The sequence below is a fragment of the Rhopalosiphum padi genome, chromosome 2 (assembly GCF_020882245.1).
Source record: "Rhopalosiphum padi isolate XX-2018 chromosome 2, ASM2088224v1, whole genome shotgun sequence".
Classification (NCBI taxonomy): Eukaryota; Metazoa; Arthropoda; class Insecta; order Hemiptera; family Aphididae; genus Rhopalosiphum; species Rhopalosiphum padi.
In genome coordinates, this window is record NC_083598.1 from 26,555,444 (window position 1) to 26,689,619 (window position 134,176).

The window sequence follows — 134,176 nt, forward strand, 5'->3', positions numbered from 1 at the left end:
GTTAGTAATGTATATGATTTTAATGACGCAGAAGATCCAACTCTACCAAAAAAACAAGAAATAGAAGTAACTATATAAAGAAAAATAAAACATTTTTATTTAACTATTATTATTAATAGCAGTAATGTAATATTTATTTAGGATTCAGGTGAAGAAGATGACAAATCTAAAATAGTTAAATTAGTACCTAAAAAATCACAAACAGTAACTCAAGCACATATGTGTAATTATTGTAATTACACTACTGGAAAAAGGTAATTTATATTTCCTTTTATTAGTTCTTAATGTTTCAAAATGTCTTAGTTTATTGTTATTTTTTTAATATAATTATTATTTATTTTGCACATATAATTTAGTTTTTCTATTATATATTGACTTCATGAAATTTAAAAAATTTTCATTCAGGTATTTATTGTCTCGTCATATGAAGTCTCATTCTAAAGAACGTCCTCATAAATGTACTGTCTGTGAACGTGGTTTCAAAACTTTAACTTCTTTGCAAAATCACGTGAATACTCATACTGGAACAAAACCATATCAATGTCGAAGTTGTCCAAGTGCTTTTACTACATCAGGTATGCAAATTTATTAGTCCTTGAAGTATTTTTTATTATACCATATTTAAAATAGATTTTTTTCTCATAAAATATTTATATTTATTTATAATATAGGAGAACTTGTTAGACATGTTCGGTATAAACATACTCATGAAAAACCACATAAATGTACAATATGTGATTATGCTAGTGTAGAACTTAGCAAAATGAGAAATCATATGAGATGTCACACTGGTGAAAGACCATACCAAGTATTTACTATTAAATATTATACCTATTCTTTTGTTTATTAATGTTAATATTAATATTAATTTTTTTAGTGTCCGCATTGTACTTATGCAAGTCCAGATACATTTAAATTAAAGCGCCATTTGCGTATACACACTGGTGAAAAGCCATACGAATGTGATATCTGCTTTTCTAGGTTTACCCAATCCAACAGTTTAAAAACACACAGATTAATCCATAGCGGTAAATTTTATTTTTTAAATTATTAATATTATATAGCACAGAAATTATTAAATTATGGTTTTAGGTGAAAAGCCTGTATTTAAATGTGACCATTGTCCTGCTACTTGTGGGCGTAAAACTGATTTACGTATACATGTACAAAAGCTTCATACTTCTGATAAACCTATTAAATGCAAACGATGTGGTGATGCATTTCCTGATCGTTACCAATACAAGGTATTGTAGTATACATTTTTCCATTAATATATTATCTAATAAACATTTACTATAGGTTCATTGTAAATCACATGAAGGGGAAAAATGTTATAAATGTGAATTGTGTCCTTATGCTTCCATGTCACAGCGTCATCTTGAAACTCATATGTTAATACATACAGATGAAAAACCATTCCATTGTAAACAATGTGACCAGGTAAAATATTTCAATTTATATATATAATACAATATCTATACTAATATTATTTATTTTTTTTTTTTTAAATAGTCATTCAGACAAAAACAATTATTACGGCGTCATCATAATTTGTATCATAATCCAGCATATATACCACCTCCACCACATGCCAAAACTCATCAGTGTAATACATGTCAACGATCATTTAGACATAAAGGAAATTTATTAAGACATATGGAAGTTCATATGCAAGAATCAACTGGAAATGATCGAAATACAGCAATAAAACAAAGATTAGAGGTATTATTATTATTTAAATTTATTATTTACTTTTTATTTAAAAGCACTTTAAAAGTTTAAAATACCAATTGATACAAAATAAAATAAGATCATTTATTTAGAAACAGTTTATGTTTTACTAATTAGTAATTAGTATTATTATATTAATGATATGTGATGTTCATTTTACTATTACATTTAAATTAAATTTGGTTATATATGGATAAAATTAGATAATTGGGGTAATAGTTTCCTTGGAATAATTTTTAGTGTGAAATTTATTTGTGTTAGTTTGGATGATTTTGCAATAATATTCTTTTTGTCCATTGGATTTTAATTTTTCAATTGTTGCTTAATTTTGGAATCTTGTTTGTTAAGTAGTGATTGATCTATTGAATATCATTTAAAATTGTCTATGTAAGATTATATTCAGTTTTAATTGTGTGCATATGATATCTCATTTTAAGACATTAATTAGGGATGGGTTGATATTATTTTTAGTAAAATCCATAGGCTGATATTAAGATATAACCGATGTCCTATATCACAAATATTTCATAGCAATCATTGATTATTAATAATTAAATAATTATTAATTATTACACAAATTATTAATCACATTTATTTTTTTAATAGTAAATTAAACAAAAGAAAATATACAATTATCAATTTAAAAATTAAAGTAAAAATAAAAATGATATGAAGAAATCGTGCCATACTGCCATCAGACTCTCAATACTTGTACTTTGTAGTTTATGAGTTATACATTTGTAAAGTTTAGACATACGGAGTAGTAGAAAAACATTTTGCAGGGTTACCACTCCACTCTGCGCATCAAAATTTTAAATTCTTATATCTCATAAACTACTCAACCTAAATTCGATTTTTATGCATGAAAATACTCTGAAAAATATTCTGCTTTGGAATATGAAATTAAAACTATGTTATCATTCAAAAAAGTAAAAAACTTACAAAAAATATAATTTTTTAATAAAAACGTTTTTTTCTGATTTTTTTGAAAGAACTTAAGTTTTAAATTTTGTATGTATGTATATTTTACTTTTTCATTTTACTCCCAGACAAATGTGATCACTATAAGTGGGTGACTACTGTATAATGAACAAGAACTGAATTTAATGTTTTAGTTTAAATTTTAACATATTATTTAAGTAATAAATTAATAATCCCGTGAAATGAAATGGATACAATTTAAAAATAATTCTTGTTAATAAATTATTGCAGTATACAGATTCAGCTAATGAGGACGAATCTGAGGAAGACACAAGTATTCCAACAAGTGAAACTGGAGTTGTAGCAGTAGAAGGTGAAGATGGACAGCAGTATGTTGTGCTTGAAGTGATTCAACTTGATGGTCAAGATCAAATAGGTAGTTACACAGCTTCAAGTGTATCATTACAACAAATTGACCAATCTTCTTGTAAGTATAAATTAAAATTAAAATTTTCTTTTAACTTAATTTTAAATTAAATTATTTATCATACAGCGCCAAGTCAAAAAGACCTTACAATCTTAAAAACCGCATCTTTATCAGACGTGAAAGAAGAATGTGGTGATGGTGTTGAAAATTGTTTTGGTTTTGATGATGAAGATGATGAAGAAACAACAAACTCAGGTGGTTAAAAGTAATTTTATCTTAAGTGTAAAATTTTATCTCAAACTTTTTACATTTCCTTTTATATTATTTGTGTACCGAGTTTTATGTTTTTAGCATTTATGTCATAATATTGATGTATAGTGTATATATTGAACAAAATTCTCTATTAAAGCCCATAATTGATGTTGTACTAGATTAAAATGATTTGAATCTTTGAAATAAGTATCCAATTTTAAACGGCAATACATTTTATTATACTACTATAGTTATTGATTTGTTTCTATGTAATATACTTTTACATATTTCAATTTTGTATTTTGCAAAAAGCTAATGTAAAATACTTAAACTAAGTCATTAGTAATTAACAAATTAGCATATTTATATTCATATATTATGGCTTAACTTATTTTATAATTGATTTTAAATTGTTTTTTATTCGAATTATTTATGAATATAATATAAGCAAACAAATGTACCAACTAACTGTTAACAAAACTAATAGTCAATTCAACATCGCTGATTTGTGTTTTATTATATACATGACCTATTTTAATGCATTTTTTACTGTGTGAAAAAACTGATAAAAGTAGATTGATACCAATTATCTAGTGTTTATAAATAACATTTTCAATTAATAATAGTACAGATTTTTTTTGATTGTGAAGTTCATATTTAAAATATGATTTATTTTAATTATACAATATTTATTTAAAGTTTAGTGCTTTTTTTTTAGTGTATTATGACATAACCTAAAGACCTTTATTAAAATATTAAATATTTTAAAGACTGCACTTATTTATCTTGAATAAAGAGATTGATATACCTAGTATTACTTTATAAACACTAAAAACGATTCCTAATTATATTTTGTAAATATATATATTCTTACTTATAGGACTATTGACATAATTTTAATTTGTAATTATATTTTGTTTCTATTTGATTATGTATTTTTAAATTATGTAGTTACATTCCCAGTCCCGATTATAGTATGACCGTGGAAGTATATAAAATTATTTAATTTTAATATTGTGTGCCAGTTGTCCAGATATATTGTAAGCATGTGCACTTTTTATTCCTAAAATATATTGAGTGCTGTTAATTGTTATGCAATTAACAAATAAAATTTTGTTAACATTAATATACTCTTGTTAGATATGTAAACATATTACAATATAAGTTTTAATTATTTTAGTGTTATTATAATTAATAGTTGTTTTGAAATGGCATCCTAGCTTTGATTATAAATAAAGTAAAGTACAATATAGCATTAAGAAATATGTGTTTATTTTATTTTATACCCGATAATTATTATTAACATATCTCTTTTGTGCCCATAGGTCAGAATATAAGTAATTCAATTTTTATCGAAATCATAAAGAAAAAATGTATATTTATTTATTTTTAAGTATATAATTTTAGTTGTTTATAGACTTTTAAAATTTTCTATTTTATTTTTTTATTATTTTTTATTTTAATTTATGTATGATAAAATATTTACATTTGCATAATACAAGGTTCCACATAAGTCCATACAGTAATTAAAAATATTAAAAATGATTTATTGAGTAATAAAAAAATTTGAAAAAGTATCTACAGATAAAAGTATTTTAACACCCCAAAAAATGTAAGTGACTCAGACTATACTTATTGTATGTTACAGTAATCATGATGACTGTGATCTATATTGAATAATCAGTAGGTAAGTACAAATGATTATAAAATAATGTGCTTTAATTTAATCGATAAAATCAGAGAAGGAAATAGGTACTAACTACTAGGTATTTAGTAGGTAAATGCTCTGATGTATAGTAGGTGTCAAATAGCGTACAATTGGGCATTAAGTAGATCACTAATTATTAATCAATGTGTTAAATTTAAATACAATTACAAATACAATTCACCGTTGCCGCCGAAAATTATCCTGAGTGAACTGCGAAGACTATTTGTCAGCCTATATGGCGGTATTACTAAGTAAATTTATAATGTGTTTATATTGTTATTTTAATAATTTAATTTACTAGTAGCATGGTTAGTTAAAATATATATGGTCCAAATATGTTCGTTCTTGTCTTCCTGATATGTAAAGTCCGGGTTTATGTGGTCCAGATTTATACGCGCCCCTGAAATTAGTATCAAACTACCAACATTATACTTACAAGGCTACAAAGTTGTCGGAATTTATTCTTGAGAACGAATGACGGAAAAGTTTTTTTATTAGATAATTATTTTATTTTTATTTTTTTGAAATGATGTATTTCGACAAGATGGGATTCGGCGAAATGGGCTTAAATTATTAAAATAACAATATTATTAATAAGCGTTGCAAAAAATGAATATATTTTAAATTTTGACCAAACAATTTTCAATATAATTTTATTGTGTAATATAAGTATAAAAAATAAGTTTTAATAGTTTTAATTATACCTATTACCTAAGAAATCAATATAATACATGTTAAATAGAAAAGTAAAAACAAAATATTTTTTTTTTTAATAAAATTTAAAATAACTAAAAACATTAAAAACTATTCAAAATTTTAGTTTAAAGTAAATCTTTTAAATTTTTTTTTTTTTTTGCATTCACATGGAGACATGTTACAAGTCTATGTTCGATGTAAGAAAGTATGGGTAATTGACTTCCGAAAAATAATCTTTAAAATAATACATAATAGTCATAACACAAGATTATAAGATATAACTGCCAACTGGTATAGTAATTTAATATGTAATATTTAAAATTTAAAAATCACGCTACTAACATAATTCCTACAAAGTTATGGCATAGGTGGTTTTTGAGAAATATAATTTTCGAACCATTTCACCAACCTCTTCACCAGTAATATCATTATAACATTATCAACAACATAAAAATGTATTTCAAACAGCGCAAAAATGTTCTCAATATTATAAAAAGGGCGGATTTAATGGTGTCGTGGGGGTGTTAAACGACTCTCCACTTAAGATAACTGAAATAAAAATAAAATACAAAATAATTAGTAAATAAAAATATGTGTATATTCAATGTTTTAAGTAAAGTAATATATACATACAATATTTCTGGCAATATTAAACTTGATCAGCTTTTGTTAGTGTCTTTGTAAAATAAGAACTAATATAATAACTACTTGGAGTCTTTTTATAACAAGTCAAAGAATATTTTTTTTTCAAAACTATTTTATTGTAGAACTATTTATAAAACGTTAATATTTCTCGTTTCTTGATATAAATTGTGATGAATTAAAAATAAGCCCGTACGTTGCTTATTGATAAAACTTCACCTTATAATAATATATTAACTGAGCTGGTATAGTTAGCTATTTTAATGAATAATAATTAAAGGGATTCTGAACGTCGACTTTCTTTATCCTATCTCTTATTATAGAATAAAGCATATAATTATTACGATTGATTGGGATCGTGAGTACAGATTTATAAACGAAGGATATAATGATTGGTGATGCACCTGAGTCTGCATGTCTCAATTGACTTGTCGTTGATGAGGATTTTACCTTTGTAATTTGTGTAAATATATATTAATATAATTTCTTACCTTGTTGATGTTTTTGAACAGTTGTAGAATTTGTGAAGAGAATATTAATAATGTTAATTTTCTTGAAATAATTGCAAATATAATTTTAAGTTTTGAATAGAAAACTCTTTAATAATTCACAACAAGATATTATAAGATTTGAAATAGAACAGAGTTAATTTAATAAGCGGTTATTTATGAGTGTGGTGAATTGAGACGGTGCGTATGAAAATGGCTAAAGTAAGCAGACTGGCTTGAATATTAAAAAGGGGGCTCTACTTATAGTATTGATCTTTGATACCTTGTTGTTCCAAATTAAATTGTTGTTGTTTATTTTGTATAAATACATCAAAATATGTTTTTGTAATATAATGGCATTTTTACATGTATATATATGTATAGTTATTATTTATTAATGGTTTTGTACATTTTGAATAATATCAGGGTACATGGGTTCAGATATTTGTTAAGTGGTTTTTTAGTAATAACATATTTAATAGTATTATGATGATATCAAAACATGAAGCTGTGTGGCGCAATGATGTAGATATCATTACAAAATAATTATTTAATTGGTATTTATTAAAAAAAAATGTATGCAAGGTAACTATAAGATAAGAATAACAGTGTGAGGTAATTTTCCACACCACCTTTATTATTAAACGACGTACAATAACATAGTCCGTATTGTTTAATAACTTTATGAGGTATTACATGAGGCGCGTTTTTTTTATTGTGGTCTCCCCAGTAGGCCTAATCCACATCGTAAGCGAGAACGCATCATATGCAGTGGCGTATTTAGGTAGGGGCTTTGGGTCCCGCTGCCCAGAGTGGCAAGTTAGAGACGTCAATCAATAATATTTTTCACAACAAATGTGTGCCATAGAGGTTAGAATACTATAGTATTTATATAACATGGTGTTCTATGGTATTAACAGTTTCACCATTAAAGCGGCGTAGAATTTTTTTAGTATTTTTTTATTGGGGGAGGCGGCAAAATATGTGTTGCCCTTATCCTAAAATTCCTAAATACGCCACTGATCATATGAATGCATTCAAATAATAAAAAAAAAATATACAATAACTTAAATTATGTGGATATTAATAATACTATTATATAATATAAAACGGTTAATGTGTATAATATATGTGTGTTGCCGGCCGGCGATAGTGAATGTGTTGGATGAGTGGATGAGAGATGAGCGCTAATGCGTAAAGGGGGGACAACTAAATTAAGATGAGCTTCTTATTGATGCTGCCAATCTTCCTCCGGGTTGAAACGAAGCCGAGTGCTGACACATTTCCCATCAGCTTTGTGACGAATTCTTCTTCACTAATAAATATTAAATAATTATATATAGTATACTGTACCTACTACGATTCTAAAAGTTATAATATAATACAAACAAATCCTTTGGACAGTTGATTATCAGTTGAATTTCTTTTTGCTGCTGCCAATCTTCCTCCGGGTTGAAACGAAGCCGAGTGCTGACATATTTCCCATCAGCTTTGTGACAAATTCTTCTTCACTAATAAATATTATATGTTTATGTATAGTATACTGTACCTACTAAGATTCTAAAAATTATAATATAATACAAACAAATACTTTGGACAGTTGACATTAAGATGAGCTTCTTATTGATGCTGCCAATCTTCCTCCGGGTTGAAACGAAGCCGAGTGCTGACACATTTCCCATCAGCTTTGTGACAAATTCTTCTTCACTAATAAATATTATATATTTATATATAGTATACTGTACCTACTACGATTCTAAAAATTATAATATAATACAAACAAATACTTTGGACAGTTGACATTAAGATGAGCTTCTTATTGATGCTGCCAATCTTCCTCCGGGTTGAAACGAAGCCGAGTGCTGACACATTTCCCATCAGCTTTGTGACAAATTCTTCTTCACTAATAAATATTATATATTTATATATAGTATACTGTACCTACTACGATTCTAAAAATTATAATATAATACAAACAAATACTTTGGACAGTTGACATTAAGATGAGCTTCTTATTGATGCTGCCAATCTTCCTCCGGGTTGAAACGAAGCCGAGTGCTGACACATTTTCCTTCAGCTCAATGACAAATTCTCCGTCGGTGGGTAGTCCATGATCCAGCCAAATGTTCGGTTCCTATAAAACTTCAACTAATGTGCTGATTAAATATAATTTAAATTTATAGTAAAATTTTAATGTTTAAGAAATCTATGTTGGTGTTCTTTTATTTTTGAATTTAAATTAATTTGTAATTTTATATTCATAATTTATCAGTTAAAAATGTAAACACGAACTAAAAAGATTATAGTATATTGCAGTTTAACTTTCTGTTCGGTGGCCACCTTTTTAATTCCTCACTCTCTTTTATAAGAAAGTTAAACAGCACAATAACTATAAAAAAATATAAATTTAAACATACACAAAGACGAACTAGCTTTGTGATAAGAAAAAATTGGTAATTTATCAACGTATTATTAAAATAAAAAGAACACCTAAAACCGTAGTACAGTATATTATCTGAAAAAAAAACCATAAAAATTAAATAAAATTTAAGTAAATATTCATAATATACTGTACTACTGTTCAAAAAATTATAGTATTAATCAAACACAGCCTTGCGACATTTATTGTTGTTATTCCGATGAGCTTCTTAATGATGCTGCCAATCGTCCTCCGGGTTGACATTATTTACGTTTTTTGTTTTTCCGATATTATGGCAAGATCTGAAATTTTTTGTTTTATTTTACTATTTACCACCAAAAGTACCAAATTGATCCATATTTGCTACAAGAATTCATGACAAACAAAAAATAAACTACATAATTTTAAGATCATTATACGTTTTTCGCTACATCCACGTCCAGGATCTAAGGTGTACTATTCTACTACTATTCTAATATAATATAATCATGAATAATACAAATAATACATGGTTGTTTTTTCTCACAATTTTTGTCTACTATAACTAATGAGTAAAATAAGTAGGCATTGTGTACTATTTTTTCATTGGACCCTGGAGAATAAAATATGCGTCTACATCAACTACATCGTCCGATTAGCGCGGATTGTTCATATACATTTATATGTTTTATTTTAAGTTTAAAAAAAAATTTTAATCCCAAGAAAGAATAATAAAAAAAAACTTACTTAAGCGTCGATTGTTCCCGTGAAACCGAGTTGTGTCAATCTTCAGACTATACGTAGTAGTGCACCGCCGCCGAAGAAACTGCAAATTTTCTTCATATCGATCTTCACCGTGATTCTAAATAAGAATAAAAATTTATTTTTATGAAAATAAACAGCACGAAATGAAAATGAGAGTACTTGTCATGTACTTCAGTACTGATCATTAAGACTATTATAGAATTGTTAATCGTAGTCTTCGACGAATGTCGTCGATTGTCGTATGCCACAGATGACGAATATTATAATATGATAAATCTATATAGAACTCTTTGTGATATTATACGATCTAATTTTCTATTTTAGATGTTTGACATATTAACGTAAAATTGAAACATTTAAACATTTTAAACTATAGACCAACTGACCAAATCTTTAAAGATATTGCAAAGTATTAATATTTTATTCTAATGAAAATGATTACAAATTATTTTATTTAATCTATAAAAATAGTGAACTAAACAAAAATAATTATATTATTATACATATTTAAAAAAAAAGAATTATGATTAATATCGTTATGTTTCTGAGTTATTATTTCTGCATACTTTTGGTTTTAATCACGCAGTGCTTTAACTTAATCTTACATATTCTTACATGTAAACTTACATATATATATCTGAAGACACCTATCATAATAGAAACAAATTCATACATTTCCTTTATTATGGTTTCATGTAACAAATAGTACCTAGTCAATGCTTTGAGGAATTTTACAAAATAATCAAAAATTACATTAAATTAAAGATAAAGAAGTAATTATTACAGTGTTGCTTTATACATTAGTGATTAAGTTTATTACTGTAATTAGTGGGTGAAATTTGAATTTGAAAGAGACAGTCAGTCAACCTTCATTAATAAGTATAATTTTGATGTATTATGACTTATAATATTATATATTGATTGATATTGCTAAGTATTTTATTTATAAAGTTTGACAAGCTACATTTTTTCCGAAAACATTGCATTTATCAAAATTATTATTATAATATTGTATAAATAATAAATATAATTTATACCGTATTATATTCTTGTTATATACTTTTGAGTCAATAGGTACAACCCTTTCGTAAAATAATTTGAATAAATAATATCTTAAGATTAATCTGCGTATGTCAAAAATGTCATTGTGTACGTATAGTATAACATGTACAAAAAACGTTTATGTCCCTACAAATAATGTTTTAAATATAAATAATTTCAAAATATTTTGAAAAAATACTATTTATAAGAAATACTCTTATAAGAATTTAATTAAAGTTTTAATTATCTAAGATAATTCGTTTTTGAACTATAACAAAATATAAAAATTATTTGAGAAAATATATTTATTTTTAGGGTGGGTGTATAATAAACATTTAATAAGTTATAGGTATAATACTGAACTTCAAATAGTCACAAAAAATAATGTAAACATATTATTTTTGTTTAAGGTTAAAAAAAACTAATGAGAATTCCAATATAATATTTTTAAATTGTATAGATATTAAAAGAAAATATTTATATGAATATCTAACGAAAAAATTAATTTAAACATTTTATAGATTTAGCCGAATACAATCAAAATTTTAATTTTAAACGTTTATAAAATATAACGTGACTATACATTTGTTATTACAGTAAATTAGTGAACGATTGATGAAGAAGCCTGTATTAAATTTTAAATCATATTTGCATATTATAATTTTTTTCGGCTTAATAAAAAAAAAAAAAAATTTAATTGTTATAAATAATGAAAATGCTTTTAAATTATACAATTTACCTATAGAGAAATCATAATGTAGATAATTGGTAAATTTTTCAAAATTCTATAACTAGCATTTTTTTAATTAAAATTAAATTCCCGGAGTGCGTCGGTGGGCGGCTTCTCCACTCAAATCCCTCTGTTCATTTTATTTCTATTTCTGTTCTCTATTATGCTTATTATACTAAATATTGTATAGATTGTATTATTCAAATAAAAGTAAAAAAAAAAAAAAAATTAAATTAATAAATTAATTTTGTCGATATTATACAAGTATATAGCGTATAATAATACATTTGTTTTTTTGTGTTTTCGATATTATGACAAGATTCGAAATTTTTTATTTTATTTTACTATTAACCACCCAAAGTACTAAATAGATCATATCCAAGGTATACTTGACGACTTAATTTTATTCTTGGCTATTTTATACATTGGACCAGTAGTCAACCTTTTTGGACTCTCGGGCCACATTCACAAACTAAAAACTGTTTGCGGGCAAGAAAAGAATAAAAAATTGATATACTTAAATTATTTACTATGCAAAAAAATATTGTTTAGAACTTTAAATTAAAAAAAAAAAATTCCTCGTTTTAGAATTTAAAGCGGGCCGTAGACAATAGCTCACTGGTTGCCGGCCATTGCATTGGACGATTGGAAATAAAATATAAGCCTGTCATCCAAGTATAGCAGCTTGTACACGTCAATAAATATTTATTTTAAGTATAAAAGGTAAATTTAATATTCCATAATTATGTGAAATTTAAATTACGTAAGTATCATTTGACGCTTTTCGGTGAAATCAATCTGTGTCATATTAAAGTTCAATCGTGCACCGTCACTGAAGAAACAGTTAGCTTTTATTTCTTCATTCGTCTTCTTTACGCTTTGGAATGGAATTATTGAAATATTTTATGAAAATGAGAGTACTTGTCATGTACTGAAGGCTGTTGTTTGACGACTGTTTAATAAAATATTAGAATGGTTAATCGTCTCCTACAAATGACAACGATTGTCGTTTGCCATGGATGTCGGATGATAAATATTATAATTTTTTTTTTTTATAGAACTCTTTGTGATTTAATTGGATTTATTATTATATTTTAGCTCTTTGACATACGTAAAATTGAAACTAGACCAAATCATTATAGATATTGCAAAGTATTAATATTTTATTCTAATGAAGATGATAACAAATTATTTAATTTAATCTATGAAAATAGTGAACTAAATAAAAATAATTATATTTTTAAGTATTTAAAAAAAAGAATTATGATCAATATCGTTATGTTTCTAAGTTATTATTTCTGCATTATTTTGATTCTAATCACGCGCAGTGTTTTAACTTAATCTTACTTATCTATTACATTAGATGCAATTACCTCTGTCTGTAGATATTGTGTCTGAAGACACCTACCTATCATAATAGAAAAAATTCATACATTTCGTTTATTGTGGTTTCTTGTAACAAATAGTACCTAGTCACTAGTCAATGCTTTAGTTAATCAATTTACTTTTTAAACTTAAAATAAAATATATTCATTTTTATGAAAAATCTGCTACCCGGATGATGTAATCGATGTAGACGCATATTTTATTAATAGGGGAGACCGGGTCTAGTTGTAACACTTTTAATTTTTGTGGCTGTATCTTAGAAAATAATATTCACTATCAGTTTTTTCTTATACCAATAGATAGAGAATGTTGTCTTGTTTCATATTATGCTTTGTAGGCGCTTAGTTATAAACACCTAAATTAATATAAAGTTGAATATCATAATTTTTTTTTTGTTACATTTTACCCCAGTAGTGGGGTAAATTGTAACAGGGTGTGGGGTAAGTTGTAACACACACAAATATATTGTTTAATTTCTATATTTATCAAAAAACAAATAAAACAATTCTGTTAGAATAATAATAATAGTCATATAAATTAGGTATTTAAAATAAAATAGTTCTGTCATGTGTAATAGTTTTTACACATAAGTAAGTTGTATTAATAAAATAATAACATTAATAAAAGTAGGTATACATATTAAAAAATAACGAACAAAATAATTTAAAATAAAATAGCTCTTTGTGTCATGTGTAAGTTTTTACACATGAGTATAATATTAATAACAGCATTAAAAATAAAAATAATAATAATAATAATAAACATATTAAAAAAATTAATTATAATAAAATCACTTTTCAGTATTAAGTTAGAGGAACCTTCATTACTTAAGAATAATAAAAAAACATAGCTAATTAGGTATTTAAATTGTTCAGTCTTTTAGTAGCAGTTATCACACCTATAAAACGGACTCTTACATTCCCTTGCACAGTCTACATGAGTCCAGAACTTACACTTACTACACTCAATCCACTGTTCATTTGGTTTACTTGAACTGAAAGTTTCCATGCACACTAAACAAAATGTCTCATCTTCATCTGAAGTATAATTGTTTTCCTTAGTCATTTTAGCTTTTTTGCGTTTTGTAGTTTTGACTTTCTGTTTTTGTTTTGATTCAAAAATGTTTCTTTTAACAGCTTTTGCTTTAAATTTTTTTTCTGCCGAATTTTTTATGTATTGAGATAGTATTTGTTCTTGGTCTACACTGAATACTTGTTTAGGCCCCTTATATCCTACATTTAGTGTACTAACATCACCATTGTTCATACTAGCTTTAAATTTTGCTACATACCGCGACAGACTGACATGACACAAATCATATTTTTTTGCAGTACTTCTTACTGATTTATTTTCAATGATAACTTCATCTGCAGCAGCTTTAATAAACTCTGCTGTGAATCCTCTATTTGTTTTTCTTATATAGTGTCTAGGCATATTGAAAGTTCTATAAAAGTATAAATGTGTAATAATAAATTAATATGTTATTTAAATACTATTCATGTGTGACATAATTAAATGGTGAATTTGTTTAAAATAAACACTATGATAAAAAATGTGTTACAACTAGCCCCAAACAGTTTGTTACATTGTACCCCAACATGACTTTTTTAATATTTATTGTAAATAAAAAGGTAATATAATACTTACGCTAATGAGTGTTGTTGCAATTAAATCTGCACAACATTTGGATCGAAGTGTGACTGAAACTTGTGATTAAGTTTTAAAACTGTGATAACAAACTGAATAGTAAGATAACAAAATATTTTCACTATTTACTGATAAAATTAGTTTTATGATTGTTATCGCTTTAATAATTACAACATGATTCTGATAACAACAAAACATATAATAATCCTTATTTATGAATCTAACGCTATCTATTAGAATTCTATAGAAGCAATTTACAAATACTTAACGCCTATGTTACATCTTACCCCATGTTACAACTAGACCCGGTCTCCCCTATATATATAAATTATATAATATTGAACTTCAAACAGTCATAATATAAATTTCCAGTGAGCATTTTATTTTTGTTTTTACATTAAGAAAACTAATGAGTATTCCTATAAAACATTTTAAAATTGTAGATATAAAAAGAAAATATTTATATGAATACTAATGAAAAAAATAATTTGAACATTTTAAAAATATTAAACATTTGTAATAATAAAAAAAAGAATAAGTTATCGGTGTATAAGATTATTTGTTTTTAAACTATGTATAGTATTATAGTCTATAACACAATATAAAAATCGTTTTACAAGAAATAGTTTTTTTGGGGGATGAAAAATTAATACTCAATAAGTCATAAAATATTGAATTTCAGTCGTAAAAAATAATGTGACTTTCCAGTAAACCTTTTATATTTGTTATATTTAAAAAAAAACTAATGAGAATTAATTTATTAAATTTGTATATAAAAAGACAATATTATATACATAAATATCTGATGAAAAAATAATTTGAAAATTGTATAGATTTAGACAAAATTCTGATTTTAAACGTTTATAAAAATATAATATCGTGACTATACATTTTTTAATGCAGTTATTTAGTAACTGATGAGGAACACTGTATTACATTTTAAATCATATTTACTATCAATCATTTTTATCGGCTTAAAAAAAAAAAATTTAATTATTTAAAATTGTTAAAATGTTTTTATAATTATACAATGTATAGGAAATCATAATGTAGACAGTTGGTAAAATTTTCAACATTCTATGATTAGCATTTTTGAATTAAAACTTAGTAAATGAATTAATTTTTTTGAAATTTTACAAGTATATTATAGCGTAATGATTCCAGTTTTTCCGATATTATGACAAGATCTGAAATTTTTATTTTACTATTAACCACCCAAAGCACTAAATATATCATATTTGCTAAAAGAATTCCTAACAGGTAGAAAATTTTAAAATCAATATACATTCATTGCTACGTCCAGGATCCAAGGTATAATTGACGAATTTATTTTATTCTTGGCTATTTTTTAACTTTAACCTTTTAGAACTCTCATGCCATATTCACAAATTAAAAACAGTTTGCGGACCAAACAAAAATAAAAATTTTTATTCTTAAATAATTTACTATGAAAAAAAAATATTATCTAGAACTTTAAAATATTAAAATATTAAAAAAAAGATTTCATCGTTTAAGAATTTAAAACGGGTCGTATACAACAACCCGCTGGTTGCCGGCTATCGGAAATAAAATATAGGTCTAAGTAATCGGGGTGGCAGCTTGTACAAGTCAATAAATATTTCTTTAAAGTATAAAAACTAAATTTATTACTACCATAAAAGTATAGCAAAATTAACCTACGTAAGTATCCTTCGACGCTTTTCGGCGAAATCAAGCTGTGCCATATTAATGTTCAAATGTGCACATCAGCCACCGAAGAAACAGCTAGCCCTTAATTCTTCATTCGTCTTCTTTGCGCTTCAGAATGAAGTTATTGAAATTTTTTATGAAAATGAGAGCACTTGTCATGTACTGAAGGCTGTTGTTTGACGACTGGTCAATAAAATATTATAATGGTTAATCGTCTCCTACAAATGACGACGATTGATGTTTGCCATGGATGACAAATATTATAATAATATGATAGATCATATGTTTTTTTTATAGAACTCTTTGTGATATTATAGGATTCGTTTTTATATTTCAGCTGTTTTGCATACGAAACTTTTGGTATCTAATTAATTTCATACGTAAAACCATAATAATTGTATATTCTGAATTTTTTTTTAAATTATAATTTTATTATTTCAATAGTTGTTTGGTAAAATTTCTCACTAACAAATAAGACCATCTTCGACCAGCATAATTTTACATTGTACACAACGTATTTATGCATTATACATTGAAAATTGAATTCAAATTGTACAAATTCGTTATAGTGACATACTTAACCTAGTCTACATGTAGTATTGTAGTCACCTACTATAGTAGCTATACAGCAGTTTACGGTTTGGCTGAACTAAATGATTAATAATTTTAAAAATATTTAAAAGTTGAACCATTCAATTAATATTTCATACTAAATAGTTAATAGATTATGATCTACGTATAATAAAGAAGGACTTACAAAATTAATAAAATTAATTTCTAAATAAAAGCAGTTATTCACATTCGACTCGTTATATATACACATACATGTGACTATTATATCTTCCCGTTTCCGTACCGTCCTGTTTATGAATAATACATACCTACTCATACTATTTATATAGGTTCTAATGTTAATATGTTCAGATAATTTGCGATATTAATATATATATATAATGTATCTATTTATGGTATTATGCTATTGTTATTTTATCCTATAAGTGTATAGTCAAAATATTTTGAAAATTATAATATGTATAAGAAATGCGAACATTAACATTTGTTGAAATTTTCAAATAACTACAGTTATTCGTTTTTAAATTACTACAAAAAAAATAAAAATCGGTTGAGCAGAAATAGTTTTCACAGAAATATGAAATGAATATCTAATAATGTTATAAAAATTCAAAATTCAGACAACTATAAAAAAATATTAACGCGTCTTTTCGGAAAACTTTTTATTTTTGTTAGGGATAAAAAAAACTTATATTAGTCAGGTACTCGGCCGGTTAAAAATTGAAAAATGCTATTTATACAATTAATATAAATATAAATTATTATATAAAATGGATCTGGTAATATACTAATATAACGATTATGTACCTATTTTCGGTCTCACGTATTTTATGCATCGCGCGATCGGGAATAAAATATGCATACGTATATACGTCACCCGGCGGGTAGCAGATTGTCCGGTGCAATAAGTATGTATTTATTTTATGTCTAAAAAATAAGTTCAAGCTCCAAAAATATAGAAAATTATACTTACGTAAACATCGATTTTTTTTGTGAAACTTAGTTGTGTCATATTTAATGTCAGTAACCATATCGCCGACCCAGGAACACCTTTCCTCGTTCGTCTTTACCGCGTTTCGAATTGAAGATATTGAGATATTTCATAAATATAAACTGAACAGAACGGCATATGCGTGTAAAATATCAAATATATTAAAGTACGGTTTAACGATTTGTACGTCTACTTTTTTTCTTCGTTAAAATTGTTACAACCGTCAATCGTCTCCGACGAATAGCGAAGATTGATGATTGCCATAGATGATAGATTAATATGATAGATCCATCCATATCCATAGATCATATACTGTATTATTATATTGTAATATTATTATTAGCCAGACAATTAAATTTATTCGGGAGTCTGTCGTTTGAGAGACTCAATTGTGTACTTATACAAATTTTATATGTATGACAAGGTGGAGGGCGGGGTAGATTGTATAGATGTTGTTCAGTACATTGAGACTAGACTTAGGTATTCAGAGTTTCTGCCATTGGCATCGCATAAATTAGTAATTACTAATTAGTTGTTGTTATCGATATTTTTGCCCGTATTAGACACCAGTCTTCTCATTATTAATATAAAAATATAACACAAAATATTATAATATTATCAATAATCAATATTAATATCGAAAACCATCATAATTATTTTCAAAATATATAAAAATATTAAATTATACTACAATTTTCTTCAAACTTTTTTATTGCTATACTACTTTTTTTTTATGGTGAGTCGCCGACTCAAAGACCCCTGCAGATGAGCCGTCACTCCTGATGTTAAAAAGTTTTAAACTAATTTACATAATATTTTAAATAGATGCTCTATTAGTGTTAAATAATATACACGAATTGGTGTCTTTAAATAATATGTTTGTAATAACTTAGAAAAAAATAGATAACTATACCTATAATCGTTATTTTTCGTTAAAATATCCAGTTTTGTCAATATTCAAATTTGTTATGTACTAACAGTAGCGCCCAACACGGGTATGAACTGGGCAAAATTCCCCAAAAATAATTATTTGGTGGGTGGGTGATAATCAAAAATAGTTTGTTATGCAGTAGGTATCTTGTATGTATATAGTTAGAAATAAATATAGTACCATTCGAACGTTGAATCACAGTTGAAGTATTATAAAGTAAATAATAAATTAAAATAAATATATAGGTATCAAGGAACTTGATTGTTTAACTATGAGCCACAACTTTTATTTTTTCTTTATATAATATAATATAATATAATTATTTGAACATTTTTTTCTTATATTTCATCAATTACCATGTCATATTTTGAGTTTCTACCTCCGGATATTTCCCCCCCCCCCCCCGGTAAAATTAACGGTACCGCGAAAAAATAACCTCATATGAGATTTTGTAAGATTTTAAATGATAATAATTGTACAATATTCAAAATTAAAATGTATATTCTAATAAATACATTTATGGGTGTATGTGAATGTTTTATAAAATATTTTAATTTTTAAGTGAATTACGTGCATTTTTAAATATTTAATACTTTTCATACATATAAGTCATAACACTCATAACTCACCTAAAAATGAAAATATCGTAAAAAACCAATGAGAAAACACAGATTATGTTCTTACCTAAAATTTTGATAACACGTCAATTCACTCTAATATCAATATAGGTATTAATAACAATATTTTTTTTATGCATTATATAATTGAAATTTAATATTATTAATATTATATACGTTTTTTTATTTATATATTATATATTATTGACCGTAATAGAAAAAATTGACTATTTGTTTAAAATTATTATATTATTTATTTATATATTATTGATATTTCAAACTAATTTACTAAGTAACATGGGCAGATTAGGAAGTCCATATTTTAACAATATAAGTACCTATAAATAAAGGGCTTATAGATATTAAGATATACCATATCTTAATAAGAGGACGTCGTCCCCACAATATACCTAGTGTGCTTTTAGTTTTGATATTAGAGTGAATTGACCTATTATCAAACTTTTAGGTAAGAACATAATCTGTGTTTTCTCGTTGGTTTTTTACGATAATTTAATTTTTAGGTGAGTTATGACTTTATGAGTATGATAAATATTTGAAAATACTCATAATCTACTTAAAAATTAAAATATTACACTTACACGTATTTATTAGAATACATTTTACATTTTAGTTATGAATATTATATAATTATTATCATTTAAAATCTTACAAAATCTCATTTATTATATGGGGATATTTTTTCTGTGGTTATTTTTTCGCGGGGTTATTTATTAGGTAAATCAAAATTAACCTAGGATAATTTAACCCCCCAAAATTTTTTACCGGGTGTATAAATATCCTATGTTGCTTTTACCGGGGGTATTAATAATATCCTAGGTTTATTTTACCAAGGGGGGGAGGGGTAAAAATATCCGGAGGTATAAACACAGAATATAACAATATAAAAATCGCCTGTTACACCGGCCCTGATTGCAAACAATGTTCTGCGCCTTACATTATACTCTGGTGCTATGTTTTTAGTTTACCTAAATACTTTTAAATATTATTCAGTGATTTTCAAAAGATTGAATGAAAATAATTATTGTTTCTGATAAGAATTTATTAATATCATATCACAGACTAAAAATGTACGAACAATCACCACAGAATAATAATAATAATAACAATAATAATAATAATAATAATAATAATAATAATAATAACAATAATAATAATAATAATCATAATAGTAATAATAATAATATATGTCGCGACTCGCGATACTATCTCAGAACAGAGTTCGTCTAATGAAATATTTGATATTTCAAAATTTATTCTGTGAACTGTGATACGAGATACAACAGTTAACAGTTAGCAGTAGTCTAGTCGCATGAGTGGCTTAGTGTCAGTCGCTGCTTACTCGCTTCTCGGATCTCGTCATTATATCAGCGTTCTGGTTAATAGGGTCGACTGTTCGGTGAGTATCTACCAGTTACAAGATTTTATTGCTACAGCTGCTGAATTTTCTCAGTTCGCCGAGAACGTTCTAATGTGCCAAAAATGTTACTTTCCCGTTTGAATTTCACAAAGAATTTCTGACGGTAATGATAATATGGTACACCTTTTGTTTATAACGATCGGTTATTTAATTACAGTTATTAGCTGTAGTAGTCATCGTGTCGTCGTCAATGGTTTTGCTTAAGCTGTTGTCTTGACACCCGTGCCGCTGGTAATCACGAGGACTGATCATGGCCGGACGTTGGAACGACAACAGTTTTAATGCGCCTACCGACAGCGCCAATTCCAGGGCTGCTGGATCGTCTGCAAATCAATCCCCACGAAAGGTGCTCAGTGTCGCACAGTTAAGCTTCACCAATCATGGTGTCGGTGGCACTTCGGCAGCACCAAACACTTATGCTCCACAGGCCGCTCGTTTTGAACCCGTGCAGACAATTGAGCCGGATGTTGAACGCGTTGCCAAGCATATTCAAAGTATTTGGGCCACTTGTGAGTATGCTCAACGTAATACTGTCAGAAACTCATTTCTTATTGTTATTACATTTAATAACAACTTAAATTATGTTCCTGAAAAATTAAGTTTTAGTTGACACAATTTTATTTGTTTAATTTAATTACTATTGTCTACAGGGAAACAAAGTAAGGTTTTAACTGATACATTGAGAAGTTTTTTTAAATTCAGTCCCAATCCGTATGCCTCCTTATTACAATTGATAAGTATTATATCAGAAGATAGACTCAAGGGTAAAGCTAATACAATGGCTCATACGAGTAAGTAAATTCAATATTGATTTTAATTTATCTATAATATTCTTTTATATAAAAACAATCGATTGGATTATAGTAACGGATGAATTTTACAAATGGATAAAATGTAATGAAAGTGAATATGAACATGTTTTAACCGATGAATTAAAAATTCGAGCATTTAAAATGGTACTTGAGAAGAAAATAAGCCTCAACACTATAAACACCATTGTTAAAATTTTCAAGTGTAATACACATTTGGATCATATGGAAGAATTAATCAGGGAATCAATTAAACAAAAAAAATTTAAAGAGGTAAATTATTAATTTTTATTAATTCAAATTTTACTAAAGGTTTGTTAACAGTATTTAATTTACAGGCCTGTTATGCTTGTATGAGTTTAAATATACAAGATAGATTTACTGTAGAAGATTTTTTACTACCCTTGTTTTTCATGAATTTGGTATGTGTGACAGAAGAATTTTTGGTCACCTCACAATTTCAACAAACAGCTTTGGTGAAATATCTTGATGATTTACTAGTAGAAAATGATGATTGTTTATATTACTTGGCCGAGTAGGGATATTAATCATTTAATTTTAATTAATATTTAATATCATTAATAATTGTAAAATATTATTTCAGTCGCCTAAATGTTACACAGTCAAATAATAATTTTTCTAATAAAAGTCAAATCAAAACAAATCTAACACGGATAATGAAAAAATATAACATTTCAAATGAATTGGCGCCTAATATTACTAGACAAAAAAAGAAAGGAGCTTTAGTGTATTTGTTTCGTCGTTATCAATCTGGTGCTACTGGTAACTCTAAAATATATGTTTATGTTTAAACAAAACTATCATAACAATTATTTTAAAGGCATCCACGCTTGGAGAGAAATGGCGTTAGAATCGATTGGTGATGATGAAACAATGATGTTGGAACTTGTCAAAATGTTAGACAATTTTGGAGATATTCAGGAATGTATTTATTTTGCCCAGTTATTTGCTATTGACCCATCATTATTGCCACCAACTATACAACAAGAGTTACTATTTTGTGAAAACGCGTAAGTTTAAACTGTATAATATGTACTTTTCAAATAATTTATTAATATATTTATACATTATTAATAGGAGTGCTGGAATTGATAGACCAATACCCACTGAAGAATATAATACTACAGAATATCATGATTTATCATTGCCTGATAAACAAATACATATAATTGATAGTGCATCAAAGTTTAATGAATTTTTAGATAAAATTAATATTGAGTTGTTTGATGCACATTTGGATGTTTTTGGTTTGGACTGTGAATGGAAACCAGAATTTACAAGTGACAAAAGTGATTTAGCTTCCATTCAGTTAGCCACTATTGATTCAATTTACATATTTCATTTACCACAACTGCAGCCAGCTGAAAGTTTTAGGCTACATTGGCAAGAATTTTCTATGAACATATTCTGTAATATAAATATATTAAAATTAGGCAAGTACACATGAAATATTTATAAATATTTGTTTAAATATTCTCATATTAATATTATTGTTATTGTAAAGTCAAGAAGGAATATATGAAATACATATAATTTTTATTTAATACCTATGATTCAATAAGTTAAAATTTTTGTTAGTTGTGAATTATTGATTTATTCATTATTGTTTTAAACTAATTAGGTTTTGAGTGGAAAGGAGATGCGTCAATGATTAGATCTTCATTACCAATTGATAACATACAACTTCACGGGCCTGGATTTCTTGATATTAAGTTGCTATGGAAAGAACTAGAGACTAAGTGGAATTTTCAGCTTCCTTTTCAAAGTAGTTATAAATTCTATAAAAGTTCTAAAATTTTATATTTTTCCTTAAGAGAATACCAGCACTACAGCTGGTTACTACCAGCAATAACAGGACTAACCTTGTACTGTTAGCTTTAATATTTGAATAAATTGAACTATTATCAAACTTGGAGTTTAAAAATAAAATTATCTTTGAAAGTGCATTAGCTTTTTTTCATCATATTTCTATTTTTTTCTAAGTTATGAGTAAATAAAATATCACAATTTTAAAATTCTCTTATTTTTCTCTTAGAAAAATCATACAGCTTTAAATTTAAGTTTGACTAACAATAGGTTGATTCACTCTACTACTGAAGGTGGTAAAAACTCAAGATAGGTTTTCTTGAACAAAAGTTTTAAATATGGCAGAGAGAGAAAATAAATAGTATGCTGGCATTCTTGTAAACTTATTTATATATAAATAAAATTTAATTTAAAAATATATCAAAACTTGGTTCATTTCATTGTTTTATTTATTTTTTAGGTCCTAATGAAGACATACCTTATAATAGTCTTTCAGATTTAGTGAAATTATGTTTTGGAAGACCATTAAATAAGACCGAACAGTTTTCAAATTGGGAAAAAGTACCATTACGATCAAATCAAATTAAATATGCTGGTAAGTGTATTGATAGACTTTTTAAACTTAAAATATTCATTATTTATTTATTATTGTAGGTACATAATTTGAATTCATAAAAAAATAATTTTTTTCTTTTTATGTTTTTACTATATTTATCAATTTCTTTATTTAATTTTTATCTATTATTACATAAGAAAAATTAATATAAATGTATATTGTTTGATTTTTTAATAGGTTTACTTTTAAAATAATCATGTACTAAACAAATTTAAATGTATGTCCATATAATTACATATTTTGTCATATTCAAATGCATACTTTAATTAATTTGTCATTAACTTTTGAGTTTTAAGTATTTAAAAGTTATAGATAAGCAAAGTGGTGGACCAACATTTTACAAGGTATCTCTGTGTCACTAACTCTGCTTATATACATTTTATTAATTAATTACTAGGGCTTGGAAGTTGATGCATTTTACATTTTTTTTTGGAATTTTTTAGAAAATGCTCTCTTGGTCACAAATGTGTTTCATATGAATCTGAACAACTAATTTTTATTTTGCATTTTTTTTTGCATTTTTTGGTGTTAATTACTTTAAAGTCATTTTTTGACATTTTAAGGTCATTTCCCCACATTTTTAGTCATTTTAACTGATTTTATATTAGTTTACTTTTTATTATTTCTTGTCTACCATTATGCCGATATCTTTCTTAAAACATTGAAATTACCACGGACTTAGATTAATACTAATCCAATTTTATTTCACCGATTACAGTTGTTGTCGTATTGTAGTGGATATTATTTTACCTAAATTTTATTATTTTTTCGTAATATTTTTGAAATGCAAAAAATTCAAATGTCGGTTAGTGCTCGTCTACGTCTATTGTATTTGTAATTTTTTTATTTAATTTTTAAGGACATTTCTTGTCATTTGTATATCATGTCTTGAGTAATTTGTAAGCTTTGATAAATGTATATAGAATTTTATAGTAAAATAGAGTATAATTAAAAAAAAAAAATTATTTTTATTAATTTAAAATAAATATTTGTAATTTTTTAAGGACATTTTTTGTTATATTTGCATTTTTTTAGGTCATTTTTTAATGTGTTTAAAGTCATAAACTTCCATGCCCTACTAATTACTGTTTGAAATTCTTAATTACAAAAAATATTCTAAAAAACTTTTATTTTGGAATATAAAATTGAAATTGGATGTTATCAAAATATTGAAAATAAAAACTCAAAAACGAATATGATAAAAAATATATATTTTTTCAATAATGATAGTTGTTTTTGAAATAATAAGAGTTTTATGTTAGCAAAATCATCTTATACAATATTAATTATTATTTGTTAAAAGATAGATTTCTAAACTAATGAAGAATTAAAATAATATGCTATTTAAAAATTGTTGTTCAATAACATAATTGAAAAAAAATTTTCATATATAAATTAGTATAAAATTTTAATTCAGTTAATTTAATTTTTAGCTCTGGATGCTTATTGTCTATTAGAAATTTACAATTTATTCAAAACAAAATGTGAAAGCTGTAATATTCCATTTGACGAAGTGTGTCAAAAAATATCAAATAATGACCATCCAGATATGATGAAACCAAAACCAAAGCATAAAAGACATAAATATGTATGTTAAAAAAATATTAAATACATTTTACAATATATTAAACATTAGTTATCTATTTTATCTATATATTTTTTGATTTTAGAAAGTGCCAACAACAAATATGAAATCTAATTCCCCTCATACTCATGTTTCTAGTGTTAAGCATTTCAAGTTATTGGTACCATACACATTAGAGAAACTAGCTGAACGTTTACGTAAATGTGGTATTGATACATCCATTGTTGAAAGATCAAAAATAAACGATTGCCATTACATAGTTAACTTAATCAAAACAAAAAATTTACATTTTATTGCTTTTGGATATGCATTTTCAAAGGTGACAAATAATATTTAATACAAAGAAAATAGTTGAACTAAGAATCAATTTATTTTTTAGGTAGCAGAACAATTACATGCTGGCCAATGTTATTGTGTTCAAAATCATAATTTGGACGACCAAGTACAAGAAGTGTTGAATTTTTTCAAAATTGTTGTTAAAAAAGAAGATCTGAATAGCCGTTGTCAGGTAAATGTTTTTTTTATTAGTAATTAGTATAAATATTTAAACAAATACACAGAGATTTTAAATTATTTTAGGTAGAAGTTAGATTTAGTTTTATAAATTTAAAGAAAACATTTGTTTTAAAACAAATGAAAAATGGATACAATTTTTATTTAATATCTACCTAAAACTAATACATAATTCAATTAATGCCTACTGTTAAAACAGGATTAGAATTAAATCAATGTAATATTAAAATTCTATAAGATTTTGAAATTCTTTGTGTTTTAATTTTCTTAAAATGTTAACATGATGCACTATTATAATTAAATTTTACTGTTTTGGTATTGTTTTTATCATAGTCTCGAACTTAAAATATTTTAAAATAATTTTTAATTGTGATATAATTATTTTTATTCAATATTTTACTAGTTTAAATAAATTAAGTTTTTAATTTTAGCAATAGATATTAAGATTTATTTATATACGTATTTATGTTTGTACTCTACTATTTATACCAATTACAGTTAATATAGAGAAAATGTGTTTTAAACTTTCTCATATTTCATTCTTATTCCCCAAAACTGTATTTTTTTTACATTTTTATTGTTTCAGATTTGTAATAGTGACAGTTATATGATTGTTAGCAGCTTGATTATGAAAAAAATTTATGATTCTGTTAAATTAATACAAAATCAAACAGCTATTAGATATAGACCACCTTCTATTGATGAAGATTATGAAGACAATGATTTTTATGTGGATGAAGATGATTCAGATGATGAAGGAACAACTGCTCCCATTAATGCAAAACCTTTAACTAATAATTTATCTAACGCCAATCAATCTAAGCCTGATGATCCTCATAGTAAACTTCTTAGTGGTTATACTGATGGAAATTCAATGATTGATGTAAATATTAATTAAACCATTTACCTACTAGCTATATATCTTTAGCTATATAACAAAAAGTAGAGATAATAATATTTGTTTTAATTGTAATATTTCAGGTAAAACCATTATCACCCGATATGTTTAATGACAAAAACCGTGTATTTTACATTTGTAACAGTTGTGGATCAGTTAGGTGGGATAACTTACAATGGGAGAGTGCACTTGGTAGTAGCTTAGGAATGAAGTTTAAATAAATTAGAAATAATTTATTTTAAGTATGTATATGAAATAAACATTTTTTTCAATGGTATTTTTAAAATATTTAACAACTTCAACTTGTTATGACTAGCTTTTTAATTTTTACCGTCCCATATATTTTGTTTTTTTTCCTGCATAGATTTTAGTTTAACATATAAATATAAAATTGTTAAACACATTATAGGTAATATCTTCAAAATAAGAACATATTTGCATAGAGACTAGTTACCAACAGCATTGTTAAAGCTACACCTGGGTACAAGTTGTCTGCCAAGTACAATTTTATTTCTTTCCGAGTATAATTTTCCTAACTTTTTTTTGTAATCAAATTTTAAGATTAACTGTGATCATTTTATATAATTGATAATTTTTTTTGATAAGCGTAAACATTTTTGTTAAGCCTTTTAATGTGATTTAAGTAGTTTTAAAATATATCAACTTATATATTATGTAACATAATAAATTATCATACTTTGTCAGTGTTCACATTTGGTATTTATATTTATTTTTTCTATATGATAAAAAATTGAAAATTAATCATTAAATATTGTAAAAAAAAATTGTAGTAATTATAAAAATACTTCATTTATATATATATATATATATATATATATATATATTCAGGAAATCCAGTTAACTAGATATTTTCCAATAAATTGTTATGAAGTAATTGATATGTATGTTTCAAAAAGAAAAATATGATCATTTTTATCAAAGAATTTTTAAATAGGACTTTTAATCATAGTACATAAAAAATATTGTGGGCATTGAACTGTCAAGTGTACCTACTGTACCTCACGATTAAGAAGAAACTATCCAGACAAACAAAATTTTAATGTAATAGCCAACCTAACACATTGTACTAAATATGGAGTTTGTAGTATTTAGTTTATTAAAAAGAAAAAAATAGATTTGCACAAATCAAAACTAGTGTCTTGGAATTATTGAAAGATTGCCATATTTTCACAGTATATAGATAACATTGTCCATACATTTTTAAGTTTTATGGTTATTCAGTATCCACTAATTTTTTTTAATGAGAAAGCTTACAATTTGTATTTCAAACATAATAAGTAAATAGGATAATGTGTTTAATAATAATAAATAATATTTATTAAATGATATACCGAAAGATTTTTCAGGGTTTATTAGAATTCTCTACCTAATGGCATTTTTTAAAGAATTTTATTGACCACTAGTCAAGGTGTTTACTAAATTGATTTGATTTTGGATATCGATTGAAGCATTTGAAGCTTGAACATGTCTCAGTATACTTGTAGCGTCATTCTTCAGCATAGGTTGCTTTAATTTAAACAAAATTTTAAACCTAACTTAACCTGACTTAGGAATATCTGATGTATTCATATGCATATAAAATAAATCAACCATATGGGTGATAAGTCAGATTCTTGAAGAACGCCAGCATAGATTAAGAAGCAGAAAGATAACTGCATATTGCGTATGTTAGAAATAAAAGTGAATTATTAAATAGTAAGATGTTGAAAAGAATAATTTTATTTTGTAGATAATACCGTTATGCTAAACTAATTTGTTTGGGCCACATCTAAAAAAACTGGGAGAGTATTTATTATTTTCAAAATATGAGGTTTGATTTTTGTCAGTAAGACTATTTATTTGTGCACTATTAAATTAATTGTCCTGAAGCCAAATTGTGTATAGAGCAGCGGTTCCCAACCTTTTTAGTTGTGTGGACCACCAATTTTGTCAAAAAATCATTGAGGCCCACTAATGACTAATAACACACCTATAAACAAATATACGTAGCTACGTAAGTATATAATATAAATAATATTGTTAGCCATTAGGTATATAATAAAAATACATAATATTATTTTAAATATATACGTTAGTAATGAAAAATAAATAATAAATAATAGTATTATATGGTCCATAACTCATTTTTACGCTGCCCCAACCTATGGGTTGGGAACCACTGGTATAAAGTATTATAGTTTTGGATTTTATTGTAATGATTATTGTTTCAAAAATGTTTATTTAAACTGCTGGTAGATTTAGGAATAGTTTTGTAGGATTTAAACAGTTTATGCGTTACCGTGGCGCTGGTTCATTTCAAATTTATACATTTTATATAGACATTCACTACCTAAATTTGCTTTATAGACCCACGTATATAACATAATCATAAATTTACTAATTACAGCTAGATGAATATTGGATAAACTAAGAGTGTTGACCTAGGATTGTATGCAGTGGCAGCTTGAGTCTTCAAAACTCAAGGAGCAAGTTTCAAAACAATTCATCCAACAAATTAAATTGAATACAACCAATACAATATTTTTAGGTTCTTCTTAAGTTAAATGTTTTATTAACTTTTAAAATTTATGATATTGATACACTTAATTTTTACTTGAATGATCAATGTTTATTCTTCTGTTATGAATTATGATTAAACCTGTTCAACTTAAAACAATTTTTTTTCCCATTTTCGGGACAAGAGCAGTGCTAGTATTCTTATAGCAAGACGCCCCTGATTGTATGGTATTGCTTAAGATTTTGGAGAATTAGCCATTTATATAAGTGTAATGTATTCATGTATTTATGATAGCTTGAATTCAACAAATACTTTATTTGTACACTAGGTATTACTTTTAAGTCCGACATTAAAAATAAGCTTACGGGAACCACTACCCACCCAAAGCATGTGTTGCAGTTGCAACACTTGGACATAGGGTTCGGCACCAACGAGTATGGATAATTTCCGAATTAGAGTAAAAAAGCAGTCTGCAGTTTAGATAAAAGTTAGAAGTACTAGTTTTATTAGTTTTATTGCACAAGTGTCTTAGTGTTTTGTTTGAAATTAGATCATATTCAGACAATTTTCCTATTTTTAGTTAATTATGTGTTTTTGTTCAATTGTGGTTGTGGGTTTTGTAGGAAGAGAAATGTACAACTTTTTAAACCTTAGAGGTTAACATTGAGTTTAAATACAAATTTTGACTGTGTATTTTTAATATTGTAATTCAGAATTACTTAGAAGATTCCTCGTATTAATTGTTCAATCTGTTTTACTCAAAAACAAAATATGTTGATACATATTAAACACAAAAAAAAAAAGTTATTAAAATTGGATCATTACAAAACATGAATTTTTTCTACTAGGCAAGTTTATTAAAAAAAACTCATGTCATACACAAACAATTTATAAATATGCGTTAATATTGGTCCTGTAATAGCTATTTTTATATTATACTTCTGTTTCATGTGATCAATACTTAAATAGGTTCTAAATGATGATAGATTTCACTGATTTCGGTAATTGTGTTGTTTAGAGTAAACAATAATTCATTATACCTAATACCATTATTATATAGTCAATGGTTATACTATATACATGTATTACACATATGAGTAGTGGTCATTTTTAAAACAAAAAATACTCTACCTATAATACTTAAATATATTATATAATCCACATTAAGAGAAGAAAAACCAACATTTTCGTTATTATTTCTTTCCATTTATTTATAGAAACAACTGTGATATTAGTTAATAATTAATGATCTTTTAGTACATTTATATAACAACCCAACTACTTTATATGGTTTTAGTAGTTTTCAAAATGTGTCAATCTGTAACATAAAAAAAAATATTTTCTGTTAGTGGGTTGCATTTACATTTAACAATTGTATTTAATTGTAAAATTAGTAAATAAATTTATGCAATCAAGATAGATCATAGGAATGTGTCAAAAGATAGAGGTTTAAAATATATACTGTATACAGTGTCCATTATGAAACTGAATTACCTTGTTCACCACAATCTAAATGTTGATTCACTCTTATTTAGGAGTAAGTACATTGTATAGTTGAGGAATCAAAACCAATACTTATACATATTAATATATTGTACTGTTGATTATAAATTCTATAGGAAGGCTATATCATATTATATAAAATAGATCACCTCATTTTTTGCCAAACATCTAATACAGTTTACATAATTTTTTATATTAAAAGTTGTTTTGAGGTAATAATAATTTAATGTGATTTTTTCATTAAAATAAAGAATATTTTCAGTTAAATTTATACTCAATGATAATGCATTATATATAAGCTATAAATTGTAACTTTTGCAATGCAAAACTGTCATTTATTAAGTTAATATTTTAGGAATAGAGTAATAAAGGAAAAGCAATGATATAAAAAGTCAAATGTGGATAATATTACTAATGGTTGTTATTATTACCTATACAGTAGAGCTTCAGCTTTATTATTGGCTAAACCAAGATATCCACCATTGGGTGAAAAATCTATACAATTAATTTTCCCAACATTATCGGATGTTGTAGGGAAATTAGAAAACACTGTTTTGGATGGTACATGTAACTGAAAAAAAGTAATTATACATTATCATACAATAGAAAACTAAATATAACAAAAATATAAAGAAAATGTTAATATTACCAATTTAATAGCATCATTCTTTTGATTAGAAACCATAGCTAAAATATCTGAACTTTTGTTGAAACTTAATTTTGAAACAGTGGTCACCAAGTTTAAAATGGTTTTATCTGGCTTTGGATTTACATCGCAGGGTAATTTATATAAATTAACAACACCTGACGATGAGCCAGCAGCCAAATATTGATTGTCTCCTGAAAGTGCTAAACTAGTGCCTTGGAGACAGCCATCATCCATAAATTTCTTTATACACGTCCGACTGTTCATATCCCATTCATAAATTTCACCATTTTCTATATATGATTTAATATATTTTTAATAAAAGTAAATAAGTTATATTTTGGATAAGAGGCTAGATTTATATATTATTAATAAAAAAAAAATTAAAATAATTATAATAATAGTGTAAAAGATACTGTCTTATCTTATGGTTTGGTATGGATTAGCGAGTTGAGAACTTATCGTTCATTTTTAGTATTCTAAATTCCTGCCCATACTTAGATTATGTACTATTTGCTATTCAAGAAACAAACTTAAAAAACATAAATTTATTTACCTCCAAAGGAATACATTCTCTTCCCATCATTGGTAAAAGTTAAGGAATTTGCTGCACCATTCATCTTCAATGTAGTTATCCATTCTTTGCTTTTAGCAGTAAACAAGTGAATCTCTCCAAACTTACCACAAGAAGCTATTAATTTCCCGTCAGGTGACATGCAAAAGTTCTATCAACATTTTAATTTGTAAGAAATCAAGTTATAGGCAATAAAAAACTAATGAAAACTATTAATTACTAACATCCATTCTAGTTTGTCCTATATTATGATGAACAGGAACAAACATTGACCTTCCTTCCATTAAATCATAGCAGTAAAAATTTCTTTGTGTCCTAGACCCAGCTACAAACTGCTTTCCATCAACAGTAAAATGTGCACAATCAATAGCAAATTTTTGAAATTTAATAGATTGTAATTTTTCATTTTTAAATCCATCAACCTGTAAACAATTATCTTACATATTTGTAATTTAAGAATCAAATTTAAAATCATACCTGTACAATTGAAGCTCTTCCTGATATACCAGCAATTAATGCCAAACTGGATGTAGGATGAAATTCTACTGACTTGACGATTTTGCCACAAGATGATGCGGACAAATTTAAATTGTGTAATTTTTTTATACCAATCAATCCTTTAGCTAAATTTACTCCTTTTTTTGTACGAGCTAAATTACCACTGTACTGAAATAGTTTTAAATTATGTTAATTTATAATTAAATACCTATTCAGACATATATATAGATATATATAATGATTTAGTAATATTTACTTTTAACAAATCCACATCTTCATCTTCATCATCTAGTAATACTTGTTTTGACTTGTTTCTAGCGATTTTGGCCCATTTCGGTTTTCCAACAATTCCAACATACTTTTGTTTCAAAAGTTTTCTCTGTTCTTTGCTAAATAAGAAAAAATGAAACAATATAATTTTTAATTTGTCAGAATAATAAAAAAAATTAAACTTACTTGGAATCTGAGTCATCTTCATCTCGCCATGCTCGTTTCAATTTTTTTTTACCATTTAAGTTGTTTTCTAGACAATCACTAGTAATCAAAATGATTAAAAACATGAGTTATTTTTGCAGTTTTTAAAGTAAATAGATATACACAAACATCAATATAATTATTAAATACTAGAACACGGATAATATTTTACATTTTATTCTAAGGTTAGGAATCATTGTAATAATTAACTTGTATATGAGGTGAAAATTAAAATTTCTATAAATCAAATGATTTCTTTTTAGTCTTTGCTCATAGTTATCTTACAATGATCAACTATAGTTACGTAAATTAAATAATACTTACATTGTCTTAGATTTATTCATGGCTATATTTGAAGTGACCAATTTGATCGTTACTTAAGATTTTTTAATACAGACTTATATAGTTAATTTCAGATATGATTTCAATATTGTGACTGTCGACCGAAAAGTCCTGACATTAAAAATGAGCGGTTTATGAGTGCCGTGTGCCCATGTGTACTTTGACTATATTACTGTTTCTGGTTTCAGTTCAGTTGCCAAATGCCATGTGCAAGACCACGATTACACTATTGTTTACATTTGATAACGCATAGAATAGATAAGATATCTAACGACAACTTTCAATGCAACAACTTATCATTTGTTTTACCGTATGGTGGAATGGAATTATATATTTATGGAAAATGGAAATCTACTTTGAGTAGATAGTACTTTAAATATTTATCTATCTAATAATTTACTGGTAGTATTTATTATCCATCTTGGTGGTTGTGAATTTTTTTTAAATCTTTTATGTTTATCACGTTTTCTGCAATCACCTGATACCTGATACGTCGTGTATAGAAGTTTTAATAGTCACCAGTAACGGCAGTAACTATTGTACTGGTCTTGTGTTTTGGAAATTTAGCGGGAACGCTTAATTTACTCGATCTGCCATGCCTGGAATGCCCAAAGATCAACAAGAACAGGAAACCGATAATACCGTCCAACCAATACAACCAACTCTGACGGACCGCCTGAACAAATATCTGTTGTGCGCCTATTTAAATCGTCTAAACGAAGAGGACAGCCGCGGTGGTGGTCAGCAATTTGTTCGCGAAGACGACACGGCTGACGCAGACACCGAAGAAGCGTTTTCTAATTGACTATCAATTTATTATTGTTTCACGTCATTGTTCTCTCACTGATCAGCGATGGATGACTTTGACGATAACGATTTTGACTATTTGGTCGAAGGCCGTCTCGACGAAGATGTCGATAAATATTTGGAGCCACAGGAACGAGACGAGCCACAGGACCGAGACCAGCAAGAACAAAATGAGGAAAAACGAATGGTTCCAGTGAAGATACGCGTGAGGAATCCACAACCCAAATTGAATGCTGAAAGGTAATCATCATTTTGTTTTATGGACGAAAAGTTTAAGTGATTTTTCAAAGTTAAATTTTTATCACACCAGTGGCTAATGCATGTTCTTTTATGGTTGTATATATTCTATAGCAGCGGTTCTTAACCTTTGTGTAGTGGCGACCCAAGATATTAAACAAATTTTTCATGCGACCTATTTATAAATAATGTTCAATGGTGGAATAAAAAATTTTTACCCATTTAAAATTATTGGCCACCCAAAATTGGGTCGCGACCCTATGGTTAAAAATCGCTATTCTATAGTAATAATACAATTCCAAATTTAGTCACCTCTTGTATGTATTATTAAAATAAAAAATTTAAAATCGTTGATAAATTATTAGATTCAACTGATTAAAGTAAGATTTTGATTTATTTTTAATTTTAATTTTAATTTGGTACCTATTTGTTTTTTGTATTATACTCTGTCTCACCAGGGGACAGGTCTTGCAAAAACTGGGTGGCTAAGTGCATCCTTTACAGAAATATCACAATATACTTAGTGTTAAATTACTGATTTAACAGTCTAAACGGAGCAATGGTCATCATTCTACATACTCTAACTAGTCTAACTTCCTGACCCGACATTTTCTAATAAGTCAAAGTATTATTAGATCTTTAAAAAATAATTAAAATACTTAATTAAAAACAAATGAGTACCTACAAACCTATAAAACATTGTTAGAAAATAAATAAAATTTTAAAAATTTTTATAAACAATTGTTGGACTAAGGGACATGATACAGAGAAAGTTTTTATACTAGTTTTTTTCTATATATTTATTTAAAAAATGTCTTATTATTTTGTTAGGTATATTGACTAATTTCAAGCAATGCTGAAGTGTAATTTTGTTCATTATTTATTCTAGGTTGCGAGGTCCTCGTGGGTTATCTGTACTCCCAACATGGTTTGAGAACATTGAGTTGAAAGGCAAAGGTCATGAATCAGAAGATCTTAATGCTGTCATAAACCGTTTAGAACAATGGACACATAGATTATTTCCTAGGTATACATTTGATGACTCTCTCGATAAGTTAGAGAATTTAGGCAAAAAAAATGAAGTTAAAGTGTTGTTGAAACGAATAAGGATGGATTTGGAAAGTAATGATTGTATAACACAACTCGATGATGAAGAGGTTGAATCACCACCCCCTCAGATTGATGCATTTGATCGGATTGCTAACACTGTAGACATATTCCCTGTGACATCTACTCCAAGTGTCAGTAATACTGGATTAACTGAAGAACAAAGACAAAGGATGATGCGTAACCGAATGTTGGCTGAGGAAAGGCGACAAGCTAAGATTAGAGCTCGTCAAGAACAAGAAGTAAAAGCTACCTCAAATACTGATTCTGTATCTTTTGATTCTTTGTAATGTTATTAATAATTTACAATTGTAAATACATATTTATGTCTATACATCTAAGAAATATTTATTTTTTATAAAATTAATTATTAATTTAAAAGCTTCAGTAACAGGAAAATATATTTTTAATTGTGATCATTAATATACTATGAAAATTCAAATTAATGATATAAAATATAAAAAAAAGTTAAAGTGAAAATCTTTGTATTTATGTACTACCAATTACCATTGATTAATATACAATATAATAAATTATAATATAAATTTATTGTGTCATATGCAGTGCTTGATTTGGAAAAAAACTAGAAGGGGGACTTGGGGATGTTGGATGAACAAATGTTCCACACAAAATTCAATATCACATTACTGTGCGGAGCAAAGCCCCCCCACATCACCTTCAGCCTCCCATAAACCCCAAAAACCATTACATTTATTATATAAAAATATTTTAAAATAAAGAAACACTTATTTATTTATTACACATCATCCAATGACATTATAATTTAAATTACAATTTATAAAGATTTATAACATGTTAAACACCTACAAAAAACTTATCATGTATACACTCATGTATACAGACATACAGTATTGTGCCACACAAACGTCGTCGAGAAACGATTTTATGGTTGAAGATATAAGTATGACGTAAAAGTTTAGCTACCGAGAACAACAAAAATAATATAAATATATAATGCAATTTATTGAATAAAAAAAAAAAAACAGTATTGTACATCGACAAATGGGCTTCGAATCAAACGTATATTATATACGTGTACATTAAAGCAATAACAATAGAATAAATATCACGTACATCGATCGGCGTCCGCGATCCGGTGATCCTATGTGCGAAAATAAAAAGAATGAAGAAAAACGTCAGGGGGACTGTTGTCGGCGGTCGTACGGCGAAAAAATCGTATATACGCACGGCTTTCAAAAGACGCAAACTAGGTACGCGAATACGAAAAGAACGTGTTGGAAAAAACTCTGGAAAAGTCTTAAGATCCCGTGAAAAGTTTGTACATAATAAATAATTGTTTAATATCTTAACTTTTAATTTTTTGTCCGGGAGGGGGGATTTTTCCGTTCGGTGTGGGGGAGATGCACGGATAAGGTTCTAGATTCTTCATTTCCTTTTTATTATTAGCATTTTTATTATTCTTATTCCTAATCTTATTATTATTATTAATATTACTATTTATATTATTATTATAATTATTTTATTCTCATAATAACTTTTATTTAAATTGTGCATTTATCGGCGATTGCACTATTGGGGTTTCTACGGTTTCTTGTTATCGTGAACACGATATCGGTCCTATGTTATCGCTAATGAACCGGGTATAAAAGGCCCGGTGAAACGACCAGCATTGACATTCACTGTCTGTCCTCCGTCGTAGCAAGACCCACCTCGGGCAGACTTGCGCGACTAGGAAAGGCGTCTGGTATCTATATTTTTTTATCTTTAACATATTATGTTGCCTGCACATTACATTGCTTGTACTCGCATTATTAAATAGTGATTTTATTCATATCTATATTCATACCTATTCGCAGCTCTAACATTTCCTTAACTCAAGCTCTAATATGCACAAACAAAATTCGACCTTGGCCTTGTTCCGTGGCCTATAATATAAGCCTGACACCGTTCGGGCAGTGCATCAGTGGTTGGTTTGTTGCGTTTGCGCGAACACTGATCGTCACATCTGTATTAAATATTTGCGTTAATGCATATTTTATTTTTTCTGTTTCCGTGTTATGTGATAAACACGTCATTCGTAGGAATACGTTATTCGTAAGTGTTCAAGTATGTTTCCCAAACAGAATGTATATTCGTAAAACCCCGTTTCCCTGTGCTTTATTGTCATTGTCGACATATGCGCAGAGTTACTGCGGGTTACGTTCCGCAGAAATGACAAGTCGCGCGTACGTCTTATCTAGCGAGCATATGGCACTGTTCCAGTGACTCGTCAGAGTTCCGCGTTACGGGTGTATCGCTCTCGTTTGAGCTGCCCGTCTCGTGTGCCGCTGTAATGATCTGACAACGCGTGCGATTCGATTCTGATCCGATTATTCGGTGGCTGTGACGTCGTTGAATGACATACGAATCTGTTCGAAACATTGTACACTACGAAAACGTTAATTTATTTTTTTGGTAGCGTTTGTAAAATTGTAACGTATAATAATTGTCTATTATACAATATCTTTTTTAGTAATACATATATCCAGGTTCATTTAGTTAAGTTTATTATTTATAAACACTTAGTTATAAATATTTTTTTTTTTTATAGATTTCCTATAAAAAAATTGCAATTAACTCAACTGTAGCCAATCGATGTAAAAAGCGGATTAGCGTAAAATTTGTTGAAAAAATACTCATAGATTTGACATATTGACATCTTCTTTTATATATTATTTTAATAAAAGTGAAAAATAGTTACGTTCACAATATCTAGGATCGCAGCGGTCGCATAGAAAAGGTCTAGGTGTGGTCGCCGCAGCCTAACGATTGATTATATTAATTACCCATTATTATTAATCAATTTTTTTTTCATAGTCGATACAAATATACAAATATTATGGCTGTTATAAGTTATAGGTATATTTTGCATCAGAAAAAACTGATGATTTACTACAAATTCACTACATCAAATGTTGCGTTTCCAGCGTTCCGTTTAAACTTCAAATAAATAGAAGGGGTACGCTAAAGAAAAAAATAAAAAAGAAGGCGGACACCATTCCCCCACGTTCTCCCCCAATTCAAGTACTGGTCATATGTTATGATTATAACCTAGTAATTTTAAATAATATAATATTATAATGCGCTTATATGCCCATAATATTTGTTGTTTATTCAGTCTTCATTTTAAATTTTAATGTAGACTAAACTAAAGATATAAGTAGATAGGAAATCTCAATTTTTTGGATAAACTTTTTATTTTGGTCAAATAAAATTTGTATTGAAAAATTCTTTTTATTTTTAGATACCTAATCTTTAACTCGGAACTAGAACTTAGAAAATACTAATATAAACATTTATTTTGTTGAACATTTTTAAGGATACAGTTATTCGTTTTTGAGTTTACAAAAAGTATAAGGAAATCGATTTTGTATTATTATCTAATACCAGTTTTGTGTAAAAATTTAGTTTTTTTTTTGTTTCTGTCAAAGAATTTTTTCTTTTGACTTCATAAAGTATTAACTAGAGAATATCAATTTTTTTCTAAAAACCTCTCTCAAGGTTGAAAATCAAAGCATTATTACTATAATAAAAGACGATGATAGATTCAAATTAAAAAAAAAGCCATATTGTAAAATTAATACTTTAATGTTTAATGTTTCTCTCAGAATTTGTCAATTTGAAATGGATTGTACCAATCCAATTTAATTACAAATTTTAAAATTTATTAAAAATCGTTTTCTTAAAATTTGAAAGCATTTATATCAAAGATGTAGATAAATTTCAAATTATTATTCTACATTCCTACCTCACTATACCATCATTAACGTTAAAGATTTGGGTCGTTCTCGTTTGAATTCAATTAATAATTCGAATTATTATTATCCTCATTTTATCTAGCTGTATTTTTTCTAAATAGCATAGGATATTTGTCTATAACCAATGGAATTTAAAGTTGTAACCATGATTGATAATATATCAATATTGATAAATTTCAGTAAAAAAAATTAAAATACAATTTAATCGCGCATTATTTCATCAGGACGAAGGCCAATTGGAACTATTTTAAAATTAAGGGGTGCAACCGCACACCTAATCCCCCCCCCCATATAAAATTGGTCGTTTGGGCAAAGGTAATCATTAGGACTGAAGACTATTGAAGTATTTGCATATTTGTTTTGCACAGTCATATAAAAAGCAGAATATGAAACAAATACGTTTCATGCTTTCACGCAAAACATAATATTTGAAATTTTATTTTGCACATATAAATGCATATTTTGAGTTATTTTTGTTTTAAAAGCATATTTTATATTTGTGTATACCATTTAATACATGTTGAGACATATTTAACTTAAATAGTTAAATTAATATTTTTCACACCAAAGTTTTTATTTTAAACAATAATTTTATTTATTTTTAATTTTTGTCTTAGTTTTTTTTATTAATCAGGTTGAAAATGTACAATATAAATTTCTAAAATTATTAATCAAATAAATAATAATTTGTAGTAAGTTAAACCTTTCTATTAGCTTAGACTAGGGGGAGAGCCTCCCATGTATTACTTATTTCTCAATTTAGGTGTATACCCAAAAAAATTTTACGATTACACCACTGTAAATATGTATCTCCATAATATAGGTACTAAAGACAAATTATATGATAATTAAGTTCCAGCGATTTTTGAGTGAGTTAGCATGCTTAAAAATCAAGTTGCTGGATTGCTTGGTCTGTATGTTATAGTGTCTATTAGTGACATTTATTTAGTAAAATATTATTGCTATTTTCACGAGAACAATAACATACTTTATGATAAATTGATAAACCAATTTCGTTTACAACATAGGTAGATATTTAGATCACTTCTTTATCGCCTATGCTTATAAATATTTAATAATATGGTTTAAATGTTAGTAGGTATACCTAACCTATCTAACACGGTTTATAATATTTGGTAATTTAAAATCTAATATTTTTCCCTCCAGATTAGAAATAATTCTATTAATCTAGCCTGTGAGTTTTATTTTTTGATTGATAAATTTTATTTTTTGTACAAATATTTATGCTGTTTTATTGACTATTGTGCTTATAATTTATTCAGTACACATTTGTAAATTACTCATATATACCTATGCCGCTTATTATTTACTGTTTTAAATCATAATACAAATTGTTTATTTCAAAATTCGAAGTAGATATGTAAAATTTTTAAAGATTGAGCCGCGAATAACAATTGTAAATAAACTCATTCAAAGCAACAGGGTAATTTTAGCGGTTTTGGTAAATGTTGTAGATAACATTTTATCATTAATTCCCACTAATATGAAACAATAGGATTTAGGTACTTTTATAATTTATTAATCTTACTTGGGAAAGAACTAAAAGTATCTAAGATATAATATAATAGATTCTATATTATATAGTTTCCATTTATGTATTATTATAGGTAACTATTTATTAACGCAGTAATAGTGAGTTGATTTCCGAGACCTATAATATATGTATTAGTTGATTTCCCGGTTAATAATAGGTATGTACGAGTTGATTCCTTAATTCCTTATTGTTGTTTATCAAAAGAGTGCACGTTCGTAAAGAATGCGACCGCCACATACAACTCTGTTAGAGGTGGATTCGGAAACATATATTAAATGCAGGAGCAATGGGACTAGAAAATACAAGAAAAACCGAGAAAAACAAATTTTGTTGATAGAAGTAATGCCGGATTACCAGATACCAATTTTTAAAAACAATGTTTTAAATTTTTACTTATAACTACTAAATTTTTTTACTAATAATTTTTTTTAATAAATAATAAATTATAATATAATACAATAAATAATTAATAAATAAAAATTGATGAATGATTTTTAAAATATGAAAAAACTAAAAAGAACAACATTTTTGAGAAACTTGTCAGCCAATTTCCTCGTGGTGTCTCTTGAGTTACGCTAATAGGCTGAATATTTGACTAAATATTGAAAAAAAAATATAATGATCCAAGAATTAATTCAACGGTATCGGTATAGGTAAACAGGTACTCAGGAATCAACTCGTACGCAGCCTTTATTAAAGGAAAAAAAATGTATTAGGTAGGTAGAGTTGTTAAAGTTGTTAGTAATAAGTACTACGAAAAAAATATTTTAAAGAGTTTTTTTTTCAATTGATAACCAGTATACTTACGCAGCCATACATTTAATACACTGAATCAGATTATTTGCAAGTACCTACATATTATTTAAGTTTTATGGTAATGAATACAATTTACTTGAATGCAAGTTGAATTCAATTTTAGTAATTTAATTCAACTGGTATCAACAAGGTTAAACTTCAAAGTTTGAATCACGGATCATTAAAGAACGAGTAAAGCGAAGTAGTTGATTCGGTGTTCAATAGCAGTTTGCTGTTACTTGTTGTAAATAATTATTTTTAGAACAAATGTTAAACCAAAAGTCGGCTTAACAAAAAGTCTTGCCTCATAATAAATTACTGTACAAATTAATAAACGTAAGAGAAAAAAATAATACGAATGCATTTTTGATATAAAATATTTATAATTTAAGTAGTAGATGCCTTTTAAATTTTAATATATCTCGATATGTCAATACTCCGTGTAGATGTTTACGCGTGGTAATGTATGTTACGTGGAGACTTTGGGCAATTTAGTAAAAGGTCCATCGTCTTGAAGTTCTCCTCAGTCACATCTTAGGTTATCCCCATCGATATTCCATTTTACGAGGTTTGACCGTGTGTATTGTTCGCATATTTATTTATTTTAAAATATATGGAAGATAAAATGACCATGTATTTTAATTTTAATATATTTCACTGTTCAATGAACAAAAAAACATACACAGTGCTTCAAGCAATAAATTTGTTTAATTTATTTGGCTATAATTTATTTTAAAACGTTTACAAATTTATATTATATATATCTTAGTTATTTAATTTTTTATTCTGTTTCACAACACATTTTGTTCAGACATTATTTTTTTTACTTGTAAAAATGCGAATAATGTAGCCTATCTATTTAAATTATACATATAAAAAAAAAATTGTTTCAAGTTTCAATTTGATAAATGTCGCTAAATATGAATTTTATTGCGCAGATACTAAATATCCATATAATAATACCAGACTTTTTTTTAACAATTATATAATAATAATAATAATAATAATAATAATAATAATAATAATAAATAACAAATAAACGACTAAATCGAAATAAACAAAAAAAAAACATCATATTTTTATAATTCGTTATTTTCAGTTTTGTTGCATTATTTGACTTACGAACAAAGTAAATGTAAAATAAATTAACGAAAAATAAGCCAAAACATTATCCAACATCTTAAAAGATCTTAGATACTTAATAAGAACAATATTGTTTCTTAAATTGTTCGATTCGTTTCAAACATTGCGCAATGGCATATAACAAACTGTTTTTATTCTTAACATTTGTTATTTTTTATACACTAGCCAACACAAACAGAAATTACATAAACATTTTACAATTGGATGAGATTGTCTGAATTTCTTAATTTTTTTTTTTTGTAATTAAATTATTATTGTGTACACGGATGATTGTAACAGCTGTGTTGTATATCTTCCATGACTTAACTATATTTATTATTTTTATACAATACTTAAAAAAATTCCCTTTTTAAGGGTTGTAACATTATTATAATATTAAAACGCAGTAACAAAATTGTACGTACACCAAAATTTTGCAACACACACTACACAAAAAACAAAAACAAAAACAAATAAATTTGTTTGTTTTTTTTTTTTAATAAAACAATAAAATAAACTAAATTCTAGTATACAACTAACGTGAGCCGTATGCCGTTAGTGCACACTATAATAATAATAATAACAATAAATGATTAGATATTAGTATTTAATATAAATTTGATTATAACATAGGTTATGCTAGAAAGTTGCAAACGGTTTCTAACGATTAATTTGTATATACGACCATTTTGAAACCAGCGTTGGATTTAACCTATGGACAGTAATATTAGCCCGGTTAGCTCCACCACTCAGGACAATCGTTGCAGGGCACATTCATACACGTATAATATTATTATCATCATTATAATATAATAGTAGACCGCACAAAGTTATTCTTATTTAATGTTCATAATTTGAGTGTTCTAGACAAACCGGGCATGGAATGACTTCTACTAAATTGAGAAATAAAAAAACTAAAAAAATATAACAATAATAGTTATGTACACCAAACGTTGGTTCAAAATTTGACGAATATGTCCCGGACGTCATCGTCTATATAGTACAGCATAAGCGAAATATATTTGAGCGAAGAATTTAATATATTTAGATGAGGAAATATTTATTAAAAACAAATTAAACTATAATTATAGTTATAAACAAACATTGCGGTAATAATAATATGTTTCGGCTTTTCTTTTTAATTATTGTCGTTAGAAAAACCTATAAAATAATAACTTCGGGCCATTTATTTTGTTTACATATTATACGCGACGAGTTTGAGCAAAAAAAATTCAGTTTATCTTCTGTCACGTCAACGTTTTTGGCACATTGGAGTTACACAGGGTGAGCGGTTCACAGCATACCGGTGCGTTATTGGAAGGGACGCAACGGAAATACAAGAAATTCTAAAGGACAAAATAAATTTGGTTCGGATCTGTGATAAATCATCCCCCTGTGTGTTGTGCTTTGAAAATGAACGATTTGAGCACATTCAAAACCCCTTAGGATATTTTTGCAATACAAACAGTATACGTACGGACGTTCGAGACATTTTCGCGAGCTGTTCATTCCAACATTAACACTAATCTAAAAATATTAGTAATATTATTTGTTTTTTTTTTCTTAAACATCATTAATTATTTTACACAATAGTAATAAATAACATTTCTTTTTTTTTTTGGCACTTAAACTAACTAAGTTGTATTTTTATATTAATAATAACAACACGATGGTTATACAGTACTGTTTTTTTTTTGTTCATTAATTTTTAAATAATAGAATTATTATTTTAATTATTATTATTATTTTAAATAACTCCTCTGAAGCAAATTAGTTCTAACTTGAGCATTTTCATCTATAAATCTTTTTATTTCTTATATGTTTATTTTCCGCCGTAGATTTCGATGATTTTGTCCTGGTCGACAGTCTCGAATATGTGAGGGGCATCCATTAGTATTCCAAGGGTGCCGGCGGTGGTGACAAAGAAGAACAGATATAACTGCAGTCGATCAATAACCATCGCCACGTACTTCCAGTCTTCTCTTATCTGCAATCAAAAAAAGTGGAGGTAGTGGTAAGGAGAGACCCCACTCCCACCACCGCGCGAGTGAGTAATTTACAGTAATCATCGATACAATGAACCGAGTTGTCAAATAACGGGCACCTGTTTTATAAGTGTGTTGATTTTATGCATGGAAATCTATTGGACGATTAGTAAAACTTTTTAAATTATAATATTGAATAATGATAAATTATCTTATTTTATAATTCACTTCTGTGAACAAAAATAACTTGCTTTTTGTTGCAAGTAGGTGGGTACTGATTATAGTGCAGTATAGAGTGATTAATATTTTATTTAAATTTTTGACAGTTTACCAGTATATAAATATATTTTAAGAGGGATTTGAGAGATTTGTTTTAAATTGTATATTTTTAATCGAATATATATTTACTTTATGAGTATGATGATTCTAGATTTCTGGTATTAAATAATATAACTAATAATTTATGTTATATTTTGCCTTATAAAATGTGATGTTTTCAAACAATCACATACTAAAATACTGCATATACTTGATATATACTATATTTTTCTATACATATATGTCTGGGTTTAATGAAATGGTGACACGGTGTCACAATGTCGTATAATCATATCTGTAGTTTGTACGCTATTAATTAATTTTAATTTGATATTAATATACAACCGTATACTTTATTTCAAAGACAGTATTATGCTTCTAATATTTAAATTGTTTTATTACTCAATGTAAATATACAAACAATAATTATTGTATTTTTAAAGGGACCAGAGTAATAGAATTTAAATTTTAATATGTTTATTTGTATCGGGATTTTTTTTTAAGTCTTGAATTATTATAATATTTATATAAACGTTATTGTATATATCCTGTTGTTAATATGCTTTGAAATCTATTATAATAAAAAATAAAATTATAATTTAAAGTAATTTGTTTATAATATTTTAAAAATATTTACTAACAATAGTTTTGTGTTAGTGGTCGATGAAAATGTATGAGATTCAATAAAGAAAATAATCCTTTATGAAGAAAGTTTAAAAGGGCGGGAGAAAAAATAAGTAAACTGTCATAATAAAATGTTCTTTGCAAATCATAAATCGTTTCTATTCGTAAACTAAAATGCATCCAAGAGGGGAAAAATTGAGAATAAAAATAAATGTTAATACAAAAATATATCACTGTTGAAAAATCTTTAGAACATATGTTTCCTTTTTGATTTTGAGTGGTGTGAGGGAGATATTGGTTTTAAAATGAATTATTTTTTTTTCTTTTTGGATAACATTTTTGTGCTGTAAAAAGGCACCAAAAGTTTCATATAATAGTGCAATAATTCAATTTGGATTGGCAATAGAACACAGATTGTGCTTTAATAGTTCAGTTCTAGAGTTCCTTAGTAGTTTTTTGTGAATATTGCAAAAATAGTAAACAAAAATCAGTTATTAAATTCAAACAAGTAAATAAGCTATTCTAAGAAACCGTGTTTAAATTAAATAAGAAAACATCAATGTACTGAGAGCGAGACGACTGTCTGTGTAAGAATTTTTGAATAGATATAGCTTTATCAAAATGTCCTGTCATTATTGATTAGGTATATGCTATAAATACGCGTAGACAGTACGAATAAAGTGCTGCGGGATATTTAAATAACGGTTCACAGTTGAGTTAATAATATTTTGTATTATGGTATGAAATAGTATGTAATTAAAAACAGTTCCATCGCACATCGACCTGTCTAAATTTAAAGCACTAGGTGTACAGTAAAAACGAAAATTGCGTCAGCCTTAGTGCTGATAATATTTGGCGAACCCGAGGTAATGTTTTCGGAAAATAAATCGCTGTAAGCGGTAAGCCTACATACGTCTATCGAATCCCGCAGACGTATATTATGTACCCTTTTACAATGGTTTTCAGACATCGCATTTCGAGTGGAATAAAAATGGAGCGCGCGTGATTGCAATATTTTCAAACACTCGCTGGTCGCTATAAATCACGCGGATATAGCATGATTCTTTTATCACGAAAGTCATTTTCTCAGTTTGAAGATGTATGTGTATTTTTGAAATATTTTTTTCACTTAGTTCGAAAATCATAACAGAGAAACATATTTACAGCCGACTACGGTACATGATATTAACATATATTTAATTGTACGTGTCCCGGAAAGGAACATTATATTTTTTTCCAATCGTTTCGATGTAAGCAGATTTGAATTTCGAATCAGGCGGGATACGCGTAAACGCCTAAAAAACAATCGACCGGTATATTTATATAAAAATACGAGTTCCGAAGAGGTATAGACCCGACACGGGTATAGTATAATAATATTATGATGCCATCAGTTAGATTTACACGGTCAAGCGAGGTAGTGCCAATTGGCTTAATACAATATTACACGATATAATTGTATGCACATTAATGTGGGGCATTAGATCGTAAGACGGCCAATAAATCACCTGTATGTATTGATCCTCGTTCCTCAAGTGTTCGGCGATGAACTCCACTGCTTCGGTGGCCTTAGACGCCTCCGGCGATAGGATTAGCGAGTCGGAGCTCTCGCTCTCCCTCCGCTCCGCGCTTGCCTTTCTGTTGATCTTGCAGTTGGGATGATGCAGGTCGGCCAGCTCCATTGCCTCCATCTTGTGTTTGGACGGCGTCGCGGAACTCGGGGGCGCGGGCGCGGGCAGGTCCGACGGCGACGTGTGGTGCGGATGCGGCGGGCCACTCATGCCCGGCATTTCCATCATCCACCTTAGTCGCGTTTTCTTCGGCCGTTTCATGAACATGCATGCCGGCAGGTAGTATAGGAACACAGTCCTGATCCAAGGCGGCATACGGTGGGTACGAGGCCCTGGGGACAGATTTGATACGCAATTGGATACAGGGTAAATTAATAACTAACGTGCGCGTCTATATGATTTATTTGTATAAACTGAGTTGCGTAGTAATTCATGACGGATAAAATTATGAGTCAGACTTTTATTATAAGCCCAACTACTATGATATAATATGATATACTTGAAAACATAACTTTTTAGCGGTGTCATCCGTGGAACGCAAGTGTGTGTGAATTTGCAATTTTATTTATTTAATTTTTTTTTTGCTTATACGCCCGTTATCGATTGATTATAGTTACTCATTATTTTATGATCTATAAGAGGAACATGGGCCCGGTTTTGCTTATACTTATCATAGACTTATAGTCCCACGAAAATTGTTTGAAATGACACCACTTTCGTAGCTATACAGTTATGGGAATGTAACGCGGTGATATTGATTTCAACCGGTATCGTCTTCGGAATATATTCAAACAACGTATTACATTTCCACGCTGTAACTTAATTATAGATTCGTCTTTGTTAAACGTACGGCAACGGATTTAAATAACTTATGAGCTAATATTCGCCATGCACATCGTATTTTTATATAATATACATAAATATATTATATAATTACATCACACGTTAGGTATAATAATTTATACAATAAATAAATACTTAATGATTAACATGCAGCTACTTATTTAAGCGCCACAGAATAGATTATAACTTAATCGTACCACCGCCTCAAACACACACACACACACACACACACACACACACACACACATATAATATTCTATAAAATGTTATGAGAATGTTATTTTATTTTTAAAAAATTGTACTGGATTGGAAGACAGTCATGTTTTCTAGTATCTTAAATTACTTTATAGTTATTATTAATGATTAAAACGAATTACAATTCAAAAGCCAATAATCAGTTTATAATTTATATGTTATAGAAACTACGAACAGATTAATTAGCAATATTAGAATACAGCTGTTAATGAACTTATGAAAATACGTGATAATAAGCAATTATTTATTTATTTTCTTAATTTGATAGGAATAATAAGTTAATATTTTTGCATTGGTGACAAATAATTAATAATGAAAACATGCATAATATATAATTTCTGCCTTTCTGGTCTCACTTTTTTTGGTAATACCTAACTTATTTTTTAAAAATGTTTGTTTCAAATAATGTCTATTATTCTTCATACAAATAAAATTTATTAAACAAAGGATATACTATATTTTAAGAAACTATTTAAGTAGTAGGTACTAGCTAGGTACCTATCTAAATATTTGTTAAATAATAAAAAGTAATTAATTATTTTTATATTTATTTTATCGTACTTCGAATATACTAGAAGCATTTAATTTATAAATTGGTCTTGTTTTTGAGATTTCGATACTTAAAATGGTTTTTTATTTAATGATATTTTAGATTAAATATTCAAATACATGTACGTTGTTATTTTATTCCTTGTTTCTATGGAAACTAAAAGTTCAATCGTTTTCAGTTATTTTTCAATTTGTAAAATCCATTTTCTTACGCATACCATGTTTTGTATTTATTTTTAACATTCGACGATAGACTTCAAAAGAAATAGGATTAGTATTTGCGCGTATTATTTTTATGTGTTAATGGAATTTGAATTACTGAATTTTAATAACATGTATTATATTATTCTCCTGGGGAGATTATTTCTCTTAGAGTTATACCTGAGTACTGTATGTCAGCCAGCGTAAATACAAAAGTGTAATATGTTGTAAAAATAGATTCGTTTATTAATATTTCAGGAATACGACGTTAAAAGTGCTGTGAAGCTCGTGGCATGGTAATTCGAAAAAAAATTATTACGCAAAACAACGGGAACTCTGGTGAATTTATAAAAGCTTTGTTAAATAGACAAAATAGGAACAATAAGAATTACATACTAGTTTAAATAATGTTGAAAATATATTTATTTAATACAAATTTATCGTATGGTAAAATAATTTGTTATAAAACAATTTATTAATAATATTAATAGTATTATACGCTTTCTTTAACAATCACACGGCGTTATGGTTAGACTTTTTGGGTACACCATTGTCGTATGGCCACTGATCCCTTTTCTCTGCAGTAACTTTTAATTATTGTCTTATTAAAACTTAAAATACATCAAAGAATAATAACTAAAAATAAATCAAAATATTTTTAAATACTTTCCCTTTATAGACTTACAAATTTAAACAATTTATGTAAGGTATGCTATTTATATATTTATTAAAAAAGTCCTTTTTAAACTTTTGATTACCTATATTATTATTTAATTCATTATTTTATACTTCATAAAATCAAATATAATTATATTATTTAACAAACGCTTATTAACTAGCGATAATTCAATCAAAGTTTTAATAGTTTGAGTTGTGTATAATAATTTAATTTATATATTTTTTTTATCATTTGGAAGAAAAAACTTAAATTGGATAAATAATATTATTCCAATCTTTTGTTTATAGAGGTTCAATGCATAACAAAATATGAGATATTATATTTTAATTGTATTAGAGAGGAAAAGGGTTATTTATCGAAAAATACGTTTGTCTTCTAGGTTTTAGAACTTTTATGTTGTCGAAAACAGTGGGTGAATACGGGTTACTACGACTATGCTTATTATTACTTACAATAAAAGTTTATTATATGAGACAAACAATACTATCATTTTATCTGTAACTTCAAAATAAAGGTTTTTTAAAATAAAATCATATTTCATAACATTTAGCTAAACTCAATTTGAGTTACTCGAATAATATAATAATAGTAGCAACAAAAAGGCAAAACTATATTCATTTTTCATATAAATTTGTCATGTATACAAATAATATATCATGAATAGGTTAAAACGTTATTGCACAGCATAATCAACATTTTTTTTTAAAAGCCATCATGTACGGATAATTTATTATAAAATATATATACCAGTAAATTGGAATTTTAGTTTATAGAATTAGGTATGTATCGCGAAAGAAGCAAATTATGTTCATTTTTCGAAAAACTGTATCGACATATTGTACCTATTTGACATATTCGCAATAAGCACAGAAATAACAACAATCATTGTAAATGTCCGTTATAAATCTTTAAAAGCTGTCAAATAAAATACAATATTTATTAAAAAAAAAAAAAAGTACCCGCGTTTTGTATTCCTTTTGTTATTATTGCCTAGCTATTACTTTCACAAAAACGCCCCGTTATATCTGTGTGTACAAGTGCTTATGTGTGTGTATATATACATTTAATATATATCATATTGTATACATATAATATCGAATGTTTGACGTGTATTACACGAACCGTTGACCAATTATTGATTGCTCGTTCGCGGTATGAATTTCATTTCGGCCGAGCACGCGTGCAGTGCGGATGATGTCGGTCTGGGCGGAGTGAGCGGCGAAGGAAAAAAAAACCATAATTCATGATTTAAAACTGACGGGTGATGGGCGGGGGCTGAGCCGCCGCTGCCGCCGTGAACGCGTACGTCGCCCTTCTCCCAAGTTATTGTTATTATTGCACCCGTTTGTACGTCGTAGGCATATAACGGCGGAAATCGAGAGCGTCTTATTTATTGTACGACGACGAGACGCGGCGGCAATCCCGTGACATCCGCGGAATTTCCGCGAAAACGACCAACTGAAGAAACGGTAAAAACAAGCGCGTCTGGTGCGGCGCGGAACTTCGCTAGTCCTAGGTCGTTCGTGGGGGTAGAGGGAGGTAGGGGGGGCAGTGCTAGGTATATGTCGTCGCGGCGCGGCGTGGTATCGCCGAGTGGGTTGTGTGGAAGGCGGCGGTTACGGTAAGGGCGTTGGTAAGCGCATCCACACAGCATCTGCCACACGCACACACACACACACACAAACACACACACTCGCTTGAGCTCGCACGTTTCGGTGGCGGAAAAGCGGCGGCGGCGGCGGCATCCCCAAATGCCCGGAATTATTGGCCTGACGTATACACACACACACACACATTATACATATATACTTTTGTGGCAAAGCCCTTTGATCGCCGGTCCCGAGTCCTCGGTTAAGGCTCACAAAGCGTAATATGGTCTTTTTTATTATTATTATATTATTATTATTTATCTATACATATATATATATATATATATATATATAATGATACTGGCAAATTATAACGTTTTGTGTGTCATACGGTCGGTTATATTATGGCTTTATGGCTATTGTTTTTGGAAAAGGGTATAGTTTTGGCACTGTTCAGATAACATTACTGTACACGGCGTACTGTTTTAAAATGATATATACACACACACAGAGGCACACGTGCGCAGCTTCCATTCACATTGGTTTAATGGGTTTTCGTCCCCGCGCCGCCGTCTTCTCGCCGTCGCGTCTGCTGCGCGATTTAGGCGTTTTGGTACGCGCGACGCGGCCGGCGGCGGCCCGGGCTACACAATTTGTTACTATAATACATACACAACAAAATATTATATACTATTATAATATACATCTACTGGCGGCGCCGGCAAGAACGCTATACAACAACAACAACAACAATAACAACAACAACACACACGCGCGCGTGCGCACACATACAATATTTAAGCTATATTACGTTACAGCGAAACCTCAGTTTACGGACACCCCTTAATAGCGAACATATTTTAATTCCCCTATGGCGACCGCTATAGAGTGGTTTCACTGTAATATTAATAAGCTTCAAATCTACCGCACCGGGTACGTATTATTATTATTTAAATGTAAGTGGTGTACTACGGAATTCAGTGCCACGTTAAAGTTTTAATGTCGACGCTTAATTTTTTTTTCGATGTTTTACAGTATCATTATACTAGGTAAGGTATATATCATGCTGTCGAGTGTCGATAACTCGAATTTCGAGGTACATACAAATTAATTCGACTAGGTTTTTTTAAAATTAAATATCAACAAACAACGAATATGTATCGAGGTTTTTGATTATAATCGAGACTCGACTAGCTAGGTGTACTGCAGACTGCAGGTATAATTTATATTGCATTGTTTTAACGGCACAACGCCGTGTCAACGATACTCTAACGTCATAGACTTTAATATACCAAAAAAAATGGTTGTTAAATACTATAAGAGAAAACGGGTTTTAAAATTATTTTTCGTCTATGGCAGTTGCACTTTACTTTTAACGTGGCACTGATGATGGTGTTTGAAGTGTCACAACAAAAGTATAAGTAAATTTGAATACTGACCTCGGAAATTCCAGTTGATTATGATAACAGTGACCAATATACTGACTGTGTTCATGATGAACGTGAATAGCAAGTATTTGGCGATGAGCGGCAGTACTAAAGAAGTGGGTGGCAGTATTTTGGAGACGAGCAGTAGGAAGACGACTAGTGACAGTAAGATGCTGATGCCCAGCGTGACCTTTTCACCGGCTTCGGCTGGCAAGTAGAACACTAGCACGCACAGGAAAGATATGAGGACCGTGGGCAGTATCAAGTTCACCGTGTAGAACAGAGTTTTCCTTCGAATCACTATGTAGAACGTAATGTCCGTCTGGGTAGGTGACTCCTGGTATACGTTCAGATACGCAGGTACCTTTGAACAGCGATAGGATAAAATAGATTACAAATTTACTTTTGCAAACGTGTAATATGCATCGGTACATCCTGTATCACATGGGTACCTTTATCTTTAAACAGTGTCATGACTCATGATTTTAACAGTAAACACTCATTATCATGAAAACTATAAATGTCTTAAAAAGTACTTTTATTACTATATTTTTTGTCGTTATAAGGTTATAAGTCTTGTAATTTTTCACATGTCAGAATACTCGTATATTTTAATTTCATATTCCTAAGCAGAATATTTTTCTGTGAGTCTTGCTACATAAAAATCGAATTTCAACGAGTAGTTAATTTTATTAAATTTATATAAAAACAAATATTCTTTAGAAAATTGATACTCTTTTGAATAATTAATGTTTACTGTTTGTTAAAATAATCATTTAGTATACATATAAATATGATTGGCGTGCTCAATGTTCTTGCGTTAGAAACCTGATATACTTTTTTTCGTGCAGTCATCGATATTTTTTCAAAAACTATTTTTAAGGGGAATCATGTAATATATTTTATTTAATGATTAAAATATATAGTAATATTCGAAAACTCTGAAAATGAAATGTTCAAGTATACAATATTTTCCGAAGTGAAATAATTCTCGGAAGGTTTGTTTTTTATTAATTTAAATAATATTCAGAAGTTTAATTCTCTTCATTATTTTTCTGAAGTTACAAAAAATTTAATTAATGCACCAGGGAGTAATCTTTTATGTATTAGGTTATTTATAATGTCATTTATTAAAAAAAAAAGTTTTTTGAGTTATTACGAATAAATAGTAAAAGTATTTACTTGATATTACTTTTATATTTTTAGTTAACAAATATAATAAATATTATATTCTTGATCATCATTATTGGTTTCAATATCGATTGAAATAAAGTGATAATTTATAAGTCGTTCGTAATTACGGTAAAACTGGAGTATACATTATTTATATTAAAACGTAAAGTAATAAAACTGAAATTTCAATTTAATATCAATCTTATTAATATTTTTTAAATTAGAATTTATTTTTCTCTACATTTTTATTTATATTATTTATACTTAATTAATTGTACTGTATAGTAAAAATTATACATTTGAAGAAATATATTTTATTTTAACTAAAATATTAATTTATTATATTTTTATACAGTTATAATAAGCAAAATAGTAGGTTTACTTTGATTCATACAGCTATGTTAATATATAAATTAAATTTAGATTGGTACCCAGCTAATGTTAATAAATAATAATGATTTGTATATTGAATTTCGATAGATTTTTTTCTACGCACATCAAATATTTATCAACTTAAAAGAGAATAATGTCTAGGATAATTCATAAAAACAGTTTTTAGTACCTATCTATGTCCTATATGTAAGGATTTGATATTTGATATTTTCGATTATTCCTTCATAAATCACATGATGTTCTTAAGAAGTCATATTTTACTATCTACAATAAAATAAAATATAGTAGTTTACTGGTGTAGTTTTATTGTAAATTGAATTAATATTATCCCATGGAGATCAAATAAAAATACCAAGAGAATTCTTAGATCTTATACGAAAATCGTAGTAATATTAGGCACATCATAAATTCACATCATTTGTACACGTGTTTCTGTTAAATTTAATTATATTTTATTTCAATAATATTAATAGTATAACGCAATTATATCTTAAGAATAAAAATAAAAATAATTTATTTTGCATGGTAACTAATTAGTATACATACATTTTTAAAGTGCATACTTTCATAGCTCTATAATCAATATTATACTATATAATAAAATACTAAAAAGAAGTATAAATAATTATTTTGATTAAATATTCATTTATTTATTTTAAATAATTTATAGTTATATCAGTGTTATAAATATTATGAAGGTTATATTAATATTAAAGATATATAATATATATATAGTTATGTATGTACATAATTTGAAGTCATTACAAGACTGCATTTTGATTGAAAAATATAATTTTATATTTCGTATCGTTATATCTTCCATATTTTTTACTTTTTCGAATGACAATATACATTATTAATTTTATATCTATTCTAAAACAATGTTTTTTTCTGAGTATTTTGATGTATGAAAATTGAATTTGAAATGAGTAAATAGTTAATTAGTTATAAGTGTTTAAAGTTTTAATGATCAAAGTCGTGATTTAACTTTTTACTAGGTGCATCTAAGCCACTTCACTCATTTAAACTTTAAATACCTAAAAGTTATGAGTTATATTTAATATTGTTTATTTCGAGTAATACTAATTATTTTAAATTAAATTTGTATTTATCAATTGAAATATACAGAATTTTTTAAAATTTAAAATTTAAACATGAAATAGAACATTTTTTTTATATTATAAATATCTAATGTTAATCAAAGACGTAAAAACCTTACAACAAATAGTAAAAATTTTTTTTTTTCAAAAATGTAATATTGTATTGAATTAAAATTATGTATAAAAAATATTTTCAATAACGCTTATAGTTTTCTAAATAATAGGTAACTGTATTACACTAAAAAAATGACCTTACACAGTTTTCTAAAACTATTTTCTCTAGATTTGCATTCATAATAATTTTAATTGATACAAGTGATACAACTAATACATCTGTTCATACCTCTATAATATCCCAAGTTCCGGATTTCCAGTAGTCAGACAGGTCGACGAACTGTTTGTCATTGTATAACGCTAACGATACTTGATCGCCATTAAATGTCCAAGAGCCGAATTTCATTATGCAAGTTTGCTGATCAAAAGGAAAATATGTAACGTCTATGGTGCAGGAGCTCTGTGAATCATAAGAAAACATAATAAGGTATTTAATTTAAGATAAATAAAAAATATTTTTAATACATGCAGGCATTATAAGGACATATAAAAAATATAATACGCATTTAATTTATAAATTATTTTTTTACATAATATAACATTCGTATAATAATGATAATTTCACTAATGTGAACAAAATAAAAATTGCTAAGGCTTAATCTTAAATTAGGTGTGTATTACATGTTTGTAGTAATATATTTTATTCTATTATATTCGTTCACAAACTTATTATTAAACATTTTAATGCAAATATTTGTATATGTTTGTGATATTGAATCTCTTCTTAGGTTTTAAAGCAAAAAAGTATTCGTACATGTTTTACATTTATTAATTCAATTGAAATAAATGGTATTAGGTTGTATAGAAAGTTTTTTATTTTTTTTTTAAACACAGTAATATCGTATTAATACAGCCAGTATAGGACTATAGGAGTATAATATACGACTACATCTTGTTATTCTGTAGCTTCATCGAATACTAAAGTAATATTTTACACGATAAATATTAATATTTATTCAGATATTATTCGGATTTAATATTTTCGTAAACATAATATACCATGTCATAAATAATATAATATATATTTATAGTTGTAATTACATTGATTTTATTCATATAATGCTATAACGATGCCTTGTGCAAATATAAGCGCTATATTAGACTTATGAATTATGTCTAATGACCGAGTAAAGATGTTTTACACAATTACATAATATTATACACCTATATTCTAAAATCCTTATAAAAGCATAGAACCATACCTTAAACTTATAACATCTCAGAATATCGAATAAATGCTTTAAATTGTATAGTACACAATGTATGCAGTTTGATTTGTTCTTACGGATTTTGACAATACAATGTTTCTGTCTATTAATTTTTATTTAGTTATTGTTTATATAATTTAATTATATATCAAAATATAAGATTAACTAAAGTAATTTTAAATCAAGGTTTTTCTATTAATTTAATTAGTACTTAATTATTTAAGTCCTAAATTATTAAATTATTAGTATAATTATTATTCGTGTATTAAATTTTGAACAAATCTGGAGTATATTGGTAATACAATAATACAATTGGTAATTGTTTGCATTTTTATTGAAATAAACAATAGTTATTTTCTATATTGACTGATACTTTTTTATTTTCCTGGTAGTTCTTAAAATATTATAGAAATAATTTAAAAAAAAGAGAAATTTAAATGTATTCTGGAGCCTAATATTTTAATAAATAAATATTTTACATTTTTATTAGTTGAAATTATGTTTTTATTTAAAGTTAAAGTGGGTTTATTTTAAACTAATATTGCTATTTGTTAAACATTTTCAAGAAAATGGCCGATACGGTCATTTCTATTTCTTAATACCATTATTTTTAGAAATCTAACGTCAAGATTAATAAAAAAGGGTTACGTTAAGAAAGGGTTAGTCGTGTATTATGATTGTCGTCTTGTGTCAATACATTGATTTTCACGTAGTTTTATGAGACATATGTCAAATTTTCGTAATTTATGTTTGAAAAATAATATTGCCTACTATGATGTTGTAATAAAACATAAATTTATATAATAGTTGTTATTTTTATTTTTTTTCAACCTTTGCTTAACACGTGCTTATAAATAAAAATATAAAAATATTAACTATCAACAACTAACAATTAAATTAAAATATTAAATAATTCACAGCAATACACATTAAATATCAAAATAATACGTGTTTGCTATTTGTTTTTACCTAAAATGTATCAAAGACTTCATGAAATCTGTACAAATAACGTATAGATACATATAATTTCAGTTTATATTGGTGTGCTTTTTAATCCACAATGGAATTAATCAAACTTATGACAAACGGAAAATGGTGACGAAAAAGGCGAGTGCGAATGCGCGACAGCTATATTTATTTATTTTTGTTATTAACCTCTCGCCTATTTCATTTCCGCTCATCATAACTTATGATTATTTTAACTTAAGCTGCACACGTTTATCTTCATTCTTTGTAAGCCTATAATGTCTTATTTTTTTTTTGTGCAGTCCGCCGTTTGCATTAGTAAAAATATATAAATAAATGAGAATCAAGGTTAAGAACCTTATACTATCGGACGATGGGGGAAAAATATTACCAACGATATTATATTGTTTTGAAGTATCTACAGTCAAACAATTATAGTGAATTATTACACACTTTTTTAGTGTTCTGTTTGTGTGTGTGGTCGCTTCTTAGTATTAGTTTTATTTTCATATACAGACACGATACTTGTGATTCAAAAAACGTCTTATATCGTGTGGGTGGTGGAAATCGCCTAGATGGAATGATGCGAACAATGACGTGCAGTGTATTTGTTTCTCTCTCCTTCAGTCTCTCTCTCTATCTATATCTTTCTCTCTCACTAGTCTTTATCGTCCATTATTATTATGACCGCACCTGCAACTGACCGAATACATACCGGTGGCGTGTGAACAAGTGTGCTAGTGTGTGTAAGTATAAAGTGTGTATACACTATAAAGTGTACACATACGTCACACACACACACACACACACACACACACACCATACATACGTGTGTGCATGGTGTGTAAGAGAGGTAGGTATAGTGTGTTATTGATCAAAGGTCAAACAGACACTGACGGGACGGATGGACGGTAGTTGAAAGGCTGAAAAATCGTTTTTATATATAACACCACCTCTGGTATAGTAGAATCCACGGTGAGGCGGCGCGCGCTCGGACTGTAGAGCGTATACAGCGCGATGGTCGAAAGGCGTGGGACGATGCGCGCGCGCGCCGCTCCCGTCCATCCGGCCGTCCGCCCACCCGCCCACGCTGCAGCGTCAGCGGCCCCGCGCGGGCATTTGTCTCCGGGCGGCATTTATCTCGGCAGCCGTTTAACTCCTCCAGCGGCGGCTGCTGTTTCGTAGTTATTATTAAATTGTGAAAAACCCACAGACGTTTCAGAGAAATTCGCCGAAAAATTGCCGACGCTTTCCGACAGCTGCGTGCGCGTATTATTAATGACACTCTTCCGCCGCCCTTTTGATTGCGACGTGTTTCTGACCGCCACCCCTCGCCCGCCAATCGCTCGCACCACATTAATTTCCTCACACTACCACCACTATTCAGCACGACCAACAGTGGCATTTCTTTTACAACGCAGCTACGTTATTGTTTCTCGTTTGCTAGCACACGTTATTACGATTTACGACATGGTCGATCGACACCACCGCTGTCACCTATTTTGTTGTTTGTAAAACGACAAATAAACAATAATAAGTGTATATTGGGTTATTATAGTGGTAAGATTAGGCCAGGGATTCATATGACCTTACCGATCATAAAGAGCCCCGCAGAACCACCGCCGACTGAGACTTGAGTTGACGTTCCCTTTGGCCTTTATCAATTAGCGGTGGACAGATTGTTAGGATATGTAAATTACAAGGGAAAATCGATCCCCGGATTCTCGCTTTCGGAAAATTGTCTGTTATTTTCTATTGAATAACTAAAAATGAATTAAAGGAAAAATCAGGTAGTCTATAGTTCTACATCAGGACTAGAATAATAAAGGTTAACATGCGATTCTGGAATGGCAGACTAGTATTGTGAGCTTACTTTCTGATGTCACTGGGAGGACTTATAAATTGTAAATTATATTTCAATTAAAATAAACGATGATGACTAACAAAATATTAATGATTTAACAGTCACCCTATAGTCTCGTCGTTTCAAAATAAAACGGTACCCTTTGCCAGAAATTGAGAAATGGATAAAATTATGATATCCTGTTTGGTGTTAATAGTGGTAAATCTGGTTCACACTACATCATATTGTGTAGAGTTAATCACTTAAAGTGGCATGTTCACCACATACTTAAGGTTTTATTATTAATCCAAAAATTCAGAATTTGGAAAATGAGTTCTTCCGAACATGAGATTGCCATATTAAAATTTTTTATTCTGGTTTCATCGCAGGTTTGTATGTCTTAAAGTTGTCATCAATGTTAAAAATAATCTTCTGAATTATTGTTTGCTATGAGGTATTCTTTATTTAATTCATTCAAAGCATCATCTAGAGGACAATATTTATCTTTAAATCGAAAAAAATACCAGCTTTATGGAATCGATTTTTCACGCGTTCTGATTTTAAGCTATTGCAAGCTAAAACTATCCAGTTGACTACATCCCAGACACTTATTGTATTAGTTGTTAAGCGGTCTTTTACTTTTCCCCAGTATACGACTCATTTTCCAACACTAGTAACGTAGTAGAGATACGTTTAGAAAATGATCCGTTACACCGATATATTCGTTTTACATATTTTCCTTATAACTTAAAATCTAGCAATAAGAATTAAAATTGTTTACATTTCTTTGCAGTTTCCTAAATAATATCATCTGTCTAATTATTGACTTTTTTAAAAATTATATCATGTATTTTATTTTTTATTTAAACAACTATTTGAAGTTTTGAAAATATTTATATTCATTTTAAAGTTTATTTCATAGTTTTTATTTGTTAAATTATACCAGAAATGGACAGAATTGTTCAGATCAATCTGTTTGAATTCCAGAATTTTTAACTTTTCCCACAGTTTTACTCCTTATTAACCCATTTGTTCGTGATTGTATATTGTATCATTAATTTTATAATGTTACTAGCTTAAGTTTTCCACATATTTTAAATCTAGTACAATACTCTTTCAAACTCGTACATTGATTTTCTTTCTCCTTAAATTCAATAAATTTAACTTTGTCTGACTGTGTCAGAGTTATATGAGGCGTATAATAGTGAGTTAAATCGAACGAATTCCCTGCGCAACTGTCAAGTATAGGTTTACAGGATCTGGGCGTTCAATACTTCAATCGATGTATTGAGATTAATTGCAATTAATTGTTATTTTAAATAATCAAAACTTCATAATGTACTTTTTTAAAATTAAATTGTAGCAGTAGACACGTGAAATTTAACTCGATGCCTTATATAATTTCAATTAAACAACAATGTTGAAATCTCCAGTCTAGGTACAATTATGTCACTTTATGTGTTTTTTATGGTTACAGTTTGTCACGTGGCATAATATGTTATAGATTTAAACAGTTTTGTAACTAAATTTAAATCAGAATGTTAATCATAATGTTAAATTACGCTTAAGTAAGTATTGCAGTGGTTAAACTAATGTTCATTAACATAAATATGACATGGTTGTTTTATCTCCTCAACAATTAAACTATGTAAGTAAATAGAGTAGGATGACCTTTACACCTTAATCTACCAATACAATACACAATTAATTTGGACTGTCCTGCAAATATGTACGTATTATTTAAAAAGTACAGTAACCAATTTAGCTAATATTATTAAAATTTATTGTGTAATATTTATTTTATAGAAAAGTTGTATTACTAGGTACATTGAATAATTGCTTGATTTAAGTCAGTATTTTTTATGATTTAATTATCAATAAATTATCTTATTGACTAATTATTTCTATTTAGTTCAAAGGATGTGATGACAATAGTGTTATAATTTCATTTAATTTTAACAGGGCAAAAGCCTTATAGTGCAACGACGCATTGAAAATATCGACGACAATCGGTGCACACACTCAATAACCAATAACATCACTGTGGTCGCGGAACATGGTTTACAGCAACATGGTACAATGATACACATTTTGTTATTAATTTTTTCTTGTATTAGGAGTTTGGGTACATTTCAATCGATTGGTTTAATTGTTAATCTTATATAATTATTAAAAGATTAAATTGGTCAAGATCATTAAACGACAGCTAACCTGGCGCACCTATTGATAATAATAGATAATACTTTGCAATGTAGTGAATTACTCAGAATCAATATTAGACAAAGTATTATAAAACATAAATAAAGATATTAAATGAGATTTAACTCTTTTAAAGTTCCTCCTATTTCAAACACGTCGAATTATTGGCGAATTATTAACGAGAGTAATACCTATAAATATTGATAAAAATGTTAACATTTACAATTTGATCATACTAAATAAACAAATAAACGATAAACTAAAATAAATATTATTTAATACGTCAACAAAATGTAATCGATTAATTTTAAGTGATCCTAACAACAACAAAAAACACATTTAAATATTAATACCAGAAATTGAATAATATATTATTATAAATTGTATTCTCATTTTTGAATGTGAAATGTTTATTCACTATTGTACTTTGAAATAACCTTCACTACATGGTTACAAAATAATTAAGTTTTATAATTTGTTAATTATATTGTGAAACAAAATTTATTTATTTTGTTGCTAAATATTATATACTTACTAAATTCTATTTTTTTTTCGATTATTTTTTTTGAAATGGTGTTTATTTTAGTTTTAGTCATCGATCAATTATTCAATAAGCTTTAAAGTTTAAATATCATCACTTAAAATTTAAATGAATTCTGATATAATTTCAAGTTACATATTCTTATTTCATACTAGTAATTTAATATTTAATTAAGTATAAAATTCTTCGAATTTAATGAAATGCTAGTTTGATTGAGTATTTGTATTTATTTTTAAAATAATTATATAAAATGAGTTTCACTGTTTTATTTTGAAGTTATTTTTAGTGATGCCTTTAGTTTAATTTTACGTAGTATTGTTAATATTTTTACTACCTTTATATTCTATACAATAAATATTAAATGAAAAATTACATAATTAAAAATATTATGTTAATTTTTTAGGCGGATAATATGAGATATTTAACTATCTATTTAAAAATCGAAATTCAGTTATGAAGTTTTGGTTTCAAAATCATTATCAAAAACTCCATTTGAGTTTATTTTTTTTATAATAATAAATTATTTTATAAACCAAATTTAATTAATTAAAATTTTACAAATAATAACTGTAGAGTTTTGCAACAAGAAGATTATTTATTATTTTAAAGTGAATCGTACAAAACTGTCATATTATCTTAAAAGTAATTAAGTTGAAATTATTTAAAAACCAGAACTTAATTTAATCAACTTAATTTTTGAAGTCTTTAATTAATATTTTTTTTAGTGGTATACAGTTGTCAATAATATTTTTATTATTTTAAAGTTTATTTGTTTCTCTTTTCTCTGATGAAATAGCCTGTCAAACTTTCCATCGATCATCACTCTATGTTTAAGTCCAAGTCCAGTTTCTTTTTTTTAATGTTAACATTTATCATCTAATATTTACTATATCAATTAAATTATTAAGAATATCAGTATTATCATCGATTTCTGATACTACGATTTATTTCATATTAGTTATTAGTAATAACTGATAAGTGATTAGGTGAGTTTCACATTAGTACATTACTGTAGGTACTAGGTTAGATAAATAAAGTAAATAAATATATTTTAGGAAAAATAACTTTATCATCAGCTAGTTAGTAATTTTTTTTTTATGTAATTTTATATTACTAGTTAGTTGGTCTTGTGTTGTATTATTGTTACATATTTTACGAAAATTTAAATAAATATATTTTTATGAAACATTTTATTTATGATACTATATTTTAAAATATATTAATTCTAAATATTTCATACCTGTATAGTGTATATTTACAGTCGAATAATTTATGCAATAGAAATTCAAAAATAAAAAAACGTAGGTATATTACATTTAAATATTTCTATACTGAAAATTAAAATAATAAAGATATATTATCTATAATTTGATATAATATTATATTACGTAATTGTTGACTTGTATTAGTAATTAGCAGAATAAGTAAAGGGTTAATTTGTAATTTAGTTATACGCGTTGTTTTTATTTCTGCTATTAAAAATATTTATAAATAAAATAATATGACATAGGTATATGATATAAAATTTATGGTTCTAGTGATGACGTGTGATATACTAACATAGGTTCTGTAGATTCAATCAATTGGATACCTATTGAATTTGAAGGGATGCGATGGTAAGCTCGATTGAAAGATGTTAATAAGTAGGTTAAAATTTGATTTCCTGTTGAAGGTTTTAAGGGGTGGTAAAGGAGAAATCCGATTCCACTTCCGTTATTCTCCTATCGTATAATAATATAGGAGACGGAGGTGTCGATAATCATATCCGGGGGAAATATCTCGTTTGATTCATGCGCACAGAACGTTTCCTATTCGGTATTCCGTATTGAATATACTCCTTTGTGGTACCAGATGGTTTGATTAATTGAACTTTGAGTAGTGGCGGAAAACACTTATATCGTAAACTTGAGAAATTATGTATGTAATAGATTAATTTATAGAAAGTTAAAATTATATTCTCTATGTTTAAATAGTGTGCATGGAAATTGAAAAAAGATTCATTAGATTTTTTAAAGTTATGAATAAGATAAATCCTCAATAATTGTATATAATATTATATGTTGCATATGATTACAAAATTAATATGTATAGATGTCTAATTAAGTTTTAATTTAAATATATTGGAAAACATAGATAAAATATTACATTGTAATATTTATAAAGTAATGAAATAATATCTATTCAAATTTAATAAAAACGAAAATTAATAAATAACGAAAAAGACTAATTTTATGAGTAATATATTAAATTATATTATGTTTATTGAAAAAGTTTTCCATGTTTATTTTAATATTTCGTTATATTAAACATCATAAAATCAGACTATATGCATTTTAGTTTGGTATAGCTTTTCCTTTGAGTCATGTCATGTTTGCGAAATTCAGAAGTTTTGTTTTATCAGTTCCTATTTCGAATTTCAACATAATGCCAAAACGCTTGAATATTACTATTTGTGTGACCCGCAGGAGGTTTAAAAAGTCAATTCAACATTCGGTTGATTTCTACACTTAATTCATATACGCTAGAAATCATACATTATGTTGATATAATTGAAGAAAGAGTAAATTATTTAAAATGTATTATAATACTTAAATTTTAATCTCTTCCATACGAATCAGTTATTAATTGTAAGTAAGATTTTTCTATTTATACCTAGTAACTATAAATAAATATTTTATTCTATTAACATACTAGAAATTAAATATTTTTCTAATTAATATTTACAAGTATTATTATATCCTAGTAATGTTGTTGTATAAAAAAAATATTTGTTTATAGCCACAAAGTACTTATTGTATAAGTGTCTTATAAGTATAAATTACTCGTATTAATACACAAATATAAATATTAAATATATATGCAAGGAATTTTGCAACACATTTTTTGTTTTAAAACCAGAAATAAAATAATTTAGATTTTATACACAATATTATTAATTAATGGCTTTTTATAAAAATAATTTTAGTTTCAACAACACACAACATAATATAATATATTAAATTATACTTTTTAATAATATTAAAATGTATTAATTTTATTGATTTAGAAATACGTACTGTTAAGATCCAGTATAGATTATATTTAACATATTTTTATTTGCCTATACATTCTAGAATTATTAAAAAACTCAATTAATGCAATAATAATAAAAAAGATCAAATAACATAAAAAAAGGAAGCGTATTGAAATCGTTTGTGTTAGCCGAGTATGTATTAACAAACAGCCATTATAAACCTTTTATGTTTGTTTATGTGTTTTGTTCTAACACATTTACGTTATACTCATGACATTAAGTGTTCATTAAAGGGTTGGGAAGTGTTCATTAATGAATAAGAGAGCATTTCATACATTTCAAAATTAATTTAAAGTATAATTTACATTATGTACGTTTTTAATTATAATTTGGGAGTAAATAAAAGGGAGTATTCCTTGTTTTATTCATTTCATCCTAGGTTTATTTATTAAAATTTGTATTATTGGGCATTTTTTTGAGTACGACCAATAATACAATAATCGTTATTAATTTATAAATAATAGATAATATGATTAACAAAAAATACTTAAACAAGAAAACTTAAATGTAGACATATTAATTGACTATTAAAATATTTATTCTTCAATTAAATACACAATAAAACATTGGGACATTTGGTATGGGTTTTATATACTTTATACTATAAAGTATAAACAATCTCATTCATTTAAATAAGTAGATTTTATAAATTGAACAATTCTTAAAAAAGTTATTTCTAATCTAAAACGTATTAATGATTTGTATAGTAAAGTTATCATAAATACTAGTTTTAATATTTTTTTATTTATTTACCTATTATAAGTATAATAGAACACACGTATACAGGATTATATTTTTTACAAAATCAGATGTTTGGGGTGTTCTTGATCATATAACATCCCCACTAGATACGTACTTATTTGATTTCAACCGTTATTTCATTCACATGTATATAAGTTTAGTATCCCTTATTCTAATATTAATATTCTTATTTAAAGTTATCCGTACACACAAGCAAGCAGATTTTCACAAAAATATTCATTATGCATAAAATCATAAAACAAATATGTATTTTCAACTATATTTTACTCTTTACCGGTGAAAGTTAATATCTCGTCTTTTATATTATTATATTTCAATTATTTTACTTCCATTTATTACTATCTTCTTCTATATTATTATTTATTAGCTTCTGATATTTCTTCTCACAAATGGTTTTTACAATCTACCTTATAGTAAATTATTGTGATAAAAGTTTTTTTTATTTAAAAGTGTTAAATTGTTCTATTAATTTAAAGTATGTAAAACATTTTCAGTTTTAAAAAAAAAAATATCATACTTATGATACGAAAACTATGTCCAATTTAATTATTTAATATAAATTTCCTTAAAGATTACAAATTTAAAATTGTTTGTATTTAACAGATAATTGCTTTTATTTCATTTGATTTAATTTAATATCATATTGGTTTGACATGTTGTGTTTTATGTGCATGCATACCTACAAAAAAAAATTATCAATACCTAATATCTATATATAATGACATACCTGGTAAATTGCCGGTGGTATCCATAGAAGTTCTCCATTTGGTCGAATGAGCACGTTCGATTTGTAACGAACTTCATAATTTCCATCAGCACTATGAAAAAATATTACAGAGTTATATTTATATATTTTATATTAATGTTCATCATAAATGATAATATGCCTGTAAGGCAAACGCCATAGATGACAGAATAGCGAATAACAGTGTAAAATATTACAAAGTAAAGACAATTTAGAAATTAAATGATTATATAAATGAAATAGTACAAATAGAATACAAATATAAGTAAGTTATAAGTATAATAACATTAGACACGTTACTTATAATCTTCAAAAATCAATTTTCTCATTCTATTTTAGAAATTTTAGAAATTATAGTTGTTTAATCGTTTTTTTTTCTTCAGGCTTTCTAGATTATAATCATAATTGGTTTTATTCTGGAGTTACTAGTAGTCAAAACACAAAACTTGTCAGTTCTCTTGGGCTAGTACACACCATTTGTTTTGAAACTTTTAGATACAAATTAATCCGTTTAATTGCCATTGTAATCCGTTCATACTCGCTGTGTACTGCGTACGTCGAAATAACTTTTACTCACTTGTTGAACAACACTATATCCGGCTTCCACACTTTGTCCGGTGGTAACCTGAGCACCTGTATACCACCGTAGTCTGCCTCGTCCCATTGTAATTGATAGTCCCTCCATACCTATAACAAAAGGAACATAGAAAACTGTTAAATAAAGTAATATTTAACCATTATGTCGAAATATACATATATTGAAAAAATAGTATACTATTAACGAGAACGTATATAAAATATTCTAGTAGTTATTAAATCATAGTATTATATTATACATACATTTAATAAATTACAAAAATTGATTTTTGTATGAACTATATAAGTATATATATAGCTAAGCAAACATTATGTGATACATATAAATATTGTATTTATTATTAATTTTCATTTAAGATTCTGGAGATTAGTAAGGAAAACGCAGATCATACAAAAGTGTGTAATTTTATGTAATAACCTTTTTTCTAAGTATTTTCTACACAAAATGTAATTTATTGTATATGCTTCAAATGTTTATAGTTTTATGTCTACAATAATTATTTGTATTGCTATTACAGAACTTCTAAAGTTATATCGACAAGAGACTGATTTAGAAACGTATCCGTTCGTAACCATTCTAGTTTAAAATTCTCAAAATTTAAATTTAATTTTAAATTCTTGGGAAAACAGATTTAGAAAATTATAGGTTGGAAACTTATTTGATCGACTCAAAAGTTTGTTTTATTAGCAAATAAATATTCAGTGCCCTAGAGAGTTTGATATACTAGAGTGATGTAGTTCGTAGTAACGTTTTTGAGAAAACTTATTTTCCTTTAATAGCTTTAAGTTATCATAGATTTGTAATATATAATTTTTAAAATATGTTAAATAAAATTGAAAAAAATTAACATTTTTATTGACATTATATTATTTATTTACTGGTCGTACTTAAAATATTAATATTTTTGTATACAAACAGCATTACATAGCACACATATTAGAAACATTATAGATTAAGTTATTATAATTGTAATGAGTAAATCTAGATAATCTAGATTATCCTTATATAATTGAATATTTTATTTTTAACTATAACCACGTATCTATTTCTTACATAATTTTAAATATTCGCACTTATTATTAATGTATAAAACTTTTGTTATGATTGAATTAATTTTAATGTAAATTTAAGATATTATAAATATAATGGTACGTACAAATCAATGTAAGAATAAAGTGTAAAAACAAGATATATATAATAAATACGTTGTTTTCATTAGATGTTTATAAAAAACTTGCTTAGTTCACCAAATCATTCTGTATAGTATGATTTAAATTAGACCGACAAAATACATTGATTTAATCAGCATTTATGGTATTGGTAAATTTCAAAAGTATCCGGTTATTTAAATGTATGGGCCTAGAATCTCAATATGTGATTTATGGATTGAACATTTCACCAGCGTTAAAAATATCTATAGAGTTAGAATAATGTTATGCATACTGCGCTATCAATTTTTAACCTTATCAGACAGTATAAAGCTAAAATGGTTTTGTCCTTTAGTCTGTAATTTATTTGAACGTTTGTAGCTTGTAGGTAATCTTATGGGAATTACTCAATTTCACGAGATTGTTGTTTGGGTGTTCAGTGGTGCATACTATATAACCTTGTATTCTCACGAGAGTTAACTACGTAAAATAGGTTTCCAAAATTATCGTGATGTCTCGATTTTTCATTATGTATAAAATATATTGTTCTAGTTTTAATGTATACTATATTATACTAAATATTTCCAAATGATAAATGATTTTTTTAAGCTTAGATCTAATGCTAAATTAATCGTTTTTTCAAAATTAAAATTTTTTTTTATTAAGAAAGCCAAGAAAAATCATAGTGATAAGCCTAAAAGACATGTAAGAAATCCATTTTTTTAAATAAAAAAAAAATATGATATATGTATTTTACTTCCACTTAGAACTAGTTTTCGAGTATATTTATCGTTGTTTTCAAATTTTAAGAAACCAATCAAGTGTTCATCCATCTCATGTGTTAAATATTTTTATTTTCTTTAAATATACCAAGTTTAATGTTTATAATATCGTATATGTAATGAATGCAGTCATTCTACGATACGAACACAAATATTACATTTTTTTAATGAGTTGAGCTGATTAGAATTAAATTACGATATCGATCTTGCATACTTGCAATACTTGCATATACGTTTAATTTATAATATTAGTATTATTAGATAATACTAAATGGATATAAACATATTATATCGTGCAGTGTTTGACCCAATTCGGATTGAAAATAATGAGAAGAAATTGTACACATTAATTTTTTAGGATCAAAAACTGTAGTTAGCTTTTAGATTATAATAGATGAGTCGTATATCCTATATTTTCTTATAATTAGCTAATCACATCAAAGTACCTATTGAACTTACTTATTGATTTTTGTATATTTAGGCTTATAATAGTTTACTTAATATAGTTTTGAAAAACTATCACATAATAATATATCCAGGTCAATAGTTTTATATGAATGGTTAAAAATAAATAAATCTGTTATTTTAGTTCCATTCGTCAGAAATAAAATTAAACTGTAGGTGATTTCCACAACTGTGGCGATTAGTCTTAAGAGGAAAGATTATAACTAAAGAATCTTAAAATTAAGAAATTAAATAATTATCTACCTAGGTAATTAAAATGTATTATAACATTTTTATTTTAGAATCTAATTTTGAAACATCTTAAAATATGAGAGCATGCTAAATAAGCTTCTAATGAAATCAAAATAATAATTATATTATTGTTTAAATTTTTTTAATTATTTTTAAATGAACATACAGTCGTACTATACGTGTGATATTTTATGATCTCGCCATAACAAAAGCAGCCAATCAGAGTGCTTCCTTTACTTTTTAAGTTAATTCTATTAGCTTACGCTAATGACAAATGTTCATTCTATTGTCTAAAATCTGAATATTTATGATGGTTGTAGTGACAATACAAAACGGGTCTTCCGTTCATCATCAATCATAGTAGTCATAACTAAAAACATCAACCCACGTTCTACCTCTTTCGAAATCTTGACAAGAATACTATTGAAAGGTAAGAATTTGAATAATATTTATAGTGTCACTTTGTCTAAAATTATAACACGAGTCATGAGAATAGAAATTAAACTATCTATGGATAAAATTTTTTTTTAGAAATTGAAATACTTAACGTATAGTATTATGTAATGCATGTATAAATTTTACTTTAGTTTTTTGTAAGATAGATTTCATTAGTAAAATAGTTATATTTATTACAAATTTTGAAGAATAATTTCAAAAATTTTAAAAGGTAAAATTGAAAATTCTATTAATTTAACGTTTAACTATTAAACGTTTTTTTTTATTAAATCAATTGATAATTTTGATAATATACTCATAATAATATGAAATTATAAGGATTTTTAATTATTATTGTTGAAAGTATATAATTTATGTGCGTAAAAATATATTGAGGTATAATTGTTCCTATTTTATTTTAAATATATACATAAATTTTTAAAACGTGTTTTTAATTATCAAGTAGCAAACCGTGACATATTGTTGGTCAGAAAGCTCTCAAGTAAAATTTATGCTTACTTTAGCACATTTATAGATAAGTTCGTGTAATTATATATATTGTTAATTTTTATATAACATTAGTATAAGTATAATTTTTAAAATAATATTACTTTTATAATTTTATTTTAACTTATTTGATACTATATTACTACTACAATATACACAATAATGTAATTTTAATGGACAGGGTTTTTTTTATTGGTTTCCTGCACATAATATTAAACACAATTTAGAATCTATTTTATACCTTTAATAGATATCATTCTAATTTTTACATGCTTATACTCTTGAATTATGAATAATTAATAAGTATTAATTTAAAGAACTTAGTCAAAATAATTAAATTGTATTATTTTACAATATTTTAATTTAATTTTTTAAAGTAAAATCATTTAAAAAATTCAGTATAGCAGTGATGAATATTTTATACAAAAACTTACAAGTGATAAAAATAAATTGAATTCGTATTGTTATATTTTATAATTATATTGTTGAACCATTACTACCTACTAATAAATTAAAACCGATGTAAAATACGAATATGAATAATAAATAAAATATGAATTTTCAAGTAATAATTATATATTGCTTTAATAAATATATTTAATCTAAATACATTTTTATTTAGCCTAATCTATTCAAAACAGAATAAGCAATTTCGTAATTAGTATGGGTACTAAACTACATTCAAATTATTTTTAGTCAATAAATTAAAAACAATTTTAGAACATAATAGATAATTAGCTTTAATATTTGCCATGGCTATTCTAAGTATCACGTTTAATGTTATTAAAATGAGATAAATCATTGAACAGGTTAAAGAAATACTGTGAGAAAAAATATGCTTATATAATTATCATCACTATCACATTTAATTTGTTTTACTCGCTTAAATGAAAAGTGGCATTTTGTGAAAAGAGAACCCTTCAAAATGGATACTCAACCAATTTATAAATTAAAACTGCGTAAACATTTTCAAAATGATCCGCAGTGAAAAATAATTTAAAAAAATAAAATAATAATAACGGATATTGAAATAGAACGACGCCAATTACGTTGATTAATTGAAGAAAATAATAAATGAACGGTCTGCAGTCAAGCAAATATTAAAGAGAAAAATCGCTGAGTAGATTTCCTCCCTTTTAAGCAGTATTAGTTGTTTATATGGTAACGGTCAGGAAAGTCTAATACGTCAGATAAGAAACTGTTTATTTTTAATTTTCTAATTTACAAACTGAAAATAAATATATCAAGTTGGTACTCACAAGTCTCAACCAAACGTTCGATTTCATTATTTGACTCTTTTCGTTCTGAAACAAGTAAGACACATATTATTTATTTAGATATATTAATAATTAGCAATACGTAGCTTATAACTAATTAATAGTTTGTTATATTATTTATTTTTAACGAAAAACATTACATATTATTTTATTTAACTTTAATTAAATATAAATTAGACTTAAAGTTATATAAATTATGTCTCCGACTTTTATTAGTGTGCGTTTATTAAGTTATAAATCAGTATATGAACAAATTATGGAATAATATAACATGCCATATAAAAATAAAATCTATGAAATAAGAATACATTACATTATAAATGCAAATAAATGTTATGTTTAAATTTATAAACGTTAAAAATATTTATTTTTATATCAACAATTAATAGTCCATTCTCTATATTCAATACTGTGTAGTTATACAGAACGACATAATAATTTTTATTTTTAGACACTCGTATTTTATAAATTCATATGAATTATAGTCTATAGCAAAGGCATGTTTGTATTTTATGATTGTTATTATTATTTTTTTTTATAGGTAGAAAGAATGATCTAAAAGAACAATGTAATTAATTTATAGATCATACATTTTATCTTGATGGTAATATGAAAACATAAATGTTAGATAATCAAATTTTATTTATTATTTTTTCTGAGAAAAAGAAAAAAATTATAGATGTTTGTATAGAACATTTTTAAAAGAATGATAGGAAGCGTAAATTATATTAGTTGGCTAAATGTTAGTAACTTACTATACCCAATACCCATACATAAAATGTAATTGTTTGGTATTAAGTACTTTAAAATGTGTATATATTTATCACGTTAGTTATTGAGTATACATAATATAACTTTTGTACGGTTAGGTGGATCAGTGGAAAATAACCTAACCTAGGTACAAATAATAAGTCGTTAGATATTTATTATGTCCTAAGATAAAATGAATAATTTACACCTATTATGTTTATAAAGTTATATACTGTTAAATAAATGACCTATGGTTTGTCATTCATCGTATACAATGTACACTATACATAATATTTATTTATTTGTTTATTAAGTTAAGGTTAGGTGGCTCAAGTATAGTGTTTTTAGTATACAGTAATTAATACATATGAATAATAAAAAGATTTATTATGGAATGAAGAACTTACATTTAATTAAATTAGTGTTTTAAGAATAAACTATAGTTCATTATAAATAATTTAATATGCTTAGTCTTTAGACTGATGAGTTTAATTTTAAGTTATGTACTAAAATCCTCGATTATAAAAAACTTTATTTTATTTTTTCAGATTTTCGAGTATTCTATTATTACTTCTTTAGCAGTGATATATGATTATCCGCGGATGTTACTACCATTGTGTGGACCCGTCTTAAATAGTGATGAAAAGATTAGTGACTAGATGTATTGTGTATACAATATACTATAGATACTAGTAGATAGTAGATACTACATAGAATAAGTTGCACTATATCATCATATATTATAATGCGAATACCTATAGGTTTTTATGAAATAAATATTTTTTTTTTACGAATATGAACAATATTATAGGTATTTTTAAGCTTTTAAAAAATGTTTTTTGTAACATTTGATCAAAAAATAAAAAGCTATACAGAAATTTGACTACCAAAATCCTCCTTTGTATACACATCTGTATTATATTACATCGTTACCTTCTACTAAGGTGAACTAAGTAAAATAAGTACACAGTTTTGTATTTTATCCAGCTGTTTTTTTATTTATTATTTATGATAAGGTCGTATATTGATGCGTGTTTTTGTAATAATTTTGATTTTAAGGTTAAAAATTTACATAATTTAGAACTAAATGGTGTAATTTAGTTTTCATATTTTTAAATATTGTTTATTTTTATTAAAATTTTATATTGACTTTAAATTATTGGTGAAACATTACGAATTTTTGTAATTAATTATAGATTAAAAGGCAACTTTGAAAGTTTGATTTAAACTATAACATAACCTATCCGGTTGAGATAGTTGTATTTATACGTGCATATTAGTATAATACAATACAATTTATGAATATAAGTGGGTAATGTAAAAACGCGTAGTGTATAACTGAAAGTAATTTCAATTTTATAAACTTTAAAGACACATATTTTTGTTTCATGCATTTTTTAAATTCTATTACTAAGTCTGACTAGATATTAAATAAAAGTTCTGGATAAAATTGTATTAATCTTAACTATACATTTTAGTGTTTTTAAAATACTATTGTCGCCGTATCATAATTATAAGAAAATATAAATTGTGTAAATTACTCAGTTAAAAAAAAAAATACGAATTTATTATTTATATTGTATATTTTAGTATTTTAACATTGTTAAATTTTATTTATTAGCATTTTTGCATTGAAAATTTTAATATATTTGAATATATATATATATATATATATATATAATTTATATATATATATATATATATGAATTCACTTTTCTATTTCAAATTGTATATTATTATAAGGAATTCAACACTGTTTATAAATAATATATATTCAAAGCAGTAACATATTGAACGTATATAGCTATTAAGTATAAAGGAACTATTAATATATTATATATTGTAACATACCACGTTAATGAGTTGAACAAATGCTAAACCAAACTGTACATTGACTTTTTCGGTCATGTTCTGGACTGGTCTGATTAGTTTGTTGTAGCCTCTGAAAAGATCTCTAACCAGACGCTCCTCGTCTTCTGAACACCAACAACCTTGGGAACACAAACAAAAAACACAGATGTTATACGATGTTGTTTTTTAAGACGTATACACACACAAATAGTCTTCAACTGTAGTAAAAGAGACTTAGGTTTTTCAAGAGATGTTAATCTTTTTCTCGGTTGACTTAAGTTTTTTTATTATTATTATTATTATTATTATTATCAAAAGTAAATGGTAGAAGAAAAATAAATTTAAATATAAAAACTAATCCGGCGAGCACGTCTTGCCACTCGGATAACGAACGACCTGGATGTCTGAAGATACGAATGCACCGGCCGGAAAAAAAACAGATAATAATAATAATAATAATAATAATAACACCGTTGAAAATCCATTCGGTCCGTTGAGCTTTGCCTACCGGCAAGTATAGGAAAACAAAAACCACAGAAAAAGAAAACTTGGAACATGATGGAAATACATATTATACAAAATAAAATCTTGTATATATAGAGTATAGAGAACGAGTAATTGGCTTAGAAAGTCATTCTACTTTTCAGTGTTGTTTTCACTCTCAACTGGCATTATATATATATTGACACAGTATATTATTATATATCTTCAAAATTCACTAAATTAAAAATAATCAAGTGATTAAACTTTTTTTTGGGTTAGGTATATTTACATCATTTATTTAATAAACCATGGTTTATTTGTTAAACAAATAATTGAAGATATAAGTGCAAAAAATATATTTATCGCGAATAAATAATTGTGACTAATATTCCCCACGGTAACACGGTATGAACGTATCATTTGGTTTAAAATGGATCCTGAAAAGAGAAATAATATCGATAAAAATAAACTATCAGTTTCGAATACTCAAATAGGTTTTTATGGTAAATTAATAAAAAAAAAGAGAGGATTTTATAATATAATTTAATGGTTTGATTCTATTTTAATGTTTTAAGGATTGCTGTAGTCATATTCGTATTCATATTTCATACGAGAGATTTGTGTTTTAATATTGTATCGATTATTTGGTATGGTTATAATTTGGAGATTTTTATATTTTTTTTCAAATTAACCATGATTTGTATTGATAGTAGTAGCTGACATTAATGCATCTATATTACTCATGACGTAATCAAACATAATCAGTCTTGTTTATAGACACATTTATACTTGATTCCTAATGTAGTTTGTGTAGCTTAAATCAGGTTAAAACCTGGTTAAATATATCTATGAATAAGACAGGAATGAATCAAACACGACTTTTCTATTGGCAATCCAATATAAAGTGTTTTTCCATTATTCGAACGGTTTGAAAACGAAAACGGATGTGAATAAAATTGATGGGGTCATATCGAAATAACGCTCTCTACGTGATCCGTCTAAAGCCGTGTTGTTTGGTTGGACCAAATCCCACGCACCAGAATCAAACTATAATAAGTAGGTAAGGTATACACTATACTCCTTACGGTTTTATCATGAACGTCCAATTTCGTTTCACATATGTTTCTATCTTAGACCGATCGGTACTTTAAAAAGTAGTGGATGGCAACCTCAAGTCTATAGTTTGAAAAAAACTGGACAGGACAAAAATATAGGTAAATCTCAGCTTTCTTAAATCGCGGTACCCTCGATACGAGAAATGCCAGAGTATTGATTTATTGTGATATTAAATTTAAAACAAGTTTTAGAAAATTATTGATTAAAATCATGTTGTTAAAATTTCCTAAATGTATGTCGATATTAATTCTTCAATATTTTCTTGACGGTTGTTGGTCAATTTTTTGTACGCTTAAAGAAACTATTGAGAAAAAGAAAAATATTCTTCTCAAATTATTATTTACGGATTAAATTCAGACTTAAAAAGGTACCTACTGTGTAGAACTTTTTGAACACGCGTTTTCTCAGAAAAAAAATTTAAAAAATACGTTTTTTATTATGCCCAGAATCCAATATTTATATATTATGTGATAATACATATATTAACAATTAATTCTTGTATACTATTAAATATTAATAGGTATTTATCATATACTTGTAATTTGTATATATATTATATTTTAAATACAAATAATTTTAAAATGTTTTAATTTTTTTTTTAGCTATTATTAATATTTTTTAATGCGCTTATATTTCAAAATATTGTTTTCTAATTTTTACTTTCTCAAAAATGCTACAATATTATAATAATCTAATTCAAATATAGTTATTATTATTCGTTTAATATAATTTATTAATTGTATGGTTTTGGCACATATAAAATTAACATATCGTTGAAACCTGATTTTTACTGATTTATCCATGCCTAAATCATAAGTCTGCTGACACTTGTTTCAGACAATCAAAATCTTTACGGTTTCTACTGAGTACTACGAAAACTATCGAATTTTTTAGGATGAATATAAAGTTGACCTGTCGGCAGCAGCTGCAGTGGTTGGGTCGATTTTTACGAGAACAGATACACGCCCAATACTATAATACTGGTTTTGTGCGTAATGTTTTGTTAGTTACATATTTTGTCTCTTAGATATTAACACTACAGTATCGATATGTGTCCTGATATTTAAAAAAAAGAGTTTTGTCAATAATTAATATGAATCATTGCTGAGTTTTAAATTCACGGATAGGTTAGACAATGGATTCTTGAATGTTTGATGTAAAAATAAAAACAACTTGGTGTTTCGGGAAATTTTAATACTTTTTAAAGGATTGAAGAAAGAAATTACATTATATTAAATGTTAGATTGAGTACTGTATTTAATGATGTATTATATATTTTTTAACGATGTCTACAGAAATATTTAAATTTATTTTATACTACTTACAAATTTATCAGATTTAAATATTTTGGTGTGTTTTTATTTTTATAGTTTATCTGTATTGGCATAATAATTATTTAAATTTATACATATTCCTGGTTTTATATTTTAGAAGCAATTTGACAATGGACTACATTTTAAATAGGAAAATTTTATTTGTTTTTTTTTTTCATTATGATACTTAGAGTACCGTAGATATTTTTTTTTAGTTTTACTATTAACAAATAAATTATATTATTAGATGGATTCGCTACTAAAATTGAGGGACAACAAAAATGTAACAAATATTTTTACTTCATATTTTATACTTAAAAAACAACTATTATATTTTAATATCATGGCAGGATGTTAAATTAAATTGACTGTATATAAATATGGAAATGATGAATACATTATAACATAATAAAAATTAATTTTTTTATACTCGATTAATTTAAAATATATTTTTTTTAAATCGTTATTAGCTAATACTTGCATACTAGGTGTATTCAAATTTAAATTTATGTTTTGTCAAAAATAAGATTAATATTAAAATTGTTGAAGAATCGAGATGCATTTTTTGAAAAGTTGAATTTAAACTTGAAAGTACTAATTTTTATAAATATGAATAAACTAATTAAAAATATATACCTAATCCTATTTTATCTATAAATAAAATACTTTCTAGAACTTTAGTTAAAAATAATTTCTAATGACTATGAGTATATAAGCTTAGAATAAAATAACCTATTAAATAAATAGCTACTTAAATATTAATAATAATTGATAAAGGAGAATTTCAATACGTATCATTAGCGTAAATTTAATTAAATTAGTATACCCATTGCATTTTGAATCCAATTAAAATTTTTTTTTTATATATAAATTGAAAATATTTTTCAACAACTATGAAGTTCTGTTTGATTTTGACATTGTTATCCATTGTTTGTCGTCTACAAACAAAGTAATTTATGATCTATTTTTTATTTTACGTTTATATTAAGTACATCGCTTTGAACGAACAAGTCATGTTAAATTGTGCCTCCACTTACTCCATACTGATTTCTCATGCTTCTCATTGTTAACACACTATCTTTTTCTATCCCTAACGTATAGTCTCCCGAAAACGGGTGTAGCTAAAAGGACTTTCCATGCTGGTCTAGCGGCTTTTCGGTTGATGACTCCAAAGATGGTGTGGGGAAGTCCTGCGTGGGTGGGAGAGTCCTGTACGGGCGGGCGGGTTAGTTATACTCGGCGAATAATATCGGGGAGGTTGAGGGGGGATTACGCGGCAAGGGGCTGATAGCGTGTAGAGGAATAGTCGACGACAAAGGATGAGGTTAGGCTGAGTGGTGACGGCGGCTCGCGACGTCCGCGGTGGTAACGACGGCGGGCGGTTCCCTGGCAAAGTACGTTCGGAGCACCGCCGACGACTACGCGCGGCAGCCTCGGCGGATGGGCGGGGACGATCGATCGAACCGCTTTGACCCGGGTGTGACTGCTGTTGCCGGCGTTTTCGCGAGGATATTATTTTATGCATGCGAACGCCCTTTACTTTCAGTTATCGTCATTCCCGAATTATCTCGACATCCCACTCCAAATTCACGTACAACCTGCTGCAGTCGTTTGCCCGGGGCTTGACTAACTATAAGACTTTTAGAACGTTTATGTTTATTTATTGTAATAACGTCGCGATGGCACACCTTACGCGATACCTGCAAATGTATCTTATGTATAGGCAGCCAATAGCCAATAGGTATACCGCGGTGATATACAATAACAACACTTATGCGGTGCGCCCCGGCAGGTACCATAGTATAATAGCGTGGGAGTACCCATCCATGTGTATTCTGCAGAGCAAAGTTACAGTTTCCTTTGTAGGAATTATCGTGATATTTAAACATTTTTATCATTACAAACACAATGTCGTTGAACCGAATTCACCCGTTTTCAGTGTTGTAATAATTGGGCATATAATCATTTAATCAATTTTCGATAAAGATAACATAAATATTAAATAGCAATATCGTAATTGGCGTATCATACTTTCTGGTTTAAGCCATTTTACTCTATAAGTGTAGCCATAAAGATACAGTATACCTACAATGCATATTTTTAAGATAGCTTAAAAGTCTAAAGTCTAATAAACGTAATTATTACTAGTAAATTGTTATAATAAAATGCAATAAAATTATATATTATAATGTATGGATTAAATCTTATACTATTATCTATGTTTTAAATCACAATAAAATTGTTTAAATTTATAGTTTCAATGGATATTACATTATTGACTACAATTTATTAATGGCTATCGATATAGGTATTCACAGTGGCCGTATCACATATCAGTCACTTTAAATCGTAGAATATTTCATATGATGATAGTATACATCAAAATTATTTTCATAGTTTTTAACGATCTACAATACGAATAATTTTTTATTTTGTTTCTTAAAAATTCAAACAAAAGAACCATTTGATGTATTTTGTGTATAAATATTCAACTAAAAATTTTTCATGTACTACTTGTACATGTTACTTTTGAAGCATAGATAGTGAAGTTTAGCACAGAGTACATTTCTAGATTATTTCATGTAATCTCATATATCTTATTTAAATTTAAAATGGTTACAAATAAAAAATAATTGGTTAATTACACGATACATTTTATATGTTAACATAAAAAAAAACAATCTTCTTAAAACTAAAAGATGTCGTTGTCAATCTTAATATCCTCTATACAGATGTCAGATAATAATTTAATTTTTACAAAATAATAGTTACCATATTTTTATAAGCTGGTACTACAAATTTTATAAAAATATTTTTCAAACACAAACATTGACTGTAACAATAATTCTTAAGTACCATCATATATAGTGTATTTTACAGTAACAATTTGTGTAAATATAGTTGGAATAACTTTTATTTAATTTCTATTGTTTTTATAACAATTAAAAATAATTAATTACGTCAAATAAAAGAAAAATAAATATCACAGACAAAAAAATTATATAAATATAGTAAAATATTTTGTATAATTCTGGTGAAAAAATAATTTAGGCATTTCAGTATGATACTGAATTATACAATATGATTTGAACGTGATATCAGCGTACAAAATGTTTGTAGAGTAAATTTTTTTTATATATCAATGGAAACTTTCTTTTTTGTTCGTTATAATTATTATCTAAATCAATTACCTAGAAAATATTTTATATTAATGGCTAGAATCAAAAAATTAGTCGTTTAATAAAATTTATATTTATCATTAATGAGTAAAACAATTAAATAATTAAATCAAAAATAATGGTAAAAACTATAGTATGGTTATTCTTTCTTTTTTTTAATATTCTTGTTTATTTTTTTGATTGCATCTTTCCGGTTACCATAGTTTTACGGTGTTTAAATAATTTACTAAAATTAAAATTTTTAGTTTTTAGTTATTGTTTGATAATAATGAAAAAACAATTATCGTATCAGAATATGAAATCTTTAAAGAAAATAAACATATTAATTACACATTTAATTTGATAAAAATATAAAGTAACATTTCGATATATTTCGCATATATAGGTAATAGATAAATCAAAATGTTTTCTTCTTATTAAAAAAAAAAATAAACTTTAATTTTAAAGCGAGTTATGAAAATTGAAAGTGGTGTAATTGCAGTTTGTTGTAAACTTTTATTATTACAGTTTTCATTATAAATAAATTAGTTTAAATATGAAATTTATCGAGTGACATTTTATTGATAATTTTCTATAAAATATTATGCAATCCACCTATGAGCTATAATAACTTCCCAATTTAATTATTTCAACTAATTCTTACGATTAAACGATATTCATGATCATACCGTCTAGTATTTTATTATTTATGTTTTTATCATAACTCTAATAACAATGCTAAATATTCAATAATTATTCATCATCAATGATAGTTTAATCTGAAAATATTTTGCTAAAATTACGTTCTTTACGTTTAATACGTTTTTTGAAGTTTTAACAATGAAATATAAATAGTAAAGAAAGCCTACTCTACTTTTCTTAACTTTATCTTAAAATACCATGATTAGCGTGATTATAAAATAAATTTCTATGTATAAGTTATTATTATAATAACAACATTTATTTTTTTTCAAATTTCAAATAAGTAGGTACCAACGATTTAATCTTAATAAAATCAACATTTATAACAACAGCATTTAAGTAGGTATGTAGTAAAATATAAGCTGGCGTAAGGACGGAAAAGTATTATGATAATTTGTTATTAATTTTTCAATATCATATTATTAAAATCGTTTTTTTTGTTTTTTATAACTTTTACTACGGCTGATAGAGTTTTTTAAACAAAACAATTACATCGTTATTGTAAAACCAATAGGTCACTTCCGATAAAAATCTACGGACTCTGCTTTACGTGATTAAATCAATGATGGTTACTGGTTACCCATAAAACACAATCCCTATATAAATACTAAACTGAATATTACCAAATATATATTACTCACGGATAAAACCTACTTGATTACATAAATGATTTAGAAAATGATCTCAAAAAGTGAATCCACCGTAAGTACCTTCGTTAAACCTTAAACAGGTTAATTTCATTAAACCTGTGTAATGCTGTAGTGTAATTGAATTTTATTTATACGTTTAAATTTTACTTAACACCGCATTATATATTATAGAGAGACGGGAGTGTGACTTTTCAGGCCGTACTACACACGGCCCGCGTTTACACAATTTAAATTGCTCGTTTTATACAATATTATAATTAATTTTCGTGTGATATTATGTGCTTTGGTTTATGGGTTTAAAAGAGGGCAACCCCCACCACCAATCACCCATCGTGGTCATACAATTAACCGCACGTAATAACTATTTATTAATCATCCTCTTTTGATTCGATTATAATATGCACAATTTGGTATATGGATAGAAAACTCGAGGTTTGCGGTCAGTTATTATAATTGTAATTATATTATTTTCTCCGTGCACTCGTCGGCTCCGCCGCATAATATTGAACGTGCGTTGTATCAAAAGAGAGTAGATTCGTTCGCGAGAAGCGGGTGAGTATAACGGGGCAAAGGAAGACCGATGAAAAAGAACATAATAATAATAATGACGGATAAAAAAACTATCGTATATATAATAATCGGCTGGTGTTCGTATAACAATATATATATATATATATATAATGTATACAAGGAGGGGGCCGAGCGAAACGGTATAACGATATACAACACTTTACCGCGTTTACATTGGCGAGTGGTATATATATTATACGGTGCGTTCATCGCATTTTGATAAATTAAGCGAGTTTTAAATTGCTCCTATTTCGTCGTTATGTACGAACAGCAGCAGAAGCAGCAGAAGGAGCGCAGTGTACGAGCGCTGTATACAATATATTGTAATAAATACTTAAGCACACACACATACACACACAACAGCCGTCTGCGCAGCTCTTGCCGACGCGCGAGAACTTTTTCGCCCCCAGAGTGATGAATGGCGGTAGGACAGCTGAAGCGGATTAATTATTAGAATTTAGAATAGCAGCTTGCGTGTGTGCAGTGTGTATACATGTGTATGTTTAATAATAATATACACACCGCCGTAACCTATAGCATGTGCGAGGCAGACCAATCGTTCAAGACGTATATTTTGCCCCGAAATCCACGTCTATCCACGTCAGATATAATACCTAATAAATATACAGGGCGATTCGCCAGGCGTTGTATAGGCGTATTCAACCCCATTTTTCATTTAATAATGAATTTATTTAAAATCTGCTTTTTGAAATTTTGTGGAGATACAATAGAATTCTGTATTTAAATTTAAACTCGCCTTATTTTACTGTAAATTATCTAGTGGACAATTTTTTGAAAACTTTTGATGTATCTAATTTAGAATTTGAAAAAGTAGTTTCTCAGTCATTAAAACTTTACTATAAGGATAATAGTCCTTCAAAATGGTTTTAAAGAAATATAAAATACCTAGATGTAGTATCGGATTTAGTATTTTTTATACTTAAAACATTTATATAAATTATAAATATAATAGTAAAAAAAAATCGCAATAATTTAAAAATATGGTCTTGAAGTGTATTTAATGATTTAGAAAATTATAAACAACATTCTGTACATCAATATATTCATAAATTAGTGTCGTAAGAACTCATGTTCAGGACTCACTACCTACCAGCATAAGTACATCACTACATCAGTATATATACAACTAAAACTTATGCAGTATTCATTTAATAACGTTCTTATTTTAAAATTTTCGCAACTTGCTAAGTGCCTTAACTTCACTTGAAGACCAATATTCTAAAAATTATTAGCAAACTGATACAGCATCATAACAAAAAAACGTAATATTTTTATAAAAAATAATTGCATGTGAGATACGTTTCATATAGTCATTCTAGTAACCGAAAAATCATAACTAACGAGGTGGTCACATATGCAAGGAATACCACTGTAAATAAAATACCAACTAAAGACAAAATAAATTAAACCTTAAACAGTATAATATTAAAAACTCGACAAAACCACTGAAGTTTCAAACTGAGGGGCATTAAAAAAGTTTTCAAATGGCTATATACAGATATCTCGAGAGAATTGATAGTCATAAATATAGAACTATAATAAGATACTTGCATCTTATCCACCCATACCTGATTAGAAAGATACCCAGATCACGCGTGACACATAACAAACAATCATTACACTTGAACATAATTTCGCATCGTAAAAATACTCAATAGGCAACTCTACAACGATCCAACACCATCGGGAGAAGCTCTTAATCAATATTACACTGAGAATAGAATTTATAGAATTTAAGTTTTTTGAATATATAGTTAGTTATATAATTTTAATTTAAACCAGTAATTATGAATTTACATTAAAACTAATGAAGTCTGTATTTCTATAATAATAATATAAAATTAAAAAGCAATGCTATAAATTAAAGAATTGATGGAAAATTATATACTTAGAATATAAATTAAATGAGGCAATAAGGACACTAGAATCAACCAACGAAAACTTCTTTAAACCGTATGTTACGGACATAATATTATAATTTTATTACCGTACTCCACGCATACACCATTATTACTGTGTAGTAAATCATAGAATTTTCAAAACGACACTCCAATTGCATTGATTTCTGTCACGTGTAATTATATAATATCCCGCTGTGCATCAAACCTAATTAACTTCTGTTTCTGAGTTCTGACACCTGTCATATTCTTCTTGACTGCCCTTTTTTCTCACTAAAACGTCAATCACTTTTAAACTCCTTCTCTACACTAAAAATAAATCCTTCTTGATTTTGCGTCATACACTGCATCTTTAACCAACTACCACAGCTTAAATAATTTGTCCTTTTTATAAGCTCAAGATTTGTTATAATTTAACTTGTAAGTCTCTGTGGCCTATATCGTATTTATTATAACATTATTGATGAATTATTGTTATAACTACAAAATATATTTTATTAGTGTTAGCCCAATATTTCAATATTACAAAAAAAGGTGCATTAAAATAATATAGTTTATTCACTTTATAAAACACACACACACACACACACACACACACACACACACACACACACACATATACACATAATATAATATATTATACGAAATATGTACATTATATTTTTAAATGTGTGATGTGCATTATGTTTATACAATCAAAATGTCATTGGGGCACAATATACTAATCTGTGTATGTGTGAGCGTTATGGGGTAGTTTTAATGAGCGCAAGGGGAAATTAAACTTTATGTGCTATTAACAGTTCCACTCGAGGCAGCCATTTTATTTCGATTGGTACAGCAATCGATTGTGCAAAGAGTGAAACCACTACAAATACCATTATAATGCTATTCTACCCAATAACTGCAGATACTACTTCTATATAATATGTACCATTTATCCGTTTATGCCAGTGACATATTATATACTATTTGATACTTCTATATAACTTTTGTCCACTACTATAACTGTGCTATATTCTAAAAATAGTTATATCTACCTACTACATTGGAAGCATAATATGCTACAGTGAAACGCTGATAAACTCGTATATTTATCTGAAAAATAATGCAATTGTCATCATGCTTCTCGGAGTCGAATTGCAATGGTTAAGTCTAAAAATATTTCTCTGTAAGTTCTATAGTGGATGTCACCAAATCGCCACTTCCAACGAATTTTAATATCCACCGGCTCGTTACTATAATATGATGCCGGTATAGACGGAGGAAAAAAGTTCCAAAGCGACCTCGTTCCGCTGTATATACGTGAGTAGCGCATGTATAAAATTATAACATAGGTACTAACTACTCCTATGTGGCTACATTAAGTTATATTGTACAGGGATAGTAAATATAGCGTACTGCATTAGCGTAGTGAAGTATACACGAGATGTTTACTAAAGTCGTTATATTTTATTTTGATAGCAGGGACACTGTCTGCAGGTGCTGACGAAGATATCGTCATGGCTGTCATATATTATAGGTATAGGTACAAATATACTGTTTGTGCATCAAAAACGCATCATTATCGTGGGGGGTGAATAAAAAATGAAGGTACGCGAATGTACCGTAAATTGTAGTATACCATATTATATTATTGTACACATATATAAATAAATGTTGACTACTCGGCAGGTCAGTCAGGCGATGTATAGTATACCAACACGTACACAGACGCACAGACGCACAGTGTATAAAGTGCGTGTACATAGAAATGTTTGATAGCCTAAAAGCCTTGCAGTGTAAACACATTATACATATATCTTCACACTCGATGTGACCACTTTCCACCCTATTCTAACAACGGTAGTTAGACTTGTCACACGCGTTTTGTACTATATATTATTAATTATTAGACATAGGTATATATTATGATATAATATAATATGCTTCACAGGACCACTATCGTGGACGTCTATACACCGGCCCGGCCTTTGTATTATGGATTATTGTTTCAATTTTTTTTTATATTTCTAAGCTTATAACTTATAATCGGATTTAATATTATAATATTATCATACAGACAATTACTATTATAACATTACCATGATACTGTGAAATTAGATAGTTATGAATTATGATCCAACGCGTAATTTATGTAGATGTCCATCTAATATCTATAAAATATAAATAGACAATAGACTTCATACAATTATGTATTATTTTGTCTTTTAATACGATTAATACGAAGTCTACTAAAAAAATATTATATTACGCAAACGTATAAAGTAGATTTCGGGTACCTAACTATACGCAATTTATTTCTCTATTAATGTATTATTAAAGATTTAACATGAACTAATTTTTATGAATCATTACATATATTATATTATATATCATTTAATAAGTATTATTATTATTATAACTTATAAGTCAACAACAAAAAACGACGTGTCATAGAATGTATGTTGAGAAATATAGGTTTATGGTACAATTGTACAAATAACTTAAAATTTATATAAATAAGAGTATTATGAAAATCAGTAATCACATTGTGTATGGAAAATAATAAAATAAGTGTGAAGTGTCAGCAAAAAGTTTCTATAGTTAATGTTTAATTTTTTTTTAAATTATAACAATTAATAAAAACCGTATAAGAACAAATCGTTATTTTTCGTTTAAATATTCAATAAAATCAAAATTTGATTCTGTAGGTCTTCAATAAAATTGACGAGGGTTTACGCAAATAATTGTTTTTAATTTAAATTAGATAACCTATGAGGAAATCTGAGATTTATGTAAAATAACTATGATATTTAAATTTAATTTATTTATTAAATATAAATTAAAATATTTAAAAATTCAAATGAATCAACTTAAGTCCTCCCTTTAAATTTGAAACGGGATGTTTATATTATTTTATAGGGCTCTAATGTGATGCATATCGATTTACATTTTTTTTAAGGAAAAAGAAATAATTTTTTTAATGTTTTAATAGTTTAATAAACATATAGAAATTACTATATACAACAAATCTGTCCATTCATTAGTTGTTATCAAGCGTAAGACATTCAGCCAGGTGTCATAGAAATATGATTTTATTTTGTTCTTAATTATTTTTAAATATATATATTAATTGCTGATTTATTATAATTTCTAATGTTTTATATTATAATAAAAATAAATGTTGGAATAATGTTTATATTAGCAATTTTATTCCGGTTAATAGTAGGTAAGTAAAAATATTTCATAGTCTATATCCTTGTGCTAGGGAAAATTATTGAGGTATTCATACAGTTCAGAACCTCACGATTAATAAAATATTAAAGAATTCAAAATAATAAAAAAAATATTAATTTTTTAACAACCCTATAGACTATAGTATAATATAGTATGTTAAATTATAGAAATTATATTTTATATGTATGTTGTTAATATTGATATAGAACGAGAAATATGTAATGTATAATAAAAAAAATAAAAAAATAAGTTTCCGTAACGTACCATCTCTTCCGGTTGACATACTTGGAATTAATCGACATGGATACGTCTTCTACAAAATAGAAGATGAAAAAATACGATATGGAGTTAATCATAGTTCCGAAAATGAATAATGATGGGGCTAATGATTTACCAGATGTACCATCTCTTTCAGTTGGCATACTTAGAATTAGTCGATATGGATACATCTTCCACAAAAAGGAAGATGAAAAAAATATGATATGTCGTTTATAAAACATTAGAAAATTAGCGACATTTATTTAGAGATATGCAACTATAGAATGGTACACATTTTATTTGTCAATACTTTTTACCTATTTTTATAGCTTTACTGGTTACTAGTATTGGAATATTAGCAAGGTGGGTAGTATATCTTTATTTTCCATCTATAGTTCTAACTGTTCAAATTACATTCCCTTCATTTATTCTAAAGTAACACAAACTGTTGGCACAATCTGACGTCTTTTTCATTCATTTTTACGGATTCAAACACCGATAACTAAATCTTGTTCTTAAATTTAAATTTACAGTAATAACAAAAATAAACAATTGTAAAAACGAATTCTATATTTTAATATACATACAAAGTATACGTTATACAATCTTATTATTAGATATATGATAAATGATAATAAACCCTGATTTATATATTATATAGACTTATAGAGAATATTTGAATAAAATGTGTTTAAACATTAAGTTAATATTAAATTAATCTATTTAGTAGAAAAATCTGAAGAAAAAATAGTCAAAAGCAGCATAGAAATAATTCGATATATTGAAAGAATAAGATAAAATTTTATTTCAAATCACCTGGAATAAATTTTGTGGAAGACGATAACTCTAAAAAATGTTATTCATTTTCAAAACTAATAAGCTCCACATCATATTTTTTATCGTCTTCCTTTTCTGGAAAGACGAAACATCGTCGACTAATTCTAAATATGTCAACCAGAGGAAACGTTACGGAAACTTATTTTTAATTTTTTTTTCAAAAGGTATATACTATATATTGCCGAGTAGTACAACAACAATATATATATAATATACATACGTAATGTAATATATACATCATATTATACATTTGGTTTTTAACAATTAAATGAAAATGAACGAAATTGTATGAAAAATATAGAATACATCATTAAATACGTATAACGTGCTAAATAATTTATATTTTAAATACATTTTTTTATTATATTTTTATTCAATAATATTCAGTATATTATAGGCTATAGGATTTATGAAATAGGATAGTTCAACCCTAATGTCTTTTTCATATCGTCACGCTAATGCATTTTTAAGTCACTCAGACTCTGAAGGCGATAATGTTTAAGAAATGTGTATCCGCCAGACTTATCGGTTTGGTTGAGAGCGACGAACTTATGAGGAGTTATGTATACGTAATGATGTTACACACTGCAGAGTAGTTTACACGCAAATGCTCGGAAAGTGATCATTAAAAAAACACTAAAATAACACCCCAAAAGTTTTAAACGCATATTTTGAATTGTTCAGTATATATAAATATGTACATATACTAACATCGTTTAATATATGTATAATAATAACATATTAGTCAAATAAACTAATTGACATGTATTAAAAATATGTGGTAGTTCTATGTTAAGGATAATATTATCAATGTGACGTATACCAATATTTAGATCATAGAACATAGTAAATTAGACCAATTTTTAAAATTTATAAGATTTAAAATGTTTATTGAGTCGATTTAATCTCATATGAAATAAATTTATCTGAGTATTTAAAACACATCATATTATAATCTTTTATTGTATATTATTATCATCAAAGAAACGTAGTATAACGTATAATTTATGTGTCGATATAATATTATGTGGTCATACAATTGTAAGGAAATTAATAAATTGATTTTTTTTAAATCTTAAAACCTATTAGTTATGTCATGACGTGACGAAATCGTGTAAGTTCCTGTTCGTTAATCGTGATATAGAAAAGTCTTGAAACATCTATAATATAGACATGCCTATACCCATGTCCAATATTTGTAGCACTATTAAACCTAACAATATATGTATTATCATACTGAAAGAAAGGAAAACAAATTATCATTTTTTTAAGAAAGCATTAGATATAATCAATAAAGGTCTTTTCTCGTCATGTAGTTTAAAGGTTAATTTAATTTGTAAAAAATCATGTAAATAAACAGGTTTTGCATGATACATGATTTAAGAACACGCACTTCACTATTTCAATAGAAACAGTAAGCCATAAAATATATAAATTAATTAATATTGCACTAAAATGTATACGTATAATTATTATTTCAGTGGTATCAGTACTATCCATTATTGACGCCATATGGCGGCATCATATACGATGCCTTTCGTTGACACATGGGGTTATTTGATATAATTTATTAAGGGCGTTAAGATTTCACCCAAATTATTAACCGGTATAAATATTATATACATAGTTTACGTTATATGTTATAATATTACACGCGCGTGTAACAATTTTTTTCAATTGCATTCCTATTGTATGTAGGTAAGATCGTTAAAAATTAATACCATAATCGTAGTTTGAAACTCACTTTATAAAAAAATTGCATGTGTACCTACTGAAATAATTATTGTTTTTAATTTTTTAGTCCAGCCCAATCTCCTTAACATGGTTTTGCAAGGCCGTAAACTGGTATTTAAGTACAATATAATATTTACCAGTGTTCGTTGTTTAGTGATTATAACGGATGTCGAGGAAGCTCGCGATGGAATAGCTGTAGTTCGGTTCACTGTTCGAGGACATTTGATTTCCCTGTTAATCTAAATCATTTGTACCTGAGGTATTAATAAAAAAAAAATTCGAAAAATGTGTCTTTGGCTGGGCGCCCCTTTGCGAGATATGAATACCACGCGGTCTCGTCAGCGGAGACGCGTATGCAGAGGGTCATATGTTCTCAAACCGTTTGCACACACACACACACACACACTTACACTCGAGCACACACGGTTTACTTAACATTTCGGGACCAGAGTAATTCCGGAATAACACTATAGGAGCGGAGAATATAATATATGAACGGTTCCGGGGACACACGGGGCGGACAACTATGCGGCGGACTCGGCGGCGGTATTGATTTCAAAACGGCTACGCGCGTGTGGCCGAGCAGCAGCAGCAGCAGCAGCCCGGGTGTAGACGCACTCTTCTCTCGCATGCGATTGTCGCGAGTCACGAGACCACGCGCACTTGCCGCCGACCGTCAGTACTATTATACGACACATTATTATTTTATTATCGTTTGTTATCATACACCGTGTACGAGCGTGCACGTGCATAGTATATTACGCACTCCGGGGTTACATCGACAGTTATTGACTGCTCCTCTAAGTCTCTAGAAACATCATGTTATTGTATATTACGCATATTATTTTTACATTTTGGTTAAACTCTGCCGCGTCAATTGAACTATATTTAACTGGGAGGTATCCTCAAGTGCAGCTGTATAATATTAAGCCCGAGTATTACACGTATAAAAATATATGTTTGGTTTTGATATTTATTTCATTTTATTAAAGGTCATTTTTTCTTTCATTCGGTCTTTGATGTTGATCCAACGATTATATTATACGCTTTGTGAAATTTCAAGTGAAGATCCACATCATATATATTATCATATATTATTATATATATTATGTAAACCTATTACGATACACGCGCCATTTTTATGGCCATAATGTTGCAAGTGTAACATAAGAAAATAATAACTAACAATTTTCTAGTAGGTAGTGTTATTTTTATGTTTGTTTTTATTATATAAAGAGAGTGCATCTGCAATATGTAATATTATTATATACAATTAGTAATTGTGGTTCCAATGGCGATTACAACAACATTAATAATGTGAGGAAGGAGTCCTTAACAGTGTGTGAACCTTCAGACCTTATGGGGGAAGAGATTTTTGTAAAAATGAATATATGTCAGGATTCAAGGAATCCCGACATCAGTGTTATTTTAATTGACCTAGGGGTTTTTCGGAATGAATTCTCTGGCTAAGTTAGATACTAGTGGATTTTTGAGGTTGATTGATTTAAAGTGCAATTTTTTTAATAGTTATTCTAGCTGTAATATAAGCTGTTTCGATTTTTATTTCTTTGTGTTATGAATGATAGATTTGAGACGTAGCATTGCGCAGAATATATTCTTTGACGAAGAGAGATTAACTGGAAGTTCTAGATGGTATGTATTTGAATAGTCTTGACACGTGTCCATAATTGGATACTATAAGTTTTAGTTGGGATATGTATGTTTGGTAAAGAGTGACTTAGGTAAAATGTTACTTAAGAAATTTGTAATTTTTGTTTAAGTGACTTAGTTCAGGAGGCATATCAAGATAAGGAGTGAATATTTTATTTAAGTGTTTCCCAAAAGTGATTGCTTTGTCGATGTCCAAAGTTTTTTGGTGGTTCTCTACAAAAACCTATCTTGAGTACTTAAGATCTTGTATTTGTGTTTGAATAGCACAGAGTTATGGTTTCAAATTTTAATTGCTCATGGTATTGGATAAATGGTTATATGTATATTATTTTGTCGAATGGTCGTCTAGAGTATTGCTAACGTGAGCGTGCACGACGTTTTTCTATAATTAGTGCTTTTATGTTGAGAGGTAGAGTGTATGGATTTAGACAAAGATCTTCATTTATTTTATATTATTTATCTTTATAACGTTTTAACGTATTTTCATCCATTATACCATACTTGAAAATGTATGCTTTAATAAACACACGAGATATTAAATAAAAATATTATTATATTGTGATATATCTACAATCACGAAGATTGGCATTTTTATTTTTATATAGGATTTACAACTGTGTGTGCACGGAAAAAGTTATTGTTTTGAATATCAACATTTATTCATTTTTTACAAATTCAAACTAAATACTAAAAGTTAACTATAAGTAATTTATATTTATTTATTTTAATCTTTATTTATTTATTTTTATTTTTATATATACAGCTTACTAGTACTGTCAATATACTTAAATACTCAATATATAAAAAAAAAACAATAGAATTATTATTTTCAGTAGATTTTCTTAATTTTTTTTAAAATTTTTGTCAGAAATATTTAATTGATAAAATATAAGTGACTAAATTATTTATATATAGCATAAGGGATGTTCAAATGTGTGAGTTTATGATCAAAATTCAAACTTATTCAAATATAGTAATGTAAATATTGTTAACTTTTGAGATTTTAATTAATAAGTATTAAGATTGTTTAAAATACAAACAAATACAATTATACATTTTAAAACTCTTTAAAAATAATTTATTATTAATTTAAATAATTTTTATAATTATTTAACTTCGCGTTTTAAAAGTTTCTTGTTTAAATAACCGGTAATTTAAGAGAAACATTCAAACAATTTTTTAAATATTTTGTTTATTTAAAATGTATATTAAGTAATACGTTGTACAATAAATACATTTAATAAAAAAAAATAATCATATGAGCTTCACGTAATAGAAAATATTCATTGATATTACATTACAAATATATATATATGTATTATATGAGTATAATAAATAATAATAACATATAGTGATTTTTTTAGGTATCTTAGTACAAGCATTGTTTTTTTCATATTATGATTAAGTTAAAAGCTTCATGGACCATTTCATTTTAAACTAACGAAATGTATTGGCTAGGTCGATAAAAGATAAATTTGATTTAAGAAGATTTGAATAAAGGTGTAATATTTTATATGGAATTCCTTATCGAGTTTAGATGATTGATCAGGCATGGTTATTATGAAGGATTTGATTATGAACATACTAATATACTATAGAGTATAGAGCATTAGTTATTATTCTGACTTCTGGGGGATATATAAATTGGATGAAACATATTATTTTTATAATTAAGTTTTTGGATGCTCCTCAAAGCTGAATTCTTCAAGAAGCTTTTTCATTTTGTGTATCGATATTGTTATTTTACAAGATAGTTTGGAGTTTAATAGGAATCATAATATTGATTAAATCTAGGATTTAGTGTATACAGTTCATGTTATAAAAGATCTAGATCATTTTAAATATTATTTGTCATTAAACTTAAACATAAGTTAGTATCAAATATATCCAATAAAACCCTTGGATTCATTAATAGAAATACGCAACAATTTAAAAATTTATAATTTTTAAAAATGTATATTGTTATTTTTTACATTTTTCATTAGAATTCGGATCATTAATTTGGTCACAAAATGTGTCACTTATATTAATGATCTTGAAGTAAGTAGTTGGATACAAATTTTTAAAAAGAGCAGCATTTATTAAATATGTATCCTATATCTAGAGAATCAATTGATACAACCCAGTACTCAATTGGTCTGGAATTACTGTTCCCTCGAAGACAATTAGCATGTGCACATGATTTAAAATAAAACTTTAAAACATTATCAAGACGAATAATATAAAAATAAATAAAGATCTTTATTCAAGAATATTTTACGTTCATTAAATTATAATATTATAGAACTTGATTTATATGTTAACGAATAAATATTATTTAATAATTTAATGCAATAAAAGTGAAATAGAAATTATTTATCTATTTAAAAAAAAAAACAGAATTTCGATCTAAGCAATAAACAAGATAAAGGCTATATAGAAGATACACATTAAAATGTTATATGTATGTTGCATGTTCACATAGCCAAACGATTTAAAAATATTACTATCGACAAAAGAAAAGAGAGTTGTAAGACACTCCATGAAAATTGTAAGTTGTTATTTTCTTATGTTACACTTGCAACATTATGGCCATAAAAATGGCGCGTGTATCGTAATAGGTTTACATAATATATATAATAATATATGATAATATATATGATGTGGATCTTCACTTGAAATTTCACAAAGCGTATAATATAATCGTTGGATCAACATCAAAGACCGAATGAAAGAAAAAATGACCTTTAATAAAATGAAATAAATATCAAAACCAAACATATATTTTTATACGTGTAATACTCGGGCTTAATATTATACAGCTGCACTTGAGGATACCTCCCAGTTAAATATAGTTCAATTGACGCGGCAGAGTTTAACCAAAATGTAAAAATAATATGCGTAATATACAATAACATGATGTTTCTAGAGACTTAGAGGAGCAGTCAATAACTGTCGATGTAACCCCGGAGTGCGTAATATACTATGCACGTGCACGCTCGTACACGGTGTATGATAACAAACGATAATAAAATAATAATGTGTCGTATAATAGTACTGACGGTCGGCGGCAAGTGCGCGTGGTCTCGTGACTCGCGACAATCGCATGCGAGAGAAGAGTGCGTCTACACCCGGGCTGCTGCTGCTGCTGCTGCTCGGCCACACGCGCGTAGCCGTTTTGAAATCAATACCGCCGCCGAGTCCGCCGCATAGTTGTCCGCCCCGTGTGTCCCCGGAACCGTTCATATATTATATTCTCCGCTCCTATAGTGTTATTCCGGAATTACTCTGGTCCCGAAATGTTAAGTAAACCGTGTGTGCTCGAGTGTAAGTGTGTGTGTGTGTGTGTGTGCAAACGGTTTGAGAACATATGACCCTCTGCATACGCGTCTCCGCTGACGAGACCGCGTGGTATTCATATCTCGCAAAGGGGCGCCCAGCCAAAGACACATTTTTCGAATTTTTTTTTTATTAATACCTCAGGTACAAATGATTTAGATTAACAGGGAAATCAAATGTCCTCGAACAGTGAACCGAACTACAGCTATTCCATCGCGAGCTTCCTCGACATCCGTTATAATCACTAAACAACGAACACTGGTAAATATTATATTGTACTTAAATACCAGTTTACGGCCTTGCAAAACCATGTTAAGGAGATTGGGCTGGACTAAAAAATTAAAAACAATAATTATTTCAGTAGGTACACATGCAATTTTTTTATAAAGTGAGTTTCAAACTACGATTATGGTATTAATTTTTAACGATCTTACCTACATACAATAGGAATGCAATTGAAAAAAATTGTTACACGCGCGTGTAATATTATAACATATAACGTAAACTATGTATATAATATTTATACCGGTTAATAATTTGGGTGAAATCTTAACGCCCTTAATAAATTATATCAAATAACCCCATGTGTCAACGAAAGGCATCGTATATGATGCCGCCATATGGCGTCAATAATGGATAGTACTGATACCACTGAAATAATAATTATACGTATACATTTTAGTGCAATATTAATTAATTTATATATTTTATGGCTTACTGTTTCTATTGAAATAGTGAAGTGCGTGTTCTTAAATCATGTATCATGCAAAACCTGTTTATTTACATGATTTTTTACAAATTAAATTAACCTTTAAACTACATGACGAGAAAAGACCTTTATTGATTATATCTAATGCTTTCTTAAAAAAATGATAATTTGTTTTCCTTTCTTTCAGTATGATAATACATATATTGTTAGGTTTAATAGTGCTACAAATATTGGACATGGGTATAGGCATGTCTATATTATAGATGTTTCAAGACTTTTCTATATCACGATTAACGAACAGGAACTTACACGATTTCGTCACGTCATGACATAACTAATAGGTTTTAAGATTTAAAAAAAATCAATTTATTAATTTCCTTACAATTGTATGACCACATAATATTATATCGACACATAAATTATACGTTATACTACGTTTCTTTGATGATAATAATATACAATAAAAGATTATAATATGATGTGTTTTAAATACTCAGATAAATTTATTTCATATGAGATTAAATCGACTCAATAAACATTTTAAATCTTATAAATTTTAAAAATTGGTCTAATTTACTATGTTCTATGATCTAAATATTGGTATACGTCACATTGATAATATTATCCTTAACATAGAACTACCACATATTTTTAATACATGTCAATTAGTTTATTTGACTAATATGTTATTATTATACATATATTAAACGATGTTAGTATATGTACATATTTATATATACTGAACAATTCAAAATATGCGTTTAAAACTTTTGGGGTGTTATTTTAGTGTTTTTTTAATGATCACTTTCCGAGCATTTGCGTGTAAACTACTCTGCAGTGTGTAACATCATTACGTATACATAACTCCTCATAAGTTCGTCGCTCTCAACCAAACCGATAAGTCTGGCGGATACACATTTCTTAAACATTATCGCCTTCAGAGTCTGAGTGACTTAAAAATGCATTAGCGTGACGATATGAAAAAGACATTAGGGTTGAACTATCCTATTTCATAAATCCTATAGCCTATAATATACTGAATATTATTGAATAAAAATATAATAAAAAAATGTATTTAAAATATAAATTATTTAGCACGTTATACGTATTTAATGATGTATTCTATATTTTTCATACAATTTCGTTCATTTTCATTTAATTGTTAAAAACCAAATGTATAATATGATGTATATATTACATTACGTATGTATATTATATATATATTGTTGTTGTACTACTCGGCAATATATAGTATATACCTTTTGAAAAAAAAATTAAAAATAAGTTTCCGTAACGTTTCCTCTGGTTGACATATTTAGAATTAGTCGACGATGTTTCGTCTTTCCAGAAAAGGAAGACGAAAAAAATATGATGCGGAGCTTATCAAAGTTTCTAAAACGAATAATGAATAATGATGGCACTAATGATTTATTATATGTACCATTTACTCCGGTTAGCATACTTGAAATAAAATTATATGGTTACGTATTTTACAATAAAAAAAAGGGAAAGAAATACTACTGCTATCGAGTTTATAAGTTTCAAAAATAAACAAAAATTTTTAGAGCTATCATACTCCATACGATTGATTACTAATTATTTGTTTATAATAATAACATGATTTACTGAAAAAAAGCAGCTGATGCTGCTCCGGTCCTCGGACCATGTGAACAGACTGTACTACGGTTCGGTGGTGTCGCGCAGTGTGGCGTCAATCGCGTTTAAATCGGAAAATATGTTCACAGCATGGCCGTTCACTGTTATATGGTTTTATTTTTAAAAATGTTCAAATACCTATTGTTAAGAAACAATTATTTGAATTCTTTTGTTGAAAAATTAATTTACGAATAGGGGACCTATAGTAGTTACGTTTCGCCACTGCCACTTTCAAATTTTAATATCAAACCTTGACAACATCATATCCCTTTATTTGTACAATTATATTTACCCCCGTCCCCTCAACACGACCAAACCCAGTATCAGTATTTTTTATCATTTATATTTAATTTCAATTGGCCCAATATTGTATGTAAGTACTTTTTAATTTTTAATGTACAGCAGACAAGAATAGATTCGTACATCTCATCAATCAGTATAAAATATTTTAAAATTTTTCGATCATTACAATATTATCACGTACACACAAGACACAAGTTTTACAAAAATATGTATCAACTATATATATATAATTATATATGTACTATACATTTTCCAAGGTTATTTCATTGTGTACTGTACTTAAATTGAATAATGATACAAGCATAAAATACGTACAATGTTGGTAGTATATACTATTTTATTTCTCTTGTAAAGAATACCTAATATTATACCATACTAATTCATAATTTATACAAATTGTATCATATGTTTTGTTATTCATAAGATAGTTGTAACTGGTAAGTACCTATATACTTGTTTAGTCTTTACTGCCTCTGGAATGATATTATTGATATACCATTTACTTTTATTAACTACCCGAAATATGAATGTAAATTTTTTTTACAAACCTACTTATATTGAAATAATTTACTAAGAATAAAAGTAATATTTATAAATATTAAACAAAAAACAGTGGATACGCTGTGGCTCAACCGTGATTGAATGAAAAGGATATTTAATGTAAAATAAAATTATTTTATATTTTTTGTACGCATATGTTACTATGTTAGGAGTGTGTTGTTTAAATTATTTTAAACATGATATATACATATATAATGATTACCTACTGAATATTTTATACATATAGTATATATAACAGAATTTGTACATTTACATTTTTTTTATCGCTAGTCTTACATTTTCTTTTAGATTATCGTACAATTCCCAATGATCATTTGACTTATATAAAAAAGCATTGTAATGACTAGTTGTTACTCTTAGTTATTGCATAGTTTTAAATATTTCAAAAACATTTTTTATAAAATTTAAAATTTTCAGTTTTCAAGAAGCATTATTTTGATTGAGTTAAAAAAACAAGTTTAAAAAAATATAGTATATTAAAATTGAATAGAAATATACCAAGTTAAAGTAAATAAAGTTTTTAATTTCATAAAAATAATAGGTATAGGTTTGCAAAACATGAATCGTATGCTTTAACAATCAATCTTGATTGAAATGCAGATCTTTTTAAACTAGATTCGTCGGTAAAATTAAATATTCTCTAAATATTGAGTACCGGTATTGTTTAACTTTAACACAAAACCTTATATTATATTTTATGATATGGTTTTTTTGATATAATTATTAAAGTCGTTTATTTTACTTTTATTATAACAGTAGGTTGATACTATTTTTTTCTCGAAAATATTCGTTATATTATCAGTATTAAATTATTATAATAATGTAATATATTTATACCCTATTATATCAACTTAAATTATTTCAACAATTTATAAATTCGTTCTGTAAATACTTTTAAACATTAAAAATAGATCCATAGTATAAATAGATTATAAAACATCTTAATTAAATTAATAAAAAAATTCATTATTAGGTTTAATAAAATATAATACAAATATAATAGAAGTAAAAGTTCTATTATAATAATATAATATAAATATAAAGTATAACAAATTAAAATTAAAATATTATTAGTATGAAAAACTTATGATTAAAATTATATTATATATTTAACTTTTAGCTATAAAAATTGAGGGTTTATACATTTTTTATAACAAAATTCTTATAGTTTGTAATTTTGACAAATTTTGTAGAATTTTTAAATTTTTATACTTATAAAAAAAATTGCCAAAATTTTTCAATTATAAAATAAAAAAATCATTTAGAATCTTGTTTTCATTTTTAAGCATTTTTATCTAATCATTAATTTTTTATCGACATTTATAAAAAAAAAAAAAAAAAATTGAAAATTTAACCGTAAATAGAAAATAATATTTATTAATATAAACATTGGTGAACATTTTAAGCTTCTACAATTACTCGTTCTCAAATAACTAAATAAATAAATCAATTTAATCGAAATAAACTAGTTAATCGTAAAACTTCCTGTTTTCCTTATTTTTTGTTTGTTTTACTCGATTACAAAAATAATGTGCTGGGATTTTTTAATTTTGATCTAATCGTGTTTGGGAGGAGGGGTGTACTTCATTTTGTTTTACTTGTACATGTTAGTTTAACTTGTCAGTTGTCAAAGGTTGATATTAAAATTTAAAAGTGGCAGTGCTGGAAAAATGGACGTACTATATTATACTATAAGACAACGAGTATCACATCGTATCAAAAATTGCTACGGGAAAAGTTTTGAATATTGCTGCATTGAATTAATAGTATACTATTAATAATATTTTACGATGAATATATGGTATGTATTATTACATTAATATTTATCTGCACATTTCTATACGATAATTTGTAATAAATTCGTTGTTAATATAACGGTAATTAATCGAAAGTATAAAATGCATTAAAACTAAAAAAACAATAATTAAATGTATTTTTGTTAATTAAATCAATTACCAACATGATGAATATTTCATTATTTTACCTTTGCTGAGTGATATTATTTATAAAATGAAAAAAAAAATATATATATATAAAGAGATAACTGTCTGTTTTACCAGTCGTCACGTTTTTTCTCTTGTTTAAATATACATTTAAAAAATCGATATCAGAGAAAATGTTTAAAAAATTAAATGATATATTTTTTAATTTTAAAATTTTATGCTGACGACGTTATTTGTTTACACAATTCCATTAAATCTTTTTATATATTTATTTTTTTGTAAAATATTTGCGCCAGTCAATGTTGGCAAACATCTATTAATCATGCTTGACGATTTTCACACGCACGGCTTAATAATATATTTATTGTGATTTTCATTCTTCCAATAACTACTAATTATGTGTACATGCATACACGAATTATGAAACGAATTATTCGTTTTTATTCAAACGCATAATTTAAGACTGAAACACTAAAATAAGTTAAATACATTATATTACAATACACTTGGGAAAAAATCTAATACACTAATACCAGACGATTCATCTTTATGAATACATATTAGCTTAGTTACATTTTCTGATTTTCAAACCATAAGACTAATATTTTAATAATAATATATTAATATGTAATAATTAAAGTGTTGTATATAGATCATAAAAAGACTATCCATGATATGGGTATTGATTTATTAAACGTTGTGAAGGTAAAGCAACCAAAAAATATTAAAATATTATTATAAATAGAATTTTTACAATTTAATCCATAAAATATCCTGGGATGCATATCTATATTATTTTTGTTTTGTATTATTTCTAAACAGTTTAATAGACCTAGATCCTTTATAATATTATATTATACGTGAACATTAAGATAGGCAAATAGATTAAATAAATTATCCTAGATAATACATTGACTAAAATACATAGGTACTTATATGAAATTTACATAAAAATGTACTCATACATCACTATCTTTTTAAAATAACATAGCATTTTGCTTAAAACTATCACGACTAGATGAAAAAAAATCGAATGAGGAGGAAATTGTATTAACTATATTTAAAGCGCGAGGGGAAAATAAATCAGCACCATATTTTTTTAGAAAGAATGGTATAATTAATAATTCTTTACTTCTAGTATAATGAAACGCGAATGTCTAATTGTTCCAATAAATAGGGACAATCTATATTTCCATTTAATAAATCGCATATAAATCTTTTATTATAATAATGATAAATTTAAGAGTAATTTATAATGCTCAAGTTTTAACAGACCCCATAAATTCACCTAACCTAACCATTCATTAAATTAAATTCAGATACTTTTACATACAATTTCAAGCCTAGCACAAAAATGTTATAATTTATTAACAAATTGAATAAGTGGCATGATTATTCAATGACTTAATACCTACTATGCATTTTGAACAATTCGACAAATTATCATCGATGATAATTTGTCCTATTATTTATACGGAGTAAGTCATTTTTTTCAATGATTATCCTGATTGTCGGTAGACACCTGTTCCTAGTGGACCTTATACACAAAATACCATAATACACAGCTATGCAAAACCGTGTTCTCGTTCATATTACCAACGTCCTACAATTTCTCCAATCTGTTCGTCTGTCTTCACATCCATCAGTCTATCTCTCTGCGTCAATGGTTACAGCAGACTTCTAACAAGCACTCCATATACATTCATGTATATACATATATAAATATATATATATATATATATGTATATATATACGTGATGGTTTGGCGACTTTTCGGTTCACGACTCGAAAACAGGTAAGGGGGGGGGGGAGCAGCGCACTCGGTTAGGGACTGATAGTGTGTAAAGGAATAGACGACGGTGGAAGAGGTTAGTCTGAGTGTGGTGGTGGAGGCGGTAGCGGCGGCAGGCGGTTCCCTGGCAAAGTACGTTCGGAGAACCGCCGCCGTCGACGACTACTACTACGACGGCGGCAGACGATCGATCGAACTGCTTTGACCCGGGTGTGACTGCCGTTGCCGGCGTTTTCGCAAGGATATTATTTTATGCATGCGAACGCCCTTTACTTTCAGTTATCATCTTTTCTAAATTACCTCATATCCCCATTCTCCTTTTACACATACCCAAAATCCGCCGCACCCCGCTTACAACAATTATTTTTTAATACTTAATGACTATGACATATTATGAGTACTTATCCTCGCGTGCTCGTCGTGCAACAACAAAAACAACAACAACGACGACGTAGTTCGGTCTCCTCGAGTGCGTGCCCCGCAGAACGGGAGTGGCCTTAGTTTCCTTTGAGGATTATTTGTAATATTTTCAAACATCAACAGCCTATGCGTAGCACGTAGTAACTATATTAGATATTAAAATATAATATAGCGAATGTCATAAATATTAAATACAATTAAGTCGAATTTGTTTTGTAGGTACCAATTTTGTCCTCATATTAATAATTAATTTAATCTATTTTTTTTTCTTAATGTTCACATTCAATAAAATTATAATATTAAAAATAACGTAAGTCCGTTGTACTGTTTATAAATAAAATAAAACAATATAAATTATATTATGTATCCCAGGATATTTTATGGATTAGATTGTATAGATGATATTTATTTGATGTCGATGTAGACTAGTGTGTGGTTCTTATATATTAGAAACGATTTTGTTTCCTAATTTGTATTCTCTATTATTTAAATCAACATTGTAGTTGGTTAAGATGATTTTGTAGTTAAAAAGGATTTGTATCAGGTACAATTAAGTCGAATTTGTTTTTGTAGGTACCGATTTTGTCCTCATTCAATATTATGTAAGACAACGGTAAAACTGTTACCCACAGCCCCCTGGGGGTCTGTGACCCTTATGCGGGAGTCCCCAGCGTTATCGGGTAAAGCTTTGAAAGTTTTAATTCCATTCTCTGAAAATTATTTATTCAAAAAAGCCTTCTATACTTTTGTTTTAAAAACAAATTCCAAAACCACAGAGAAAATAAAGATTTTGAAATTGTATTATTAAAGCTTAAATTTTTGGAGTATTGAGTAAGATATTTAAAAGATGATGTTGAAATGTCACACCTACCTCAAAATTTATGTCATAAATATTAAATATGTAAAATAAATAAAAAATGTAAATATTAAATTTTATGTTAAATTTAGGATATTAAAAATAATAATGAAATGTATATTATGTTTTTATGTACATATTTCTTTATAAAATTTGTAGTATTGTCATATTGGTTGTGATATTAATATATATATATATATATATGTGTGTGTGTGTACTGTGAACAATTTTGTAAAAAAAAGGATATTCGAAAGAAATTTGGATCTATGTACCTCAAGAGCTTAAGAGTTTAATGGTTTTTCCACTAAGATAATAATATTCTCATAAATCTGGTTGCATTATCTACTAAGTGTTTGATAAATCCATACACATTACGTGGATAGTATTTTTATAATCTACAGACCACACTATCATTACATATTAATATATTATTATTAAAATATTAGTCTGATAGTTTGAAAATGTAACTAAGCTAATATTTATTCATAAAAATGTATCGTCTGATATTAGTGTAATAGATTTTTTCCCAAATTAATTGTAATATAATGTGTTTGCCTTATTTTAATGTTTCAATTTTAAATCATGTGTTTGAATAAAAACGAATAATTTGTTTTATAATTCATATGATATATGCATGTACACATAATTAGTAGTTATTGGAAGAATAAAATTCACAATAAATATATTAAGCCGTGCGTGTGAAAATCGTCAAACATGATTAATAGATGTTTGCCAACATTGACTGGCGCAAAAAAAAAGATAAAAAGATTTAAAGGAATTGTGTAAACAAATAGCGTCGTCAGCATAAAATTTCAAAATTAAAAAAATATATCATTTAATCTTTTAAAAATTTTCTCTGATATTGATTTTTTTAAATGTATATTTAAACAAGAGAAAAACGTGACGACTGGTAAAACAGACAGTTATCTCTTTATATATATATTTTTTTTTTCATTTTATAAATAATATCACTCAGCAAAGGTAAAATAATGAAATATTATTAATAAATATTCATTTTTTTAGTAATTGATTTAATTAACAAAAATACGTTTAATTGTTGTTTTTTTTAGTTTTAATGCATTTTTTACTTTCGATTAATTACCGTCATATTAACAACGAACTTATTATAATTTACTGTATGGAAATGTGCAGATAAATATTAATGTATTAATACATACCATATATTATTTCATCGAAAAATATCATTAATATTGGACTATTAATAATTCAAACACTACGATATTCAAAACTCTTCCCGTAGCTTTCTTTACCGAAAGACACTTTTACTCTTCGTTTATATAATATAATATATATAGTTACTACGGTGACCACTGCATATTATCGTCACGCGCAATATAATATTATTTAAAAACTAAAAAACACCTTAAATCTTATTCGTAAAATGAATTTCTCAAAAATCGAATTCAAATAATTGTTTTGTTTTTTTAACAATAGGTATTTGAACATTTTTAAAAATAAAACCGTACAACAATGAACGGCCACATGGCGGCGGCGAACGTATTGTCCGCGTTGAACGCGATCGACGCCACCTTGCGCGACACCACCAAACCGTGGCAAAGCCCGTTCGCCTGGGCCGAGGAACGGAGCGGCATCAGCCGTCTGAAGATCTTCCTCGGCATGGTTTGCGCCGTGTGCATGTTCCTGATCACGGACAGCCTGTGCGCGATGCTGGTGAGCGACCTGCTCGGGTTCGTGTATCCCGCCTACATGACCACTGCGCTGATAATGCACTCCGCCGGAGAGTTGCCGGCCGGCAGGCCCGCCGACGACCGCGGCGCGTCCGTGTCGCCGACCAACAGATGGTTTATGTATTGGATATTGTTAGCCACCGCGTTGACGGTACAGCAGCTGTGCGGTGGCCTGCTGCGGTTGGTGCCGTTCTACTGTTTGGTCAAGACCACGTTTTTCGCGTGGTGCGCCGCGCCGATCGAGGCTAATGGGGCCGCGTACGTGTACGTCGTTGTCGTCCGCCGTTTTTTTAGCCACGAACACTAGCCGGCCTGCCGAGCGAACGGCACACGTCCAGGTTTTAACATATTTTGTACAATTTTTTTTTCAGTTAATTAAAATAAAAAAAATCCAACAAAATTTTCACACATAACTCTTTTTCATACTCAAATTTTATTTACTTGAAAATCTACTGAAAATAATTATACGATATCGCCTCGAAAGGACGCCGCATCCGCATATTATAGCTGTTTCCGTCTTACAAGCGCGCACATGTTAAATGTACGTAAGTACAGAAATTCGTGTTTAGCATGGTTAGCATTAGAATTTATACTAACTGTCATCAAGCCAAAAGTGTTTGTATGTCAGCTTTTTTTTTGTTAGCGACATTTCAACGATTGTTAAGCAATTTATGAATATATGAGATATTGCAATTTTAAAATGCTCACAACTCGCTAAGAAGTTAATATTGTAAAATAAGCACGTACAAACACGAAACGGTTAATTCAACCTAATTTTGATATTAACGAAGCTAAACGTTAGTTGATGTACTTAAATTTGCTATGTCACTCACTTGTCAAGACGAAGACAACAAATGCGGGCCTGTGGAGTGTCCTCTTAATAAATGATAATATACGTATATGCTATTGACTATTGATGTTAAAATAAAATATAAAGTTGATTACGGGAAAAAAAACCAGTAAGTGATTAATTTTGTTTGGATTTTTTTTTTTTTACTTACCAAAAAATTAATTTTAAATATTTTTTTCATAATATTACCTATTTAGGCATTGAAAATTATTTTTATGTATGTGATGTATTTGTATTTGTCTTTTTGTTTGCCAACACGAGCGCCTCCCCTCCCACTGCACCAGAACTATAGATTATAACACAAATTGGACGCACACCTAAGCGCACCAGAACTTATCACTGCCATTGATTTTGCACTTTGCACAGTAGCCTCAACCACCAACCTTGAACTGATTGTTTTCGGCATACATTTTATATGGGTTAATTCTCGTGGTTGAAATAACAGCACGCACGACGACGGCGTACACGTAGGTGCGGCCCCGTTAGCTTCGATCGGTGCGAAAAACGCGGTCTTGATCAGGCAATACAACGGCACCAACCGCAGCAGACTATCGCACAGCTGCTGCATCGTCAACGCGGCGGCCAACAGTATCCGATACGTAAACCGTCTGTTGGCCAACGACACGAACGCGTGGTCGTCGGTGGGCCACTGTCCGACGAAATGCATCATCGGCACCGCAAGATAAGCAGGATATACGTAAGCAGGATACGTGAATCGAAGAAGACCGTTCACCGGCATCGCAGACAGGCTGTACGGCATCAAGAATATGCACACCGAGCAAACCATGCCGAAGAACATCTTCGAACGGCTAATACCACTACGGTCCTCGTCGTCACAGGTGAACTGGCTGTGCCGCGGTTCGGCGGTAGCGTGCAAGGCGGCGTCGATTTTATTTCAAACGATAAAATACTGTATAATTTAAAAATAAACGTTTTTCATTCTGTTTATTCCGTCTTACTGTTCGCGAATGCTTTAATTTTTTGATCTTTTATTTTTTTAAATCATTTACCGTATTCAAATATTTTTCGTTTGATTTTGTCTCGAGTTATAACTTTGAAGGGCCTAGGGTAGAAGTACTTGATATCAGTGTCTCTCTCCGTATTCATCGAGTGTATATTGTAGGTGTTGATGGCTTTTTTATTTCCCCCTTTACCGCACTTCTTTCTTTCAGTCACCTCTCTATTTCTCTTGTATGATAAAATGGCTGGTTCGCGTGTTATATCGTCAGATTGTCTCGCCAGAAGCGTTGTTACGCCGCCTTTGCGTTATCGTCCTAGACTTATTTTTTTTGTAGTTTCAGGCTAATCGTACAACCTGATAATGGTCAAATGCGCCCCCTAAAATAGAATTATATACTTGTACGCATATATATATATATATATATATACCTGTATGTATAAAGCGTTAAAAGTAAATTCAGAAATTTCTACGTATTTGAGTGTTTGTGTGTATGAATGTTTATAAAAAGACCCTGAAGCAGTTTTGGCGGGGAGTGCCAATGGAAGAGCGTTTCACTATATTTTCACTATAGTTAATGTCCTAGTATCGATTTTGGTGCGTGGTTGACTCAGGCAGCCGGCCGACTTGTGAGTGGGTGGTAGGCGGGAGGAGATGCCAAAAGATAGGGTGGTGGGTGGTGGGATGGATAAAATTCTGGCAACAAAGGGGCTTCTTTTACCAGGTCCGCGCAAAAGGCTTCTCTCTCTTTCTCCGTTTCTCATTCTATCTCTATCTATCTCCCGTTCTCTCCCACCATATCTTTATCATTGTCTCTCGTTCACCCCAAGACACTAGCGGGATCGTGTTTCCAAACCCGCATTAATGGTTATGTTGGCTAAAAGCACTTCAGAGAAATTTGCCACACACGCAGAAGTACAATTTCGGACGTATAATGGAAAAGTTGGAAAAAGATTAAAGTCGGAATGTAACGCAGTGTTAATTAAACAGGGGTTAACCCCTCCCACTATACACCAAAAACAAACTGCGACAACTCGCTTATTACTATATTCATCTACACAAAAAGTATATTACGGACAATATATTATGATGGTTTAAAGTTATGTAAAGACAAATGGAGATTTCTTTTCAAGATTAGGTACTTGGTGTTGTGTTATATTGATGTGATATTAAATAAGAACAGAATGTTATTTTATTATTACATCAATGAATTGTAATTATGACGTACAGATTTATTAAAATAAAATTACTGTTTACAAATATTTAAAAAAAATAATGGGAACTTAACTTTTTATTTTCAAGTAAAGCAATGTTAATATCGTTTTTAAGTCTGTAAGCATTCATAAAAACATTTTAATAATAATTTTTTACGCACTTATAAATGTAATTCACCTTACAAAATTAATAATAATAGAAGTTTAAAAAATAAGTTTAATAAGTTATGAACTGGGTAAATCTTAAAAACCATTATACTTCAAACCAATTATATTTTTGACTTTCCAGAAATAACTGAACAATTTCCAAATTGTAAAGTTCCTCTTGAATCAGTGTGTTCTGGATAATTGGGTATTTCTTTAGGGAGACGCTCCTCCCCCCCACCAATTTAAATAGAAAAATCTTAAATACGCCACTGTATGTGTCAGCCTATAGTTCTAAGGATATTTAATAGTTTGTTTAAATCATTATTAATAATCTAATTTTCTACCAGTAGGTATACTGAATCTATTTTTACCCAAAAATCGTAATATACTATCGTAAATTATATTATTAATTATTATAGGATTATTATGTATTTATCATACATTGTTGTAATTAACCTAAAAATCAATATTGAAAATCGCAGAACGTTTAAATAAATTTATGGTATGAATAATTAAACGATTTTTCTTTATATTTCTGAAATTATATTGTGTATAGAAAATAATACACTATAGCGAAAAGCTTAAAATCATTTGAATTGATATTTAGTTAATTACACTATAATAACTAAATTACATTATGATAAATAAATGTAAATTTCCTCGTTTCTTTCAAATTTATAAATTAATACTTCACTAAAATTACATTGAACTGAATATAATAGTAATGATTCGACAAACTATATATGGCCCGTACTCTTTAGTTTAAATTTAATAACTTGATTATTTACAAATATTATAAGTAATGATATTACCTAATTAATAAATTATGACTAAAATGTATAACATAACTAATGATCGCTTTTCTTCATAAATAAAACTCGGCGAGGTTGTATGATAACCTTTTGAGGATCTTATAACTTTGAATCAACACAGTTTATCCGTAGAACTTATGAAATTTACATTATTTTATGCTTAAAATAAATTTATTGTATAAAAATAGGTTATTATTTTTTAAACTTAGCTATATATCAGATATAATTAGTATCATAAAAATTATAACAATTTTAAAACATAAGCATAGGAACTGACGTAGTTTGTTACAACTTACACATAATAGTGCCGATAGTGGAAATGTATACATATAATTTTACTTTAATTTAGTAAATATAAAAGATGAATTATCTATTTATTTATTTTCTGTAGGGAGGGGATATTGTATCTACTAAAAATTATATTTGCTCATTTATTTTTATATCAATCTTTTCATCAACATGCTTAGATAGTTCAATACATTACGTTTGTTATATAGGTGAGTACAAGTTAAATATAAAACCTCATATAGGTACCTACGTATAACGTTGGCAACGGAAATAACAGTAATGTTAAACTTGGCGCTGTGTTAAAACGTCGAGTACATGCTATACACCGTTAATATCGCTTTATAGTTTGTTGGCGATGAAGTTTAGGTGGTTACAGAGTTTCACCGCAAAGTTTTGGCTCTACATATTGATCTCAATGGTGTTTTTCATCGTGAACGTAGCCCACTAATACATCCTAAATGTTTTAATGTCCTAAATGAAGAATACAAAAATTGTATTCCAATTAATCGATTTCATCTTCAATAACGATTTTTGCATACGAATCAGTAGTTATACGACATTTTCTTAATAAATGGTTAAGTTAAATTAGATCATCAAATATCAATATTCATTAATGAATTATATATAAGTATTGTAAATAATTTAATTATCTGTTAGAATAATTAAAATATAATTTTACGAGTACGTTAATATTTGTAGGCAGAAACATGCAATTTTTAATTCGTTTAAAAAGTATAAAGAAAAAATATAATACATTTTGAAACTTACAAAAATTCTATTTATGATTAGATATTATGTTGTTTTTAAAACTTATTATTATAAATCAATCTAATTTTTGAAACAATATGTTATATAATTTGTTTTCATTACACTTTAATTAATTATGATAATTATTTTTAAAATTTTATTCCTACGTTAATTTATTCAAAGGACTACAATCTGAAAAAATACTTTTAGTATTGATAAATTGAATTTTTAATATAATTGTAATAATAAAAACTAATATTTTTTTTGTATATAACTATGTAAAATAGTATATATTTTATACGTATATGAAAAATGTTGTTTTAATATTGTAATAAATGTATTTATTATATCTTGGTGTTGGAGAAGCAAACAACTTTGTAATATAGGTATAAACAACGTACAATATAGTCTGTATTACATAACACTAATATAATTATTAAAATGGTGGTCAAAATTATATTAATCTGTACAATTTCAGTGGGTATATAGTTTATTAAACTACTAACTGAATTATTATCATTATAAACTCAACGCTGTTCCTCGAACTTTCATTTAGTTATAATACTTATGACAGACGTAAAAATTCAGTCTAATCATTACCATTCTGCATTTTTTAATTTAATTTAGAAATTGGCTTTCATATTATTATCTCATTGGCAATTAGGAAAATATTAATCGCACAAATTGTGTCGTTAACAAATAAAAATAAAAAATATATCAAAAATGAAAGTGCTGATAAAATAAATTTTTTTTACAACCTTCCATCTTCCACATAAAATGTGCCATGTGATAATTCGTCGAGCACTTGTAGGGTTTCAAACACATTATGATGATATAACACCGATTGGTCGAACTGGATCGATTCGTTTTCAGTCGGTAATTAGATTCCAGTTAAATAGGCATGAAAAATGTTTTTGGAAATATAAACGTGTGTGTATGTGCTCAATGTTTGCAGGGTACCAAAACGTGCTATGAACACGATATTTGTTAGAAATGTGCATCGCGGGACTGACAGTGAACACGTACCAATACAATAATGACGGCTTACAGACATTCGAGACGAATCATTGATGGGTTTATTTATAGCTGGGGATGAAGTGTTTTAATGAAATATTTACTGTACCAAACTACCAAATATACATTTCACAACAATCACGTTGGGTGCACGCAAAAATAGGTAATACAAAGACTACATTTTCGTTATTATTCATAAACACAATCTATTGTCAACCCGGGCTGTTAAAACGTAGGCAGGTACCCACTAACTACCGTTTAAACATTTAAAATTCATCATTGGTCTTTTGCGTTTCATAAATTCTCATAAATGTTGTTCATCATACGATTCGTACATATGTAAAATATTAAGGTACAATTTAAATAAAAGTTATAATTATTAATGTAACACAGATACTAGCGATTATAATAATTTTATATTGTTTAGATGTCTGATCGCTTTTACCCAAGTTTCCCGAAATGTGTATCTTTTTACCTTAAATATGTTATCAATTATTTACAATTAAAGTAACCCACTTGAAAATTATTAACAGTCAATAGATATTATTAACACACTTATTTTAATATAATGTGCTAAATTTATATGTATATATATTATATCAAGTAATATTTTTAAGTAATGAATTCTTGGTAAAAAATTAAAATTTTTCTAGATAATTATGTATTAACAATTATTATTTTTTTAATTAAGATGTCAAAATCAAAAATCGTGAAAAATAGATATACCTGCGCTCCAGATGTCATTTTAAAAATTATAAAGTAGTTGTTGTAAATAATAATTGCATTGTACCAGATATATATTACGCTTTATATATTAAAATGTGAATTACATAAAAAGTTTATCATGTGATATTCTGTATTTATATGTTTCTGTACTAAATTTTGATTTTAATTGAGTACTAGACATGTAGTTAATACGTAGAAGAGATTTGCCACACATTTAAGGAATTTAATCCATGCTACACCATTTGAAACTTCGAAGAATGCCATTAATTTTATAGTGGAAATTAAATTTAAGCATTCTAAAATAATATACTTTTACACGTATAACTAAAATATAAAATATAAATATTATAAAAAACAAAAAAGTGAGTAAGCAAGTAGAAAACTGTTTTACTGTAAAAACGAGTATATCTGGATATTGTGTAGGCCATTATGCGTATAATTTGAATTAATGTTAGATCATTGCGTTTCTAAGAAAAATCATTCTAAGCGGAGATGATCGATCAGCATATATTGTGTATAACTGGGTATATTTTATCATACATTTATGTTTATATTACTATTGTAATACAAAATAAAAAGGCAATAACTTAAAAGTTAAAAGTAATCTAAATATTATGAAAATTAAATTACGTATATAGTAAAATAAAATAATACACATTAGACGTAAAAATTAAATTCAAGTCCCCTCTAATATTTCTGAATTTCTACAAAATAATTAAAATCTTTATTCTTTGTTTAAATACCAAATATCATAAAAATGCGGTCTTCAAACATAGAATAGATGAAATTAAAATAGATAAATAGATGAATTTCATCTATTCTGTGCTTAATTGTATATAGATAAAAAATTATAATAATATTGACAATATATGTAAAATGTTAAAATTTCTTTGGTTCATAATTTTCCTCGTGAATATACAATTTTATCTAAGTTTAAACATTAGACACGCATACATTTTTTTAGAATTACATACAACTTAGATAGGTATCTAGTAAAACCTAAAAAATAAAACCACAAATTACTAATGTCTATACCTATATACCAAACTCAAAAATAATTTAAAATTTTATCTTCTATAGAAAATGTTACTTTAATGAAATCGATTTTGTTAAAAATAAGTTTGATCTAATAATATATTTTTACTGCTGACCCTTCAAATCATAAACTAGATTCACTTTGCTACTAAAAAAGATATTGAATTTAAAAAACAAAAATGGTTTTTTTTTACTTCAAAAAAGATGATAAACGAAAAAAAATTAAAAATAACACATCATTGTAAAATAAATACATTCAGCGCTTCGTCCATAATCTAAAAAGAATCAACTTAATAATTACTATGGAAAAAACTATATTTGTAATTATTTTATTTCGAATACTGACAGGTAGGGTTACATGTCACTAATATGAATATATAATGATTTCAATATGCCAATATACGTAATTTACTGTATATTATATTAGTTTTTTATTTGAAAATAAACAAATTTTAATTTGTACTTTATAAAGAAATCTAACAATATTGCAATAAAACCAAATAACTAACAAGACATAAATAAACTGAAATTTGAACAAATGAAAAACTGCACTCCAATATTACGCAGATTAATACTGCACGCAATTTGTATTTATTTAAATAATAATTAAAATATGTGTTTAATTTTAATTGTCAGCGAAACTAAATTTTTGAAACCGTTGTAACGTTCCATTTTTACATAAAACGTAATACGAAGAGTTTATTAGGGTCTGTTTCCGTACTAGTACAAAACGAAGATCCGTAACGTAAACTAAACTTTGTGTTATGACAAAGATTGCTCTATGCATTTTGGCATTTATAATCTGCTATTAACTTCTAATACAAAGAGGTAGTATTTGTGATTGTGCGTACTGCGTGTCACATACATTTTGAAATATAACCATACCATTGTATGCATGTATTGTTGTGAAAATAAAATATGATATATTACTTTTAAAACAGTTAGAATGTTTATTTTAGCTTATTAACATATATAATTGATCTCTAACAAAAATAAAATTACCGATATTATAATATGAACTGTTGATTTTAAGTGTAAATAAAATTATAATATAATATTATGTACCTGCTAGTAGTTAGTTCTCTCCGCGATAACTATTTTTCAAACAATTTTAATATGATATGAGATATTATATTGCATACTAATATGTGTATAAAGTTTGGTAGGATAAAACTGGATTGAACGTAGATACGTAGATACCATTGGTTTAATTCCTTTTGACAGTTCTAACTATTTCAATTTAAAAACAAATTTGAACTAAGTTGGATGCTTTGTATAATTATTCCTATTTATTTGGAAAATAATAATAAATTGCAAACTTTTGTATAATTTACTTTTGGAGTCTATTTAACTGAATAAATATATGCCAGTATATTTGATATAATCATCAAATTTCATTTCGGCCACAATGGATTTTCAATATTGATATATCGTGTTTGGTATATTTATTTAATTTTAACTATAAATTGGTTTTCATACAGAGTTGGTCCTTTAAAAATGTTTTTTTCCCAACTGAACACATTATCCCAATTATACTCGTATTATAATATATTATAATATCTACTACTATAATAATGCTCTCACAATTTCGTAATAACATTTACTATAGTTTTCATAAACAAGTGTACATTTTTTCCTTAAGGTTTTAGATTTTTGTTTAAAAAAGATATACAATTTATTTACATAAAATATGTATATACGTTTGATTGATGGGTTATACTATACCAATATTTGATCACTTCATTGGCATGTTTAGTAATAACCATTTAAGTAGAAAAACAAATAATTATTTATTTGTAATATAAAGCTCTCTAAAAAGTAAGTCATTATTTAAATAACACGAACAAGTGTTCTAAAAATATTTATCGAATTATATTTTGAATTTATTTTCAATTAAAGTATGATAATATGCTATTATAACATAAAATAAGGTGAGAAATTGAATATCGGTGTTATATTTTTTTTATTATCTATATCTTTTAAATATTTAAAGGCGGAAATTTAATTTAATTGATACTCATACCTACTGCGCACCGGAATATTCTCTAGACGTAAAGATTTCCGGTGTGTCGTAGTCGTAGGGAGTATAAGTTACACCCTGTTCAGTAATTTAATTTAATCGTTTTGATGCCGTCGTCGCCGGTTAAAATTGACATTTATAATAAACGGCATTTCGCAAAATATAGAGACCGTATAAACGTTATATACATTATACGAGATGTACGGTTTAAAATACAAATATTGTAAATTCCGATAACGACGTAACCGCTCGAAGAAGTGCCTTATCTTCTATTCTCGCCTGTTATCCTTTCGATAAACACAATCGAGTCATTACTACCTGCTAAAACGGCAGTAACGTTATTAAAAATTACTACCTCTATTTTTATCAATTATACGATATGACTACACACTGCTACCACTACCAGCTACTGCTATATAGTTCACTCCCCCCCTCACCCTCAAACAACTACGATTTCTACTGCTCCTAGATACTAATAATACAAAACATCATATGCTAATTCTTACGACGGTGGTACTATCACAGTCGTGTACGTAGAACGATCCACATTAACGCGCCTATTACAAAATGACACGCGCGCATAAGCCAGACATATATAGCGAAACTTGGTGTACCTCGGATGAACTGTGAACAGACGAAGAACACGGCCATCAGCAGTCCAACGGAAGTGTTCATGTTTTCACTGCGGCCTTTGGCACTCGTACGGTGGTCGCAATCGTCTCCGTCGCCGCTCTCGCAGTAATTTGAATAGCTGTAGTGAAAAAGACTATTGTGATGGCCTTGTCACGTTGCATTTTCGTTCACGCGTCCCGCGTAACGCAGCACTTCATATCGTCCAAAAACAATACGTCGTGCCCGCTGCCGCCGCCGTCGCCGCCAGCACCGTCACCGTGCCAACACACGGTTACCAGCGGTAGTGGCTAGGGGTGGTCGGGGAGGGGTGGGCGAGTGGACCGGAAAAGACCGCGCGCGCGTTCTTCTTACCGCCGCGACGCGTCACGACGTCCTCTCGACGCGATTGTGTCGGCGATGGCGGTGGTGGTGATGATGGTAGTGGTGGTCACCGCAGCACCGGCAGCAACAGCAGCAGAAGCCGTGGCCGTGGCCGTCATCTCGAGACGACTGCGAAACGCGCGGATCAGAAGCGGCCGTGTTCCGGACGGCGGTCCGGCGACGGCGGCGGTCGTCGTGCACCGATTCCGACGACGGCGACGCGGATCGCGGGCATGACGGGAGGACACCACCTGCACCGCCGTCAACCGTGAGAAACCAGTGGATACTTCGGACGAGACGACTGCGACACGGCGGTGATGATAACGGTCGCGATGATTACAGCGACGGCAGGAAAAAAAAAACCAAATTAAAACGAAACCGAAACCAAAAACCGATTAACTCGAACGCGCAAAACGAAAGCTAAAAAAACGCAATTCGCACGGTGTGTTTTTGCAGGAAACGAACGTCGCGCACACCACACACAATACTGCTGCTGCTGCTGGTGCTGCTGCTGCGTGTACTACGCGGGCCCTCAACGTGTGCGCGCGCGTGTATATGTGTGTGTGAGTGTATGTGTGTGTGTGTGTGTATGTGTGTGTGTGTGTGCGCGCGCGTGTGTGTGTGTTGGGTGTGTGTATTACAGCCACTTAGGTTGTGCGCGAGCGCAGCAGTGTGTGCGTGTGGGTGGGTGGGTGCGTAGTATAGCGCGAAACGATAGCGCGCTGCACGCCGGTTACCGGTACGCGTGTGTGTACATATATACGCGCGAGCGGACGACCGACTGTGTGTTTGTGTGTGGGGCGCGGCGCTCGGGGCATGCGAAACGGGCGGCGGCCCCGGTATCGACCGTTGACGCCGCCGCCACCACCGCCACCGCCGCCGCCGTCGTCGTCGTCGTCGTCGTCGCGCGCGCGTTACGTTTGGACGTACGCAGCAGCGCACTATACGCCATCCCCATCGCGGCCACGGGAGCTCACCGCCACCGCCGCCGCCACCACCACCACCACCACCGCCACCACCATCACCATCGGGTCCCGGCAGTGTGCGCGTCGCCGGTCGTCTCCTCCGCCACCGCCGCCGCCGCAACACAGCTTTTTGGGGCGTCGTCGAACGGGTGCAGCGCCGCGAACTGTTCGTACGCCTCCCCCCTCCCCCCCAACCACTACTGCCCAGCGGTGATGGACACCGCGAGGAACGGGGCCGGTTAATCGAATCAACATTTTTGTCCTTCGCTCTGGGAATGAACACGCCGTGTTTGCGGTCGTTTTGATGTAACGCCGCCGTATGAATGGATCGACGAACCCACCCATATACATATATAAGTACGCGCGCGTATCCTGGCCGCCGCCCGTGCTTCGAATATCCAAACACTCGCGCATGCGCACGCTCGCGACGTCCAAACCAGACCAGTCCACTTTGAGCGCGCGCGCGCGAGCACTCTCCTTCCTCGCTCGGTGCCGTGCACAGGATTCACCGCCCGCCCTTGCCGCCGACCGATTTGTCGTCGAGAATCGTATACCGCGATGCGCCTCGCGCGCACCCACATCGCGTGCAGCGTGACTTATGCGACGTCGATGGCGGCTCGGCGACAAAAGCGGCGCGCACGAGCATATTATTATACAATACAGCACGTCATTAAGTGCGCTGCCCGCGCGAGACTACCCTACGGTGTCCGTCGTCGGGACCACTTCGTCACGAAGCGACGACATACGACGCATAGTTACAATCAACACTGTGTACAGTGATGAAAGATCGCATTATGCGGTCCGCGCGTCGGACGCCTACTGCAGGCGATCTAACGCGCGTGCCGTTGCGTATTTGCGATTTGCGTTTTGGCGAGAGGCTCAGAGGCACGTCTGTTTACGCCGTTTACGCGGCCCTCTTATTGACACATTCGTAGACGGGTGTGACAACGGCACTACTATTATTTGAGGTTTAAACATTTGACGTACGCGTTATATTATCTTTATAGCGTATTTATAGTAGTGTAAATCGTCAAAAAACACACCAAAGTTATAGCAGTTTTAATTGATATATGAAACAAGTAATATTTTTTTTTACAACACTCGATGACGCCTGGCACCGTGCTGTTCATACTTAATTTTTTGTAGTGATTTCCGAGCGATTATCCGAATTTTTAATGTTATTTAATTTTTCTTACAAAATAAATTAATTTTACGATCCACCAATGTGTGTTAATATTTGCTTTGTATAACAGGTAATACGGTCACGACGTGTGCGGAAACGTTACCTCACTGCCTGTTATATCGTATTTCAATATAGTATCGGTTGGCACCATATTCTTAAATATATAGACTATGGTATATAATATCGCAAGCGATTACGTTATATTGTATTGTACGATGCGACGACGGTAGGAAATAGGAGGCATACAATATGTGATATTATATCGGGTGGCGGTAAGCGGCTCGCTTTTATCCGCTTTCATTCTTCGCCGTTACGATTTTTGTTTCGCTCCTCGCGCGCAATGTCCTTCTATAGATAAACCATAAATAGCCTTTGAATATAGAGCGTTTCGCTGGAAAAAAAATCGAAAAAAAAAGTTAAAATCATTGTTGCCACCGAGTTGTATAGCATTATATAGTGTACGTATACGTGTATAGTTATAGTGCTGGTGCGCCATGCAGAATACGATGAGATGTTATGTATGATATAAGTACTACAATCAACTGATTAAAAACAAAAAAACAACAACAACAAAAAAAACAATAGACCTTTTGGTAGCAATCTTAATGACAAAAAAAATGTTCACTCTTACCCTGTCTGCGCGACTTATGAACAATGGCGTTTTAAAAAGAACTGCTGAAATGCGGTTATAGAAGTAAAATCGTTTTAAAAAGAATCTGCAGCATTTATAAACATAATAATACAAATATTAATCGTAAAAATAACAACGCGAACCTTTATTCCGTCGGAATTAAACTGAGTTCAATAAAATACACATTTGTTTGTTATAAATTTATGAGGAAGCTAAAACAAGTAGGTTCAACATATTAATGAAGACTCTTTGATAATAATATTAACTGTAAATAATATTTAATTCGTAATAAATGTATTTATTCATATAAGCAAACAAAGTACTGAAAATATGAAGTACGTTTTAAACTTTTAATTACCTACTATATGTAGGTTATTCTATAGGTATCTACTTGAAATCCCAGTCAATTGAACGCACGAAATCAACAAATTGAATGTGAACGTTAATAAAACACTTGTATGCTTCAAATGGTTATTTATTTAGTCTTCTATAGTTGAAAAGCGATAGTATTGATTCAACTATTAAATAATTTATAAAAGCATATTAGTATATTATATATTTATTTAACATTTGTTAGTAATCAATTAGAGACTTAAGACAAATCTATATTAATAGAAATAATCATATTCATTAAGAATATTTTCTAATCACAAAATTAATATTAACTCGCGATATAGTGATTTAGCGCGCTAATAATACTAATAAGTAGATTGGTAATATTGTCAATAATTGTATATTATGATACAATAACAATATAATTTGTTTATTAAAGCGATGCTTTTAACTTAATGATGTGTAATTATACTATCAATTTCAGTATCTATTTAATAGATTCCGGCTTTAAATTTGGTTAATCACACCGATTAACTTATAAAATAACAAAATCTGAAATTTATTAGATATAAACATATTTTTTTTTATTTAAAAATTAATGAAATTTAACATTATATGATACTTTATAAAGATAATTTTTTTTCTAATTATAGCCCACATCCATTTCAACAATAGATGTTTAGGTTTTCAACTATATTACCATAACATAAAATTATAATATTTGTTTAAAACCCGAAAAAATGTGTAATTAATTTATATTACATTTGATCTAATCGATTTTATGTTATGCAGTGTAACTACTGTATGTTAATTACATTAAATTATTAATTTTAATTGCACAAATATAAATATATAAAATAAAATTTTACAAATGATATTTTCACTTTCAACAATATTATAATTTATGAAATATTAAATAAACAAACAATTAAAAATCCTGTTTCTCAACACAAGTTATATTGTAAATTAAATAAAAAATGATTGATTTTATACGCAAATAAATAATATACAGTTATATTTAGTACTTTATCATACCAATTGCCACAATTACCTTTAACGATGATGAAACGTACACCTTTGAATAGTACACCTGATATTGTCAGTAAAAAGCAATTTAAAAGCTAATGTTTTATATTATATTATTTTTTAGAATTTTTACTGTAAGAAATAATTGAGATTGAGTAGGTAAAAACTAGACAGAACAGTTAACGCTCTTTACTAACAAAAAAAATAAATAAAATGAAATATTTTATTGGTCTACCAATTCAGAAATATTAAAAAAAAAAATTAATGCTTTGATATAGGTGGCAGTTAAATTTAAGCAGTTTCAAATTAACTAAAAATTGTTAACTATTTATAATGAATACATATAATGGGTTTAAGTAATTCAAAAATTGTACAATACCCTAGGGCCTACTATCCTTATTTTTTAAATCTAATGTATACCAATAAAACAAATCACCAATAATGTCTATTCATAATGCAATGAAATCATAATTGTATTATTTAATTTATTGAAATATTACATTTACATTATTTTAACAACATATAATTGTATTTAAATGATACTGGAAAAGTAGATCAAATTACAACAGTTTACCTAAAATGTCCAAGGTTCATCCATAGAATCTATTATGCAATTAATAATATTTTAATATTATCTGAGGGTGCTGCACTAGATAAATTTTGCACAAAAAAAAATTTTAATAATAGTACCCATAACATCAATTTTGGGGATTAATTTAAACTAAATAACGTTACATGTATATAAATTAATATATTTCGAAACAACGGTGTATAACATCTTATCGCTTGGAGTGACTCGGCCCCAAATTAAAGCAAATTAAAGCAAAAAAACTTCGATAAAGATTTGACGCAGGTATTTTATTTATATTTCATATGAATTTCGGCTAAAATATAATATTTAAAAAAATCCTAACTAGATCCAAGATGGCTGAATATTCATAACAACATATAATATATGATTTAATGAATACATATTATATTTATGTACTACGAATTATTGATACATCATCTAGCAATGTATTGTGAAATTATTCGAAGCATACTTGTGCTCGTCGACGAATTTACTTGCGTAACAATCATACCTAAATAATATGCTTTGATGTTTAGAAAAATCGGATAGGTACGCGTTACGAACCAAATGCTGCAATAGCATCGGGTAAACTTGCGTATTGCAGATACAATATTACAATGTTACAGACTTACATTACACAAAAATGGGTTTTTTTGCCACCAGAAAATTGACTATAGAGTAATGGTTTACCAAAATAGATAACAGAATAATTCAAATAATTTTCCCAAAGTAATATATGAGTAGTATTTGGGATACTTTATTTTAAATTATTGAATGCAATTTCTCAAACACTTTTAAAAAGTATGCTTAAAATTTGAATAATCACAAATATAACGTGTGGCCATAAGTGTGACCAAATAGCTTGTTATTAATTTATTATTGAATATTATACGAAAAAATAATACTATATACATGGGGTTATATATGGTTTTCATGAACCGGTACTTACTAATTAGTAATCTACGATAATATAATCTATAGTATATATTATAACAAATTATACATTTCTTTTATATCATATTTTTCAAGAGTTAATGTTTTTTAAATATTGTAGCCATTTGCTCAAAAGAGTATTTAATTAGTAATTTTTTAACTATTTAAAACAATGTCAAAAAAACGTGATAGATACAAATTAATCAGAAACAAAACATATTTATTTGAAAAACCAAAAATTATAACTTTACATAAGAAACTAAAAAATTATTTAAAATCAAGTTTTTATGATTTTAGGTAATACAATATCAAATATATCTACGTCCTGCATAACGTTAATTTATATTAGATTAAATCAAAATGTAAAAGGATAATTCTTTTCTGATATTTAACTAAAATAAGTGTTAGCATCTACAAACATTCAATAAAAAAAAATATATTTGTATGATATTTGCCTTATTTTTCCAAGTGTTTTTATTTAATTATAAGAAACGTGGTATAAAAATTCTTAAACCTTACGTATAGCTATAATAGCATTATAATTTTACCATTTTTAAGCCTTCTTTGATGATAAAATACATTTAATATTTGATACATTTCTACCTTATAAAATTTCAAATTTAATTAAAAATATCTAAAAAACTATAATTATTTTAATATAAACTTTCTGATGTGTTTTTCCATAACTACTATACTCCCATATTCAAATCGTTTGGAGTGGACTGCACAGTCAAACACATAATTACTGAATTCATAAAGTTTAATGAATCAAGAATTAAGCACCATATACTGATATACCACATATTCCCATATTATCTAAGAGAAGCCTTACAACCAGACCTTCAATAATAATATCATTAACTTCTTAAAGGAAAAAAATTATATAACTTAATATAAACATAATTATAACTGAAAATATATTTAAAAAATGTTAACTAAAAACTAATAGCCTATTAACCGATGTCATTAAAATTATTAATAAAAAAAAACAAATAAAAATACCTAACGATTATATGAGCTTCACACAAAATAATTCTCTATAATAATAGTAGCCGCTTGTATTTTAAAAATATCTTACAGTATCAATGAAAAAATAACTGAGTATCTAGCTTAAAAACATTATTGAGTTCACAACTCATGTAAAGGCTCTCATTCCGAGTATAATACTTATGTATTCAAAATCTTGCGGTTTATTTTTGACCGTAAATCTTTATCAACTCAGTAGTAGGTACTATATATTATAGTGTATGTTACACAAACGTAAAAGTGGTTCGCATATGGAATATACATATTCTATATTATACGTTATACATGTATATTGGGGGTAGGTATACATATAAATATATAAATATAAAGATCATTATTTTTACTAACGTCCGGTAGAAAGTTTTGCCAAGTGGAGAATTTTGTCTTATTGTTGGTCATTATTTATAGTTAAAACAGTCGTAACCTCCACCCACTTTTGGTGGTCAAATTTTGGCCCGCCTACACGTCTAGAACTTTAAAAGCACTGAATATACTCCCTTTGGTATAATAATATTACATAAACTGTATACCATGTATATAATATAGAACATTAAACCATTTTAAATGAGTAAATATACTTATGCATATGCATATATATATATATATATATATTGTAGGTTTATATTTTAAAAATAGTTCTCTAATTAACTATAATGGTATAAAGATTTGCAAGTTATCTAATTCCTTAAAGGTATTATAAATTTATAAGACAAAAAAAATATTATACAAACAAACATTTAATTATTAAATTATTAAACATATTATATTGATTATTTTTTTTTATGCCAGCTATAATCTCACTAATATAATCAATATTATACTATGCGTCTAATAGACATCTATTTATATTATATAAAATTATACAACTTAAATATACAATACTTATATACAATTTAAGGTATATACGTAATATTAAAAATATTTTCCAGTCACAAAATGGTCATATAGGGAAAAACAGTGACAAAGCATAGGTGTATAGTGTATACTATATGTCTATATAACGGCCAATAGGTATAAACAGTGTTAATGTTTTTTTTTCCAATAAAACACTTTGGATAAATGTTGTGCTTTTTATACTATAAAATATTTTTAATGTTGTCTTAACTTCTTAACATACAATAAATAATATCTGTATAATATCATGTTATTTGTATATATTATTTTCAATGCTATGAAATATTTCTGAAAATATTTATGTAGTAATGATTTCTATATTATACTATTATAGTCCCTATTTTTATTTCAAGAATAATAATGGTATTTTCAATCAAACATTTATGTTTCGTGTAATACAAAAATCATTTTACCTTTTACACATTATTCTTTACTATTTCTATCACGTAGCTACTTACAAAATACAAATGTGTTCATTAAAAAGTTTAATATTTAAAAAAATTAATTTTATTCCTTACAAAGAAATACTGTATCTCACCTTAAAAACTTCTGTAGTGACACATAAATTATATTGTTACATATCTTTAATAATATTGATGAATACCTTATGTCGTTAATTAATAATATTATATTATATTATTCAAATTAATTTGTTTTTATTATTTAAAAAAATATATTTTAATACCTTTATATTTGATTAATAATTACATTCAAAAAAAAGTCTAATAATCAAAGAAAAAATAAAATATAAATGATATTTACAAAGTTTTAAGTTTATATATGCATATTGATTCATATCGTATAAGATAATATATGTTATTCATTTATTATCGTATCATATATGCAAAGGCGTTGAAAGTGGGTTTTACCTATGACACGTGTCACTACGTAAATTGTTAGTACGATTAAGTGGTTTTATGGTAGGTTGTTTGGTGGGTGGGTGGCTGGGAGTAAATGTCGATCCTCAGTATTTTGCCATACAAGTTTCATATTACTAAGGTGCCTCTGTCTATATTTACTTATATTAAGGGCTATAACAATATATGTATTATTGTATAATAATTAATATAACAATTTGTATAAGCTTTATTTAACGCATTAAAATAATACAGACATGTCTGAAATAATTGTGAATAACATTTTGTATGTTTATGTCATCATAAAACATTGTTCATAATACAATTAATATATTATTTTAAAAACTATATTGCGGAAATAAAAAAATATATGTTTTTACATTTATCGTGTAATATGAAAATATTGAATTTATAGTTGCCTCATATGAAACTTAAATCCAAAAAATATATATATTTCTAGTAAAGATGACCTAAAATTTATTGTAAACTTATATAGGTACTAATAATAATGTTTATTTAATGGGATTACATTTTAATTACAAATGAATGATAATTACAAATGAGAATACATGTGTTTTATTAATCAAATACATTACACAAAAGTAAAAGACAAAGAAATTAACTTGGAATATAATTATAATGTACATCAGTACACTAGTAAGCAGTTAAATAACTTATACATGGTTTTATTAAACAAATCCAAGTTATTATAAATATAATTTCCTATGTAAATAAATACGTTTACAGGATAATACAAAATTTATTTTGTATTAGATAATTATAATTTGTTTCTAGAATTAATTGAAGTTATCTTAAAATATATTTGCTCTAGAAGTTTGGGATATTATAAATTAAATTATGTAGTTATTTGAATACAAAAAATTTAACTTAGTATTTTATATCATTTATTAATGAAATAATAAAACAATTAAAAAAACGCATTCATGATAATATATCTAAAACAAGAAAGTCCTTCAATATTACAAAATAAATATTTAAAAAAAATATTTTGAATTACAAGCAAGCTCTGACTTTGAAGAAACTTTTGTTTATAATTTATACTTTTCTCTATTTTTTCTATTTTGCTATTTAATTTATTTAAATTATTAGTGATGTAAATAAACTCTATTGTACATTATTCATATAGTAAAATTTTTTTTCATAAACTGAAAAACAACAGTTATTTTTAAATATTTTAAACTGTATCACTTTTTAAGAAACCTGAAACTATAAATTAATTAATTTATGATAAAAAAAAAGTATAATACATGAATTATTTACCGGAGACCATACTAGTTTTGTTATTAATTAAAAATCAACGATTATAGCATCTTCCCATATGAAATATATAATATACAAAGGTACTGGAGATAGTTTTATATTAATACTCGTATATTTTTTAACATTATTACATTTTAAATTCTGAGCGGAGCAGTGAATGTATTGATTTTATCTTGGTATGTTTTTTTTTATGTGTATGAGTACACGATAAATTAAATTAAAATACTTCAATTTTCAAAAATGGGGGTAATTTAGAATATCAAATTGGATCTAGTTTGTACATTAAAGAGGTCAAACTTAAAAATCCCCATTACTTATTTTTATAATTTGGAAAAACAAACAAAAAATTGAAGAAAAGCGGGAATTATTACGCAAATCCGATTTTCGACAAAATCGTCTTGTTTTTTTTATTGTTGTTACCTGAAAATGAATAAACGTAAATACTTGAACTTTTCACAAAATGTGTATATTATCTTTTTCTATTTACAGTACTCACTTACCTACTTTTTTTTATAATTTTTAAGATGATAAGTTGAACCTTATAGACTTACAAAAATAATTGTTCATTTTTTACCTTTATAAAATAGAATTCTTTAAGAAAAATAACTCTATAAACACAAAAAATACAATATTTTATTATAAAATATTGTTTACACGTAATATGAAATCATCCAAATTCTGTATTATCTATTCTGTATTATTTAATCTTAAATAAAGTATAGACAATATTATAAAATGCATTTAAAATATCTATATATGGACAATTCATAAATTACCAATTTATTTCACGTACTAATAAACGTTCTTTTATTTTAAATTTTGAACTAAAATATTTAGTAAATGATATTGAGATAACAGTATAAACATAATATCCAATTAAAAGTCCAAATTACGTATATCCTTTCATAGAAGCGTAATACCCTAGTATCTTTTACAAATAAGTAAGTACTCATACTATTGATTATGGTAATTAATTATTATTTGATGATATAATTGCTTTGTGTTATTATTTTCTTAGCATTAAATTTTCTTTTGAACGAACAATTTCAATCATCATTACTTTAAATAATTATCTGTATAGTGCCTATACTATTGTGTTAGCTTTAACGTACAAAAATTATTTATTTATGTTACTTATTAACTTTGAATTTTAACTTTATAGAAATTTTATTGTTTTACCCTCACTAATATAAAATTTATTGAAATATCAAACATGTCAATAACCACTACAATATGGGTAATCGTTTTACAGCTTCTAGTACAATTATTATAATTTATATTATTATCTTCAATTGTTTAAACCTATACAAACTATATTATGCAAGTATAAATACATAACTCCCTACTCAATTATTAATTTTTAATTATTATTTATTATATTGTTTCTCGTATGTAGAATTGTATTGTTATTTTAATTTTTTATTTACAATTTATGTTTTTTTGTTAATCTTATATCTATTTACTCTTAAAAATATATACAATTTATATTATGAAGTTATGTGTATGTTATTCTTATAGTAAAATTAGACGGAGTTTTTTAAATTAATATTTTTACTACTTTTCTTGGAAACATAACATAATATACTATATGTATACTTATAATTGTGTTATAACTTATAACTAAGTAAGTAAAACATAAGCCTATGATTACTGACAAGCCAGTTAATATATTATTTTTTATTTTATTTCAGGACAAGCACGTATTGTCTTGCCGGGGTACCGAGATTTCTCCCAGTGGACAATACAACCTGCATGAGCCCTTTAAATTATGTAGGTTTATTTTAAACAGACATACAAAATATTTTCGTTGTCTTGGAAAAGTATAAAAATAATTTATTCAATAAAACAAAAAATATTTATCTTCATAATATACACTTAAATGAAGTTTATAAAATTGGAAACCATAGAACCAATTGACATTAAATTTGGCGCATACAATCCTTGAAACTTGAGAAGTGTTCAGAGCTTCGTTTTCTTACTCCAGTTATAAGTTACCATGGTGTAGCTATCTAAAATCGAATATTTTTTTATATATATAGGGTTGCCATTGGTTACAAAAATAAAAGAAACTCTTATATCATCTATATATAAATGAATGTACCATGTTTGTAACTTATATAAATAAATAAATAATATAGGTATATAAGTTTAGTTTATTGTCAAATAATATGTTTACATGAAGATACAACAAAAACTAAAAGTAGATGTAATTTATGACACCATCTCAAAAGCATAGCTTGTGAGTGATGCAGAAAATTCAATACAACATTATGTTAACTTAACAAATAGAATATTCAATATAGATTAAAACAATTTAAAATAAAATACAATTATAAGTTTTTAATAAATAATAAATAATATGATAAAGTTAGATTATATTGATCTAGAGCTGATGATACTAAAATATCAATATAGGTTATAATGTTTTGGTATTTATATATTCATAAAAATATAAAAAAATTTGGTATTTAAATCATTTTTGGAATTGCGATTATTTTTTTTTGTTTTTTTTTCGATTATGTGGTTTTTTTGATTTTTCTATATTCCATATTTTCATTTTGAAACCTTAACGATGTTAACGATGATAATAAAAAAAGATAATTACTGTATTAAAAATAAATAAATTTCCTAATATTTTCAAAAAAAAAAAAAATAGTGTGTTGGATTAAGTATATTATTATTACTAAATCAAAAAAATGAATTTGTTTATTTTATACACAGAACTTTTTGTACTTAAAGATTTTCGTTATTTTTAAATGTGAAACGTTAGTGTTCCTGTATTGTATTCCCATTGTGTATATATATAATGTTCACGTATATTATTTCGAAATTTTAATAAAAAATAATGTATATCATAGGTTTTGGTTGGAAGATTGAGTTTTTGATCAAAATGAAACTGAAAAGATAATGGGACCGTTGAAATCTATTGTTTAGGGGTAAAAGTTTTATACCAAAGCGGAGACTCCGTGACAGCCCGTGATTATCTGAGACAAGGCCAAGGTAATGGTAAAAATTGTTTATACGATTAAATATTTCGTTTAGATTTGCTAGAGGGTAAGTTTTTTGGGTCGTTGGTGGATAAAATGTTTGTTGTGCAAAGTTCATCTCGTTTCGTTTTCCCCGATGACTTATATACCATAGTGATGAGAGATAATAATATAATCTTACCAATATATATTATAGTTCAGCTATATGTCGATAAAGTCACTGTCTATATATACCTACTCTGAAGGTTTCCTATACTGAATGATATAATAGCCTTGTCATTGATAACGTCCAGGTGATGTGTGGTATTGACATGACGCACCCATGCCCTATATAGATTGATCTGCAATAAATGTATTTAAAAAAATAAAAAGGAAGAACATTAAATGACATACATCGATCTTGTCACCACAATGATCAGAAATAAACCGAAAAAAAACCCTTACCTTTATAATTTTACAAAAAAGTATCAAATGCAGTTAGAAGTTCAATCAAAATAAAAATTCTCAAAAAGAATCTTTAAAAACATTTTACCCATTATAATGCGATATCAGCAGATAGTTAAATTGAAAATTAAATGGAAATATAATATAACTAGATACACCTATTGATTTTGCAGTTATATGTTATTTTTTTGTTCGAACGTCATCGCGTTTATGGACTGAATATTTGTTTCAATTTCCAACTTTGTAGATAGTTTCAATCTTAGAAATATTTCTTAATAACTAAGACAAAAAACAGTAGAAAAACAAGAATATTTATGCAACACTAGTTTTTGAAAAACAAGATCATTTGGGGGGGGGGGGGGATAAATACCTATTTTCTAGACATATTTTAATTTTTTAAATCTTAAGGTGGTTTCAAAGTTATTAATAGACATTCGGCTTTTATTGTTTATTTTAATTTCTTCTTGGTCAAAAAGCTTGAAATGTAACAAACGGTATTTTATAAATCCTATCTACAGCAATTAAAAATATCAAAATTACAATTAATGATTTTTTTTACTAACATTTGAAATTTTGAATTTGATAGAATCAGTCAAAATAATGATTCTTCCTCAAACGGTATTAGTATACTATGTTGTAATTTAAAAACCATAAAACTGTTTTTGTTTAATTATTGTTATTAACAATTATCTATATTGTAAAATATTTTAGCTTAATTATGTAGTAATATGCTATTGGTGATTTTAATTTATAATTTATCATTAAATACAAATGTAATTGATGTAACTTGTAAATATCTGTAATAAGATATATTATTTTGCATAATATAGCCATTTGTGACTGCTGAGATATGGACAGTGACACGTGTTTTTATTTATTGAAATAATAATTTACGAAATTCAAATATAATTGATTCTCATACAAATAGATAGTGTATACATATAAAATAGATATTTTTAAGTATAAAAGCCATGTTTGCATCCAAATGAGAAAGGAACACCCTTGAGTCAGAAAAACAGTTTAACGGGTTTGCGATTTATATTCACCTGTATGTAGCATATGCGTCTGTGTGTATAACGCACATCATAAATATGAATATTTTACATTTGTTTTCAAAGAAAATACAAACACGTACGACGTACGTTTACATTGAAAAAGGAAAAAACTATTAAAATGCATCAAAACCGTATGAAAAAAAAATACGTGGATATGGACCCGCTGACATTAACACGGCGTACCATTAAATTTAATGGCGTTAAGAATAAAAGGTTATAAGTTTTGAATAGCATATAGAGGGCTTTTAGTTGTAAAACAAGTACGAATTCTGTGCATATTTTCCGTCGAGCAGAGGATGCATTATAGTGTATGTATAAAGTAACAATGGAAATTAACTTCTAAACGTTTATCAGTTGCCTCTCTCTCTCTCTCTCTATATATATATATATATATATATATATAAGTATACAATATTATATGCATCTTATGTCCTATAGATTAAACACGCATATTATGTATAGATAAACATTTCAACATAAACATACACGCTGTACACACGTCACACGTGCCATATAATATTGTACGATATAATTTATATTAGATTTATAAAAATACACATTATATATTAATACAATATACATATTATACAGCATTACTACAGCCATACATTATAGTATTGTATACGTCATACACCTCATTGTCACAACTGTAATTACAAATATTTTGTTTGAATTCAATTTATGTTTGGCATATATATATATACATGCAAAGCCTGCAATATTTTATACCATCATTTCTAAATTGGTTCAATGAAATGTTTATAGATTAGTAAGAAAAACTTATTCAATAATTCAGTTGCCGCCCTCCCGTTCTCGCTCTTAGAATTTTATATTTTTGTAAAAGCCACTTAGGTATTTTTTTAAAAAATACATTCAATTAATAATTATAATTATGATCATATTATATTTCATATTGATTGTATGATATTTTAATTTTTGAATCACAAATTAAACATCTATCATTTTGGAACATCGCCCTTAGAAAATATTTTAGTTTTTAGTTGCACTATATAATATCTTCTATTATTATAATATATTTATAATTAAATTAAGTATTGTTATGAGAAAAATAATTGATTTTGTCAAATTTATATTAATTTACTGGATATTCAAAACTAAGAGTATTGGATAAAACAACGATCTATAAGTAAAAGTATGCAATATATTTTTTGTATAGAAATTAAGAATATATATTTTATTGTGTATTTAATTTCTAATTAAAATCTTACAAGCACGAAAAAAGACAATTATATTCACGTATGAAAAACTTGTAAATTATAAATACCTGTATAAAATTAAAAAATCAAAATAAATTGTAAACTATTCCGATGTATACATTCCTTGCATATGATATATGTCTCAGCGGTGAATCTTTCTGGCATATTATGCTAACCATGTGTCCATGTATAAAAAAAAATAAATACATGTTAGTTTATTTATAGGTATTATGACAGCAAATAATAGCAGTAATAATATTTTTTTGGTTGTGTTTCATTTTATTATTTGCCTGTATTTCATGATCTCTTCAAAACGTGTAATAAAATGTGCCGCCGAATGTATAAGTCTTATAAAATTATTTTTATATTAAAAATTTAAAACTAGATATTAATAATTCAAAAATATACATACTTACAATCTCTTCTACCTAGTAGCAGAATTATAAAATTAAATTTATATTTTATATTGGTCCTATAAAATAACTATTTTAATTCAATTATTCTCAGACTTGATAAAACGTTTTTAGAATTTGATAACTCACAATATAATTAAAAAATTATTTGAAGACTTTTTTGAAATAAAGGTGTTTGTTATTTTGACAGTTATTTTTCCAGTATAGGTGTATAAATATGTAAAATGGGTGCTTAACATTTACACTGCACTCAAAAAATAATACTGATGCTACCACATCAAATTTATAGTATAAATATATTATAGATATTTTTATGTAATAGGTGTAAAACAATATAACCATAGACTTATAGCCTTGTGAGTTTGTTAGACGGCTTTAGTGATAAAGTAATATTTTGCTTAAAATTTTAAGTAAATAATATACTTTTCAGATAATTAAAAATCTAAAGGTTTGATCTATTTTTGATATTTTTTTAAGGTTTAATATTTGTATTAAAAATGTATATCAATAAAAATATAACAATTATATTAGTTACAGAAAAATCAGCCAATGCATAAAACCATTACATATAAGCCACACCCCACGGCTCACACGCCGCACGCATGCGAGCACTGTATACGAATTACGAAATCGTCTTACACTGTGTTAACGTGTATACATTTATATCCGTTAGACCGGCGCGTTATATAGGCAATTTCGGTACATCGGCGTATTGGCAGCTTTCGAATGATACCCACAAAAGCCGATGTAATCGGTAAACTGATTTTAATATGGCAATATTCATCACACGTTATGGCGACATAAACCTATATGTAAAGCATCTATGTGAACTACGCGCGAATGCGTGACTGATGTTTAATAGAAAAATGATGTATTGTGAATTGTGGCCGAAAATTCTTTGATATCAAATTGAGCGACAACGGAACAACTATTTTCTATTTTAAATAGTAAAAAATACGTTTGTTATTAAAGCAAAAAAAAAGTTGTACATGGTTGATATTAAACATTGATATTTATATTGTCTATTTATCGTAATAGTAATAAAATTTAATTACGTAGGTGCACTTAGACAAATAAACTATATAAAAGAAAAATGATAACTTAACAGTTGATATTAATTTAGGTAGAAAAATGTATTTTTTTAAATCAGACATGAGGTTAAATGATATTGTTAGGTAGTCTTA

At 27.5% G+C, this 134,176-nt stretch overlaps 8 protein-coding genes across 12 annotated transcripts in view; 4 read left to right on the forward strand and 4 right to left on the reverse strand.

Annotated features, from left to right (window-relative positions):
• Positions 1 to 4,594, forward strand: part of LOC132919407 (transcriptional repressor CTCFL-like) — an 8,000-nt gene extending 3,406 nt beyond the window's left edge. For all 3 annotated transcript variants that reach the window (XM_060980992.1, XM_060980991.1, XM_060980990.1), the window contains exons 6-15: positions 1 to 66; positions 142 to 254; positions 406 to 575; positions 672 to 808; positions 878 to 1,028; positions 1,093 to 1,244; positions 1,300 to 1,440; positions 1,513 to 1,722; positions 2,944 to 3,139; positions 3,206 to 4,594. The exon at positions 1 to 66 is cut by the window's left edge and continues 168 nt beyond it. In XM_060980992.1, the coding sequence (XP_060836975.1) occupies positions 1 to 66; positions 142 to 254; positions 406 to 575; positions 672 to 808; positions 878 to 1,028; positions 1,093 to 1,244; positions 1,300 to 1,440; positions 1,513 to 1,722; positions 2,944 to 3,139; positions 3,206 to 3,342 (1,473 nt within the window). In that variant the 3' untranslated portion in view covers positions 3,343 to 4,594. The remainder of the gene's footprint in view (positions 67 to 141; positions 255 to 405; positions 576 to 671; positions 809 to 877; positions 1,029 to 1,092; positions 1,245 to 1,299; positions 1,441 to 1,512; positions 1,723 to 2,943; positions 3,140 to 3,205) is intronic.
• Positions 4,595 to 7,533: 2,939 nt separating this feature from the next.
• LOC132923302 (uncharacterized) lies at positions 7,534 to 16,600 on the reverse strand. Of its 2 annotated transcripts, XR_009661149.1 has the most exons (7): positions 16,513 to 16,600; positions 10,011 to 10,125; positions 8,849 to 9,586; positions 8,653 to 8,768; positions 8,457 to 8,572; positions 8,255 to 8,376; positions 7,534 to 8,180 (listed from the first exon to the last, which is right to left on the reverse strand). XR_009661149.1 is itself a non-coding variant. In XM_060987198.1 (2 exons), exon 2 carries the CDS (start codon positions 14,617 to 14,619, stop codon positions 14,065 to 14,067), a length of 555 nt encoding a protein of 184 aa, XP_060843181.1. In that variant the 5' UTR covers positions 14,620 to 14,629; positions 14,833 to 15,051; the 3' UTR covers positions 13,649 to 14,064. The 2 variants fall into 2 exon arrangements, 1 of the variants encoding a protein (XP_060843181.1); XM_060987198.1 differs by lacking the exons at positions 7,534 to 8,180; positions 8,255 to 8,376; positions 8,457 to 8,572; ... (2 more) ...; positions 10,011 to 10,125; positions 16,513 to 16,600 and adding exons at positions 13,649 to 14,629; positions 14,833 to 15,051.
• A 4,222-nt stretch (positions 16,601 to 20,822) lies between these two features.
• Positions 20,823 to 28,030, forward strand: LOC132920838 (exonuclease mut-7 homolog). 2 transcript variants are annotated; one of them, XM_060983544.1, is made up of 16 exons: positions 20,823 to 21,050; positions 21,229 to 21,580; positions 21,722 to 21,862; positions 21,936 to 22,153; positions 22,219 to 22,415; positions 22,485 to 22,663; positions 22,722 to 22,911; positions 22,979 to 23,334; positions 23,523 to 23,666; positions 24,168 to 24,302; positions 25,757 to 25,911; positions 25,994 to 26,227; positions 26,288 to 26,416; positions 27,008 to 27,304; positions 27,403 to 27,561; positions 27,729 to 28,030. In XM_060983544.1, exons 2-15 carry the CDS (start codon positions 21,322 to 21,324, stop codon positions 27,538 to 27,540), a joined length of 2,772 nt encoding a protein of 923 aa, XP_060839527.1. In that variant the 5' UTR covers positions 20,823 to 21,050; positions 21,229 to 21,321; the 3' UTR covers positions 27,541 to 27,561; positions 27,729 to 28,030. The 2 variants fall into 2 exon arrangements, with proteins under 2 accessions (XP_060839527.1, XP_060839525.1); XM_060983542.1 differs by having other exon boundaries at positions 27,403 to 28,030.
• A 2,991-nt stretch (positions 28,031 to 31,021) lies between these two features.
• Positions 31,022 to 34,066, reverse strand: LOC132921129 (U3 small nucleolar RNA-associated protein 18 homolog). Its single transcript, XM_060983982.1, has 9 exons — positions 33,857 to 34,066; positions 33,515 to 33,592; positions 33,315 to 33,447; positions 33,038 to 33,226; positions 32,785 to 32,982; positions 32,543 to 32,711; positions 31,990 to 32,279; positions 31,772 to 31,911; positions 31,022 to 31,155 (listed from the first exon to the last, which is right to left on the reverse strand). Exons 1-9 carry the CDS (start codon positions 33,874 to 33,876, stop codon positions 31,131 to 31,133), a joined length of 1,242 nt encoding a protein of 413 aa, XP_060839965.1. The 5' UTR covers positions 33,877 to 34,066; the 3' UTR covers positions 31,022 to 31,130.
• Positions 34,067 to 34,228: 162 nt separating this feature from the next.
• On the forward strand, positions 34,229 to 36,582 carry LOC132921131 (TIMELESS-interacting protein). Its single transcript, XM_060983983.1, has 2 exons — positions 34,229 to 34,921; positions 35,808 to 36,582. The coding sequence occupies exons 1-2, from the start codon at positions 34,728 to 34,730 to the stop codon at positions 36,313 to 36,315; spliced, it is 702 nt and encodes a 233-aa protein (XP_060839966.1). The 5' UTR covers positions 34,229 to 34,727; the 3' UTR covers positions 36,316 to 36,582.
• Positions 36,583 to 42,843: 6,261 nt separating this feature from the next.
• Positions 42,844 to 117,951, reverse strand: LOC132919316 (acetylcholine receptor subunit beta-like 1). The gene is made up of 9 exons (XM_060980822.1): positions 116,798 to 117,951; positions 75,479 to 75,618; positions 72,860 to 72,904; positions 68,012 to 68,121; positions 67,417 to 67,507; positions 56,327 to 56,497; positions 53,330 to 53,681; positions 47,712 to 48,106; positions 42,844 to 45,263 (listed from the first exon to the last, which is right to left on the reverse strand). Exons 1-9 carry the CDS (start codon positions 116,856 to 116,858, stop codon positions 45,099 to 45,101), a joined length of 1,530 nt encoding a protein of 509 aa, XP_060836805.1. The 5' UTR covers positions 116,859 to 117,951; the 3' UTR covers positions 42,844 to 45,098.
• LOC132921702 (uncharacterized) lies at positions 105,704 to 108,114 on the reverse strand (the record flags this gene model as incomplete). Its single annotated transcript, XM_060984871.1, is given in 2 exon segments — positions 105,704 to 107,692; positions 107,695 to 108,114. Coding segments are annotated over 2 exon segments (519 nt in total), but the record flags the coding sequence as incomplete, so codon positions are not given.
• Positions 106,127 to 106,679, forward strand: LOC132921698 (receptor expression-enhancing protein 5-like; the record flags this gene model as incomplete). Its single annotated transcript, XM_060984865.1, is given in 2 exon segments — positions 106,127 to 106,165; positions 106,167 to 106,679. Coding segments are annotated over 2 exon segments (552 nt in total), but the record flags the coding sequence as incomplete, so codon positions are not given.
• Positions 117,952 to 134,176: the final 16,225 nt, after the last annotated feature.

What these genes read in the sequence shown, in the direction of transcription:
- LOC132921131 (XM_060983983.1), top strand. Translation starts at nt 34,728, where the DNA reads ATGGATGACTTTGACGATAACGATTTTGACTATTTGGTCGAAGGCCGT. An exon ending in CCCAAATTGAATGCTGAAAG is followed by an intron (nt 34,922 to 35,807) that starts GTAATCATCATT and finishes TATTTATTCTAG; the next exon opens with GTTGCGAGGTCCTCGTGGGT.
- LOC132923302 (XM_060987198.1), bottom strand. Translation starts at nt 14,619, where the DNA reads ATGCCTAGACACTATATAAGAAAAACAAATAGAGGATTCACAGCAGAG.
- LOC132920838 (XM_060983542.1), top strand. Translation starts at nt 21,322, where the DNA reads ATGGCCGGACGTTGGAACGACAACAGTTTTAATGCGCCTACCGACAGC. An exon ending in TCAAAGTATTTGGGCCACTT is followed by an intron (nt 21,581 to 21,721) that starts GTGAGTATGCTC and finishes TATTGTCTACAG; the next exon opens with GGAAACAAAGTAAGGTTTTA. An exon ending in AACAAAAAAAATTTAAAGAG is followed by an intron (nt 22,154 to 22,218) that starts GTAAATTATTAA and finishes TTTAATTTACAG; the next exon opens with GCCTGTTATGCTTGTATGAG.
- LOC132921129 (XM_060983982.1), bottom strand. Translation starts at nt 33,876, where the DNA reads ATGAATAAATCTAAGACAAT. An exon ending in GAAGATGACTCAGATTCCAA is followed by an intron (nt 33,448 to 33,514) that starts GTAAGTTTAATT and finishes TTTCTTATTTAG; the next exon opens with CAAAGAACAGAGAAAACTTT. An exon ending in GAAGAGCTTCAATTGTACAG is followed by an intron (nt 32,983 to 33,037) that starts GTATGATTTTAA and finishes AATTGTTTACAG; the next exon opens with GTTGATGGATTTAAAAATGA.
- LOC132919316 (XM_060980822.1), bottom strand. Translation starts at nt 116,858, where the DNA reads ATGAACACTTCCGTTGGACTGCTGATGGCCGTGTTCTTCGTCTGTTCA. An exon ending in TTGTTCAACTCATTAACGTG is followed by an intron (nt 72,905 to 75,478) that starts GTATGTTACAAT and finishes TACTTGTTTCAG; the next exon opens with AACGAAAAGAGTCAAATAAT. An exon ending in GAACTTGGGATATTATAGAG is followed by an intron (nt 53,682 to 56,326) that starts GTATGAACAGAT and finishes CGCTGTTCAAAG; the next exon opens with GTACCTGCGTATCTGAACGT.